This window comes from Antechinus flavipes, chromosome 2 (assembly GCF_016432865.1).
Source record: "Antechinus flavipes isolate AdamAnt ecotype Samford, QLD, Australia chromosome 2, AdamAnt_v2, whole genome shotgun sequence".
Classification (NCBI taxonomy): Eukaryota; Metazoa; Chordata; class Mammalia; order Dasyuromorphia; family Dasyuridae; genus Antechinus; species Antechinus flavipes.
The window spans coordinates 447,906,295-448,047,516 of NC_067399.1; the positions used below are offsets into that span (position 1 = coordinate 447,906,295).

Genomic DNA, 141,222 nt, shown 5'->3' on the forward strand with positions numbered 1-141,222 from the left:
TACATATCTCTCAAATGATTGCTACCTGACATCCTCCCCCACATCTGAATAGAGATGAGTTTGAGATATGATACTATTAACATGTCAAAAACATTTCCAAAAAAAGTTCATTTCCCATATGGTCCTTTAAGATGACCATCTCAACAACTGACTGTGTGAATATTTTGATGACAACTAGATGTTTTCTATTATACTTCAAATTTTAAAACACCATGGCTTAAGAGCAAGATAAGGTTAGTCAAGAAGTAACCAAAAAAAAAATTTTTTTTAAGCAACTCCTATAAGTGAGGTTAAAAAAAAGGTTTTTTTTTTTTTTTTAATTCAATGTCTAGGGCCGAGGTTTCCCCCAAACCTAGTCTACCTGGCATTAGAAAATTCTATACTTTCAATGTTTTAGAAAATTAGCTAATATTTTACAATGTCAGTCTTAGAGAGAATTATAAACCAGGAAGGAGATTTATTAGTGCAATGGCCCAAAGAAAATAAATCCCTAGGGATGATACATTAGCATATGTCATAAATTGCTAATGGTTTTTTTTTAAAAATCACATTCCAACTCAATTGGATAAAACCATTGTGGTTTTGGTACTGGAAAGTTGTTGTACAAATCAATATAATTCTTTGGAAATAAGTTTCTCTCTTTTGTAGATACGTGAATATAGAATATTTCTGTTGTTTAGTTCTATCTCTAGGCACATTCAAGTCCAGTTTCTTCCAGAAAAGCACATGCAACTCATTAACACAGAATAACAACAAATTCCCTCCTGAAAAAATGCAGCAACAGCTCTACCTAAGTAATGACAACTAAAATCAGATCCTGTTCAAGAAGCAAGGTTAAAAAGACTACTCAAATCAATACCTCTGTTAAAAAATGATATATACTTCAATTATCTTAGGCTTATTCTTTTTAAAAGACACATTTATTTGCTACCTTATTACAAGATAGGATGATTTATTCAAAATACAAATTTTCCTAGAGGAATCATTTAGACTTTCACCAAAACCTACAGGCCTATGCTCTGAAACCAAAATGAAGCCAACTTTCAGTGGAAAATTATGTTGGAGAAATTACCTTAGTAATGACATGGTACAGTGCAGGGGTGCACTACCTGATATCAGAGGATGTGGGTACAGATCTCACCTCTGACATTTACCATCTGTGTGATTTTTGAGTAAATCACTTTACCTCCCCGAGACCATTCCCTCATTTTACAGATAAGGAGTTTGGATTTAATGTTCTCAGAGGTTCCTCCTACTTCTAATATAATAATCCTATACTCCAAGGTATTGCAAGAATCCATTACCAGATGCATATCCTTGTGTTGTACAAATGTTTTATTTATGTATTTATTCTTACTATTCCTGATAGAAATTCTTGTAAATTGAATATTTAAGAAAGTTTACCACTTCAGAACTTTGTTCAGTAGACGGCACTAGACATCACCTACCCCTTTCCTAACAGCTATCCTCATTAGGAAGAGCATTATACTACCCTATACCTCAGTAACACCTGCGGGAATCCCACAGGACCATCAGCTTCTACTGCTTTCAAGGCTGTTTCTTTTAGTTGTTCTTCCTAATTGTGACTTTCCACTGCTGTCACTCTAGCTGTCACTGACACTTCTCACTCCACACTCCATCCCACTCCTACTCTCTGAAATTTTATTTCCTTTTTAATTTGCTGTTAAGAATCCGCTACAATATGAGAAAATACACCACCAAATCTATCAGAACTGTCATCTAAAATATGAGCAAATCAACTTTAATGAATGGCTTTTGAGGGGCTCTGAACAAAATGCACAAATCTAACAATGGTTTTGGCTGCTCAGACACCCTCATTTCTAGTATTAGACTCCTGAGTTTCCTCTTTCTAGTCTATTTCTTCCTACTTAAAAAATTCCAAGTCTCCAAGGAAAAGAGACAATACTGAAATTTAAACTATTTCAGGAAGCTGAGTTTTCTGGCAAGTCCATAACAACAGAATCTGAACATTTGTCAGAACCTAAAGAATGTTATATTGAATCAGTAATCTTACACGGTCAAAATTGATAAGACAAGAAATCAATAGCTATGTGGCCTTGGGCAATCGATTCCTCTGTCTGGACTTCAATTTTCATATTCATACAAAATGAGAGAATTGGACTATACTCTTGCCAGGGTCCATCCAGCCGACATATGCCTTCATTTCAAATATTTTTATTATATAACTAGCATTAACTTTTTTTTAAAAGGTGAGAGAACTCCCTCTGCTGGACATATATATATATATAATTGCTTTTCAAGATTAAAATGAACTCTACTACAAAGGACACATTAAGAAGAAAAATATATTTTACTAAAAAATGATAGATATAACAATTTAAAATATATCTTGAACCATTCCTCTTTGTTTTCTCCTACTGTATATTTTTCTCCCTTTGTATATCTGTACAATTCCAGGATCTTGTCTAAAAAGGTCAAAGATGTCAAGGTGCTAAAAGGTTCTTTTTAGAGTCCATTGAAATAATCAGTATAGCCATCACAGTCAAAAAGTATATCCTAATTATCCCTCTAAAGGGAAAATTTATTATCTTGGATTAAGAGGCTAAATTGCCCAGCAAACAATTTTGTACAGACTCACTGTGAGTGAATCTGCTGACAGTCAGCTAACAACTGGAACTTTGCACAGAGATTCTGAAGTAGAAACTGGTTTCCCTGATGCCGTTTCAGCTCCATACCTAGGTGCCTGCTATACTTGCTCACAAGGATTGCTGGTGCTAGCTCCTACTGCTTTGCTTGAAGCCTGAGCTTCTGATGTTCGCGGAGTCTGTTTTGGAACCCGGATAGGGACATAAATGTTTGAAGCACTGTGCTCTTTAAGATATTCTCCTCCTTTTTCTTCATAATCTTTCCTGGTTATCCAGCCTTCTTCACGATTCATATGTTCTAGGGCCCAATCTCGAGCTCCATACCAGGCATCCAATACAGGATTAGAAGCAACCTGGACCTAAAATAGAAAAACATTCAATGTGAAAACTTCATTAATTAGGATTCCATCAGTGTGGAATCTGACACAGTAAGTTTCATAATAATGCAGCTTATTATATATAACCAGATATATCACAAATAATGTCCCATGAAACTAACAACTATACAGTAAAACCTTGATTTAAAAAAAGAAAAAACAATCTCTCTCTCCCTCCCTCTTTTCTATATGTATACACACACACAGAAACACATACACATACCCCTCTTACACCAATATTATAAAAGGAATCCACTTTTGAAATAAATTTGGACCGTATCTGAGGTGAAATTTATCTTAGCAAATTCTATGCAAATTACTAGAACAAAATAATAACCAAAGCTCATGCTTACAGTATTTATGGCAACAGTTCTCAAACTTTTTGGTTTCAGGATCCCTTTTATACTCTTAAAAAATACAGATGACCCCAAAGAACTTTTGTTAATGTGGATTCCATTTACTGATCTTAACCATATTATTAATTAAAACTGATGACATTTTAATATATTAAATTATTTTAAAATAACAATAAACCCACTATATTTTAATATAAATATATCTTGTGAAAAATAGCTTTCTCAAACAAAAAAAAGTTAGCAAGAAGAGTAGTACTATTTTATATATATTTACAAATCTCTTTCATGCCTGGCTTAATTATAAATTAGTTATAGTCTCATCTACTTCAGCATTCAATCTAATGGGATATATTATTTTGGATGAAGTACAGGAAGAAAATTCAACCTCACACAGACATATAGCTAGAAAAGTGAAGAGTATTTTACTAAGCAAATGTTACTATTACTATGAAAATAGTTCTGACTTCATGCACTTCTAAAAGACTTTTGTGGAGTCAGAGATTCATAGGACCACACTTTGAGAACTGCTAACTAGGGAACAGAGTTTCAAAATACAGGAATACAAGGTTTGCCATATTATCAATCCCATATCCCATGTAGCTCTCAGTATTCTAATTAATGTCATCATACATTTGCACACAAGAAATATCCCAAATGAGTGAGAAATCCGAGAAGACATGAAATGATGCAGAGTGAAGTAAATAGAAGCAGGAGTACACCTGATACTATAATACCAACACTATAATAAATGAACAATTCTGAAAGATTTAAGAACTCTTAATTCACACTAACATCAATCAGAGGACCAATGATGAAGAATGCTTCCTCCTTCATGATAGAGGAGATAACAAGCAGGAAAAACCACATAATTTTGCATGTGACCAATGTAAGAATTTGTTTTGCTTTGATTATATGTTTTTGATACTGGGGTTTTGTATTTTTCCTCTTTCCCAAACTACAAGTGAGGAATGAAAATAAAAAGAAGAATAATTGCGAATTGAAAAAAATTAAAAAGTAATTTTTAAAAAGATGAATAGCTCCTACCAGATTAAGCTCACTTTTTTTTTTAAACAGGGTTATTATTACATTGATAATTCAGGGGTATTTTATGACAAGTTGATCCAGATTTCAGCAATATATTTGACACAGTCTACCCTGAAATGGAGAGGTGTGAGTTAAAAAATAGGGCAATTAAGCAAATTCATCTGTAAAATGGGGATATATTTGTACTGATCTTATAGAATTACTGTGAAGATTAAGTGAGATAACGTATAAAGAGCTTTGCAAGCCTTAAACTGCTACAGAAAAGACACACACACACACACACACACACACACACACACACACACACATACAAATCTATGTTTCCACAAAAAGAAAAGGTACCAATGGCACTGTGCCTACAAAACTCTTCTTTAGTTACTTCTCCCTAGGGTGATCAGATAAAGTTAGGAACAATGAAAATTGAGGAAAGCATCAAAAGGCAATGATTTGATTTCATCTTTATGCACCTAATATAAAACTTTCTTTCTCACTAAAGTTTTTTATTTTCAAAACATATGCATAGACAATCTCCAACATTCACCCCTGCAAAACCCTGTGCTCCAACTTTTTTTCCCTCCTTTCGCCCTACCCTTTCCCTCAGACAGCAAATTTCCAATATATTAGTATAAAATTTTCTATAGTTTAAAGTTTTAGGTGTAGTTTTTTTAAATTATTATTACAGAGACACATGTATATACTAATGATGACACTAGATTAAGAATCATTATAGCTGGATTCTAGTGCTAGTTCTGATTTCAACAGATATATTCAGGAGAAAAAAATTAGGCCATCTCAATTCTCCTAGTTTTACTGGGCCAACCACATGTCCCTGCCTGTTTCTTCTTTCCACATGAATTCCAAACCCACCAGTCCCAGATGCCTAAGTTCAGCCAAGATTTTGATAATGGTAGTCACAGAAATTTCAGAAAAGGAAGGCAAAGATAATTTAGGCATGAGTGAAATAGTTGGGTATAAAATAACATTTAAAAATGCATTTGTAAAAGTTATTTATGTATACATATGTACAGATATATTTTCCCCATTCAACCCTTAAGAGAATGTGGCAGATGAAGCAATTATTAAATCTGGCCATTCAGCAATAAAGAATCACACAGAATAACATACTAGAGTAGGAATATAACAAAGAGAACAAATTCAAATAAGATATCAACTGACAAGAATTGTGTTGGTATAACACTGACAACAGCAATATGTTTATAATAATACTTATATACTCATAGGAAAAACTCATCAAATCTTCAAAAAAAGTAGAGTTCTTAAAAATCAAAATCAATGAGCAACGAGTTTTTCAACATAACTACAATAATGCAGGCTCAAAAATATATTTTAACCATGTAATCTATACCTGAAAAGAAGATTGGAAGGGTCTCATTTCAAGCAATTCTTTCTCAATCCTGGATTTCATTCCAGGATACATCACATTTCCACCAGTGAGGAAAACATTTTGGACAAGGGCTTCTTGTACTTCTTTAGGATACCTAAAAACAAAGAGTGTGTTAATTCAGAAGTTCAAATACAATTCCTCCTAAATATCTGAACACATTGATGTTCATACAATGCTAAAATAACAGAATGAAAAGTGAAAAATTTTACCACTCATGTTTCATATACCTTGACTAAAACAATTTTCACCAATCAGATACTTTCATCTATCCTTACTTGGAACCGTGTGGAGAATGTAAAATCCTTGAGAACAGGGATTGTCTCATTCTTTGTGCTTGTATTCCAGTGCCTGACACATAACAAACACAAGCTTATTGACTAATGATACCTTGAGTCTCACTGCAAAGTCATTTCATTCAATATTTGAGGGCCTACCATGTGTTAGATACTAAATCAATTAATACAATTAGAAAAGGAGGACTGCTAAAGTATTAATGTCATTAATGAACTACAATTTTGTTGCAGTCATAAAGCAGAGTTTTAGATAAACTAAACCTATATAAGGAGTACTTTGTTACTGTTATGCCAAAATGATTTCATTAAAATGCTGTCCCCTATTATGCTCTAGTTAGTTTCTTTTCTTTTTTTTTAATATATTAAATTTAAAACAGAAAAAAATTCAGAGTAGACTTGACTATTCATGTTAATAGACTACTAAGGATAGTGCCTATATTGCCATTAAAGCTTTCCATATCTGTGTTCCCTTCCTTTTCCAATCCCAGATAATTTTTTTCCTAAAATCTTCATATTACAATTCATTTAATTTTTTAAGAAGCCAAACAAATTATAAATGCATAAAAGATGTGAAAAATGTTTAAAAATACTCATGACCCATCATTGCACACTATAAAATGCTCATAATTTTCTCAATTAAGTTGCAGATTTCTAAATTCAAACTCCCCTACATCCCTTCACATCCAATGTGTTTTTCTTCAAGACTTTAACATTTCAAAGAATAAGGCCTCTCATAAACATCAAGAATTAAACATCTGAATAATATACACATTCCCAAATACAACACAGAGTATTAGCTATACTTTAACCTACTTCTTTATTCCCACAACTATTCCAAATTATTCCTAGGGGCTTCTAGACAGAGCCTATACAGTGTACAGCATGATAAATTGGCTGTGCACTTTAAAGATTTCAAAAATATTTTATATTTAAAATAAAATTTCAATAAAATCTTAAGACAAATATGCTCATATCTAAAATCAATGTTTCAACAAAATGTTTAATAAGCTACAATCCGTCAACATTAAAAGTTTAAAAAATATATCATCTACTGTCATCATAAAAAATGAGACATATGAATTGTACTGCATGTGGAAATGGTCTTGGATGTGAAACCAGAAGAAATGGATTTAAGTCCTGACTCTGTTCTTTACTTCCTGTGCAACTTTAAACAAATTATAACATCTCTGGACTTAAATTTCCTCATTTGTAAAAATTAGGGGATGAGACCAAATGATTTCAGAGGTTTTTTATATATATATTTTTAATCAGATTTAAATTTGAGCTGCCTTAAGTACTTCAAATTTTTATTGTGATTTCAACCACTATTCTGCAATTATTTCTTTGTTGTTTTTTTAGTCATTTCGATCATATCTGAATCTTTATAACCTCATATGGGGGTTTTCTTGGCAAAAACCTAGAGTGGTTTGCCATTTTCTTCTCCATTTAATTTTATAGATGAGGAATTGAGGCAAAGAGAGTTAAGTGACTTATTCAAAGTCGCCAACTATCTCAGACACCCCAAGTGCCTAAGGCTAGATTTGTACTCAGGAAAACAAGTCATCCTGACTCCAGACCCTGTATTCTATCCACCGTGCCACCTAGCTGGCTTGCAATCATTCCTAAAATGTAGCAAATTAATATTTATTAATGCAATAGATGGAAAACTGAGGCACAGAGAAGTTAATACCTATCTTGGCCTTGAAACAAGTAAATGGAATATTAACAATATTCCTCAGATGGAATATTAATAATAATTTTTTCAAGTTTCTGTTTTAATACATCCTCTTTTGTTGTTCTATGACATAAATAGAACCTCTATTAACAAAGAATTTTTATTATAAAATAGTTATTCCTCTAGCCCTAAAGTAAATGTGAACTAGCATGTTACAATAAATGATATTCCTTACATGGTGAAGGAATGGAAGTTCTGATTTATTATTTTTTTAAATAACTTTTTATTGACAGAACCCATGCCAGGGTAATTTTTTACAACATTATCCCTTGCACTCACTTCTGTTCCGATTTTTTCCCCTCCCTCCCTCCACCCCCTTCCCCAGATGGCAAGCAGTCCTATACATGTTAAATATGCCACAGTATATCCTAGATACAAAAGGTAGATAACCCAAGAAGAAAAACAGAAATGCAAATGGTTTAGCTTCATTTCCCAGTGTCCTTTCTTTGGGTGTAGCTGCTTCTGTCCATCATTGATCAATTGAAACTGAGTTAGATCTCTTGGAAGTTCTTATTAATCAAATATTCTGGTTGATAGATTATAATATATAACAATCATTAATATCCCCTTTCAACCACACAGAATACAACAAAATACATTTAATAGCAAAATTACTCAGAATCTAATTTGGTTATCTTTTGACACTTCCAAAGACACTTGAAAATCTCGACAGTAGTCATCATTCCAACGTCACTTCTTACTGACAATGCTCAAAATGCCAGGTAACAAAAATTTTTGACTGACATTGTGACAGATGTCAGATTTTACTATATTTATCTCCATACTACGGAGAAAGTGCAAATCAGCAATGTAAGAAAAAGAGAGAGCAGAGAGAGCTTTGATCTGGTATTTTTCCATCAGTTTCAGGAATGATAAGGTCAAATTCTACCTGGGTTAAAGAGCAGAGAAAGAGGAATAAAGGAGACAGTCATATAGCAGTCAATTTCTCTCGGTATATTTTTTTGGTTTCATTTCAAAAATGCTATTAATTCCCAGGTTGATCCCACCAATGCACAAACCAAAGTAACAAGAGCAAATGAAATTGAAAATGAAAAGCAAATATCTGTTGTTTTGAACATCACATAAGAAAGATTGTTGAACAAAGAACATCGATGAAAAAGTCATCATGAGGTATATTTTAGAAGTTTCCCTTACTTAGATCTATGTTTAACCAAATATATCTTAAAATATAGGCTTCTGGTAAATGGGATATGAAAAGGAAGACAAACAAAAATTGTTATCTCACCTGTCTAAAACATACTGAATAGTTTCTGCTATCCCAGCCTGTTCTTCTCCAATGAGAGATGGCTGGAAAATGATTTCTGGAGCTCGAATTCTTTCTGTACCAAGAAACAGCTGATGATATTCTGCTAAGTTAAACATGGGCTTTAAAAACAAAATGTGACAAAGCATGTTATGATAGATTCCTTTTCCAACTTTTCTTTACCTGAGAAATACTTTCTATATATCTATTACACACAAGGCATCCCATTATCAGGAGTTCAAGAACAAGAATATTCATAAAAGTTAAAGAAAAAGTGAGACTTGAGTTAACTAACCTTTAAAGAAAATAAGATACAGAAACTTGAGGAACAAGGAACATTCAAAATATAACCTGTTAGGAAGCAATTAGAATACTACCAGCAGAATGATTAACTTGAATTATAGCAATGACAGAGGAAATAGAAAGGAAAGAGTATATACAACAGACATTTGAAAGAAGAAATAACAGTAATTACATTCTATGAATCTAAGGAAATAGTAAAACCCAGCATGATTCTTAAATTTTGAGCCTGAATGACTGGAAGAATGGTCTCCACTGAGAGAAAGTGGAAAAACTAGAAACTAGGAAGAGTAAAAGGTTTATCATCATTAATTCATTCAAAAGAACTACTTGGGTAGCAGAGGCTGGTTTTTCACCTTAAGCTTAAGCTCAGGAGTTTTGAGCTGCAATGAGCTAAGCAACTAACTGGACATCCATATTAAATCGGACAACAAAGTGCTGAGTCCTATGGCTGGGGGGTAGAGAAGAAACTAAGATACCTAAAAGGAACAAGCTTTCCTAGTCCGAAATAGAACAGGTCAAAGCTCCTGTGCTTGGGTAAGAGATAGGAAATAGCTTGCTGTTACCAATGTGGCGGTCACTTCTGAATAAGCTGTCTGTGTACTATCAAATTATTGGCTTACTCTAGAGCAGAGATTGTAATCAATGCCAGATTAAAAGATACTCTCTTCTCTAGGGCCAAGATTGGTTACTCTAGTTACTAAGCATAGCTTTATTTTAATCTTCTTTTTATTTACATTACCAAATTGTTGTGTATATTGTTCTCCTAAATCTATTTACTTTACCCTGTGTCATTTCAAAAAGGATTCTCCATATTTCTTTGGAATCTTCATGTTTGTTGTTTGTTTCAGGGCAATATTTGATTTCATTCATAAGGTGAAATCCATTTTGCCATTTTTCAATCACAATGCATGCACTTTGTTTCAGTTTCTCAAAATCTTCTATGTGACTCAAGTTCTGGGGGGAAGGGAAGGCAGAGAGTGGAGGGAGAGAAAGGGAAGACTAAGAGGGGTCTATAGCCCTCACCATTAGGAGAACACTACTGAAGCCTAACACTGCCTGCTATCTGTACCTAACTGGTCCATCTACTTTTATGGTCACAGGCCTGTCTCTAATAGTCTCTAATAACTGTTATGCCATGTCGCTTATACAATTTTTCCTTGATAATATTGTAATACTCTTATGCCCACTATGAACCTCTCTCCCCATTCCCTCTTAAGTGACCCATAGTTATTTATACCTTCTGAATTCAATTCTCCCTGTGCAACAAGAAAACTGTTTGGTTCTGCACACATATATTGTATCTAGGATATACTGCAACCCATTCAACATGTAAAGGACTCTTGCCATCTGGGGGGAAGGGGTGGAGGGAGGGGAAAAAATCGGAACAGAAATGAATGCAAGGGATAATGCTGTAAAAAATTACCCTGGCATGCGTTCTATCAATAAAAAATTATTAAAAAAAAAATTAAGTGATCCATAACTTGAAACTTGCTGCATAAACACTCAGGTCAAATTCTCAAGGGCTTATGATTCTCATTTAGAAAGGATAGTAATGTTCATAAGTTTGAAGCAACCAAACTCCATTATGATGCAGTAGCTTAAGGAAAATAGCATCATCAGGTAGACCTTGTTAATAAGCAATCTTTTCATTTGAGGTCCTGTGTTGTATATTACGACAAATATCTTTGGCAAGCCTTTTATATGTATCACTTGATATAATAATCATCTGGCCAAAATCATTTTGATTGTTAAATTTTTTCAAGGACTCCTGTACAATTTTACTACACATACACACATGTTCTCTCTCTCTCTCTCTCATACTTTTTTGTTTATATTATTTTTTAATCTGGCATTTATTACATTCTCTGCTCTAGAATAAATCAATAATCTGATAGTATACAGACAGCTAATTCAAAAGTGACTATCATATTGGTAATAAGCTATTCCCTATCTGTCAAAGAACAATCATTTCATTTTGTGGAAAGTCATTTGATGCTTATTATCCACATGCTTACCATGAATCCCCATTCTGATTCTCTTTAAGTATTTCTCAAAAATAGAGAAAACATTTTAATATAATTTACAAGTCTTTGGCATCTCCATCTCTTACTCTTGAACCATGTTTTCCAACATTTTTTTTACCATCCTTCTCAAAGACTACTTAGGCATTTAAGTCAACAAATATTAAAATATATATTCATTTAATCTGAAGAGTTCTACCAAGTTCTTCATAGAATTTCTCTAGTTCCTTAAACTGTAAATTACTAGCACTAAAGTTAGTTATCTTTGTGGCAGTCTCTTTGTAAATGCTAATAATGAAGGATGTAATAAGAGCTGACCAATTTCCTATGAAATATCTATTGCCTCAGACACATCAACTTAGATAACTCCTTTATTTGACTCTCCAAGGGAAGTCAGTGAGACATCCTTTCTTAGTGGGAACTTCTTTTTATCATCCAGATTAACTTACAGTAAAAATGCCAAAGATGTCAACTCAGTTTTTTGGTTAATATGATAACTCATAGAACAAGTTAATATTCAAAATACTACAGTTAAATTTTATTTAGAAACAATCTAAAAACTATTTAATGTTTAGCCTTAATTCTCTTTTCCACTAACCTATTACAAATATGGAAACAGAAAAAAGTCATGCAAGACTAAGGGCCATTTCTTGATTGGCTCAGGGAACTAAGGATTCAAACTGTTTAAGAACACTTTCTCAAAGTCTAAGTACACAGCAGTCTGAGAGGGAGAGGGAGGTTTGCCTGGTGGATCACAATGGGTAGCACAAACTATGGGACTCTGCTTAACTGAAAGGTGTCCTCAATGTATAGCCTTAATGAATATCCTTCTCTTACTCTGGCTAAGATTATCTTTTGTTAACTGTTGAATGGTTTCTCATTTTGTTACAGTACTAAATCTAAATTACTAGGGGACTTACATGAGTCAGGCCCAGTCCAGCACAACTGGTACTCAAAGAGTATAAAAGACATCACTTGGAGACAAGTGTGCTTGGAAAAGGAGTAGGATTGGTCACAAAGTAACAAATGGAGAGGCTAAATATTGCACTGCTGCCCACAAAACAAACAAAAGTAAGTCAGAGAAAGTTCTCCATTATAAGGATCTCCACCTATAAAGGATTTATGGGAAGACAGACATGAAGAATAACACGGGATGAGAGCGTACAGATATAATCTTTACTATTAGAAAGTACTACTTTGTACATGTTGATGTAATTATAGATTCATTAAAGTACTGAAAACATATCCCATAAAATGACAATGGTTTAGAGTCAAACCTGCACAGTAGTAACTGGCTTCTCTACTTCAGGTGTTTCCTCAGAAAAAAGAGGTTCAAATTCATTCATACTTTCGACATCTTCTAGAGTTTGTTCAAGCTGCTCCAAGTCAGGTGTCTAAAATGAAAGAGATTCTGTAACTTCTGTGAACAGCAAAGGTGTCAATTATAATTCTGGATGCACTTTTCGTAGTAAGAAATTTAATCCAATCTGAAGGTTTAAAAACTTACATAAAAAATGTGGAAAAACTGCCCAGGCTTATAAAACGATTACACAGTAATGGCTATCATAACAAAGGAATTTCAAGACTAAGAAATATGTCATGAAACTGCCTTGGCTTCAATCTCAGTTTACCTCCTTCATCATTTACATAAATCCTATTCAAAATATTGCTTAAGATCTAACAAATCCCTTTACTTTAAAAAAGACTTCTGTGACCACATTAACATTTCAAGAAATATTTGTGTAAAGGAACCAGTCTGACATAAAAATAATATTGTCTACCAAACAGAAATTTTGTTGCTATTACACCAGGTAAATAAAGTGTGGCAGCTAAATGATTTTTTTTAACCTAATAAGACAAGTTAAAAATTAGTTTTTGTTAATGCATATGATATCTTTTACTGAATTATACCAGTAGCTCAAAAATTAAAAAAAAAAAAAATCCAGCAATGAAATTATTTCAGGGATAGTACTTTAGAATGTAATACTTTCTCCTCTCCTTTAAGAAAAAAAAAATTAGAGCTCCTATTATGAGTAAAGCCCTACACTAGGCACTGTACAGAGTTAGGTTAAAAAGAAACCCTCCTTCTACTAGGAACAAAAATTGTGAGAAAAAGCAAGTAGGTAAGAAAGCATAATCTATATCAATTAGTGGCAAAATCTAGGTGTTTATAGAACTCAATGAAGTCCACAGTTCTTCCATATTATGGAATTCCATATTATTCCATATTCCATATTATGAAGAATTAAGACCACTGAACAGTATGCTTATGGCAGTTTGCTAAACTAATAAAGGTGAAATCTGTTCATGTTATTAAGATATCAATATAATTCAGAAAGATATCTGGAAAAACATAATATGATTACACTTAATATTACAAATTAGGTGACACTTTTTACAGTAATAAAAACTGAAAGAAAGTGATTGTCTATCAATTAGGGACTGACTGAACAAATTATATATGATTGTAATAGAATTTTATTGCTTCATAAAAAATGATGAAAATGAAGAATTCAGAGTAACTCTATGAAATTTATGTGAACTGATGAAAAGTAAAGTAAACAGAAGCATGAGAACAATTTACACAATGACCACAATAATATAAAGGAAAACAACGCTGGGAAACCCCTAATTTTTATTCATCATCAATTATAACTTACAAGCTCTGATTAAACAAGATGGTAATGGACTACAGATGTGTGACAAGTTTTAAGGCATACAATTTATTAATTCATTATATGGGAAAAATCCATTGGGGACAGCTGAGGGGTCAACAGGGGACCCCTTTCCCCCAAAATAGAAAAGAATGCACAATCTTTTCAAAAAAGAAAATGTAAATCTTTTTAAAATGAATCTGTTTATATTTCATACATTGAAAATAATGAAGTTAAAAGAGGATAAAGATGGGTGGAAAGTACTTGAAATTAGGGAGAAGATAGAGAAGCTGATAAGAGAATATTAGATAACAGGAAATTTTCAGAAAAAAAAATCAAAGTTATCAACTGTTCTGTGAAAAAAATGCCCCAAGTCACTACTGATTAGAGAAATGCAAATTAAAAGCTGAATACAGATCAAAACTTAATGTTTCCCTTTGTTTTTCTTGCTTTTTATTTTTGCCACATAGCTAATATGGAAATGTTTTGCATGATTTCATATCTATAACTGACATCACTGCCTATCTTCTCAATGGATGTAGGAGGAGCAGAAAGGAGAGCATTTAGAATGCAATTTTTTTTAAATGTTAAAAATAAATAATAATTTTTTAAAGTACATAACAAAACAAGATGAACAGAAGCAGAAATAGGACCAATATTTTTAGTGGGCTATCTTATAAATCACATGGAAGGAAATAGAGAAAGAGTATGAGAATCAAATCACAAGTCAGGTACAAATACAAATACTGGGGGTAAGCAGAAGGTCAAGTATTAATTAGCTATGCTTCAATATTTCTTATTGTTTAAGCATTTTTCAGTTGTGTTCAACTCTTCCTGACCCCATTTGAAGTGTTCTTGGTAAAGATATTGCAGTGGTTTGCCATTTTCTTCTCCAATTCATTTTACATATCAGGAAATTTAGGTAAAAAGGATTAAGTGATTTGCCCAGGGTCACAGAGCTAATTTTTGAAGTTGGATTTGAGCTCAGGTGTTCCTGACCCAGGACTAGTGCAGTGCACCGCCTAGCTGCCCTTCAATATTTCAAACAATTGCAATTTTAAATAGTCTAGAATGACTTTGTGCCTGAGTGGATGAATGAGTTGTTTGGACAAAAAAATGCCAAGTGCTTTACCTACTGATATAGGGTAAAATAAGAAAAGAAAGGACATTAGTTAATATCAATGTTATGGCTATAGATTATATGTTAGAGTGATCATCTTATTCTTCCATCTTATGAGATGTCCCTGATGTCCTGATCCTATGTATTAAGGAGAGTCCAAGTAACCAATCTCGTCATTATTTGGTTCCAATAATTCTATACATTCTATTAGGAATCGACCCATCGGCACTTTGGGAGATTGAGAAGCCAGAATTCAGTTGGGCAGAATGAAGAAAGACAGAGAAGAAGTGGCAGGCTATCCTGTGGGAGCACTGAAATCAAGATCCAGAAGGCCTCCAGAAAGCTAGCCAAGCTCCAAGTGAAGGAACGAGAAAATAAAGGACCTGGATTTTAACAGCTGGCTACATTTGAGGTTCCATGAACTGGGACTTTCGGCCAAGATGGCAGAGAAGAGGCACCCAGCTGCATAAGCTCCACGTTTTCTCTCAGAATCCAATTAATACTTGACTGGAAAAAACCCCCTACAAATAGTTACCAAGAGAAGAATTCTTGACATTTGCCAGGAAAGGTCTGTTTTTGCTCGAGGGTGGGGAAGGTTTTAGATCAGCTCAAGCTGAGGGCAGGCAGCGGCAGTGAGAGCACAGGAGGCAGCTCACAGCATGCAGACTGTAGGGTGGTGGGGTGTGATCTTAGCGTCTCTGAGAGGAGAGCTTTGCTACAGGATTGGATACTTTGCCCTGACAGCAAGCCAGCAGACTAACAGAGAAGCAAAAAACACAGGGGATGAAGAATACAACCCCAAACAGCTGAGTCTCTGAGGAGCTGGCCATCCCTCTCCCACAGTGTCTCAGCATGCTCTCAGAGTCTCAGAGTGCAGGCACAGCACAGCCATTGCTGTCCTGCTAGTGCTTCGCTGCTGCCTCTCCCCCCTTCCCCCCCACGTCTGTAGAGGAAGCTTGGTAACACCACCCAGCCCAAAAAAGAAAGCAGATCCCTTTGGAGTTTTTTTTTTTCTTTTTTCTTTGCTAGTTTGTCCTTGATTCTTCTCTGACAAAATGAGCAAAAAATTTAAGCAGACCTTAACCAATGACAGCATCTATACGGATAGAAAGCAGACTCTACACCCTGAGGAGACTAAAAACAGACTGTCTCCAGGTGAATCCCCAAAGGAGGAGATCATCTGTTCCTCAGCACAGATGAATCTCATAGAAGAAATTAAAAAGGCTCTCACAAGAGAGCTAGAAGAAAAATGGAAAAAGGAGAGGGAGGCTTAGCAAGAGAGTCTAGAGAAGTTATCTCACTCATTTAAAGACAGAGTGGATAAAGAAATCAAATCCTTGAAAAATAGGATTAGCGAACTGGAAACAGAAAATAGCTCTCTAAAAAATAAAATTGGCGAAATGGAAAAAAAATTTCATAGAACAAAACAACTCACTTTAAAACTCCAAGTGAGTGAAGAAAATACTTCATTGAAAATCAGAATTGAACAAATGGAATTGAATGACTCGAGGAGACAACAAAGATCACTCAAGCAAAACCAAAAAAATCAAACAATGGGAAAAAATGTGAAATACCTTCTTGGAAAGACTTGGAAAATAGATCCAGGAGAGACAATCTGAAAATTATTGGACTCCCAGAAAAATATGATGAAAAAAGAGCCTGAATACTATTTTCCAGGAAATTATCAAAGACAACTGCCCAGAAGTCATAGAAACAGAGGGTAAAATAGATATTGAAAGAATTCATCGATCACCTACTAAAAGGGACCCTAAAATTCAAAACACCAAGAAATATAGTGGCCAAATGCCAGAACCCTCAGATGAAGGAAAAAATACTGCAAGGTTCCATGAACTGCCAAGAAGAAACTGTACTCCTTTCTGCCTCCACTCAGTTTTCTCCAAAGATTTATCCTATCTAGCTTTTCTAGTATTCTAATGACCTCTTTAAATTCTTTCTTATTTATTTTGTGATTTCATTTATCTAGTTCTGAGATAACAAGGTTGAGATCTCCCATTGTTATAGTTTTGCTATCTATTTCTTCTTACAACTCTCTAAAGGAGAAATTATTCTCCTTTAGAAATTTAATGCTACATATATGTATACTATATATATTTATAGCTTTTTATTTACAAGATATATGCATTTTCAGCAATGACCCTTGCAAAACCTTCTATTCCAACTTTTCCCCTCCTTCCCCCCAACCCCTCCCCCAGATGGCAGGTAGACAAATACATGTTAAATATGTTAAAGTATATATTAAAATACAATATATGTAAAAAAAAAAAAAAAAAGGAATTGACCCATTATCATCTTCTTGCTCTGTCACTGGAGACAATAGCAATCATAAGCAAAGAGACAAAGACATGGCTCCTTTGCCAAAAGGGGATTAAACAGAAAAAAATAAAGCTAGTCTTCCCTCTAAGAAGGTGTTAACTTATTCCTATTATTGGGCACCCTTTGACTAGAGAAAGGGCTCAAAAGCAAATTCATTATCTACTTTCCTTGTCCTCTCAGGAGCCCTTCCATTACCTCTGGTTTGGTATCTACAACATCCACTTCAATATTGACTTCTGCCTGGAGAATTTTCTGCTTAGTCTGTTCCACTGACAAACTCAGTTTTTGTATATAAGATTGTAGCTCTTCTGGAGAGTCCATGTTCAATTCTACCAGGGCTTTGTGAAACTGATCCATCTGACCATCTTCTAGAAGTTCCTATGAGATTATTTAGAATTTCAATTAATAAAGATTGATAAGGTATACACTCAGGCAAAAAAATAAAAAAAGACAAGCAGCTTTTAAAAATTCTATGAGTTAGGCAAACAATTAAAAAAAACAAAAACAAATGGAAATGACATCTAGCCCCTTATTTCAAAACACTGAATCTATATTATCCAAGGCACATGTATAAACTCATTCTCAGAGTCAAGAACATGTTATCACCCTCAATAACCACACATAGTATGTACTTCAATACTTCAAGCATCTGTTATTTCACTGGTTTGTATATACTCTCCACTGATATAATCCAAAATCCCTTTGTACATTATTAGATGGTGGAACAAGTTGTTTGGCCAAAAAATTCATCACCTGCTGATCAACCTTCTGGTAATAAGTTCTTGAACAAACCTAACCTCAGATGGCAAACACATAGTGTAATCTGCTGCTGGGCATGATATATAGACTCTGCATATCAGCAAAATTATTTTGTTTGTGATTCAGGTTAATTGTTGATAATGTTATAATGGGGGTGTTGACCTAGTTCCCAATGGGGCTGATACACAATGCCAAAAGTTCTTCAAATAAGTTAATGTAAACTACAATAAAATGCTATAGTGAAACAGAATTTGGGTCTATTTTTGTAGATTCAACCTTAAAGAAATATACATTTAAAAAATTTCCATTAATCCACATAAGTCTCTCTTAATTTTCAATCTCTAGTTCATTATTGAAAGTAAATTTCATGCTCTACTTTTAAAATGAAGATCCACCTATAATTCACCCATGACTTTAAAAATCTCTACTTTTAACCGTGTTCCCCTGACTATGTCTTATGTTTTACTCTGAAAATTAAATGTTGGAAAATAAGTCTTGTTGGTCTAGGCTGGGAAGTTTGAGAGAAGAAGCTCTAGCCTTATTCTGCTATGTTAGAATCCTTACAAAGTGTTAAGTTACTAGAATTGATAGAAACAATGCTAATGTTTACACCTTTGAGAGTTCACACATGAGCTCACACATTAGTTCACAAGTTTGGGAGATGTCAGGATTCAGTATGAGATTCACAAGTTTACACCTCCCACAATCCCACTCTTTCAGAGGAATCGTCAACCTTTGAGTTTACATCTCTAAAAGAGCATAAAAGGAGCTGAGCTCAGTCAGGAGTCAGTTGAAGAGATTGAAAGCCAGAAGTCAGTCAGTTGGGGAGACTGAAAAGCCAGAGACTGCAGTCGGGCAGAACAAAGGATTTGGAAGAGGAGAGGCTGAAGCTGAGGCAGAGGCAAAGGACTAGCAACAAGAGCGCTTGGAACCAAGGAGGAAGATAGGCCTCTAAGAAAACTAACCGGGCTATTTTGAAGGAAAGAATAAAGGATTTAAACTTTTAACACCTGGCTGCATTTGAGGTGATTATTACTTGAAACTGAAACTAAGGCTGCCTCCAGAAGCTCCCCCAGGAAACCTGCTTCCAGAGAACCATCATATTTTAGGAAAGAAGAGAATACCACACTGGGTATACATGCTAAATATTAATGTGCCATTACTTGTACAAAGAGAAGTCTGTCCAGTCGTTCTTGGTCAAGTTGTAGTTTTTCTTCTCGTCGTCGAGCATTAAGTTCCTGAAGCCGCCGCAGCTGCTGCTGCCGTCTCTCTTGCTTCTCTTCAGATGTCAAAGTGCTACCAAGCAGCTTGCTGGAGAAGGGGAGCTGCATCTTATGAACATTATTTTCATAATATTCAGGAGATCTCCACTTCTGCAATTCTTTTTTTTAATTTTAGAAAATTATTAGAGAGAAACATTACTGTGGATGAACACTATATTAAATACAGCAGTACAAACTAAAACATTAGATCAGGAGTCAGAAGAGATAGGTCCTGATCCCAGATATGTCACTAACTAGCTATGTGACTTTGGGTGAGTCACAAACTCTGAGGACCTGAGTTCCCTTAACTGCAAAATTAAATCAAATACCAACTGAAATAACATGTAATAGAAATGAATAGAGCAAAAGGAAACATTTAATCAGGCAAGATTTCCCCACTCTAAACTATCCCCTGTTCAGTAATCTTTCTATAGTGTTGGTCTCACTTTGGAATTCCTCTATTTGATATATTTACCTCCAGAAAATTTAATCTGGATTTTAAAGCCCTCCATAACCTGGCCCTTTTCTTCCTTTCCAGTTCTCTTGTGCCTTACTCTCCACCTATGTACTCTGATTCTGTGACTGCTCTTATCTCCTTACTTTTTTTCAAACAAGACATTCAATGTCCTAACTCAATCTTCAATGGTTTTTTTTCTCATGCCTAGAATACTCCTACTCTTCCTTTCTGCTTTGCTTCCCTAATTTTCTTCAAGTATCAGCTAAAAATCTATTTTCTGCAAGAAGCTTTTCCCAGTCCTCCTTAATGTCTGAGATTATCTCCATTTTGTTCTGTACTGAATATATCACACTTGTACATAGTTGTGTGCATCAGCACCATCCCCCTGATTGTGAGCTCCTTGAGGTAAGGGACATTTTTGTATTTTCCAAGATCTTAGTACAATACTGGCAAATTATAGGTAAGTTTTAAATGTTCATTGACTAGAATTGGTCTCCTTCCTTCCTTCAGTCATTTATTCAACCTATTATGCTAGGCATTTGGAATACACAGAAAAAAATAAAAACAGATCCCATCCTCAAAGAGCTTCCATTCTACTAGAGCATAAAAACAAGTACACAGATAAGTATATACAAAATGAATATAAAGTAATATTGAGGAAAGGTCCTATTAGAAGAGAGAAGTAAACTCTCAGGTATTATTTCTGAGTTGAGTCTGAAGGGATTAACAATTTTAAAAGAACAAGGCAAGGAATGTATAATTCTAAGCATGGAGACAATCAGTTCAAAGGCAGAGATGGGAAATGAAGTGTCATGTCCAGGGAATAGCTTGGCTAGAATTTGGAGTTTGTGAAGTAATGTAATATTCAATAATTCTAGAAATGTAGACTGTCAAATTATAAAGGATTTTAAGTATCAGATGTGTTAATATTTCAATCTTAAGGAAAAAAAGGTAGCTACTTACAGCTCGAATAGGAGAGTGACAGGTTCAGTGACAAAATTTTTACTTAAAGAGAAAGTAAAAGGGCTCAAAGAACATTTCTCCAGTTTCTAGATTATGAAAAGAAATGAAATATTCTTTAAATAAATGGAAGGGTTTAAATATAAAAACAAAAACCAAAGAAGAGTCTTATTCAGTGTCAATAGATTGAAAAGTAGAAGAGAGAATAAAGGACAGAAGAGGAAAAGAAAAAGGACCACTAAATATCTGAAGGAAAATAATTAAGACACATGGAAAGAGCTATTGGTACTATCAAAGAGGAATAACTGTTCAACTTTCATCCTCACAATTATTACCTACTTCTGGTTAGTCATGATTCCATATATGATAATGGCAGAAGGAATTTAGAATGCATTGATGAGGATTATGAAGTCTTAAGCAAAAAGCAAAGGGTGTACATAGTTTTCATTACTGCTACCAATTAAAGATAAGGGATTAAATTTAGATTAGATGATAAGGAAAATCTTCTAAATAATTAAAACTATTCAAAAGGAAAATTCGCTTCCTTCAGAGGTAGTGAGTTCTCTACTTCACTAGAAGCCTTTAATTAAAGAATGTGTAACTAGTCAAGAATTTCAAGGAAATTAATGAAAAATACTGCAAATGAAGATGGCCTAGCTATTCTAGATCTAAAACTATATTATAAAAAATATATATATGGTCACTAAAACCATTTGGTGAAGGCTAAGAAATAAAATAGTTGATCAGTGAAAGAAGTTAGGTTCACAAGACACAATAGACTTTTTTCTTTCTTTTTGATCTGACTTTTCTTGTGCAGCATGATAATTATGTAAATACAAATTAAAGAACTGCACATGTTTAATATATATATTGGATTGCTTGCTCTCTAAGGGAGAGGTGCAAGAAGGTAGGGAGAAAAGGGTGAATGTTGAAAACTATCTTTATATATAATTTGAAAATAAAAAGCTATTATTTTAAAAGAAAAAGAATAAATAACTAGTGCTTATATATCTGGGATCCTCAAACTACGGCCCACGGGCAAGATGCAGCAGTGAGGACATTTATCCTCCTCCCCTGGGGTTATGAAGTTTCTTTATTTAAAGGCCCACAAAACAAAGTTTTTGTTTTTACTACAGTCTGGCCCTCCAACAGTCTGAGGGACAGTGAACTGGCCTCCTATTTAAAAAGTTTGAGAACCCCTCTTATAGATGATGCACAGGATACATAAAGAACTGGAATGGTCCTTTCAGATATCATATTTCTCAAATTCCTCATTTTACAGGTGAAAAATTGAAAACAAAAGAGATTAAGTGATTTCCCCAAGGTCACACAAATAGTATCAAAAGTGGGAGATTCCTATTAAATTAGGTGCTGGATTAGATGGCTTGTATAGTCCCTCTTAATTTATGATTTTATTTAAACAGACTTAATAAAACTACAGAGATAAATCAAGCATGTTTACTAGAGAGAGCTAGTAAAGTATCTTTTATGTTGTTGCTTGTACTACTTATGCAGAGAACAAATTTTGCCCTCAATTAATCTCAACTGCTGATTTCTAAAAATAAACCCACATAGAAATGCTTCTGGCAATTGGAATGCTCTTTCCCTAAGGTTTTTAATAAAGGAAATATTCATTAATGTTGGGTAATTTACATGCATAAAATATAGAAAATAACATCATTATAATTTTCTCTTTTATTATTATTATTATTATTATTTTTGCTGAGGCAATTGAGGTTAAATGACATGTCCACGGTCACACAGCTAAGAAGTTTTAAGTGTCTGAGGCCAGATTTGAACTCAAGTCCTTCTGACTTCAGGGCTGGTGTTCTATCCACTGTGGTACCTAGCTGCAGCTTCTCTTTTATTATTTTATCACATATTAAGATAAGAGTGAAAAAATTACATATTTTAGTACCTACACTTCACTAGAATTTAAGGTTTCTGTACCAAACAATAAAAAAAAAAAAAAAAAAGCAAAAGAATATACCCAATGGCTACGATAAAAAGAAGTTTTCATATAAATATTGTTTAAAATACTCTATAATACTCTCTTTAGTCAAATAATAGTAAGAACTAATACTGATACTTATCACTTTAAAAGAAGTTTCATATATTAGGAAAGTATCCAAAGTAGTCCCTAAATTTCCTCCAAAGGATTCGTAAGAGAAGGCTTCTAACTAAAAGCCCCAAAGCCAACTACAATTCCGAAAAGACCTAAGCAAGTTAAAAAGTTACCTAAAAAAGGTAAACTGGCAAGGATACTTTTAACTGGGAAAATACTACATTTACAGAAATGAGATACAGAGAAGGAACTATACCAATTGTTTAAGCAAATAATTAAATAATTAAAATGTTTAATCAAATAATTAATAGCCTTAGCTCCTAGAAATAAAGAATGCTTTAAAAAAAAAAAAAGGAGAGAAAGAAGGGGTACTTATATTCTTCTATGTTATGTTAAAAAAACAGGAAATAAATCTTAGTGATTAGAATCTCTATTATGCTTTAGGATTCTGATTTTATTATTTTTTTTAAAGTAAGCACTTAAACAAAATTGCCAGAATCCACCTTTGTAACATACAGAAAATAAGCAAGATAGAATAAATCATAAAATCTACAATGAAAAGATTTACATCATTACCTTCCACATAATCTTCAGCTATGTAGCTATGCTCGTGCAAGATTTCCTCCATCCGACTAAGAGTGATGGCTGCTAAATGTCCAGGATATTTCAGTTGGAGAAGACGCTGTAGGTATGCAGCTGCTTGACTTCCTCCAAGATTGATTCTTTTACAGTTTTTGGCATCCAACCTATGGTCCAATCCACAGAAATAACACTGAGCTGTTCAACAACAAGGAATAGAAAAAAAACAATGCATCTTTGGGCAGGGGTAAGCAATTTTAAGACAATAACCCTAAGGTATTATGGGAAGCCTGTAAAAGTCTCAAAGGCTTTCTTAGATCAGCCTTCTACATAAAGTAAAAAAGAGTTATAGAATTTACCTCAGAGATGTTTAACCAAGCCTTTGGACAAACACAACCTATAACATATGAATGAAATCAATTAAATTATTCTACTCTTTCTCCTGGGTTTTCAAATATTCCAAGATAACTCTACTGTCTGTTTTTTTGGTCTTTTCTTTGTGATGTTAACTATTTCTACTATTTCAAGTACTTCATATAATATGATTTCCAGAACCCTCATCATACTGGTTCTTCTTCTCTGCTTATGCCTAATTTAGCTATTCAATGTCTCTCTTAAAATATAGTATCCATAAATGAACACAGTAGTTCTGATATCGTAATCAACATACAGTAGAGTTTACCTATTTCTTCCTTTAATCTCTGCACTATTATTTCTATCACTGCCACTTATATAGATGGCACTTTAAGATTTACAAAGCATTTTATAAACACAATGCATTTGCTCCTCAAGTTTTTTCAACAGTATTTTATTTTCAAATATATGTAAAGATAGTTTTCAACATTCATTTTTATAAAACTTTGTGATCTAAATGTTTTTTCCTCACTCATTTACCTCCCCTCCTCCCAAGACAGTAAGCAATTTGATATAAGGTAAATATGTGCAATCTTCTTAAACATATTTTCATATTTGTCATGTTGTGCAACAAAAATCAGATCAAAAGGGGAAAAAAACCCATGAGAAAGAAATAAAACAAACAAAAAGATGAAAATATTATGTTTCAATCTATATTTAGTCTCCACAGTTCTCTCTGGATATGATTGGCATTTTCCATCCCAAGTCTATTGGAATTGCCTTGAATCACCAAATTGTTGATAACAGCAAAGTCCAATATTGTTTGATACTCACATTTTTGAGGTAAAAAAACTGAGGTGTCTAGGTATCAAGCATCCTTGTCCATAGTCACATGGCCAATATAGAGAGGTGGGGTTTAACCCCAGGTTTCTCAAGACCAACACTCTTTCCATTATCTCACATTGTATCTTAATGAAAGAGACCTAAAAGCTTTTGTTTAAGCAGGTATATGGTGCCATAGAGACATTGGAAGTTATCCAGCCTCAATTCTTTTCCTTTACACCTTTACAAAGAAAGGAACTAAATTAAATTACTTGATCCAAATTAAAAAAACTCACAAGTAGCAAATCTAAAATCTGAATCCAGCTGCTTTGATTCCAAGTACAGTGTTCTTTCCTCTGGACTGTGCTGAAACCCATGAGCTCATTTTAAGTTTATGAGGCACTCAGATGATGAGATGCTACCAAACCAGATCTCCGATGTTTGGGTAAATAATTTTTTTAAAAAACTTACATGCAGGATTTTACAAATAAATGACTAAAAAATAGCACTTATATTGCCATACTAAAAAGAGAATCTTTCAAGAGAAGTTTAGATTAAATTTGTTAAAACCTTCCATTTCAGAAAAATTAAAAATAATTAAAAAAAAACTAAATACACTAAGATTTTTGAGTTTTCCAGAATTACTTTTCTCTAAAGCCTTTTTCATACTTAAGAAAAAAACCCCTGGAAAGATGGGTGATAGGTCAAGGATAAAAAAGCCTTTCTTAGGGAAATGGTTAAGGGAAGTTCCCAGCTCTGATATGGTTCACATCTTTGCTGCCTTGCTTGCCTAAGGAACCACCCCACTCCAGTATGAAAGAAAGAGAGGGAGTTGTTGTGGCTTAGTTGTGTCCAGCTCTTTGTAACGTTATTTGAGGCTTTCTTGACAAAGAAACTGGAATGGTTTTGCCATTTCCTTCTCCAGATCATCTTACAGACAAGCAAGTGAGGCAACAGAGTTAAGTAATTTTCCCAGAGTCACACAGTAAATGTCTGGGGCCACATCTGAGCTGAGGAAGATGAGGCTTCCTGACTGTAGGTCCAGCACTCTATCCAGATGTTTAAAAAACATCTAGCTGCCATTTTTTTGAAAGGAAGTAGTCCCTTTACCTATAAGAGTGAAGGGAGTAGTCTGGGAAGGAATGAGATACAGACTTAGTTACTCCAGAAATTCTAGTACAAACCCACACGGTATTTTATCATATCTTTTCCTTGTTCAAGATGCCTATAAATGTTACCTCCAACTGTTGGGTATGGGGGTGGGAGAAGGTGGGGAGGTTAGAGATTCATTCTAAAGGGCACAGGGGACTATTCTGATAGGAATTCTCTCTAATAAAATTAGAAATGGCTTGGATATAAATTAATGACAAATTAAATAAATTTGTTTCTGGGAGACTGACATGCCCTAACACATTACAGTATTAGTACTAATTATTTTCTACATTTAAAAAATTAGTATCTTACACAGCAGATAGTAAAAAACAAATAATTACCCAGCATGTTGTATCCCTCCACTAGATTGTACTCTTTAAGGATATGGACTATTTTTGCCTTTCTTTGTATCTCTGGAGCTTAGCACAGTGCCTGGCACATAACAGGTACTTAATAAATGCTTGCTGACTTTATTTAAACTCGAATAGAAATAAGAACTATTATTACTAAGATATGACAGTTTGCTCAACACACAGTTATTGCAGATATGTGTAATCCTTGTGAAGCTGAAAGGCATCATATCTTAACCATCTCTATATATTCCCCCATTGCCTAGCATAAAGTTCAATACCAAGCATGTACTTAATACATAAATAATTATTAGTTGAATGAATGAAAAAAATGCTAATGAAATTTGACTGTAATATCATATTGTGCATTAGACATCATTATCTAATTCTTAATGTATAATATGAACATGTCAAGAATTAAAATACTCTTTTCTTTGCACTTCATATAGTGTGAGCTTTGACTGATGATAAGTTTTGCTGAACTTTTCCCACCTTCTCTCTTTATCTTTTTTTAAATAATTGAAATGTCCTCTTATAAATTCTTTTGGTTTGAGATTCTGTATGTTGCAATTGCTGAGGGAATTAAGTGTATGTTATTTTTCAAAAATCTTACTTTTTTTCTTCAAAAAATCTAAAAGGGATTTACTAATTTGTCTTCATTTAAATATGCAAAAGAATTAATATACGTCATCTGCCTTGGTAGGAAAAAACTAATAAATATCTTATAAAGCCAAGAGAAACCAGCAGATTAATTAAAGCTTCTCTACTCTTTAAATAACCTAATCTGTGTCAACTAAAGAATACTGTAAACTCTATATAGTAAATTAAAAACCTAGTTCTAAAGCATGAAAATATTATAATCATAGGATCATCCTATTTTATCACTGAAAGGCTTATATAGTCCAACCCTCTTCATTTTATAAACCATGAAAATAAATGAGATCCAGAAACATTCAATGATCTAGATCGAGTAACAGCATTGAATGAAAGCCTATGTTTCCTGGTTGCCTGATCTAATACTTTTCCTCCTTAAATATTTTATTCATGCATTTTCTTAAAAACTATCAGATACTATTAATGCATTATTGGAGGAGTTATGAAATAATCCAACCATTCTGAAGAGCAATTTTGAACTATGCCTAAAGGGCTATAAAATGTGCATACCCTTTGATCAAGCAGTGTTTCTACTGGGTTTATATCCCAAAGAGATTTTAAAGGAGTGAAAGGGACTTGTATGTGCAAAAATGTTTGTAACAGCTCTTTTTGTAGTGACAACAACTTGGAAATTGAGTGGATGCCCATCAGTTTGGGAATGGCTGAATGGGTTATGGTATAGAAATGCAACAGAATATTATTGTTCTATAAGAAATGATCAGCAGGATGATTTCAGATAGGCCTGGACATACATGAACTGATGCTGAGTGAAGTGAGCAGAACCAAAAGAACATTGTGCACAGTAACAAGATTATATGATGATTAATGGTGATGGACTTGGCTCTTCTCACCAATAAAGTGATTCAAGGTAATTCCAATAGGCTTGTGATGAAGAGTGCCATCCATTCATATCTAGAGAAAGAACTATGGAGACTGAATGTGAATAAAAGCAGAACATTTTCATTTGTTTTATTGTTTGTTTACTTGTTTTTTCCCCTTGTATTTTTTTTTCACAGCATGAAGAATATGGAAATATGTTTAGAAGAACTGCACATGTTTAACCTATATCAGATTGCTTGCTGTATTGGGGAAGAAGGAGGGAAGAAGAGAGAGAGAAAATTTTAGGTCACAAGATTTTGCAAAGGTGAATGTTGAGAGAATTATCTTTGCATATATTTGGAAAAATAAAAAATTATTTTAAAATATCAGTCACAAAGAAGTCTACATAAACAAAACAAAACAACTTCTATATTTTTTCTGCTGTAGTATAATGTTTTCCTCTTTTCAGAATTTTCTCCAAGTTATTCAAATGTAATAAGTATAACTCACCTTCCTTTTAAGACTGGTAAAATATGAGTACACTGGTATCCAGAAGAAACAATTAGACCACTGGAAAGTGAATTTTTTCTTTTATTGTGGTAGAAACTGTAGAGGCTGTCAATTCCATAAGAAACTTTAGGAACTCCATAGCATTCAAAAAGGAGCTCTGACATCATCTGTCTTGAATATAGTGGATTGCAAACAGCTTCTGTTAAAATTATTGGATGATCAACACAACCCTATGTGGAAATGAAAGTGATAACAACAACAACAAACAAAAAAATTAAGTTTTTAAAAAGCAGAAATTAAATTTCTTAACTGTCATTTTATTTTTTTTTACTTTTGTTTATACTAATTTAATATTTTTATTTTCCCCAGTTAATTTGCTTACATTTTTTTAAAAACTTGGAGTTCTAGAGTCTCTCCCTTATCCCTACATCCAGCCCCCACTGAGAAAACACATGTGAAGTTGTGTAAAACAGTTCCATAAAAGTCATATTGTGAAAGAAAACATAGATTCCCTCCCCCACAAAAATTCAAGAAAAAGAAAGTAAAAGAAAGAGAGAGAAGAGAAAAAAGAGAAGAGAGAGAGAAGAGGGGAGAGACAGACGAGGAGGTGGGGGAGGGAGAGGAAGAAAGGAAAGGAGGGAAGGAGGAAAGAGAGAGAGAGAAAAAGCTTTAATTTGTATTCAGAAATAATCAGTTCTTCCTCTGGGTATGGATAGAATTTTTCATCCTAAATCCTTTATAGTGGTTGTGGATCAAAGTATTGCTGAAAACAACAGTCACACACAGATGATCATTCCAGAACATTGCTATTACTTTGTACACAATACATTTAATTTTGCTTGAGTTCATGGAGGACTTCTTAGGTTTTTCTTAAGAGCATCTTGCTCATCATTTCCTACAGAACAATAATATTCTATCATAATTACATATCACAATTTACTCAGCCATTCCCCAAATAATGGACATCCCCTCAGTTTCCAATTTTTAGCCCAGAGAAAAGAGCTGCTATGAATATTTATTGTATATGTAGATCCTTTTCCTTTAAAAAGAAAAAAATCTCATTTGGGACACATTCCTAGTGGTGATATAGTTAGCTTAAAGGATATGCATGATTTTATAGTTTTCTGGGTATAGTTCATATCTTTTGATCATTTGTCAATTGGAGCACAGATATTATTACTTATAAATTTAACTCAGTTCCCTTTATGTTTAAAAAATGAGGCTTTATCAGAGAAACTTTCTTCAAAATTCTTTTCACAAATACCATGGCTAACTATTTCTCCCCATTTACTCTATTTTCTCTCACTTTTAACCCTGTCTCTACTCAAAAGTATTTTGCTACTGACCACTTCCTCCCCCAATATGCCCATTCTTTTGTCAACTTCCCCTTTTCCTCTATCCCATTTCCCTCTTACTTTCCTGCAAGATAATACAGATTTCTATTCCCATATTGCATGCATATGTTATTTCCTTTTTGAGCCAATTCTAATGAGGGTAAGTTTCACTTACTCCCTTTCTTCCCCTCCAATATAAAAACTTTTGCTTTCCTCTTTTTATGGCAGATAATTTTCACCATTCCACTTCTCCCTTTCCCTTTCTCCTAGTACATTCTTCTCTCACCCCATAATTTCCTTTTTTTTAGATGTTATCCCTTCATATTCAACTCACACATGTGCCTTCTGTCTATATATTCTCCTTCTAACTGCCATAATAATGATAAAGTTCTAATGAGTTACATATTGGAATGCAAATAGATAAACCTTATTTAAGTCCCTTATTATATCACTTTCCTGATTACTTTCTTACGCTTTTACTGACCCTATACTTGAAAATCAAATTTTTCATTCAGTTCTGTCTTTTCATCATAAATGCTTTGAAATTCTTCTATTTTCCCTTGAAGGATTACACTCAGTTTTGCTGGGTGATTCTGGGTTGTAGCTCCACTGCTCTCCAGAATTATCATATTCCAAGCCCTCAGTCTTTTAATGTAGAGGCTGCTAAATTTTATATCATCCTGACTGTGGCTCTACTATATTTGAATTGTTTCCTTCTGAATATTTTGCAATATATTCTCCTTGATCTAAAAGTTCTGAAATTTGGCTATAGTATTTCTGGGAGTTTTGATTTTGAGATCTCTTTCAGGAGGTGATGGTTGGATTTTTTCAATTTTTATTTTACCCTTTAATTCAAGAATATCAGGATACCTTTCCTTGATAATTTGTTGAAAGGTGATGTCCAGGATCTTTTATTATGACTTTCAGGTAGACCAATAATTTTTCAATTATCTCTCTTGCATCTATTTTCTAAGTAAAGTGTTTTTCCAATAAGATATTTCACATTTTTTCTTTCTTTCTTTTTGATTTTGTTTTATTGTATCGTGATTTCTCATAAAGTCATTAGTTTTAATTTGCTCAATCTTTAAAATCTAATCTTTAAAGAATTATTATTCCCTGGGACACTAATGGTGGAGTTGTGAATCGATTCAACCATTCTGGAGAACAATTTGTAATTATGCCCAAAGGGCTGTAAAACTGTCCATACCCTTTGATCCAGCAGAGTTTCTACTGGGCCTGTATCCCAAAGAGATCATAAAGGAGGGAAAGGGACCCACATGTACAAAAATGTTTGTGGCTGCCCTTTTTGTAGTAGCAAGAAACTGGAAACTGAATGGATACCCATCAGTTGGAGAATGGCTGAACAAGTTTTGGTATATGAATGTTATAGAATATTATTGCTGTAAAAAACAGCAGAATGATTTCAGAGAAGCCTGGAGAGTTACATGAACTGATGCTCAGTGAAGTGAACAGAACCAGGAGATCATTATACACAGCAACAGCAAGATTATACAATGATCAATTCTGATGGACATGGCTCTTTTCAACAATGAGATGATTCAGGTCAGTTCCAATGGTCTTGTGATGAAGGGAACCATCTACACTCAGAGAGGATGGTGGGAACTGAGTATGGATCACAAAATAACATTTTCACTGTTTTTGTTGTTTGCTTACATCTGTTTTTATTTTTCATTTTTTCCTTTTTGATCTTAATTTTTCTTATGCAAATTGATAATTGTGGAAATATGTATAGAAGAATTACATATGTTTAACATATAATGGATTACTTGCTATTTAGGTGAGAGGATTAGAGGAAGGGAAAAAAATTGAGAAAACAAAATTTTGCAAGGTAAATGTTGAAAATCATCCATGCATGTTTTGAAAATAAAAAGCTTTAATTAAAAAAAAATTTTAACCTCAGTAAGTTTTTTTTAACCTCCTTTCCCATTTGGCCAATTTTGCTTTTTAAAAAGCCTTAAAGGCATTCTCCTTATTAACTTTTTGTATTTCTTTTTGCACCACTCTCAAATCTCTTCCTAATTTTTTTTCTCTTTCTCTTACTTGATTTCAAAATCTCTTTTGAGCTCTTTCATGGCCTGAGATCAATTCTTTTTTTTTTTTTTTTTTTTTGGAGGCTTTAGTTGCAGCAGTTTTGAGTTTAACTTCTTATGAGTGTGTTTTGAGTTTCTTTGTCACAACAGAAACTTTCTTAAGTCAGAATCTTTTTTTGTTGTCCATTCATCTTCCTAGCCTATTACTCAACTTTTAACTCTTTGTTAAAATAGGCTCTTTTTCTAGGTGCCAGGTACACTGTCCCAAGTTTTAGGGAGTTTGTGCAGCTGTTTTCAGAGATCCTTCTAGGAATCTGACCACAATCACTCTTTTCTGCCCTGGAACTGTTAGGATCATCCCCACTCCTTTTTGAGCCAGATTTGAGCTAGATTGTAGAATCTAGTATGCTAAAACAATAGAGCCCTTTCTCACTGCTAATAAACAAATCTCCTGTGAGCTTAGGCCTCTGGAAGCTGCCACTGTCACCACTGCCCAGGACCACTCCTGGTTTGCTCTCATCCCCATGACTAACCTTTCCTGCTGATCTTGTCTTGGTGTCTCTGGGCTGAAGGGTCTAGAAACAGCCAGTGATGATTCAGAGATGCCCAGGCCCATTTCTGCTTTGTTGGCATTGGGGCCAGCCTGTGCTCTGCCTACCCCACAACTGTGTGCTGGACTCCCACCCTAGTGTCACAGACCTTTTCTGCTGGTCTCTGGTGTCTCTGGGCTGAGAGTTCTGGAAGCCACCAGTACTGACACTGAATCAGAGGTCCCTAGGCCAGTTCCTCCTTTGCTGGAGCTGGGGCTACCCAGTGCTACCAGAACTGGGCCTGCACACTGGACTCCCACCCTGGTGCCACAGATCTTTCCTGCTGACTTTGGCTGGAAAATGTTCCATTCCATTTTTTTGAATGTTCTGATGCTCTAAAAAAATTTTAGAGTTATTAATTAAAGGACTTTGGATATATCTGGAGGAGAGCACAGAGGTTCCTGCCTTTGCTCCGCCATCTTGGCTCCATCTCCCCTTAACTTTTATTTTGGCTTTTAGTTAAATTTGAATCAAGCCAACTTAATGAGATGGAGAAAATTAGCTTTTCCCTGTCATTCTGAAATCATTCATTTCCAAACCTCATATTGTGTAAAGTTATAATTTAAATGAGATTATATTCCATACTTTTTTAAAAAGTTATTTGAGTTTCCTATTTTCTGTGTACTAGTAAGCCTATCAGAAATAGTGAGTGAATAGGTGTAAGGAGATCTCAAAGGTATATGGAATCCACTTCACACTCCTAATATTGGCAAAGATGCTTAAGGGGTTTAGGAAAAACAGGTAAACTAATGCATTCTCAGTGAGCTATCAATTGATTTAGATATTCTGGAAAGCAATATATAATAAGGTCCCAAAAGTTACTAAACTGTGTATACCCCCTGACCCAGCAATACTACCATTAGTATCTTGACCCAAAAGAGATCAAAGAGGAAAAAGACACATGTATACAAAAATGTGATAGCACCATTTTTTTATAGTAGTGAAGAACTGGAAACTAAGAGGATGCCTATTAATTGAAGAATAGCTGAACAAATGATATATTAATATAATATAGAAGAAATTATGAAATTAGTGTAATCTGGGAACCTTTGAATGAACTGAGACAAGGCAGGAGCAAAATCAGGAGAACAATTTAAACAATACAACATTGCAGAAACAATGCTGAAAGATTTAAGAACTCTTTATCAACACAATAACCAATAAGTAGACATGCTATCCACCTCCTAACACATATTCAGAATGCAGATCAAGACATGTTTTTGGACATAGACAATGCAGAAATTTTGTTTTGCTTAATTATGCATATTTGTAATATGGGTTTTCTTTTTCAATGAGAGAGAGAAATAAGATTCTTAGCATTAAAAAAAAATTTTGTAGCTAAACAAGTTCTGGAAAATGATTGTAATGGAATATTATCGTGCTATAAGGTAATTTCAGTTCAGAAAAACCTGGAAAGATATACATGAACTGATGCATAGTGAAATAAACAGGGCCAGAAGAACACTGTAGACAGTAAGAACAGTATCTCAGCAATTACAATGCTTCAAGACAATCCCAAAGGACTAATGATGAAGCATACTGTCTTCAGAGAAAAAACATATATTGTTTGAAACAATACAGACTGAAGCATGCTATTTTTCACTTTCTTTCTTTCATTCTTTTTCTTTTAAGCCTTCTTATATAAAATGATCAATATGGAAATGTTTGCATAATTGCACACGTGTAATTGCTACTTGATTGCTAATTATATGGAGAAGGAGGGGAAGAAAAAGAATTTGGAACTCAAAACTTAAAAAAAAAGTTTAAAATTGTTTTAACATGTAATAGGGAGAAAATCTGATTTGTGTGTATGTATATACATAAATATATGTGTATACACATATTTAAAATCTTATTGTAGAAAAAAAGCAATCTCACAACCTCACTATTTTTTCCCCTAAACTTGTTCATTCTTCTGAATATTCAATTGTTCTAGCATTCACCCAGTCTTCCTTTGTGGTGTTGTTCTTCTTTTATATAATATATAATGGTTCTCTCTGTGGGAGCAGGTTTCTTGGGGAGGTTTTCTGGAGGCAGCCTTAGTTTCAGTTCAGAGTAATAATCACTATCACACCAAATGCAGCCAGGTGTTAAAAGTTCCGATCTTTTATTGCTTCCTCCAAAATAGCCCAATTAGTTTTCTTAGAGACCTATCTTTCTCCTTGATTCCAAGAGCTCTTGCAACTTGTCCTTTGCCTCTGCTTTCTTCTGCCTCCAGCGAGCACAAAGATGGAAGATAGAATGACTTCACCCCTGAGAGTGGGCTTGTGGGCTTCCTCCCAGAGTGCTCCTCTCCGACTCCTGGCAAAGTTTGGAACTAATTATCTGAGCCTCTGTCAGCTTCTTATAGATTATCTCTTAAAGATTGACTCCACCTCTGAGGGAGGGATTAAGGGAGGTGTGAATTCACAAAGTTACAAAGTTAACTTTGTGAATCTCCCATACTTGTGAACTCCAAAGAGTACTTAAATACATTAGTGAGTTACAGAATTTGCTAAGCACCATGCTAAATTAGGCAACTGACTTATTACTTTGTAAGAACTTGTGTTTGAACCAATAAGCATTGTATCTATTCCATTAAGTTAACATTAGGATTCTAACATCTCCCTTGAGTTATCACCTTGTTTCAAGTTCCAGCTCATAAATTCCTTATTCATAATAGAATTATCTTTGACTTTACCTCTCCTTTATGCTCTTCACCCTTCACCAATCAATTACCATAAACTTCAATTCCACTTCTGAAAAATATCTCCAACCTTTAAGAATCTGTTCCATCAGTCTCCTCTTTATTTCCATAGCCACCATTCTATTCAGACTTTCGCTGCCACCCACTGAACAAATACAATAGATTCTCTATGACCTTTCCTTTACATCCCTTCCTGGTCTAATCTCTTCTACTTACATTATTGTTAGAAAAATCTTTCTTTATGTAAGCTTAATCATTCCACTCTTATAGCCCCAAAATTTTCAATGGCTGCCTACGTTAGTAAAGTTTAAACTTATATTTCAGTTCCTCCACAACCTGGCTGTGAATGGAATAAATGAATTAATGAAAAAAACATTAAGTACTTTATACAAATAACTAGCAAGACCACCTTTATCCTCAAAAAGTATGACACAAGAATCATATCAAAACAGTGAAGATAAAAAGAGTAAAAGGAAAATAATAAATCTGATATTCCTTTTGAATTTTAATTTGCCAACACTTGACACAATTTGTACATAAGCACCTAAATGCTTTTTTCATTAATCCATTCAGCTTGCTGTAATCCTGCCCAAGTAGACTATTCCATCAAAATTTCCTCATCCTCATACATCTACTATGGATGGCCTATTCATCCTCTATTTCTGTGAATTCTTTGTTCAGTCATTTAAATGGCCCAAACTCTTTGTGTCCCCATTTAGGCTTTTCTTGGCAAAAATAAGGTAATGATTTGCTAATTGTTTCTCCATATTATTTAGAGATGAGGAAACCAAAGCAAAAAGGAGTAAGTGACTTGCCCAGAATCATACAACTTTCAGGCCAGATTTGAATTCAGAAAGATGAGTCTTCCTGACTCCAGGCTCTGTGCTCCACTCATGCTGTCACTTAGCAGAATTCCTACCCATCCTGTAAAATCAATTTAAATGCCATTTTTTCTCCACAAAGTTTTCGAGTGCCTATCATGCCTTTCTTAGAATAGTGCTTCACACAAACGAGATGCTTAGTGAATAGATATTTGCAGAACTGAATGGAGAAGACAAGGAAACTGCTGAAAAGTTTCCTTTATTTTATACAAGCATTCCTTATTACATATAATATATAATTTATAAATATATGAGATATAATAAGAATGTGAAGACTATAATAGAAGGGTAAAAGAAGAATAAAGAAATAGAGATATCAGAGGAAGAATGTATTCAAGAAATCTGTAAAAAGAAAGAGGGAGTGAAAGAGGCCAGCTGACTTGGCAGTAGGGTAGGTTATGGGTAAGGAAAGGAATGAGGATTAGGAAAGAGAATGAAGGGGCTGGGTCTGACCGGATAAGGTAGAGTGAAGATGTGGGGCAGGAAGAGAATGAGGAAAAAGAATTCATCTGCAAGGGGCTAAAGGGCAGGGAGACAGAACCCGGAGGGTGAATGAGAGGGGTACAAGGGGCAGTTTTGGAGGCATAAAAGTAGGGAAGAACCAGGGCAAAGTGGAGCATAAACAGGACGTGAGGAGAGGAAACTAGAGCGAGAGGGGTGTGAGAAGGGCATTGAGAGGAAGAGCATCAGTAACGTCAGAGAAGGAGCAGGGAATGAGAGGGGGTCGGATGGGGAAGAGGAAAAGAGAATAATAGGGTGTGAAGAAAAAAGGGGGGGGAGGTTATTGGGGCTTGAAGGGGGGAGAATGGCGGGGTATAAGAAAGTGAAGAGTCAGAGCTAAAGTGGAAGGATCGAGGAACTGGAGGGAAGCAAAAAGAAAGCGGAGAGAGGGCGGAGCAAAACGATTGTAGGCGGGCAGCCGGACAGAGAACCTGTAAGGAGCCTGAGGGTGGTGAGCAAAGGAGGGGAGGGAGGAGCCCGAGGGGCGCGAGACGGGGAGAAGTCAGCGCGTTCCACCACCAGACCGTAGAGCCCCCTCACCTGAGAGGCGACGCCGAGGCGCTGGAAGCTGTAGTCGAGCAGCAACTCCTGTAACTCCAGGTTGACCGGCACATTACGGTCGAAGGGCGAGCGGAGCAACCAGCGCAGCGGCTCCAGGCTGCCCAGATCGTTGCCCACCTGCGCTCCCCCGCCGCGCGCGGCTCCGCGGCTGCGCGCACACACGGAGCGGAACAGCAGGCGCGGATCGGGCTCAGCCCCCGGGCACGCCCATCCCACGCGCGCTTGGAACGAACCGTTGTCTATCACAAGTGGCACCGGGTGCGGCACTCGCACGGCCGGGGGAGGCTCCAGGACCGGGTCCGGTACTGCGCGAGCGTCCCGGAAAGCGTAGACGTTAGAGGCCGCCGCCATCTTGGGATGATTCGACGGCGTCTGGGGCCGTCGCTTTTCCCTTCCCCTAGCGCTGTGGCCACCTCTACCCCAGCGTAGACGTTCCGGTCTCTGTATGTTTGTAGTAGTACTGCGGCTGCGTGCTCCGAGACCCGCCATTGGAGGAAGAATACCGGGGTCTTTTCGCTTATTGAAGCAAGCTCCACTAGGGGGCGAGAGACGCTTCACACCCTAGAGAAGTGTTCTAGCGCTCTGCAACCCTTCCTGCTGTGCGCTATGATGCACCCACCACTTACCCTTTCATCCAGTGCCCTCCTGGCTGTTCCCTGAGCAGGACGCCCCATCTCTCGGCTCCAGTTTTCTCTAGCTGTTCCTCTTGCCTGGAACACTCCCCATCCTGTGGTCCAATTACTAACTCCCTGCCTTCCAGTAAGTCCCAACTAAAAAGTCCCCCTTCTAAAGGAAGCCTTTCCCAACCTCTCAATGCCAGCGCCTGCTCTTAGTGCTGGGCCCGGCACATAGTAAGTCCTTAATAAATATTCATTGCGTTTAATTTTTAAAAATCGATAGATGCTCATAATCCTCATATACCAGAATTCAAGCAGGTTTCCCCACGGATTTTTGGGAAATGAAAACTTACATTTTAGGGTTGAATTGAATGACTTGCCTACTTTTCTCAGACCCGAACTCTACCACCACCATTATCTTAACTCAAATTTATATATCTATAATGTGCTTTAAGAATTAGAAAGTGAATTAGAAAGTGCTTTTCATATCTTTATTTCATTTGATCTAGTAATGAGTCAACCTATCAACTGTACACTCACATATTTAGCTTCTGTGGTCAAAACATCTTGTTAAAAGAGCTGAATTTTTCCATATTTAGTCTCAGATGCTTTAATTTTGAACAAGACAACCTGATTCAGGTTCTGTTACTTACTAATTCTTTACTTTTGTCAAACCACTTTCCCTCTCTGCACCTCAGTTTTCCCTAAAACGAGAAGGAGTAATTTTATCCAAGACCAGATAGCAAGTATTAGAATTCGAAGCTCTTGCCCCATGCACCATTATCTTTATGGAAGAATAAGATTTTAACAAATAAGAGTGTTCCTTAATGGATTGCTTCCTTCAAAAAAGGAATCAATCATTTGTCAAACATGTTTTCAGGTAGGGTTAAACTAGGTGACTTTCCAAGGTTTACTTTTTGAAAGAATCAAACACTATTCAGAAATGTATCAGATTTCTGTTTTTTAGCAGACATCTCTACCATATGTTAAAAGCTAGTCTCCCATCAATATTATAGTCACTTTGTGACAGTTTTGCATTTGTCATCAAGAAATCATACAGTTTATAATTTGTAGACATAGCTGGAATTTTGGGGATACTGAGGTCGTCACCAGCCACCTTCCATTTAGTTCACTGAACTATATCACTGCATCAGCATATTTTGCTTGCAAGTGAATTGCATTGAATTGAATCCATACAGTTTTGTTCCTGCAAAGCTGCTTGTGTCTCATCTCTGTAAACTTCTTTTGAGTAGGGATTTCATTTAGTGTTTATATCCTCAGCCTCTAATAATGCCTGATATAGAACAAGAACTTAATTGATAATAATTACATTATGAATTTTAAGGAGATTATTTGCTCTGTTTCTTTTGGAAAAAATATGATTTGCATGTTGCAATCATGAATTCCATCTCATTACCCCTCAGTGACACCTATGAGATCTATTTACTTCATATTTAAAAATTCAATACAAAGTAAATAGGTTTTCTAAATTACTTTAGCTGGAACTGAAACTCTGAACTGTCTTGTACTGTTTTGCGCGTGTGAAGTGTATTGAGACTTTTCTTCCTTCTGAGTTATTCCATACCTCTCCCACTAAGTGGCTTTTTTTTTTTTTTTTGTATATCTCATGTATTTTCCTTTATATTATCTTTTTTTTTTCCTTCAGTTTTATTTGGGCTCTTTTTTTGCTCCCAATAACTCCACTTAAATTGAGCCCATGTATTCAGGTGAGAAATACTCTAAAAAAAAATTTACATTCTGTGTGAGATGTATGCTATTCCTTGTTTTATATATAATTATAATGCGAGTATTTATCCCCATTTTATAAAGAAGGAAATGCAAAAAGATAAGCAGGTACACTTTTTAGTAATTCTTTTTTACAGACAATATTGTTCTCCAGGAATTGAAATTGATTTTGTAAAAAGTCAATTCTCCTTTGTTGAAGAGAATGTTAAATTTATACTTAAGCAATATACACAGATAATCAAATTTTCAAAAAGGGGGATACAGCTTTCAAACCTTAGTGTGTACAAATTTCAATACTGGAAATTATGTAGTCTTCCCTCTTATTTTACAATTGGGGTAGGGTTCTTTTCCAGGTTCTACTCTTTTCAAATCTAAATCAAACCCATTTCTCCCCTAGTATACACACACATACACATTATAGTTTCACTATGAGTCAAAAGACATTTTAACAATACAGAGTCTGCTGAATATTCTTTTAGTATGAGCCAACACTTTCTAACCTCTCAAAAACAGCCATGTTAAATTGTCAGATTTGACTCAAAATTCATTTTCTCACCAGTTTCTTAGGGAGAAGGAAATCTTAGAATTGGATAAGAGGAAGACCATTGTCAGCTTTCATCTGTCTTCCTCTGCAGTAGCTCTGGACCCTCAGCAGCAACCATAGCTCATAGTCTTGGCTGAAAAAGATCTTGATGTCATTTCAATGACCTTTCTTTGAAGTTGAGTGAGGGTGAGAGGAAGCTCCCATCCTCAGGTTGCCACACTGAACCAGCAGCTTAGATGTGAGTTAAGGACTTAGAACCACTTCCTCCACTTAGAGCTACTGTTGAGCAGAAAGATTTCAAAAAGCCTTCTTCTCAAATATCCAAATACAAAAGCAACTAATAGTTGTAAAATGCTTTTTCCTCACAATATCCTAGTAGAGAAGGTAGTTTTGGGGTCATTGACCCCATTTTGGTGCTGTAGGGAGGGACTCAGGTTATATGGAGCACAGTAGATAGCAGATTAGGGTTGGAAACTGACTGGGAATCCTGCCTTAAAACACTTAATTTCAGCCTCAATATCTTAGCCTACAAAATAGGAATGATTATGGCACTTAGCTCACAGAAGCTAGGTTTTGAAGAGGTATCTGTCCTGAAGTGATTCCTTTTCCTGAATTTAATTCTGGCCTCAGCCTAATTGTGTGACCCTGGGCAAGTCACTTCATCCTGTTTCACCTTAGTTTCCTCATTTGTAAAATGAGCTGGAGATGAAAATGGCAAACCACTTTAGTATCTTTGCCAAGAAAACCTTAAATAGGATCACAACTCATAGAGATGTTGAAAGAATCAACTGAGATTATTATTAATATCATTAATTAATACTATTATTACTATCAAATAAGATTATTATTAATACAAGCTCTTATTATTGTCCAAAGTCATATTGATAGTGTGACCGAGAGCTGTGATTTGAATCCAACCAACTCTTCAAATTTCTAGGGTGTCCCCTATACTTGTAATACATTCCCTTCTTTTCTCTGCCTAGTAGAATCCCTAGTTCCTTTAAAAGCCCAGCTTAAGTGCATCCCTACTACATGATACCTTTCCTGATCCCTCAATCCTTTGTATTTACATTGTATTTACTTCTATGCATAAATGTTGTTTCCTATCATAAAATGTAAGCTCCTTGACAGTAGTTCAATAATTTTTTTGTATACTCAGCTCATATAGAATTTAACAAATGCTTGTGCATTGATTGGTATAAAATATAAAAGCTGATATTCTGTGTAGCTGTGGAAGCCCAACAAAAGTCCTTTTAAAAATTAAATTCCTGGATCTTTGGAAGCACATCTATCTAAAGGCTATATTGCTCCCTACCCCTCTCCAAATAGTACTTTACTGAGGTCTCTAATGTTGATTTTTGTTGAATCAAAGCAAAGAGGTGGATGAAGAGACTTCTGCTACTGTATAGACTCACATCCAGTGGCCCTGGGGATTAATCACTAAGGGCAACAATTGAGCCTTCTGGACACTTACCAAAGGCCATATTAGCATATTATAATGTCAGAGAGGGAAGGGACTTTAAAGAATAATCAATTTTGCAGAAGAGGGCATTGAGATCAAGAGAGGGGAAGGTACTAACTCAGAGTCACACAGCAAATCAGTCTAGATTAAAATTCAGGTTTCCAGACTCCTATCCCTATATATTCCACATATCAGGTGCTTAATCTTTTTTTTTTTTTAATGAATGAGTGAATGAAGGAATGAATGTAAGATAATGTACTTGCCAATTGGACCTACTCTTTTAGGAAGGTGATGCTACATTTATCTGTGAGGTAATTAAGTAAAATATGGTGATGGATTTTTATTAGATTTTTAAAATCTTTTATATCACAGGAAATAGCATACATCCTTACATATGCCATAGGCTTTTTTATCAGTGTTTGTTGAATTCAACTCAACATCTAAAGAGACAACCTACTTACAGCTAAAATAGAATTTCCTGTGAGAACTGGGTTCTGACACCAACATTTAACAACTTGCTGGACACTAAATCTCAGTGTCCCAATTTCTCTGTGACTCTAATCTCCAATTGCCTGTCTTTAACTGAATGGCCAGTAAATATCTTAACTTCAGCATATCCAAAATCAAACTCATCATCTTTCTGCATAAATCCTATCCTTGTAATCTAAGACTTGTAGTCCAGATATCATCTTCAACTTTTTACTGTCTCTTTAACCTCTGTATCCAATATGTTGCTAAAGTCTATAGATTTCCTCTTTATGACATCTCTCTCCAGTATGCCTCCTTTTCTCCTAGGATACTGACATATCTCATACCTGGACTACTGCAATAGCCTGCCTCAGGTCTCCTCATTCCAATCCTTCCTCTATTTAGCCACCAAAGAAATTTTCCTATATCCAAGGTCCAACCATATTACTACTCCCCCTCTTCCCCTCTATATGCTTAATAAACTGCAGTGGCTCCCATTTGTCTCCAGGATCAAATACAAAATCCTTTGGCATTAAAAACCCTTCTTATCTTTATACTTTTTATACTTCATTACTCACTATATTCTATTCTGGCTGTTCCTCAGACAAAATACTCCATCTCTTGGCTCCTGGCATTTTCTCAGGCTGTCCACTATGTCCTCCAGATTTTGCCTACTTCCTTCCCTGGCTTCTGATAGGTCCCAATTAAAATTACATATTCTACAGGAAGTCTTTCCCAGCCCCTCAATTCTACTGCCTTAACGCTGTTATTTCTTATTTATTCTTTATATAATTTGTTTGTACATATTTATTTTGCTTTTCTTCCTCCTCAGCTTGTAAGCTCATTGAGGATCTTTTGCCTCTTTTTGTATCCCCTGTGTGTAGTATAGTAAGTATCTGGCACTATGTGGTAGCTTGATAAATGTTTATTGATGTTTCTCACCTGCAAAATGGAGTTAACATTTGCTATCTATCCCAATGAAAGTGTTGTTATGGTGACATTTTGCTAAACCTTAAAGTACAAATTTTAAAGTAACAAATTTTTGTGTTACAAAAATGAGTTACTATTTATATTTTAATTTTCTATATCTCTGGTTAAAACAATCCTTCTCTGATTCCTGTACAAAGTGGTAATTTCTCAGCTTCTGTCCACATAAATTCTCTGAACAATCCCTAAGTAGAGGATTGTAATCTGTTTAATGTGTGGGGCAAATGCCCAAGAGTAAAAAAATGTTTTGCTTATAGAACCTGATTGGGAAGCTGGACATGTGGAGCTAAAACCAGCAGGGCTCCAGAATCCTAAGCTTACACTGGAGCAGGAGATGGGGAAAGGGTAGAGATGGAAGAGAGGCAGAAAGAGGACAGGGAGGAAGAAGGGATAAAGAGAGATGATACTTCTAACTCCTAGCTGAATTTCATTCAGAACAAGGGAATCAGCTGGTTTCCTCTCTAGTCCTAGAATCCCTAGCCAAATGGGGAGGTCTGCTTTGGGAAGAAAAGTATCATGAGGTATAATGCAAAGATCTCTGGATAGGAAGGCAAGCTGCCCAGTTTCTAATTTTGTTCTGTCACCGAGTCACTGTGTGTCTCTGGAAAAGTTATCAAATTTTTCTGATCTGCCATTCATTAATGGATTATATGAAATATTCTCCAAGGTCCTTTCCAGAGCTAAGTATTGCGCTCAAATATCTAACAAATCTTACTCCCAAAGTAAATATAAACAAAAACTTGGTATCTTAACTGAGGTTCTTCTCCCCATTTGCCTGGAAAACCAAGAAATTGATTGACTTCTATCCCATAGTTCCTATGGGGAGTTAAAATGGACGGAGAGAGGAGAGTGGGTAGGAGGCCAGCCCAGATCTACATAACTCTTTCTCCCTCTGATTTCTACCTTACGATCTCACCTCTGATGGTGAGAGGTATAAAAAACAAACAAACAAACAAAAAACAAAAAACTCAAGTTCTTAATAACACACTAGAATTTGCAAAACTGTGGTCTAGCCATGAGATGTACTGTGGGAGCTGGGTTAGAGAATGAGTACCTCAGGTCCTTGCAATGGCTGAAGAACATCACAGGCTCTAGTTTAGGTGAATGAGGAGCCTGAGAAGAAGGCATCTTTCTGCCAGTAGCTAAGGCAGTGTAGTAGGTCTAGGCTGGGAAAGAAGCAAAGTCCTGGATTCTACAAAATTCTAGCCTTCAGCCTGAGTTTTTCCTCTTCAGAGAAAGAAACACAGGAGTACAAGATGAAGGACAGACTTATTTTAACCTTGTCTTCCCCTACCTAAATAGCTGTCCTTATCAGAAGGCCTAAATTGGTTAAAGGTAATGAAACAGAAACCCCTCCCTCCAAAAAAAAAAAAAAAAAAAAGTCTTCCAGAGAGCCTCTGGTACTGTCCAGTCCTTTCTCCCACCGATGACTGACCTGAAGCCCTTCAGGAAGAGACCTCTAGGGTAGGAACAACCAGACTCCCAAATTGCTAAGGACATGGGCACAGATTAGGTTTGGAGGAAGAAGTGAGGGAGGGCTCTTCTTAAGATGCTGTTATCCTTGTCCCCAATTCCCCAGACTCCCTACTCTGAGTCATCTTTGCTCTACCTTGTGACTGATCTCTCCGGAATGGTCTCCTGTGCAGCCCAGGGCAACCCCCAGAATTGGGGGCTCTTTCCCAGTCTGAAATCAGGAGCTACGGGGTTTCCATCTATCTGGACTTTGCATTAAGGAAGGAGGAATGTCATCCTGGCAGTCTTTGGGTGTTAGGTCCCCCTCCACCACTACTCCTTCCCTCCCAACTGTGGTTGGTTTCTGCCCACCCCCGCCTTTATCACTGCATTGCAGAATGTCTTGGGACTCTCAGAGAAGGCCTTACCTCAGACTGTGCTGAGATTAGGACATCCCAAAGACCCAATCAGACAGCCCGATATGCCGGTACGGGGGTGGGGGTGGGGGTGGGGGAATGGAAGGGAAAGAGACGGGAGTATACCAGCACAGACACACACACATAAAAGCAACCAGGACATTATCTTCTGCAGTTAGTTACCCTAACTCGGAACACAGGGTGAGAGCAGTCCATCTTTCATTGACCCCTCTTCGCCCAGGAGGAATTCTCTTCCCTTCCCCCGCCCCATTCCGGCCACTGACCTTGAAGGAAAACTGGAGCGTGCTCCGGCTGCAGACCAGCTCTGCTAACAGACCGTGTGTTTTTGAGAAGGCAGCCAGTCGCTGTATAAAGGGAGCTTTTTGTGCCGGAATCGATCATCTTTATTGTTCCTATAGATTGCTAGATCTAAATCTCAAACCCAGGAACTAGAGTCAAGTCTGTCCTTCAGAAATACTTTGTGGAGGGGGCAGGAAGAAAAAGCGGAGGAGAGAGAGATAGAGAAAAAGAAAAACAGACAGACAGAAGAACAGAAGGGCATAAAGGACAGACAGGCAGAAAGACAGATTTGGGAAACAAGACAGAAAAGAGAATGAGAAACGAGAAAAAGATGGAGGAGGAAAAAAGCAATTGCCTACTGAATAAAATTAAAATACCTGATTCCTCATCTTCCACAGTCGAGATTCAGCTTATATGTATTACTTTAGTTCCTTCATATACTTCTCTTTGAACAATATATATACAATAATATACAATAAAACGTATATTTTGTACAACCAAACTGAACTATTTATCTCCTATTCCTGACCTGTCCTCTCTCTTCTTTCTTTCTCTTTATTTCCTAAACTGCCTGAAGTGGACCCTTTCTTTCCTTCTGTTGAAGCTTCTCTTCTCTACGGCTCAGAGGCCACTTCTTCCTAGAATCTTTCTAAGACCTCATTCTACCCCTAAATAAAAGAGATTGCTCCCAAAATGTTTGTATTACTCAACCCTGATTTTTCCTTTTCCCTTACCCTAACTCTCCTTCGTTAACTGGGGTGGGGAGAAGAGGAAGTTTGAAGGAAAGAGGACGAGAGGGAGCAAAGGACAGAGGCAGAGAGAGACAGAGACAGAGACAAAAAGAGAAAGACAGAGAGAGAGAGAGTCGGAGAGGAAGAGACAGACAGACACACACACACACACACACACACACACACACACACACGGGAAGAAGGAGTGGTGGGGAGAGGGGAAATAGTTTTCCAGTCTCTGAGATTGGAAGCTTCTTGAAAGCAGAAGCTAAGTATTGTCTGACACCACAGCGAATAGTAATAACTGCTTAACAAGCTAAATTCAACAAAAGAAAGAAATAGAAACAGAATCAGAATCGTACTGGAAGGGGTGAGCGGGGATTCTCTCATTTCTTTAGAATCTTTTATGAGTACAAAAGACTAAGAAATCGTTTCAAACCGACCTCTCAGATAAGGCACCAAAGCAGTTAAGCAGTCGGGGCGAACTGTCAGGCCAGCCACCAGGAGGAATTCACCGAAGCAATTCAGAAAACGCCTCCCCAGGGGCGGACTTTCGTCCCTTACCTAGCGAACTGTAGCGAGCTCTCCGAGCCGCCCTAGCGCCCACCCTTCTTCCATTCGTTTCTCATTTTTCTCATCACAGTACGCCTTAAAAAAAAAAAAAAAAAATCTAAAAAGGTCTAAAGAGTCCCTGAGAGCAAAGGGCGGTGAAATCGAGATTTCCCTTCACAGTTCTGAGAAGGCGGAGCCTAAGCTAGTGAGCTGGGAAGCGAGAGAAGAGACAATTAAAAGAGTAGGGTTTCTGAAATTGTCTACACAAGTAAAGAAAAGTGGATTGGTTGTCTAGATAAACCCGGCAAACCGCTCCCTATCTCCACCTGCAGTCTGCAACTTAAAAAAAAAAAAAAAAAAGTGAGGAGGGGGGTTTCTTATTAGAAACATGTAGGTTGGTTTTCTATACGAATCAAATTTTCCTCTCTTCTTTTTGACCAAATAAACTCGGTGCGGGGGTGGGGGAACGGGATAAGAGAAGCTCACTATTTCCATTCCGGCCTGGACCTCACGATTTTTAGCCACCTCTCTAAAGTTCAAGGAGTTTCAGTGTGGACATATATAATAAGAGCGGGTGGCTGACTGCGTCATAGATCGTATTTAAGCTAGAAGAGAACTGAGAGATCAACATTCTTCCTCTCCTTTCAGTTTACAGATAAGGAACAGATTCGGAGAAAATGATTTGGACCTGATCACTCAACTAGTAAGCGGAAGCCCGGATTCAAACCCACAGTTTTTCTCCGATTTCCATATAATGTAATTCTTTCAACTACATCACACAGCCCCAGGAATGGGTGAGTGGAATTAAGCAGAAAAGGCAAATCATGGAGACTGCACTTTCAAATTCTGGAGAGTTTCTGCAAAGGCTACGTGAGTCCTTAACCATTCAGTCAACAAACATTTAAGTGTGCAGAGTAATGTGCCTAAGTGCTGAGGGGAAGGAAAAGTTTAGGAAAGACATCTTTTCTTCTTGGAGCTCCTCTTCTAGAAGACAATTTTCTTTCTGCCCACTTTTCTCCATTTCTTTCTATTGAGGAGCCAGTCATCTCCCTATTGATCTTTTAGTCATAACCTAAATGATTCATTAGTTGACTTTTAAGCATGGTATCCTACGCTAAGCAGGTGTTTAATAAATGTTTTTTGAATGAACGACGAGTGAACTAATTTTTAATTGAAGTGGATCCCACCTTACTTTTTTTTAGCTGCAGGATCAGGCAATGATGAAGAAATCAGGTTCTGGCATTAAAAACAAAAATCTCAAGTCATGGAATCATTGTTTCCTCTTTATTTGTGGATATAGCTATGAACCACATCTTATGATAAAGATAGATTTTTTTTCTGATATACATTTTCATCTCATTTACCACAATTACACCACACACACACATTTGAACAGCTCCACAATCTGATAGGTTGCACAGAATGGGTGGGTTTTGTTTCCTGAAATCCAACAAGTTACAGTTTATGTTTGCCTCCCTCCCCCCAAAAGAAAAAAAAAAAAAGAAACAAATTCCAGTTTGTGTTTTCAGCTGAAGGCAAAATGTCCTCAGAAATGGGAAGCTTGCTGGGGATGGGGAAAATGGAAGATTCTGGGCATATTTGTTGATTGGGAATTCCCTCTCATCCTCCATCCCCAGTCAAAGTTCAAAATCCTTGGTCAGTTTCTCCCTCCCTGGGCGCCCCTACAATAATGTGCTGCATGTCCTAGAACAGCCTACAATGTGCAAAATGCGCTTGGGAGATGAACCCACCTATACTGCTCTGGGATCAGGGCCGAGGTGTGGGGAGAAGGGGACTCAGATTGGCTAGCCTGGGCCTTGTCCATTGCATAAAGAGTCCCCGTGATGCAGTGCTGGACCCAATCCCAGGAAGGGGGTTTTAGATGAAATTCCATTAAACATTGACACGGATTTCCCTGCCCTCTCAAGCCTCGCTCCACCCAACTCCCAGCTTTATTTTTAAATAAATAAACGAATCCAAATTAAAACAAAATAAAGACTTTGATTTCGAATTATTCTATTTCCTTCCTGAATAACTAAAAGCAAGAAAATAGAGATTTAAATTTAAAGCTTGGATTGAAAAACTAAATCAAAAGTCGAGGTAGGGGAAGGGAGAGGGAGAGAGGAAGAAATGGAGGAGATAAGAGCCAGTGGTGACACAGCCCAAAGGCGTAGACGTGTTGAGATAAGCAACGTAGATTGTGCCTACCCAAATAGACCGCACTGGATGGGAAGGACCACAACAATTGAAACAGCGGAACTGGACTGGGCCAGACCTGGCCAGGGTAAGATGGGGCGGACTCGATAGAGTGTGGGGTCTGCATAGGGTGCGGTAGTCTTTGGACTACTCACCCTAGTCACCCAATCCCAGGAGTGGAAGGGCTTGAGTAAGAAAAGATGCAAAGATAGAGCCTAGGGAACCTGGAAGAATGGGATTGGATGGGTTGGATAGAATGGAACTAGGCAGAGAGCAGCGAAGGAACCCGTGGAACCAGAGAGAAAAGGTTGGGAGCAATGCAGGTGTCCATGGGAGAGGGGAAGTTGCCAAGAGGGCGCCAGCCAGCCCGCAGCCTTTTTGCGCTGTCCCGGGATTTAGTCTTCTGAATTGGTTCGGTAAGCCTCGATGAGCCCCTCCAGGGAGTGCACGAAACCGGACACGCTGCAGATGCCACCAATGAGGAAAATGGCCGCGTCGAAGAAGACGTGGTGCCAGAGTAACTTCCGCCAGAGCAGCTTGAGATGAAAGAGACTGGGCAGCAGGAAGCAGAGGCCCGCGCCGGTCAAGCTCCCGGTGAGGCCCATGAGCAGCGCGAAATGCGGCACGTAAATGGCCATGAGCAGCGTGAACACCACGAGAGCGCAGCGCAGCGTCAGCCCCCAGGGTTTCAGCCGCCCGTCGCCCCCGTAGCAGTTGGGGAGGAAGGTGCGGCTCCCTTCCTGGAAGAGCGACTTCTCCAGGACTTCCACAGCGGCAAAGAACGGCAACGGGTAGGAGAGCAGCGCCTTGGCCACCAGGAAGATGTTGACCACAGCACGAATGGTAGATGGCAGGTTGTCGGTGATTACCTCTTTAGTCTCGTCTGCCCAGGTCAGGTAGGCCACGAGCGCAAAGAGGCCCTTGAGCACGCAGGCCGCGATGTGCGTCCAGTTCATCATGCAGTGGAACTCCTTAGGCTTCTGCATATTGCCTTCCAAGGACGGGAGGAAGATCTGTGACGTGTAGCTAAAGACGATGATCCCGATAGAGATGGGGAACTTCTTCACGTCTATGTAAAACTTGACCTTCTCCCAAGCCCAATCCCGAGCCCTGGACAGGCAGTAGGCTATGACTAGGATGTTGATAACGAAGTGGGCCAAGGTGCAGAGCAAGCTGAATTTGGAGACAGCTTTCAGATTTTTCAAAAAGGCGCAGGGCAATAGCGCCGCAGTGGCGATGATAGACCAGGACTTCTGGGAGACCGGCAAGCTGGGAAAGCTGTTGTACATCAGATTGCCGCTAACCACTACATAGAGGATGCACGTCATGACCAATTCGATAATCTGAGCCACATTGACTATCCTCCCTCCCAGTTTGGGGAACCTGGGAGAGCAGCAGGCGTTGGCAATGTCCACGTAGGAGTCCCTCACCCGAACTATCTCCCCGTCTTCATTTTCCTCGTAGAGGCACGCGATGAGGATTTTGCCAGTGTAGCAGCAAACCACGGCGGCGAAAATAATTAAAAACAGTCCTAAATATCCTCCGTGAAGAATCGCATAGGGTAGGCCCAGGACAAACATTCCCTACAAGAGACAAAACGGAAACGAAATCTCTCGGTGGGCCTGAGCTTAGTTTTGTCTAGGGAAGGGAGGGAAGGGTGAAATGGAGGGAGAAAAGAAGGGTATGGGGTATGTATGTATATATGTATGTGTGTGTGTGTGTGTGTGTGTGTGTGTGTGTGTTTGTATGCGTGTAGTACACCAAACCGTCGTCAGAGCTGAAATATCCCAGCTCCCTTCTCCCCAGAAGAGTTCTAGCTTCGGGACTTCGGAAATTGCGGGATTTGGAAAAGGAAGGAAACGAAATTGAGAGGAACTAAGGTCCTCGAGTTTTGCCCTTCTCAAAATGAGTCCCCTAGTCCACCCTCACCCCCTAACTACTAGCCTTGTCCTCAATCCAGAATTCAAAGCCTTTACTCTTTTCCCTCTAGGGGAGGAAGTGCTAAAGTGAGACGCAGCGGAAACCGCCTCGGGTTTGGAGCTGCGCGACCTCTTGGCGGGAAGTCGGCAACCTAACCTGTCAGAGAGAGGCTGGGTGAAGACTCAATCTCCAGATGCCCGCCAACCTCAGTGCACCGTGTGAATTGCATACTGGCTAATCTACAGAGAGGTCTCTCTGTAGTGGGAGGTCCTCGGTAAAGCGAAGTGCGCCAAAGGTACTAGGTTGCCGGAACCGCGACCTACGCGCTTCTCTTGAGTCCACTGGCCTTGAATACAGGCTTCACCATGGACTTAAGTTCTGTTCTCATTTGGTGACTAAAAAAATCTTCAGTAAGACATTCATTAAAATCCCTGACAGCACCTCCTTCCCGTCTTCTGTCCTAGCAAAATTAGTCCCTGTTACCAGAGCTATAGGGGGAAGAAGGACAGAACACAATGCCAAAACATAACCTGCAGCATAAACCAGACCTCCTTCTCTTGGATCAGGCGGTTGGAAAGCTCTCTGCTCCGCCCCCTCTCTGAGCCCCCGCCTCTCTTCCTTAGGCCCCCAGACCGCCCCTAAAGGCCCGACTCAGAATTCACATTCTAGAACCTTAGAAGGGACTTTGCCCTACCCAGCTCTGTAAAGATATTTAAATTATTTTTATTTTATTTTATTTTAATTTCTTTGCCACTCTCCTCCACTTATTTTTGCGTCCGAGCCGGGATTTACAGTGAAAGAAAAGAGGGATCGAAGCTGGTATGAGATTGCGGGTGTGCGGAATCTGTGCTTGGTCAGAACTGTCTGTGACACACTCACTTGCACACACACACGCATATCTGTATGTCCGTCGTGGGATATCGGTACACAGAGGTTTTGTCTATAGGCCCGGATCCATTTCTGACAATGTATGTTAATATCCGTTTGTGATTTTATTTGTCACTTGGGTGCTGCCTGGGTCTCTATTGCTTTCTGAGCTCTGCGTGGGAGAAGCACAGACAGCCAGGGGGTGGGGAGGAGAATGCGGACTGGGGAGACTGAAAAGAGTTCCTAGATCAGATATTTCTTTTGCAGTTTTGCCCGGAAAGTGGATCCGTTCCAGAACCATTGACAGAAATCCCATGATTTCTTAGCCTTGCTTTCTCTCTCTCTCCTTTCTGTTTCTCTTAGCTTCCCTCCATCTCATTTTCTCTCCTTTCCCCTCTCACTATCTTTTCCTAGGTTCAGTTTCTGAGTCTTGCTTATTATGTCTCTGGATCTGCCTGTTTCTTTTTCAATCTGTCTGTTTCGTTCCTGATAGACTATGTCTGTTTCCGGGGTCCTCCGTGTCTTGTCTTTGTCCTCTTTCTGTTTCTCTCTACATCTCTGTCTCTGTCTCTCTTTTTATCTGTCTCTGTCTCTGCAATATCTGCCTCTTTCTTCATCTTGTGAGTCCTCTGCCATTATGTCTCTATCCTTGTTCGTGTATGTGTCAAAACCTCAGGATGTTCTGCCTCATTTTTCTTGCCCTCTCACCTTTATGTATTTTATCTCCCTTTCTCACCGTCTATTTCTCTATCTATGTCCGTGTCCTGCCGTCTCTGTTTCTGTTCCCCCCGTCCCCCTGCCCCGGGATCTCTGTGTATGCCCCTCCACCCAGGTAGTGCTTCGCTGCCTCAGTCACCGCCGCAGTGTCCCTGGAGGGGAGGGAGGGTGGCGCTTACCTGGATGGCGTTGGTCACATTCCAGCCTGCTTCCCAGGCGGTGATCTTGGGCTTGTCCTGGCCACCCCCGAACTCAGAGCACATGCCCTGCTCCTTGGAACCCGAGGGTGGCAGGGGCCCGGAGCCGTCCCTCTGGTAGTGGAAATCACCCTCGACGGGCGGCTCAGCGCCCTCCTCACTGGGCTCCGACTTGAGGATGTCCATTTGCAGTCCCTGCCGATGTTCCATGTCCAGATCATCGCAATGGGCAAAGCCCACAGCCTCCTCGTCAGTGGCCGCCTGGAAGCCCATCCTAGCGAACATGCCGCTCACCTTAGCCTGGGACTTGTTGGACACAGAGGTGGCTACGTTGGACAGTTTGCTGCGAATCAAGGTGGCCATGGCTGCAACTTGGGCCCGACCCACTCTACGGACAGCTAAGGAGGCTGGAGGTCACCCGGGCAGCCTCCGGGCGCAGGCTATGCACGGGCTCTAGCGATGTCTGGTGAAACCGCTATCTCCACTTTCCCCCCGCGTTCTTCCTTCTCCACCCACTGGCACCCTGGATCATGACCTCTCTCGGCGCTTGGAGATCAGGAGGTGGCGGGTCTGGGGGCCAGGCCCCGGTGGGCTGGCTGGTAGAGACTGGAGGGAGGCGGCGCTGTCAGCAGCGGCGATGCTAGTGCACTGCAGAGAAGCCGAAGGGGCGCGGGAGGGGATGGGGGAGCACGAACAGCAGCGTCAGATCTCCAACGCAAGCCTGGCGCGGCGCACTCCGCGTCCGCGGCCCAATGCGATCATCTGTCAAACGGGAGGAGGAAAAAAAAAAAAAAACAACGGAGGCGGGAGGGGGAGAAAAGGGAGTAGGAAGGAGAAGGAGAGAAGAGGGGAGGGGAAGGAAAGGTAAGGGAATAAAAAAGAGAAGAGAGGAGAGAAAAGGAGTCAAGAGGAGAGAAATCGGAAGAAGGAAAGAGGGAGATAGGAGAGAAGACGAGAACACAGGAGGAAAAGAGAAAAGGAGATGGTAGAAGAGAAGGAGACGAAAGGTGGGGGAGAAGAGAGGAGGAGACTAGAGGAAAGAAGTGGGGGGAGGGGGAGCGGAGGGAAGAGAAAGTACTGCATTTCTGGGGGAGGTTCTTCAGTGCCTTAGCCGATCCCTTAGCCCTTCCTACCATTGACAGACCCCAGAATGGTGATGGGTTTGAGTATTTTGGCTCCTTCCTCTTCTGATTGATTAGTTCCTGAACTAAGTAGAGAAGGAGCTTCGGAGTGGCCTTAAAGAAGTACGCCAGAATTGGGCCTGAAAGATTCAAGAAGAAAAGAAGCGTCCAGCGTTCTTCATTGTTCTCTCTTCTGTCTCCCTCTGTCTCTAGGTCTCGGTTTCTCGTCCCTTTCTGTCTCTCTCAGTCACAGAAACAAGCACACAGATACACAATTTGGGTATATATACGGGAAAGTGCATGGTTCCTTGCCATACAATCTCTGTCAGAAAACTAGGTTATTTATTTCAATGGGGAAAGGGAACTGGGGATGTCTCTAGGATTGAAGGATCACTATGTATGGGTGATGGGTTTCTGTCAGTGAGGAAAATGGTCCAGGTCTCAGGCCTAGATACCTCTCGCCCCTTTAGACAGAGGTTTTATGGAGACCTATTTCCAGAAGCAGCAGTAAAGGGAGGAGATTGGAGACACACCCCGCCCTAATCCCCAACTCCCCAGCCCCAAAACAGCACAGATCCAGGATCCCAAATCCTCTTCCTGCTCCACATGTACCTATTTTGTCTCTCCCATATCTACTTGTCTATACGTGTTTGTCCACGTGAGTCCGTATGGGTTTGTATGTGTCCTTCTGTGTCAGTGCAATCAACAAGGAATTCGGGGTTAGCCTGAGACTCAGAGGAAAGGACTAAGGAGGGAGGCAAGGAGGAGGAGAACTTGGGGGGTGGGGGAGGTGGGAGTCCTCACAGAAACCTCTAGAGGCTGAAAGAGAGACTGGAAGGATTCAGCATAAAATGATTTTAGAGAAGACCGCCCTGCTTGAGGTATGCCCTGCTTCGGACACTAATCTTAGAGCTGCAAAGGGCTCTTAGGGAAGCAGTTATTCGGACTCCTAATCCGATGGTTCAGACCGTTAACTATTTTCTCCAAAATATCTGGATCTTTCAGGAAAAATGTTTTCTGATCTCTTGGGGAAGGGCGAAAGAGGAAGGTTCGGGTGACCAAAATAAAGATATTAAGTCAAACTTTCTGCTTTCAATTATGTTTATAGATAGGTCTCCTATACCCAGAAACTGAAAGGAGTGAATTATTCTGAACCAATGGGATTAGAGCTCAGTAAAGAAAGGCTACATTATATTTGTCTGATCCCCTGTAAAGCTCACAATCTTGTCACGTAGGCCTGAGCTGAGGGTTTGATCCCTAAATTTGGCGAGGGAAGCGAGCTGGGCGGCTAGGAGAGGGAAGCTGAGAACATGTATGTTGTGTGTCTATGAGTGATTATGCGTGTGTTCTCATGTGTACGTGTTTCTGTCACATATAGTGATAGAGCTAGGAATCTGTGAATGCCCCTATCTGTGAATGCGATTCTAGAGTCTTTGTCATGGGAATGTAATCTGTAGGCGTTTGTCTGTATGCATACGTTTGTCACTGTGGCTCTGGGAAAGTGCCTTTACCAGCATATGCGACCTATCATCTCTGTATGAACGGAATGTGTTCGTGGTGGGTGGTGACATACGGGCCCAGTTTACCTCCCCAAATCCCTATGACTCAAAAGACTTATCCCCAAATGGAGCAAAGCCCAGCTATAACAGTCAATCTTTGTCCCTACCCTGCCAAAACTGAGATTATTCATTGGAAGGCAGTGAAGATAGGGACGATACTGTGTTGTTCCCTAGGGACCAGTTTCTCTTTGGGAATTCTTCCCAGCGCTTTCAACAACCCTGCACTTTGAGATCTTCCAAGGTAGAGACAAGCCGGAGCCCAAAGAAGCTAGAGGGCTCTCTTTACCCTCCCCTTTCTAAATCCTCCCCTCAGGCGCTTAAGGAATTAGCTCTAGTCACTGGGCAAAGAGGTCAACGACAGCAGTAGGATACTTGAAGCAGTCTCAGTTCAGGACAGAAAGCGTTAAGGGAGACAGCTTTTGCCCCATCCAAGACTCACACCCACCTAATCACCCGCGCGGTCACACTCGTAGTCCCTACGCACACAAACCACTAAGAGAGACCATATTCAGAAAAATACATAGAAATCCTCTATAGACACACATACTCTGAGATCCCTCCATGTATCCCATCTATCCTTCCTATCTCCTCACTTTTAGTTCTCCAACAGAAATCTCGCCACAGATCTAAAAAAGAAGTTCTTCGAGACAATTTACAAATATTCTTATATACAGACAACCGTCCTGTAAGAAATCCAAAAGATACCTGACATATCTTAACTTTTTTAATATAATTCTCTCAGAAAATTGTATTGGACTGGAATCCGTACCTTGTAGAAGCCTTCTCCTTTTAACATATTCCCGGGTGATGTTTATCTCTAACATATTAATCAATGATTTGCATATGTTTGTGGATTCAACTGAATTCCATATGCTCCTACCTTTTCTGTCAAGGTTCCTCTAATGGCTTCTTCCTTTCTGCACCTGACGCTCTCACTCATCTAACTCATCTGGAATTTGAAGCTGAGCAGGAAAGGTAGAGAAAAGAGAAGAAGAATATGTGTATGTGGAGAGGAAGGGTCTTTCATTCATTCAACAAACATTTATTCAGCAAATTAAATATATGCACTTTACTGTGCTTGGCACTGTAAGAAATAAGAGATGATGGTCCGTGTTCTTGGAGATCTTACAATTGTGTCGAAAGACATTCAGAATCCAATTCTCTCTGTTTAAATGTATATACACATGTCAATATAAAAGTAAGAATGTCAGCATAAATGAGTGTCCTAGCTCAAAGTGAGAGTGAATAGGTCATTGCGAATGAGTTGCACTCGTGAAGATATGTGAGTGAAAATGTTATTAAAATAAAAGAAAAAGAAGAATGGGAGGAGAGAACAAAGGAAAAAAGAGAATGGAACATGAAACGAATAAAAAAAAAGGAAAAGTGAGAAGAAGAGGTCAGTGAAAAAGGAAAGGGGCTGAAATAGAGAATCCCTTTTCGCAAATCTATCCCTTGCCCAGATGTTCTGATTTTCTGAGTACTTGTGCAAGGCTGTCTAGACACTGAGATCGGGAAGCGGTGAATTTACAAGTCCAGAGTAACTATCAGGCTCTGTTCACTAGTGTCAAGATGGGATCTCCCAGCAGAAACTGAATAACCACTTGTCCAATATGTTGGCTATGTAGGGAAAGCCATGAATTGGATATTTTAGTAGTGTCCCTTATGGCTCTGAGATTTTAGGATTTTAGGATCCATCCCGAGTCCACACCAAGTTTACTGAATTCCACGGGATAGAGAGGTATGAATACGAATGTGTGGACCTCAGAGGCAGAGGCAAGTTAATGAGGCCGCTGAGGAGGATCAGAAGTAGAAATAGTGGAGTTAATGCGAAACATAACTGCACTTTGTCCAGATTAAATATTCCCCTTTCCTAACTTTGCATCATCACCAGAATCTGTTTGCAATCCTAAACCAATTATCCACACTCACCGTTTCTCTCCACCTCCTCCCAGGCATTGTAATCCTCAGCATAAGGACAAATCTGACACTGGCACTGGGAGGTCACTTTCTGATGACAAATGGCACACAGAGGGTTAATTGTTTGCGGTGGGTTGGGGAGCAACCTATTTAAATGGAATGAATAGGGTTAAAGAGGCTGAGCTTATCTCCGTTTTACAGAGCCAGCTCAAGCGGGCTGAGCTCCGGAATTAACAGCCTGGAAAACGCGAACATCAGGACGATCATCGAAGGGCAGAGAGAGAGCATGGCGATGGGGCGTCCCGGCAAAGCCTCCAGGGAATTTTCTGGAGACTTCCATCTTTTGAGCAGCGGAGAGCGACAGCTCCCCTCAGGCAGGTGGGGCGATGGAGGAGGAGAGAGTCTTCCAGCTGGGGAATGTAAAGAGTCCTCCAGAATGGTGGAGGGTTGAGGAGGGGGGTTGGGAGAGTTGGGGGGCAGCGACAGACTCTCCTGTCTGCTAGGATTTGTGCCCACTCAGAACCAAGAGGAGAAAGCCTGTTTCTTTTTGAACCCTAAGGTGTTTCGGGCATTTCAACCAGCAGAGAAGATCATCAGGCGAGATAATTGCAGAAAAGAGTGGTTAAGAGGGCAGATATAATTGTTGTTAGTAAGAATTCACATTCCTTTAGTGCTTTTAAGATTTACAAAGCACTTTCCTCTCCAGAACTCTGTGAGATAGGTAGTTCAACTTTAAGGCTCAATTGAAGAGCTACCTCTTACGTGCTCCCTAAGAGGAGTCCCTCCCTATCTCAAGGTAGTTAGTTACTTTGTGAGCATCAAGTTTACCTTATCCATGAATGTGTGGTAGCCCTCTCTTCCCAACTTAATGGGAGGAGGGAAGGGAGAGTGAGGCTCCTTAAAGGCAAGGACTGTTTTATTTCTGTATTTACATTGCTAGTACCCAGCACAGTGCCTGGCATGTGGCTCTAAATTAATCAATATTCGTTGATCAATTGAGATGGTAGCATTATTTTATTATCATTTTATAGAATTGGAAACCGAGGCTCATAGAGAGTAACTCACTTGCCAATAAGCACACAGGTAGGAAATGTCGGATTTAGGATTTGAATCCAAGTCTCCTAATTCCAATCTCATTGTCCTTTTCGCTACAATTAGGGGGACACACATAGATTAATTTCTTAGGAAAATAGAACTACTCACTGCTTCAGGCAAATCTCTTGGCTTATCTACATAATTCATTATCAGTCATTGAAAGTATTCTTTCAAACAGTATTTTGGTGACATTTTGCTACCCTATAGCCAGGCGACGGTGGAGTAGATTCCTTCACTGGGAGAAAGGTGGGAACAGATGTGACCTCCGAGATCCCTTCCAGCTATAAGATTTGAAGATACATTTTTCCCATTCTATCCTGATACTACAGAGACCTCTTTGCAACCATAAAGGGCTCTTGAAATAGAAATGATTACTTAATTGTTCTGGGAGATTCTATTGATTATTAAGAGAAAAACAGGAGACAGGAGCGTTAACTCGAAACTGCCTCTCCCCAATTCAAGCAGTTTTCCATTTCAGTTTTGAGGGTGTGGGCTTAGCAAAAAAGAAAAAGAAAAAAGAGAATCAGGAGAGGAATCATTAAAAAGGGTTATTTCCATATAGAATGAGGCACTGACTCCCAGTCTGCCTGGCAAAACTAAAAGATTTAGAATATAGTATATCAAAACTGAAGGAACCTCACTTTATAAAAGGATTCAGAGAAAAAAGGATACACTATAGGATTTATAAAGGCCCTCAAAAGTCATCTGGTCTCTCTCATTTTATAGATAAGGAAGCTGAAGTACATAATAAAAATAATAATAATAATAATGAAAGCTGGAAGAGGAACAAGGACTTTCATTCTAAATCCAGGGCTCTTTCCATTATCAGGAATTCTGGGGACTATGCATAAATTTCAGGAGGATTGGTGAACTTGGATGAGAAAAAATAACATCTTTATTTATTTATTTATTTTTATCAATCTTTAACTGAAATTTCTTTCTATTACTTTAGATGTTCTTCTGAGAAAAGGTCCATAAGCTTCATCACATTGCTAAAGAGATCCATAATCAAAAAGGTTAGGAATCCCTGAATTACATCATGCTGACTGATATCAGGTCACACAGAGCAAGTGGTAATTTGAAAGCAACTACCTCCCTCCTAATATCACACTTTTTCTTTGAAGACTTTGGATAAATCCTTTCTCAGTTTCCTGAGAAACTCAGGTTGCAATGGTCAGACTTCATCCCACTTTTTGTCATATCTGTATAGAACCAATAAGACAGTAAATTCAGTTTCTTTCTTTCTTTCTTTTTTTTTAGCCAGTGTCATCAAACACATTTTTCTTTTAGACCAAAGGGTCTCTAACAGATACTTTAGTTTTACAATGCTCTCTCACTCCTACTCCTCTTGCTAGGCCATGTTCATGTTAAGGGAAAGAGTGAATTTCAAATTTGTGGATCCTATCTGTTTTGAAAGCATAATGGACAGAATGCTGAACAACAGATTCAGGATTTCCTGAGTTCTAATCCTTCCTCAAAGCTGTGTGGCACTGGACAATCCCTTAGCCTCCCTGAACTTTCACTTACTTATCCATAAAATAGGGATAGCCATAACAAATGAACTTCTCCCATCAAATGAACTAATGTGTATACTGTGCTTTGCAAGACTTAAAAAAAAGTATATACGTTAATATGCATGAATATACGAAGCTATAATAATTTTCCTTCTACTTTTTAATGGGGGTTATCAGTAGCTTATAGGATTTGATATCTGTGTATATAGAAAGGAAAACATGTCATCTTCCCATGCTTTATGGTGACTGAAGCAGAAGTCAATCCTATGATGTCCTCCTAGAGAATGACCTTTCTGAGTCCTTGGGAAAAGCTGTCCATTGAACTAATATATATCAGTCCCCTGATTTCAGATTAGAATCCTTCTGTTGCTGAGAAAATGGAACAAAACTCTTTTATGATTAAGTTATTGCCCATTGTTAGGACCAGGATTCAATGACTATCTTATATCTCTTGAATAAAATTCATACTTTTTTGCATGGGATTCAAGGTTTTACTCTCTGGTACTACTCCTCCACCTTTCCAGTCTTATCTAATATTAACCTCTTCCATATACAAACTTCAATCAAATTGGACTATTTTCTACCCCAACCCACATCATTACCCCACTTGCTCTGTCTTTTGCCACCTCTGGGTTTTTGTTCACACTGCTCCTTATGCCAGATTGTCTTTCCCTGTCCCTCTTTTCTTGCTGAATTTCTATCTTTTAAAGCAATTCAAATGTCAGTCATCCATGAAATCTCCATGATCATCCTGGTAACTAATGGCCTTCCTATTCAGATAATAATGAAACTTTTTTTCAATACCTTTCTAATGTGCTTATCACATTGTAGAATAATCATTACCTGTGCTTATATCTTGTATTCTTACTAAATCATAAGATACACAAGAGCAAGGATCCTGTGTCTTTTCTAACATCTAACATAGTTTCCTATACACAGTCATTGTGTAAATGAATGAATGTCACAGTTAATAAATGCTCTTTGGCCAGGGAGAAAATACCCTTTCCTGTGTCTTCAGTGTCCTTGAATATATATTTTGCAGGCTCTCATTCAGTTCTAGGCAGGTAAACATTTCAGAGCCTCAGTCTGGAGTTCCCCTTCTCCCCCTCAGCTGCCTTGGAGGGAAAATATGACAGGGTAATGAACAACAGTACAAAGCTCTATAAAAAGGCAATTAGGTGAACTATTGGATTGGGACAAGTCTGTGTGACCTGGTTAATAGCTTTGAACAGAGTTGGGAATTTCCAGGGGGAAGAGGAAGGAAATGTTTTGTGATAGCAGGAGGGTGACAGGCTTTTTGTGAGTCACCGTACAGAGGACAGGAGCTCCATAATGAGGAATTTGAACATTCCTGGCCATTGTATGTGATTACACTTGGTCAAAATGCTGCCTACCTCCTCCTCTTCTGTTTCAGCCCTCAAAGGCCCAGCTGTGAACTGTTGGAGACATTTGGAGGAACACAAAGACCTCGGTGTGATTTAGCCCATTAGGCAAGAAACTCATTGAACACTCAGAAATGACTGATTTCCAGTCCTGGAAAATGGAATGCCTCCCCCCCCCAACCCCCTCCATCCCTGTATACAAGGATCCTATAGACAAAAAGGTCTCAGCTCTCTATACCTGGGACACTCTGAGCTGAGTTATCCTTTCCATCCAGGGAACAGCCAGCACTCACAAAGCTTTCGCTACCTGCACCCAAAAAAGCTTTCTGTTCCCTGGACATAGACAGCTGTGCATAGGCAAAATCCCAGCCTTCTCTACATAGGACATCCTGAACTTGTGTGTGGGGGGGTGGTACTGGACACATACAGAGCCCTGGCTCCCTGTAATCCAGGCCACTTTGCCAGAGCAATCCTGGATCAGACTTGAAATCAGCTATTGCACAGGGCTTCCTGACCCGCCCCATTTCCTTCTTTTCTCCCCGCAGCTCTCGCTCCAGATGGAACAATCCGATACAATAGAGCAATCAGGAGTCATTAACAGCTCAGCTTGGGGCTTTCAACGCACACTCAATTATAGTACTGGCAGCAGAAACTAGTCAGCCCAGCAGTCCCCATGTTTCTAGCTCTAAGATTGGTTGATTGAGGAGGGCCCTATCCAGCTCTGTGCTTCCCCCCTCCCCATCCCCTGCAAGCTGAAAAGGATGTGTGCAGAATGCATACTAATAACCTTGAGCTACCAGCTCTGGGCTTTCCCTTGGATGGAGAGAAAAACTTCTCCCTTTCATTCATCTATCTGGTGTAGAGAGAGTGAGTGAACCTTTTGTTGATCAGATTTGTTGATCATGACCCCATGGGGGACTTTCTTGGAAAAAATATTAGAGTGTTTCCCTATTTCTTTCTCCAGCTCATTTTACAGACAAGGGAACTGAGGCAAACAGGGTAAAGTGACTTGCCCGGGTCTCACAGTTAGGAAGTAGCCAAACTTGAACTCAATTCCTCTTGACTTCGGGGTTAATTATATCTGTTGAGCAACCTAGCTGACCTTAGTCGTATAGATGAATCTTTCATAGGGGGAGGGAAGGGTGAAGTCGGGCAATATGCCATATGAATAACAGATTCCTAGCACCACAATCACCGTGAGATGTGTAAATGAAATAAAATTAAAAGGCTTGGTTGAAATAGTTTCAATAAAGGGTATGGAAAGAGCTGTCTGTATCCAGAGAGAGAAGTATGGAGACTGAATGTGTACCAAAGCATAGTTTTTCCCATTTTTTTGTTATTGTTATTGTTTGCTTGTTTTTTTTCTCATGTTTTTTCCCCTTTTGATCTTATTTTTCTAGCCTGGCATGACTAAAAAGATGGACTTAATTGGTGATATAAAGAAAAGTCCAGTACGTGATGAAAACACAGCCTCATCCCTTTACCGAGATGTACTATTTCTGGACTTCTCTGATTTCTTCACCAGGTCCTTCACCACTGAAAAAATCATTCTGCAAGATAAATCAGCCTTGGCACTCACAGCCCAAGACTCTTTTGCCTCTGGTGAACCAAGAAACTCCAAAATCTCCAATTAAGGAAGGGTTTCAGGACAGAAGTTCATTCTTCACTTGACTGAACTACTTTGGGATTTCTCTTACTTTTCTACTTTGTTGTCTAATTAGATATCATTCACCATCACCTCCTTTTCACTTTTCTTTTTTTGTGTTGTTGAATCCCTTCAGATTGTAAATTCTTTGAGGTCTGGAATTGTCCCCTCCCCACCTTCTCCCTTCCTCCCCCCGACATATTTGTATCCCTAGTGTCTTGCACCTAGGGAGCTTTAAATTTTTTATTCACTGGAAAAAATAGATGATGGAGTCAGAATTCAAATCCAGGTATTCTTTCTTCCAGTCTAGTGTTCCTCACAAGTAAGAAGGTGCAAGTCACTTTGGGAATGCCGTCTACATTGTTGACAACCATCTTCTTTTTAAAAATAGTATTCTGTTTTTCCAAATACAAGTAAAAATAGTTTTCAACATTCATTTTTGTAAAACTTTGTGTCCCAAATTTTTCTCCCTCTGTCCCTTAACTTCCTTTCCTAAAGATAGCAAAGAATCTGATATGTGTTAAATATGTATAATTCTTTAAAATATATTTGTCATGTTATGCAAGAAAAATCAGATCAAAAGGGGGGAAAATGAGAAAGAGAAAAAACAAACAAACAAACAACAACTTTAAAAAGATGAAAATAGTATGTTTCAATTTACATTCACTATCCATAGTTGTCTGTCTGGATGAGGATGGTGTTTTCGATCTCAAATCTATTGGAATTGCTTTGAATCCAGGCATTCCAATGGCCTTCTAATGACTACTTTCTCCTTAGTCCATAGCAATGGTCCTAGGAAATGTCAGAGTCCTAGAATCAAAGAATTAGAGGTGACACTAAATTTCCAATCCACAGAAAAAACAAAATCCCCTTAGAGCTGGGAGGGGTCTTACAAAGAATCTAGTATAATTCTCTCATTTTAATAATGAGGAAAATGAGGCTTAGAAATATCAAATGAATTGCTGAGGGTCATGTAGGTAAGGATTAGCCAAAGGTTCAAGGCTAGGTTTTCAGACTACACATCCAATGCTCTTTTGGCATCTCATGTTCAAGTTCAGTTATTTTTAGTCACATCCCTCTCCATGACCCCATTTGGGATTTTCTAGGCAGAAATACTGAAGTAGTTTGCCATTTCTTTTCTAGCTTATTTTACAACTCATCTCCACTGAGGCACCTACTTGTCCCTAATAACTTGCCCAGGATTACATAATATGTGTTAGAGATCACACTTGAGATCTCAAGTCTCAATGGCTCCAAAATCAGCTTTTCATTCACTACATGGTGCTACCTAGTGCATAGTAGTCATTTAACTAATTTTTATTGAGTGTTGGTTGACTCCAGCCACTAACAGCTAATGGACTAGTTAATTGAAATGGAAAATTCTGGGGAATAATATGAAATGACTGGAAAGATAGGCAGGAATCAGACTGTGGTGGACTTTAAATACCATTATGAAGATTTTTAAATTTTATTTCATTTTTTGTAAGTAGTATGTTATTTTTTCCAATTACATGTAAAAACAATTTTCATATTTCATTTTATAAGATTTTGAATACCAAATTTTTTTTCCCTTCCTCCCTTCTCTCCCTCTTCCTCAAGATGGCAAGCAATCTGATATAAGTTATACATGTACAATCCTGTCAAACCTATTTCCACATTAGTCATGTTGTGAAAGAAGAAATAGAATTAATGGGAAAACCACACACACACACACACACACACACACACACACACACACACATAAAGAAAAGAAAATAGTATAATTTAATCTGCATTCAGACTCCATAGTTCTTTTCTAGTGGGTAGCATTTTTCATCTTTATTTTTTTTATTTTCCATTTCTTTTTTTAAATAGCTTTTTATTGACAAAACATGGGTAATTCATATTTATTTTTTTTAAAATAGGGAACAATTTGACAATTTTGGAAGAGGGCTTAGATGATTATATTTGTGTTTTTAAGGAATACTCATTTGACCTCAATATGGAGTATAGAAAAAGCCAAAGAAAAAGAAACCATTTAAGAATCTAGTACAATAGTACAAGTAAGAGGAAATGGAGGTATCCAGGGTAGAAATTATGTGAAAAAAGAGAAGAGGATGATAAGAAAGATGTTGAGGACTGACATAGAATCAATAAGACTTGGCAGCTGATTAGCTATAGGGATTGAGGAAGAGTGAAGTATCAGGAATGATTCTAAGATTATGAACGTGAGTGACTGAAAGGATAGTGATGCCATCAACAGGAATGAAGTTTAGAGGAAGAAATGTAATGAGTTTTAGGAGAAATATAACGAGTTCTGTTTTGGACATGTTACAATTGAGATGCCTTTCAGACATCTAGGTGGAGATGCCTATCAAACAGTTGCTAATGTGGGATGCAATTCAGGAGAAGGTTTGGAAAGGTATACTTAAATTCAAGAGCCATTTATATAAAGAAGATAATTGAACCCATGTAAGGTTAATGAGATCATTAAAGGATAAAAAGAATAAGAACAACAAGAAGAACAAGGGGCAGCTAGGTGGCGCAGTGGATAGAGTACCAGCCCTGAAGTCAGGAGGACCTGAGTTCGAATGTGACCTCAGACACTTAACACTTCCTAACTGGTGTGACCCTGGGCAAGTCACTTAACCCCACTTGCTTCAGGGGAAAAAAGAGGAGGAGGAGGAGAAGAAGAAGAAGAAAGATGGGAATCAGGGATGCTCAAATTTGGTGAGCAGGAGAAGAAGAATGAACCTGTGGAGGAATCTAAAATGAAAAGTTTCACCAAAGGAGAGAGGTGCATCAAGTAAAAATTTAAGAAAGATGAAGACTAAAGGGGAAAAAAAACCACTATTGGCTTTAGTAATTAAAAGATCATATTTGTAATGAGGAAACCAAATTATCACTCTTTGCAGTTGATATGATGGTATACTTAAGAGAACCCCAGAGAATCAACTAAAAAAGTATTAGAAGTAATCCACAATTTTAGCAAAGTTTCAGGATACAAAATAAATCTACATGAGTCATCATCATTTTTATACATCATTAACAAAATCCAACAGCAAGAAATACAAAGAGAAATTCCATTTAAAATAATTGTCGATGGTACAAAATATTTGGGAATCTACTTGCCAAGGGAAAATCAGGAATTATATGAGCAAAACTACAAAACACTTTCCACACAAATAAAGTCGGTTCTAAACAACTGGAAAAATATTAAGTGCTCTAGGATAGGCCAAGTGAATATAATAAAGATGACAATACTCCCTAAACTAACCTATTTATTTAGTTCTATACCAATCAGACTTCCAAGAAACTATTTTACTGACCAAGAAAAAATAACAACAAGATTCATCTGGAAGAACAAAAGGTCAAGAATTTCAAGGGAACTAATGAAAAAAAAAATCAAATTAAGCTGACCTAGCTGTACCAGATCTAAAACTATATTATAAAGCAGCAGTCACCAAAACCATTTGGTACTGGCTAAGAAATAGACTAGTTGGTCAGTGGAATAGGTTAGGTTCACAGGACAAAAATAACTATAGCAATCTAGTGTTTGACAAACCCCAAAACCCCAGCTTTTGGGATAAGAATTCACTATTTGACAAAAACTGCTGGGAAAATTGGAAACTAATATGGCAGAAACTAGGCATTGACCTACATTTAACACCGTATACCAAGATAAGGTCAAAATGGGTTTGTGATCTAGACATAAAGAATGATACTATAAACAAATTAGAAGAACATAGGATAGTAGGCCTCTCAGACCTGTGGAGGAGGAAAGAATTTGTGATCAAAGAAGAACTAGATATCATTACTGATCACTAAATAGATAATTTTGATTATATTAAGTTAAAAGGTTTTGTACAAACGAAACTAATGAAAACAAGATTGATTAGAAGGGAAGCAACAAACTGGGAAAACACTTTTACATTCAAAGATTCTCATTTCCAAAATATATAGAGAATTGATTCAAATTTATAATAGTTCAAGACATTCTCCAATTGATAAATGGTCAAAGGATATGAACAGACAATTTTCAGATGAAGAAATGGAAACTATTTCTAGTCATATGAAAAGGTGCTCCAACTCACTATTGATCAGAGAAATGCAAATTAAGACAACTCTGAGATACCACTACACACCTCTCAGATTGACTAAGATGACAGAAAAGATAATAATGAATGTTGGAGGGGATGTGAGAAAACTGAGATACTGATGCATTGTTGGTGGAGTTGTGAACGAATCCAACCATTCTGGAGAGCAGTTTGGAACTATGCTCTAAAAATTCTCTATAATGGGCCAGAACTCTGTACTTGAGACAAGCATTCTTACAAGGTGTTAACTCAGTGGAATTGATAAGACAATGGTTACCTAGTTTAGCGTGGTGATTAATAGTTCTCTAGTTCAGTATGATTGAATTAATCTTACAACAAATAATGGTTCCCTAGTGATATAATGATTGGCTTATAGTCAGTATGATGAATGGATTTAATTGTAATAGAGTATTTAAGAGGCCAGAGTCAGAATTAGAAGGGGACTGCAACAGACTCGGGGAAGACAGAGGACTGGAGGCTGGAGCATAAGCTTCCGGATTCAGGGAGACTTCAAGACAGAGACCATCATGGTGGTTCTCCTGCCTCCCCCACAGAAACCAAGACATATTCCGGAAGACCTCCAGAAAGCTGGCCTGGGGCCCAGGCAAGGAGACAAGACTGTGAAGGAAACAATAAAGATTTTTGGACTTTATCTCTAGCTATTCTCATGGTGATTGCTCTGCTGAAATGAAGGCTGGTCCAGAGACTTCCAGAAAACTAACCAGAACATTACAGTTATCAGACTATGATCCCTTTGATCCAGCAGTGTTTCTACTGGGCTTGTGTCCCAAAGAGATCTTAAAGGAGGGAAAGGGACCTGTATGTGCCAAAATGTTTGTGGCAGCCCTGTTTGTAGTGGCCAGAAACTGGAAAATGAATGGATGTCCATCAATTGGAGAATGGCTGAATAAATTGTGGTATATGAACGTTATGGAATATTATTGTTCTGTAAGAAATGACCAGCAGGATGAATACAGAGAGGACTGGCGAGACTTACATGAACTGATGCTAAATGAAATGAGCAGAACCAGGAGATCATTATACACTTCGACAACGATATTGTATGAGGACATATTTTGATGGAAGTGGATTTCTTTGACAAAGAAACCTGAGTTTCAATTGATAAACGATGGACAAAAGCAGCTACACCCAAAGAAAGAACACTGGGAAACGAATGTGAACTATCTGCATTTTTGTTTTTCTTCCCGGGTTATTTATACCTTCTGAATCCAATTCTCCCTATGCAACAAGAGAACTGTTCGGTTCTGCAAACATATATTGTATCTAGGATATACTGCAACATATCCAACATATAAAGGACTGCTTGCCATCTAGGGGAGGGGGTGGAGGGAGGGAGGGAAAAAAAATCAGAACAGAAACGAGTGTCAATATAAAGTAATTATTAAATAAAAATTAAAAAAAAAAAAAAAGAAATGACCAGCAGGATGAATACAGAGAGGCTTGGAGAGACTTACATGAACTGATGCTGAGATAAATGAGCAGAAGCAGGAGATCATTACACACAGCAACAAGACTATACAAAGATCAATTCTGATGGACATGGTTCTCTTCAACAATGAGATGATCCAAACCAGTTCCAATTGTTCAGTGATGAAGAGAGCCCTCTACACCCAGAGAGAAGACTGTGGGAACTGAGTGTGGATCACAACATAGCATTTCCACTCTTTCTATTATTGTTTGCTTGCATTTTTATTTTTCTTCTCACTTTTTTCTTTCTTTCTAGATCTGATATTTTTTGTGCAGCAAGATAACTATATAAATATACATATGTTGGATTTAACATATACTTTAACATATTTAACATATATTAGACTACCTGTCATCTAGGGGAGAGAGTAGGAGGTAGAAGGGGAAAAGTTGGAACAGAAGGTTTTGCAAGGGTCAATGTTGAAAAATTATCCATGCATATGTTTTGTAAATAAAAAGCTATAATAATTATAAATAAATAAAGACCATTTGTAAGTTTAGAGAAGTGATAGAAGCAGAAGCCTATTTGCCAAGGACTGAAAAATGAGTGGGAGGAAAAGCTATGAAAACAATAGTTTTATTACTTATTTATTTATTTTTTGTTCTTTAAACAACTTTTTATTGACAGAACCCATGCCAGGATAATTTTTTTACAGCATTATCCCTTGCACTCACTTCTGTTCCGATTTTTCCCCTCCTTCCACCCCCTCCCCCAGATGGCAAGCAGTCCTATACATGTTAAATAGGTTACAGTATATCCTAGATACAATATATGTGTGCAGAACCTAACAGTTCTCTTGTTGCACAGGGAGAATTGGATTCAGAAGGTAAAAATAACCCGGGAAGAAAAACAAAAATGCAAGCAGTTTATATTCATTTCCCAGTGTTCTTTCTTTGGGTGTAGCTGCTTCTGTCCATCCTTGATCAATTAAACTGAGTTAGCGCTCTTTATCGAAGAGATCCACTTCCATCAGAACATATCCTCATACAGTATCGTTGTTGAGGTATATAATGATCTCCTGGTTCTTCTCATTTCACTTAGCATCAGTTCATGTAAGTCTCACCAGTCCTCTCTGTATTCATCCTGCTGGTCATTCCTTATAGAACAATAATATTCCATAACGTTCATATACCACAATTTACCCAACCATTCTCCAATTGATGGGCATCCACTCATTTTCCAGCTTCTAGCCACTACAAACAGGGCTGCCACAAACATTTTGGCACATACAGGTTCCTTTCCTTTCTTTAGTATCTCTTTGGGGTATAAGCCCAGTAGAAGAAAGCAATAGTTTTAGATAACTCTTTCTAGGAGTTTGGTTTTGAATATTTGAATGGGAGAAGCAGATTGTTTAATAGTTTGAGGAAATGAGATAGTTAACCGAAGGATTTTTTAAAAAATGTATTGGTGTCTTTCCATTACTACTCAAATAGATTCATGATCTAATACATTTTTTACACATCTTATTTCATTTAATGCTTATAGCAACTCTATGATATAGGTACTATTATTATTATTTCCATTTTAGATATAAGGAAACTGAAGTTGACAGATTACAAACTTTGATCAGGTCCAGGGATATTGTGAAGCATAAATACAAAGAACTTTTCAATCCATAAAACATTATGTAAAAACTATTTATAAATATTGTTGTTGTTGTTAGACTTCTAGTCCTCAGGCCTCAAATCTGATTATGATTCATTTCCTGAACCTTCTATTTCATGGCTGCTGAGCTCAAGCAATATTTTTTTCAATTAAAAATTAACAAGCATTTGTTAAGTGCTGGAGATTCAATTTAAGACACTAGAGATACAAAGAAAAAAATTAGTTTCTGCCTGCAAGGAGAATTTTTTAAATAGCATCACATCAAAAGGGGGAAAAAACATGAGGAAGGAAAAAAACCCAAGCAAACAAACAAACAACAACAACAACAACAAAAGCTGAAAATACTATGCTTTGATCCACATTTAGTGACCATAGTTCTTTCTCTGGATGTGAATGGCACTTTTCACCACAAGTCTATTGGAATTGCTCAAGTAATCTTTATATATTTACAGAGCAGTACATGAGAATGTTGATTCTGGAAATAAGCACGCACACACATTTTAAAATTTAATCTCCATCATTAATACTGTTTTATGTCCAAACAATCAACAAATCAAACAATCCAGCCATGATTTATAGCTGATTTCTGAAGTTTAAATGCATTCCCCGAAAATTTAACAATTTGCTCTTACAAGCATTTAGAGTTAATTCCAGCATGCTCCTGTCTAGCAAGGGTTACAAAGCTAGGCGTGTTTGAGACAGAATTTGAACTCTGGCCCTCTTGACTCTTCCAAAGCCCTATGCAGTATACTACCTTCAGTCTTACCTAATCACTTTGTAAGTTTTGTCCTGCAATGCAGAGTACAATTCAATGTAACTTTGACCCATGTCTTCTTACAAGTTCACCATAAACGATCTACCAACATGCTGAAAGCCTTCCTCCGTTTCTTGGAAGAGCATTAATGGAGCATTGTCTGATTACCTATAACTCTTCACTCTTGCCACGTGACTACCTCATCTTCTCTTTTTATCATAGGAATCCTTGATTGCATCTTACATTACTATTCTCTTTTGGAATTCCTCACTTGTTGAATGTTATGCTTGCTCACAACCTATCCATCAGCACTTGAAGACCTCCAGTCATGGGAAGTACACCTTTCCTAAATAACACATTTTACTTTTAGACAGCTCTGAGGCTAATGTTACGTAGATATACTCCCACACATACTCCATGGGATGGCCACTTATGCAAAGCTGAAATCCGCCTTCCTACAATTTTTTACCAATTACTCCTATGTCTTCCTTGTGAGACAATCTAATACCTCTTCCTTTCAAGTATTTTAAGAGAATGACTATGATCATCTCTTTCTCTTCCCTAATTCTTCTCTTTTCTTTGCTAAATATCTAAAGTCCCTCATGTGGCAGGGTCTCCAGTTTACTTATCATCCTGTTCATCCTCCTCTGGCTAATGTCCCAATTTTTTAATGTCCTTCTTCAAATATGAAAGAAAGGAAGAAAAATGGGGAATGACATTTTGGACCTGACAATTCTCTCCTTGGGCTTGAATCCAGAACAACATAAGATAAGTGTATGAAGGTCAGAGTACTTGAAAGGAAGGGCCCCCCCTTTTTTTTAACCTTTTGGATGTTTCTGGTGCAGATTAAGGCTTCAATTTTAATACTATTAATATGACCTGGGAGTCATAGTCTTTGTAGCTTTATTTATCAGATTCAAAATAATCGAAGGGTTGTCAAATCTCCTACTTGGAAAAATCTAAATAGCTAGTAAGTGGGCTTGGGTGGGATTGTGAACCCAAGGTTATTCTCCTTTGATATGAGGGAAACAAACATGATCTGCTTGATTGACAATTATGGTTTTTCATTTGAGGAGGCAGAAAGAAGTCCTTTGGGGGCTTGGAAATTCACTTGGTTTTGGACCCGAGTACTCTAGTCTGTGGAAAAATCATTGTTGGAAGATTTAGATTTTAGAAATTCCAGAAAATCAGTGGTTTCTGGGTAATATGTAAAGTGGTGGAAATGAGCAGCCATTTTCATGGAAAGTGTTGACTCTTCTGAGATAAGGAAAAAGCTTCCACCATAGCTCCTTTCTTTCCACTCATACAAGCACTAAATATCTCAGAGCCTCATCACCTCTTGCCTGCACTATTTCAACAGCTTCCTGATTGGTCTGTCTGTGTTGTCTTTGTCTATTCTAATATATCTTCCAAAAAACTACCAAAAGAATTTTTTAAAAATTCAGGTTTAGTCATATCATTTACCTAATTAAATCAACTCCAGTAGCTCCCTGTTACCTCTAGGAGCAAATATAAATCTCTCTGTGTGCCACTTTAAGCACTGGTATCAATTAAAAAAAAAAAAAAAAAGGAAGAGGCCAGTAAGCTATTCATAAGGTTCCCTATTAACTTAGAAAGCCACATATTATTAACATTGACTGTGTTCTATTGTATTTTTATTTATTTACATTTTACTCTAGTTAAAGCTGCAAGTAGAAATATCCTTAGAGTACAGATTTAACACCTTTAATTTAAAATTCTTTACCACCCAACTTCTTACTTTCTGAGCTTTTTATATATCACTCTTCTTCATGCATTCTCTGTTTCAATTGAACTGTTTCAATCTCTAGGCTTTATTTGTATCTCCATTGCTAAAGACAGCACCTGGCACATGGTCAGCCTTTAATTAATTCTTGATGACTGACTGACCATCTCTGTGTTTTTACATAAACTATTTCTATGCCTGGAGTGCAGTCCCTCTTCACTGACCTCTCAGAATATCTAATTTTTTAAATTAAATTTTATTTTCTAATGAAAATTCACTTTTTCTCCTTCCCATCTCTGTTCTGCCACTTCCACTCCTTGAGATAGCAAGAGAAAATGACTTATAAACATTTCAAATAAAGCAAATTCAGGGGAAGCTGTTTCTATAACAATTAAATGACAGATTCTTGGAGTAACAAAATAAATAAAAAGATCTCTATGACCTATATTCCACTTTGTCTTTTGACCACACTTGGAAGGAGGACTCAGATGGAAACTCTAGCTGTCCTAAAGGCTTTGAAGGAGCTGTCATCATACCCTCTTCTTGCTCCAGTATTCCTATGAAAGTTTTGCTTAACTGAGCATAGATACTCAGACAGTTTCTAGCATCGACTTTATTTTTATATGTCTGCATCAAAGTGGTATCATGATATGATAGAAAGAGAGCTGGCCAGAAGAACTGGGTTTAAGTATTACCTCTGACATATAATAGTTAATATAACCCTGAGCAAGTCATCTCAGAAGGCTCCAAATTGTAGAAAAGATGCTAATTTGCATTGGTAGAAAATTTTCTCAAACAATTTCCTATAGCAGCAAAACTACTGGCCCTATCTCTATTACCTGTTTTAGCAATGATATTTCTATTTACTTCCCAGAATCAGTGTGAACCAAGAACTTTCTAATCCTTAAAGAAGTAGAGAAATTTATCTTTATTTTTGCAAAGATAGTTCCTTTTTCTCTCCCTGTAGTTTCTAAATTTTGCTTCTTGATGCTTGGCTTTTTACAATCAGTACGGATTATTAATGAAGATGATTATTATCATTTTACAGATAGGGAAACCGAGGCATAGAAAAATAGGGCACTTGCTGAAGATCTAAGCAAACTAGGACCAAACCTGGCACTGAGCTAACATCTTTTTTAAGGATCTTTCTTACACTATTCTTTTGCTATATTCCTCTTAGAGTAAACAGATTCAATGTTAGCCACTGGGATAGGAGAAAGGTGGCCCTCCAGCCAATATAAGTGTCAGTCACCTTTAGACATAATTCTAGATCCTTTGTGCAACAGAATCATTGACATGAATTTTACATTGATAAATTTTACATATAAATGTTTTAAGTTTGTATATTACTCTGCATATAACTGCTACATCATTATTACTAGATTTTATTAATTAAAGCAATTTAATTAATTACTAGATTTATTAAATCTAAATACTATATTTATTACGAGGAGCTCCCAGAAGAGGAAATTCTAGAAATGCAGGTCAACTTGTTGTAGTTCCAGTTGTGTCCAACTCTTCATGACCTCTTTTGGAGTTTTCTTGGCAAATACGCTGAAGTGATTTGTCATTTCCTTCATTTTACAGATAAGGAAACCAAGGCAAACAGTGTGAAGTGATTTACCCACACAGCTAGTAAGTATCTGAGGTCAGATTTTAACTTGAGTTTTCTTGACTCCACACCCAGCACTCTTACCCCTGTACCATCTGGCTACGCAGGTAGGTTAGCATCTTTGCTGAAATATAATCTTAGAGAGTTTCTCGAAGTATTGAGAACTTCAAAGACATATAATAGTTCATATAATAGGGTCATAGATCCAGCATGTACCAGAAATAGGACTTGAACCCAGGACTTCCTGATTTGGAAGGTGACTTTCTATCTGCTACATATTGCCACCTGGCACATGGTGCTGCCTTTCCATTACTTTTAATTAAATATCCATAACACTTGAAAATTTACAAGACAATTTTCTCATCATAACCTTATGAAATGGTTATTACAAATACTATGATACTTCCTTTATAGAAGCAGCAAGAATCATAGTGAATAGAGCACTATGTCTGGAGATAGGGGAAATCTGGGATTCAGATACTTACTTACTAGTTGTGTGATCCTAGGCAAGCCAGTCACCCTCTCTGTTCCCTGTCTCCCCATAAATGTAAAATGGGGGAGATAATAATAGCATTTGCCTCATAAAATGAAATAACATTTTTAAAGCACCTTGTAAACCTAAAAGTACTACCAATGCTAGCTATTATTATTATAAGAAATGAAGAATGACACTTGGAAGGGTAAAATAACTGCATGATATGATGGGAAAAGAATGTGAGATTTATAGTTAGGAGACCTGGTTTTGCTAATTCCTGTTTGTATAATCTTGACTATGTCACTTAACTCACCTCCCAGAGCCTCCTTTTCTTCAATTATAAGATAAAAGGACAAGACTAGGTGATAGAACCTTCTGGATCTAATCCCTATTGTCCTATACCCCAAACTTGAATCTAAGTTTTCTGATCTGGGATTCACTGTTCTTGACACTGCTTAACCTATTAGCTCCCAAGAGCTAAGAGAACCTGATCACAAGGAATACAGATGATGGAAAAACATCCTGAGCACTTTGCTCAGGGGTCCTGCGCACAGTGAGGGTCCTTTTCCTCCCCGCTGGCTCCAAGATAACTTATTACCACCATATATTGTCTGTAGCAGAGAAAAGGCTTCCTGGGAAGCTCCAGTGACATATGGAGCATCTCTGAATTAAGATAGAGGAGATTAGGAAGCCAGAGAGGAGATACAGGGACAGAGAGAGCACCCTCCCACCTGGGGAGGAAAAAACAGGGAGAGATCATTTCTCCATCAGTAGTATCTTATTCTTTTTAAATGAACTCATTGGCTCACTCTTTCTTTGCCTGACCCTCCCTCAGTCTGTTTTCCCAGAGCTCATCTTTCACTCAGTTGTGTGATTCCCCCAGGGCTAAGTGAAGTCTGTTTCATTCCTCCTTTTCATTACACACTCGGCTGATCTGAGGGGGACAGGAGCCAGGATTCCAGTAAGATAGTAATTAATAGACTTTCTACCCTCGTTGCTATGCACCAAAGGGCCCTCTTCAGCCCCAGTTGATTAGCTGTGAAAGACACATTTAGGGAGGGGGTCACCTGCTGACATCTCTTCTTCCAGGCAGGGCTGTATATGGAAGGTGCTCCCAGGTTCCAGTGAGTTAGTCCACTGGGCTCTAGTGCTATTTGTTGACGAACAAAGCAAAGGTATTATATCAGTAACAATAATAATAATAATAATAATGCCTAACACTTAAAGATTTGCAAATCAAGACATATTATCTCATCAACTTGTCTTGACATCCTCATGAAGTAGGTGTTATTTTTGTTCCCATTTTTGAGATAAAGAAACTGAAAGATTGGTTTGTCCATCACACAAATAAGTTGTATTTGAATTTAAGACTTACCTGACTCCAGGTCCTGAATTCTATCCACTATGAAACCAGTTACTCTACTACAGAGTTAGCCTGATTGCAGAGCTTGCAAGGGCGATTTTCCATTTTCTTGGATAAGCATAAGATAGAAGATTTGCAAGGGGAAAAAGCCCTGGAAAGACTGTCTTAACAGAAAATTATTATAAGACAAAAAAGCTTCATAAATTGTGGGTCATACATAACTTATATGATCATGTAACTGAATATGGAGGGATCATGGAATTATTGTATTTATTGTAAATTGTAAATAAATTTTGTATTTTATTTATTGTAATTATTTATTGTAAATTTATTGTAAATAAATGCTTGATTTGTATAGCTATTTTATATTCATTTTTATGCCTATATATCCAGGTCATATAAAAACTTCTCAGGTGAAAAGGGGAAAAAATTTTAAAAGTCCTGTAATACAATGGGACTGGCAACTGATAATGTATCTGGCATGTGCTTTAGAAGAAAAGGCACTGGATTTGAACTCAGAGAAACTGAGTTGATTATTTAAAATGCTTACATTTATATATCAATTTTAGGTTAGCAAAATGCTTTAATACATGATTAAATTTTATTAGTCAAGTACTAGGTACATGAAGAATGAAACTTTTCTAGGAGCTTGTATTCTAAAAGAGGAAATCCATGTATTTCTAAGTATATCCAAAATAAATATTAAAAAAAATACAAATGTAAAAGTGAGGTTAAAGTGGACTACCTCATTTTAGTCTGGATAACTTAACTGGATGAGAATGTGTTTCAATCAATCAATCTCTCTGAGTTCGTAGATTAAGTACTAAAAGGACTTTTGATTAAGAATGAAGTTTCCCAAGAATTGGATTTAGAGAGCCTGAGGAAATGTGCCATGATTCAGTGATCACCTATAAACTATCAAGAGAGTTAGGAATAACCTAATGATTAGTAGAAATAGGAGTAGGTCCAGTTTTCTAACACCTTTGCAGAAAGGAGATGAAATAGGAAAGGATGTCTGGCCAAGGTTGAAGTTAAGGCTTCTCCTTCAGTGGGAACAGGAGTTGGGATAAATGTCCTCAGAACTCATACATATTATGAAAATAATACAATGTAGAGCGGGAAGGAAAGTGTTAGGAGTTGTGAGTATTGGGAAAAGCTTTATATAGAAGGAAAGATTTGAATTATATCTTAAAGGAAGAAAGGGATTCTAAGAAGAATATATTTTATGCACAGATGAAATTATCCTCCCAATCCTGTGAGGTACAGGTATTACTGGCTCTATTTTTTCAGATAAAGAAAGTTTAAGTGATTTTTTTCCACGATCAAACAATAAGTGTCAGAGGGGCAATTTAAACTTAAGTCTTTCCTGACATCCAAAGAATCACTTTCCACTATACAGACAGTGTCATACTAGGAGATAGCTTTATTGTTGGGTGATCTGAACTTATTTGGTCCTCAATATCCCACTCTGTAAAATGGGAAATTGAAACGAATGACCTATAGGGTCCTTCTAGCTCTGAGACCTATGACCAACCTAGCTAAGTGCAGAAAGTTCATTGCTTTAGGGTTGGCCAAGAAGTGATTAACTTTTTTGCAATGGTAATTCATGAAATTTATCACCTATGGCAGTGGAAAGATCATAGAATTTAAATGTGAAAAAGATATTAGAGATCACTTAGCCTACCTCCTCATTTTAGAAATGAGGAAAATGAGATCCAAAAGGGAGACATGAATTACTCAGAGATCATACTCACAAACCATGCATTCTTAGAATATTGAAATAGATGAAATTGATAAACTCAAAAGAGTCGAGCAATAGGAATGACACAGAGTCAAGATTGCAATAGGTATTAGAGAGTATTGAGAACAATGCTATTTTTAAAATATATTTTATTGACATTTCACCTTTCTATTACAATTAGTTCTAGGAGCAATCCCTTCCTACCTGCCATTGATCCCTCATTTGTGACAGAACATAAAATTATTAAACAAAATGTAAAGTAAACAAAACATTGAGTTAATAAAAACCAGATGCTCATCTAAAAAGAATAAAATAGATAAGCTATTAGTTACTATGATAAAAAAGTAACACTAAATTGATAATGTACAAACATGAAAAAAATTCACAATAAGTAAAAAGGAAATAAAGGTAATTATTAGAAACTATTTTGCCCAATTATATGGCAATCAAACTGACAAATGAAAATGAATGATCCAGATTAATTGGCTAGGAAGTAGAGAATTTCAATAACTTGATCTTAAAAAACAGAAATCGAAGAAGCAAAAAATGAATTCCCAAGGGGAGAACCCAGGCTCAAATGGATATAAAAATGAATTCTATCAAACATTTAAAGAATTATTAATTTTAATGTTATATAAATTATATGCAAAAATTGGGAAAGAAAGTATCCTATCAAACTTCTATGAGACAAGTATGGTCCCAACACAAACATGGAAGTGGCTAAAAAAAAAAAAAAAGCATGGAAGGAGGAGAGAACTATGTACTATAGAACTATATCCCTAATGAATATCCATAGAAAAATACTAGCAAGAAAGAAAAATAACATATAAACAACCAAGTCCAGATTGGATTTAGTAGTTTAGGGTAGGCTTAGAATTATTAAAAACTATAAACATAACAAACTATATTAATAACATAGTATGCATCACTTTATTATATTAATAAATGCAGAAAAAAAGCTCTTAACAAAATATAGGATCCTTTATGGTTTAAAAAAATGAATTAAAAAAATGGGAATAAATGGATCATTCCTTAAAATGATAAATAGAATTTATCTAAAATCTAAAATCTGACTTATTAGTCAGTACCAAGGAAGTATAAGAGGTCTTTACAAAAGAGATCTGGATGAAGCAAGGCTATTCATTATTACCATTGTTATTTTATATAGTCCTGGAAATGCGATTTATATTAGAAGACAAGATTAAAAAATAATTGAAAGAATAAGCATAAGCAAAAAAAAAAAAACCCATTCACTTTTTGTAAATGACATAATGATTTGCTTAAAAAATACTAGAAATTCAGCTAAATATTAATTGAAGGCAATTAATAATTTCAGTAAAGAAGCAAGATAGATACTTTATTTGACTTCTCACAGCTCATGTTAAAGTGAATAGCTGGATCCAAGAGTTCTACAGAATTGGTATTCAGGAAATTTCTCCATTTAAAAAGCACTTATTAAATGCCTACTATATTATAGGCATTGTATTAAGGGCTGAGAATACCAAAAAAAAGGCAAATTACAATCTCTGTTCTCAAGGAGTTTATGATCTAATGAGAGAAACTGCATGGAAACAAATATACAAAGCAAGCTGAAGTTGCAGCTGATATGGGAAATGGTAGCCAAGAAGGCTATGTTATCAAGGGAAATCCAGGTTACAGTGAGTTAGTAGATGCAAAAAGTGAGAGAGGAATAGATTTAAGATGAAGGGGAATTTATTGCTGATGGCAGGCATTCCAGTGGGTTGGGTGGAGATAGTATGATACTTTTAGATGGGAAAGTTGAGGAAAATGGAATGAAGAATTGGATGGTGAGGGTGTTGAGTGGGATTTAATAAAAAATTATTGTTTTACCTACCTGTGATTATGGATACTAGGTCCATTTAGCCTATGTAACTTCATTTTAGACTCCTATTCCTATAAGGTAAGATCAAAGTACAATAAAATAGTGACGTCAAATAATATAAAGTTTATAGTTTTCACAATATAAAGTAAACTCACTGGGGGAGGGGGCAATATTATAACTCCTTACCTCTCATGCAAATTAGGTTAGTTTTGCCTTAAAAAGTATTGAAGCCATCCTTAGAACTTGGTTGACCCAGGAGATTAATGGCTTAGGCTGTTGACATCATTTCATGGTTGCCTGAGTTTAAAAAAAAAAAAAAAAAACAGCTATCAGGATCTCTATGGAATATCTGGTGCTTACTTGGCAGATTATGATGGGAAACTCAGAAGAAGGATAGCTTTGTGCAGCTACATTAATTTGTGATCTCCTTAATGCATGACTTTATTGAATATACAGCCTCTGTTATAACTCAGTAAATCTTCTTTTGTTAATTTTTGAATGACCTGAAAGTGTCTCATTCATTCAAATACTGATAATAAATTAACAGGGGACTGACTTGAGTTGGGCCCAGCCCTAAAAAACCGCAAAATTCATCAACCTTTCTGAAAATTACCAACAAAACCCAGCATGGAAATAGAGAATGTTATCAATTCAAAATACCACAGAATGTATAAAATATATTGGAGTACAGTTACCAAGATATATGCAGCAATTAGGTGAATATAATTAGAAAATTCTACTTAAAGAAATAAAGGCAAATGTAAACAATCATACAGATATTAATTCCTAATGATTAAGCTATGCCAATATAATAATGATGATACTTCCTGAATCAACTTATAGATTTAGTGCTACCAAAAGCTACCAAATAATTATTTTATAGAATGAGAGAAAAATGATAAAAAACCAACTTAAACAAAAAGTCAAGAATCTCAAGAAAAACCCAATGAAAAAATGCAAAGGAAAGAGACCTAGCAGTACCAAATATGAAACTATATTATAAAGCAGTAAACATAAAAATTATTTGATGCTGGGTTAAACAAATTAGATACACAAAATGACAAATAGTCATATTTTAGCAGCACAGTGTTTGATAAACCAAAGATCTATAATTACCAGAGTAAGGATTCACTCTTCAGTAGAAAATGCTGGAAAACTGGGGAAAAGTCTAGCACAAATTAGGTTTCAGCTCAACAATTCACATCATATATACAATAAGCTTTCAAATGGACATATAATATAAACATAAAATATTATATCATAGACAAAGAGAAATGGGAAAGATAAGAGTTTCAGGGAAGAGTATTCGATGCAACACGGGATAGAGATGATCACAGGATAGAAAACAGACAATTTTGATTAAAATGGAAATGTCTTTGTATTAACAAAATTAATAGCTAGAATTTGAAGGAAAAAAGTAATTGTGAGGAAAAACTTTGCTGAAAAGTTTTCTGATAAATGTCTCATATCCAAGATACATAAGAAATTGACTCAAATATCTAAGAACAAGAGCCATTACCCACTTGATAAATGTTAAAAAGATATGAAAAGGCAATCCTCAAAGGAAGAAAACCGAGTTATCAACAACTATATGAAAAAAATGCTGTAAATTACTAATAATTAGAGAAATGCAAACCAAAACCTGTTAGTTATATCTCACACTCATGAGATTAACAAAGACAAAGAAAAAAATAACAGCTGTTGGACAAATTATGGAATAAGTCACATTAATACTAATAGCCAACCTGCAAAATAATGGGCATCCAATTAGGAAATGATTAACAAATTATGGCATAGTGAAATAATGAAACATTTATTGTGCCATAAGAAATATCTTAGAAGAAGAGATTAAGAGAAGCCCAGGAGAATGTATATGAATGGATATACAGAAAAAAGAGTAGAACCAAAGGAACAATTTATTGACTATAACATTATAAAGCAAAACACCTGTGAGTCGTAAGATTTACATCCAACACAGTGACCCATTGCATCTCCTTAAGGCTTATGGTAAATCATGCTTCCTACTGCTTGACAGAAAGTTGGTGAACTAGAGGTACAGAGACATACCTTTTCATATGTGGCCTGTATGTAAATTTGTTTTGATAGACTATATTTATTTGTTACAAGAAAGGTTTTTTTGTTATGGTTTGTTTTTTTTGACAGGGTAGGTGAAAGAATTAGAAGGGAATTCAGAGGGTAGTGATAATGATACCAAAAGGAATGGAAAGATAGTAAAGATAGAAATGATCAATAGATCATTTAAATTAACTAAGAAACAGAAGAAAGCTTAAAAGAGAACATAAATAAGCAGAACAAGAGTAGTATTGAAAGTACTGTGTTAAATTTGAGATGTACAAAAAAGCCAAGCAATTGTAAGTAATGAAGCTTAACAGTTTCATAAGCAGCCATCTTTTCTGTTTTTCTTTGTATGTAAAAATGTTTATATTTGTTGATGTTTGTCAAGTTTATGACAATAAACTAGTATTATTTTAAAAGAAAAACAATTAAGTAAAGATATCTGTTGCAGTGACAAAATATAATAATGTATACAAAATTCTGCACTAGTAATGCCCTGTCTCTGCTACAAGAAGGAAAATATGTTTCATTAACTTGTCTAGGACCTTTTTTTTTTTTTTTAACTTTTTTACCTGGAGAAACTGTCAATTGAGGAGTGAAAAGAAAAAGAACCCTTGAAAGAAACTAGAAAGGAGTGTCAAAAATGTAGAGGACAAACGAAGAGAAACTATTACAGAAACTAAGAGAAAAAAAAGCATCTAGGTCTAGTCAACTTTGTCAAATGTCAAACGCAGAACGATTAGAGAAAGTGAAGATTGGGAAGGGATATTTAATAATCAGAAGATCGTTGGTGATTGAAGAGAACAATTAGAATAGAATAATTGGAACAAAATCAGTCAGTTAATCAATAAGCATTTATTATGTGACAAATGATATGGTTTAGAACTGGGGATAAAAAGATAAAAATCAAATAGTCTCTAACTTTTAGGAAACTTACATTTTATTGAAGACCAAATTCTAAAGATCAAGGAGTGAGTAAATAATGAGGGGGAAAAAGAGTGCTAATAACTCCAGCTGGAAGGGATATTAGAACATATAATATAGACTGTCAGCATTGGAAGGAACATAAACATATGAAGAACATAAACTATCAGAGCAAGAACAGATGTTACAATCAGGAACATAGAATGTCAAACCTGTGAAGGACTTCAGAGATTTTTTTAAACTCAATCTTCTCATCTAACAGATATGGACCCCGAATGTCTGGGATGGTATTCTTTCTAGGAGTTTGAGAATAAAGAAGAGAAAAAAAATGATGGTTTGAAATATGAACAAAGTTAAGGGAAGATTTTCTGGGTTTTTTATGTTTTAAGAATAGGGGAAGAATATTTATTGACTAAGGGGAAGGAGGTAGTAGAAAGAGACAGTGAAGATAAGGGCAACGATGGGGGACAATTGATGGAGCAAGATCCCAAAGGAGATGAGAGGAGATAACATCATTGAAGGCAGAAGAGGCAAGATTAGTCTTAGCGAAGAGTACAATTATCTCTTCTTTTGAGACGAGGAGGGGCAAGAAGATAGGCTAGGTGATGGGAGAACATACAAGCAGCATTGAAAAGGAGATGAGAGAGCTCATCTCAGTGAAGTAGAAAGTGATTTTAATCTGTTAAGCAAGAAGAGGGATAGGGGCTTGTGGATAAAAAAAGATTTGGAACTGCCATCTAGACAACAATGTTCTTGCCAATGCTGAAACAGATGGTGGACCCACTAGGGAGAAAAGGCAGGCTGGGTTTAAGCCTCACATTTGGTTACTTTCTGACAAAGAGTAGCAACATCTGATGGTATTTACTACTGTCTTGTGCACACAGTCTGGAGCGGCTGAATTTTCTCCAGATTGAATTAGAAGAAAACTTCACAGTTTCACACCTTTAGTTTCTTCCTCTGACGTGCATTCAGTCATTCTACAGATGCCTTGTAGATATATTAATCTGAGCTGGGGTTTGAGGGAGGGGGAGGAGCAGAACAATCTTCTTCCGCACTGGAGTTGTCACTCCACAATAGAGTGCTGATTTTTATGTAGTTAGAAATGTGAGAGCTTCCCAGGGGACTCAGCACTTGTCTGCAAGTCCAAAAGATACCCTTGAAACAGTGTACTTGTCATCTCTTACCTGTATAAAGGTGGCTAAATCAACCCACAATCAGCCCTGCATCAGGAATAATCAGATCTCAGTCCACAGAATCACAGAAACATTAAACTTCAGAGCGGGAAGGAATCTTAGATTTTAAAAAATCATTGAATATTAGAATTTGGAGGAACCTAAGAGACCAGTGCTAGGCATAGTCATGAAGATCCGAGTTCAAACCCCAGCTTCAGGCACTTATTACCTTTGTGACCCTGGGCAAGTCATTAAACCTATTTGCCTTAGTTTATTGAAGAAGGAAATGTCAAACCACTTCATTATTTTTAAATTTTTAATAATACTAGCTTTTTATTTTCAAAATATATGCAAAGATACTTCTCAACATTCACCCCCGCAAAACTTTGTATTCCAAATCTTTCTCCCTCCCTTCCCCAACAACCAGTTGGGGAAAGCACATGTAGTTATCCCTACACTTATGAAATCAGTTATGCACACAGACAATTACACAGACACATGATTGTGAACATGCTTATCCCTAGGGACACATAAATACACAGGCTCTCATATTCATCTAGAGCCATTCACATACACAAAGTCACAGATACACTCAGTCCAATAGACCCAAATACATGCAGTCGGTGATATTGTCTTAAACTTTTGCATGCACATCAGACATTAGGGGAAGTTGACAATCCATGCACCAAAGGTTGGCTTTGTTTGGACAGATGTTACTCCAAAAAGTCGCAATGTTATTTAGCTACTTCATCAAGATAATGGATTTTCTTGGCTCTGGAGTTTGGGGGATTCATTAGTCTTCCCTTGAGTAAGAGGCTCCTCCTTCAAAGTTCATCCACCCTTAATGATTTCTCACTCCCCTACAGTGCTGGCTTGAGCCCTTGAGCCTACTGTAGTATTTGTACAAAGAAGGGCAGAAGCAGAACAAATATTTGCATCTTCTGTGTCTCATTCAGAGCTTCATAGGAATGGAAGTTTTTCTTTTAGAAAGCTGAGATTCTGTTTGGCTCTTTTCTTCCCTGAATCAGGAGACAGGTGAAGATATAATACCTGCTGAGGATGGGACATGCTTCTGGGAAGTCCAGAGCAAGTTAGACATTAACCTAAACTAACCAATTGGACACCAGTCACACTCTGCACCTGCTCATTTCCCCTCCCCTGCCATTGCATATGAGTATTAGTGCATCAAGAAAAGGAACAAGAATCTTTTAAATAGCGATATATTTTACTGATGCTTTAAAAATGTGTCATTGTCATTTCCTCAAAATCTCACCCTTTCAATAAAAGCCTCTATTATAAGAAAGTAGAGTTAAGTAAAAATAAATCAACTTTGTCTGTCTCCCTGACAAGAGACAGGAGACATAAAACTTCATCATCAATCCTCTGATATTAAGATTGTCCACTGCATCAATCATGAGTTTAATCAGTGTTGTGATCCTTTGCATTATTTTGGGTATCATATAAACTATTTTCTGGGTTCAGATTATGTTTCTATGCATTAGTTCACACAAGACTTTTTATTTCTTTGAATTCTTCATATTCATTGTTCTTTAACAAATAATAACATTGAATTACATTCATATACCATAATTCATTGCCACTTTCTGATAGATGGGTGCCCACTTTCCTTGCAGTTCTTTAGAAATAGCCTTTCTCATCTTTAGTGGGAGTACAAGTTACCATGTTGAGCTTATGTAGATAGGGATGTGCCAGGTTCTGTGTTGACCAGGAAAGCATGTTACTGTTAGTTCTCAAAAAAAGTTTGATCCCATCCTCTTGTCTCCATTCTTATATACTATCAGTCAGTCAATCAGTAAGCATTTATTAAGTCTATGGTACCAGATATTGTGCTATATACTGGAAATGTTAAGAATGGCAAAGGTCTAATTCCTGCCTTTAAGGGGAGTTCACCTTCTAATGGAGAAGTCAACATGAAAATAATTAAGTACGTGCAAAATATATTCAGAGTAAATGAAAGGCAATTTCAGAGGGAAGGCACTTAGCAAAGAACATGGGGATAGATCAAGGCTGAGAAAGTCCTTCCAATTAGTTCCCCTATCTCAGTTCTCTCTGTACTCCAAACCATCCTCTACACAGCTGCCAAAGTGATTTTCCTAAAGCATGAAGTCTAACTACATGATTCTCCTCTGCTACTTCCCATGTCTCTTTATCAGAATGATACAGCTAGTATGATACAGAATCATACATACTGAGGCCAGATTTGAACTTAGGAAGGTAAGTCTTCCTGACTCCTGCTCTATTCACTGCATCACCTATTTGCCCCTTTCTAAAGCTTGAAGTCCTATCAAACAGAAAAAATCCCTGGGCTTATGTCTCAGGATCTTCAACTGTCTTTTAAACAGATTCAACTAAAATCTCCATGCTGATTTCCATTCCCCTTTTGGATTTAAAAGGGCCTCATTTATGTTTAAGACAGATTAGGACAGCAGAAAATAGGGCTCCAGATGAGTTTGTAGGAGTGCACTGGTGTGTAAAGTAGTATGACTGGAAAAGACCCCAAACATGGATTTATTACAAGGGATGTAAAGATTAGAAGAAAAGACTAGGTCAGGGGAAGAGTGATTGGTTGGGAAACCAAGTTCTGCGAGCAACATAAGATGACTAGAAAGTAAGAGAAGGTTGGGATAGCCCCTGATAGAGGAGGTTTATTATTATTAAGATAAGCTTTACTTCAGTCAGGCTAAGCACTTCTGTATACTTTCCTTCCCTAACACCCCAAGCTCCAAGGGTAAAATTCTTTGTTCCTTTATCTCTGGGAGCCAGTGACATGTCTGCTGTCCTCAGAGGGCCCCTGGCTGCCACTGACATGACACAGAGCATTGTTCTGACCATGTGATGGTTGTGCAATGTAGTCCAGAGGGTGAGGGAGTGAGATTTTATGGAATCTGAAAGCAAAAGGAACTATAATTCCCACATCTTATCAGCACAGCCTTGGGCTTGCTCCTTGCTCTTCATGTCTCAAGGGTACACTTCTAGATAAGAGACTTGATGGGAGGAAGATATGTTGTTTCCTCTGTTTTTTGTTAGGAGTAGTCATGGTTGACATGCACAGGAACAAGGCTGGGAAACAAGAACAGCTGGGTAACCCAGGCTGAAGATCATAGAATATACACACACTGGGTCAGTTCATTATATTTCATCAAGTACCTTGGTCAGCGACTCAGAGAAGCTGCAAGCTCTATAATAACACACAGGTCTATAATCTCTCCCCATTTAATTCTCACAGTTTCATAGACACTCTGTGCTGAAAAAGATCTCATAGATTATCGGGCTTAATCTGTTCTTAAGTATAAATCCTTTTGATATCATTGATAAGAGTTTTGTCTGGATTGACACTATGGTACTAAGCAAAGTAAGAAATCTATTATATATTTGGACTGCTCTAATGATTATTACAAGTGGCAGAAAAGGAACTAGTCGCCTTGAGAGAAAGTGTACTGTAAGAGAGTTTCCTATATCAATAAAATTTATAAGTTCAGTCCATATCTTTATTTAAGTGATTAAGAAGTGTCTCATGATTTATAATAAGTCAAAATCTATCTCTCGTGTTTCTGATCATTGCTTCTAGTTCTGCCTCTGGACAAAACAAGTCTAGTACCTTTGCTATATCATTTCTTCTAATACTTTAACACATGATCATGTCCCTACTAGGCCCATTCGCATGCCTTTTCTTCCCCACATTAAAGATCTTCAGCTTTTTCAACTATTTATTCCTACATATTTTATGCTCTTTAGGTGCTACACCATCCTAAACACCTTCCTTTGAAATATTCTATTTTATCAATCTCCTTCTTGAAATGTTGTATCCAGAATTAGACACAATACTCTAGATATGAAATTACTAAAGCGGGAAACAGTAGAATGATCACATCTCTTGTTCTGGACTCTATACCTTACTAATGTAGCATTAGATAATATTCAGAATTTGGATTTTTTGGCTGCTATGTCATACCACTTACTCATATGGAATTTTTATCCTAAAAAAACTTTTTAAACAACTAAACAGTAATTTAGTTCATCTCTGTTTTAAAATTGGGTAGTTGATCTTTTTTAAAAATTCAAATGTAAGAAATAAAACTAATGCAGACAAGATTAGAAGGGAAGCAATAAACTGGGAAAACAGTTTTACATCCAAAGGTTCTGATAAAGCCTCATTTCTAAATTATATAGAGAATTGATTCAGATTTATAATAGTTTGAGCCATTCTCCAATTGATAAATGGTCAAAGGATATGAATAGACAATTTTCAGATAAAGAAATTGAAACTATTTGTAGCCACATGAAAAGGTGCTCCAGATCACTATTGATCAGAGAAATGCAAATTAAGACAACTCTGAGATACCACAGCACACTTGTCAGATTGGCTAAGACGACAGGAAAAGATATTGAACAATGTTGGAGGGAATGTGGGAAAACTGAGACACTGATATATTATTGGTGAAACTGTGAACGAATCCAACCATTCTAGAAAGTAGTTTGGAACTATGCTCAAAAAGTTATTAAACTGTTCATGCCCTTTGATGCAGCAGTGTTTCTATTGGCCTTATATCCCAAAGAGATCTTAAAGGAGGGAAAGGGACCCATATGTGCAAAAATGTTTGTGGCAGCCCTGTTTGTAGTAGCTAGAAAGTGAAAACTGAGTGGATGACCATCAATTGGAGAATGGCTGAATAAATTATGGTATATGAATGTTATGGGATATTATTGTTCTGTATGAAATAATCAGCAGGATGATTTCAGAGAGGCCTGGAGAGACGTACATGAAGTGATGCTAAGTGAAATGAGCAGAATCTTAATAATGAGATCATTATACACAGCAATAAGAAGACTGCAGAGAGCTACAGAAGTGGGGGAATTCTGGGTAAGGTATAAGACTCTTTAGCCCAGAGGAAAGCCACTGACAATGTCTGATTTGGCTCTCTATTTCTCTTTGGTGTTCTCACTTCTCTTCCTGAGAAGTCAGAGAGGGGGTGACCACTTGTGTTCTACTTGAAACAAGGGATACTTAAAGCAGGGTGCTTATAGCTAGCACTTACTCAGTGTGATTGATGAGATAATGGTTCTCTAGTTGGCACATACTTAGTGTGCTGTAATGATGTAATCATACTGAGGTATTTAAGGGAGTAGTGGAAATGAGAGACTCCATCTTTGACTACCATCCTGGTGGTTCTCCTACCTCCTTTACTCCTCCACTAAGATCAAGGCTGTTCCTGAGATCCTCCAGAGAGCTAGTCCAATCACTATATTTTGACACCTGAACAGGGACCTCCAGAAGGATGCTACACAAGACAATGATAAATTCTGATGGATGTGGCTCTTTTCAACACTGAGATGATTCAACGCAGTTCTACTTGTTCAGTGATGAAGAGAGCCATCTACACCTAGAGAGAGAAGCATGGGAACAGAGTGTGGAACACAACATAGCATTCTCACTCTCTCATTTATTTGCTTGCATTTTGTTTTCTTTCTCAGTTTTTCTTTTTCTTTCTTCTTAATCTGATTTTTCTTGTGCAACAAGATAGCTGTATAAATATGTTATACATATATTGGATTTAGCATGTATTTCAACATATTTAACATGCTTTGGTCTACCTGCCATCTAGGGGAGAGAGTGGGAGGAAGAAAGGGAACATTTGGAACAAAAAGTTTTGCAAGGGTCAATGTTGGAAAAAGTATGCATGTATATGCTTTGTAAATAAAAAGCTTTAATCAAAAAATTAAAAAAATCAAATGTAAGATCAGAGCCATAATGAAATAAGGTAAGCAGGACATTAATCCAAGGTCTGAAATTTACTTGTACTCCTTCCCTTAGGAGCATAGAAAAACTGAGTCAAGTGCCTTGTTGCTAATAATTAGTTAATATAGAAAGATACCAAGCTGTATCTTTCTCCATAGCTTTATATCAGTTAAAGTCTATCTTGATCTCTCACTCTCCTGATCAAAGGCAGCCTTGTGCTATCCCAAGAGCATTGAATTCGACCATGACACCATGTAAACAAAGCTTTATAGCTAAAAAAGAAAAGAACCTTAGAAGTTATCTTTTCCTAGCCTCTTTTATTTATTTATTTTTTAACAAATAAGACCTAGAGAGAGCTTCAATGATTTATACAAACTCACTCAAATAATTAAAAAAACTCTCTCTTCTACTTCAATGGGGCAGTATCCCAAGGTATCCTCTCTCCCAAATGAATTTCCCTGAATGACAAAATTATTAGTTACACTTTTCTATAGGGCTTTGTATTAATTTGTATTTATATTTGTATTTGTATTTATCCCTATTAAATTCCATATTTTTAGATCTAGTCCATTGGTTCACTCAGCTAAAGTAACCAGGACTTTATGTATATCTTACTACAATAAATAATAAAACAATTGAAAAATCAGACTGATATACTCATTCAATTGCCATTCAAATAATTGATTGAAATTCAAAGTAGTAGACAAAGGAAAGAGACTCAATCAATCAGTCCATATGCATTTACTGAGCCTTTCCATATTCAAGGTTCTGTGTTAAGCACTGCAAGAGATATGGAGAAAGATAAGATAGGATATATATTGAGTTCTAACCTCTGAGCTAGGTCAAGACTAAACATGTAGGAACTTCTAGTCTTTATTGGAGAACATTTCACAAACATGATAAAGTGAAAAATGTAATATTTCAGTGTCTTGGACTTGACTATCTACATATGATAGTGTCATTCTGAGCATAGAATGTGGTCCACAAATCTGGCATTTTCCAAGATTATGGCAGAGGGGGAAGGAAACTTGTTGGATTATAAGTTGTGTTTGCCAGGAAAAGACCATATCTAGTACTTCCAGGTCTTTGTTTTGATATATTAGGCTGATGTGCAGGCATCAAATGTTTTTACGATTTGAACTTCAATTCCATCTTCTCACAGGAGCAAGAACCATCAGGCACTGGCTTTTTGTGTTCTGTGACCTAATACTGACTCCATTTGTTTTCACTGATGAGCTAGTGAGATGGAAAATAGAGATGATAGGACAGCATTAGCAATGAGACTTCAGGAACTCCGTGGACTGCCCTTCTATGTGGGTTTATTTATTGTTTTATTTTTACACCCTTATCCAGTTTTAAATAATAAGCATAGGTCTGTTTGCTTTCTTCCGGTTAGGCTCTGCTGGTTGTCTTGTATGTGCATTCACCGCAGCTCATTCAATGGCATTAGAATGCACACCAGCTGTGTGGTATCTCTTGGTTTGAAGGGAAGAAAAAGATTTGAAGAACACAAGACAATCTGCCTCTCTTGGCAAAGAATTTCATCATTTTCATGGCTCCCAAAAGAAGGATATTTATCAGGAAATTAATCCACAGAGATACCAAAAAAGTCACTGAAACACAGATGCACAGAGGTTACAAAGTGCTCACACAACCACTTGGTTAGGATAATTCAACCAGATATTCTAATAGTTTCTTGGAAAAAATAAACTGGATGTTGAATTGAAATGATAGCCCCATATGGATAGAATATAATTATACTTATATATAGAAAGGATTTTATAGGTCAATTAGTTTAAAGACTAGATGTCCTATAAGCCAGATGTCTATACTCACATAGGAAAACAATCCAGAAAAATAATTCAATTTATATAACTTCCACTTACACAGGTTGGTGGAATCAGTCCATCTATGGGTTAGATATTGTGAGAAACAACAGTTGTTTCTTCATATGGCTAAATGTATTCTTCTGTTTGGCTGAAATTTGCAGTTGAAGTGTAGTCAGCACTTTGCTGTAGACACAGTCCTATATAATATTGTTTATATAGTGCTATCTTAGGAGCAATTCTTGTGAATAAGATTTGGAGGATTCATTCATTATAAGATAAAAATGGAATTCCAAATACTTAATCTCTGGCTGCCCTATGGGTAGAATAAAGAAAGTGATAATCTTTCTGTCATCTTCTCTAGTTTGATCATAGTTTGTCTAAATGTCCAGTTCTAAGTAATATACTTTCAAAAGACATAGACAAACAAGTTTACTTAGAGGAAGGTGAACAGAACAGTAAGAAAAATGGAAACTGTGCCATACAAAGATCAGTTAAGAAAATTATGGAGAAACTATAGAAGAATTAGAAGAAAAACATGACAACTGCTTTAAATGTTTGGAGCATTTTCATACAGAAGTGGACTTAGTGTGTGTATTTTTGTATGTATAGTTCTTGAGGACAGAACTAAAGGGGAGAGTCCCAGGATGGCACATTTCAGTTCAATTAAAGAAAGAATTTCCTTACAGTAGAAAGTGCAGGTGGAGAGGACTAAAAAATGATTACTATCAATATTCAAGCAGAACCTGGACAATCACTTGTTTGGAATAGTATTTAGGGGACTCCTGCATTGTACAGAAAATGGGACAAGATGAGTTCTTAAGCATCTTTTAACTGAGAATATAGGGGTCTATGATTCTGTGTTTTGTGTCTATCTGTCCCTTACCCTCGCCACATAACTTAGCAGATGGCTTTGAAAATAAGTCTTTAATACAGTTAGAAAGATGAAATTGTATTTTATTTTACCTATGTTTCCATCCTGTGTTTCATTCCACCTTCCCAGAATATCATTCCTTATAATAGACAAATTTTCTAAAATAAAAAGAGGAACAAAAGGGGGGTGGGGAATTAGCAAAACTAATCAGTAATCAACACATGGGGAGAAATCTGCCTATATATTCAGTATTCCCCACACATGTATCCTTCCCCCCTCTAGAAAGAATTGGGGAAAGTATTTTCATGTTAACTTTTCTTTGAAACCAAGTTTATTCTGTGTAATTTTGTAACATTCATTTTTAATAATTTTTATAGAGGGTCACAGTTAGTAGGGAAACTCCTTCAGCCCAGAGGAAACCTGCTAACAATGTCTGGTTTGGCTCCCCATCTCCCCTAAGGGCTCTCAGCTTTCCTGAGGAGTCAGGGGGTGGTGACAACCTGTGTTGAGATTGAAGCAGAGTGATACCAGGTGGAAGAGTGATACCAGGTGGCAAACTACATACAATAGCAAGTTGTTTATGTGATCCCACTTGAGCAGTGTTGTTTTTGTTAAATATAAAGGGGAAAGTCCTTGAAATAAACAGACTTCATTTTTCCACCATCCTCAGAAGTCCTGCCTCATCACTTCTCCACTAGGAAGATGTATTTTAATCACCTCAGTGTGGGGGCTCTAGAAAGTAACTGTACGTTTTGTCACTCCAATTTGGGGACTCTAGAAAGCAAGACACAACAAATTTTGTGTTTGCTGTTCTTTCCATTTATGCTATTTTCATTTCGTGGATTTTTTCTAGTTTTTTCTTACTTCACTATGTATCAGGGTATGTAAATCTTTCAATGATTCCCTGTATTCTTCATATTTTGCCATGTTTTACAGTACAGTAATATTCCATTCCATTTGTGTATGCATGTATGTATATGTATATTTTGCTTAGCCATTTTTCAATTGTTAAGCATTACACTGTTTATACCTTTTTGGTAACACAAAAGTGCTATTGATTTTTTAATTAATTATTTTCTTGGAGTATATGCCTAGTTGGGAAACTTTTGCATCAAAGTATATGGACATTTAAGCTACTATGAAGCACTGAATTTTATAACTGAGAAAAAGGTAAGCTTCCTTTTGATATTTTGGTATTTTACTCTCCTCAGCCTTCACCTGGAGTATTACATTCAATAATGAGCATCATATTTTAAGACAGATATTGAAAAACTGGAAAGGGTGAGCCAAAATGGTAATGAGCATTGAGTCTGTAGGATGAGCATCAGTGAAAGGAATTAGGCATTTTAAACCTGGAGAACAAAAGACTCAAGGAGGACTGGTACATAATAACTGCCATTAAATATTTGAAGAATTGTAAGGTGTATAAATTGGACTTATTCTATTTGGCCCCAGAAGGTGAAACCAGGAATAAAAGGTGGAAATTGCCAAAAGGCAAAATTAGGCTTGATGTGAATAAAAACTATTTAATAGTTTGAGTTGTCTAAAAAGTATTTTGGGCTGCCTAAAGAGAATGTGAGTTTTTCTCCCCTTAGAGGTATTTAAACACTAGGTAGGTATGTGTAGTAGGAGTTCCTTTTGTACATTTTTGGGGATAAATGGCCACTGAAATTCCTTCTAACTTTCAGCTTCCAAATTTAGTTTAAGGATGACATTCAAATGGTCATCTTTTGTTGTTGCTGATAATACTCTCTTTGTATCATTTTAGGTGGAAGAAAAACAACCTAGGAATCAGTTTTCTGAGCTTAAAGAAAGCTAGTATTCACACCTCTCAAACTGGCTAAGAAGACAGGAAAAAATAATGATAAATGTTGGAGGGGTGTGGGAAAACTGGGACACTAATGCATTATTAGTAAAATTATGAAACGTCCAACCATTCTGCAGAGAAATCTGGAACCATGCCCAAAGGTTACAAAACTGGGCACATGCTTTGACTCAGCAATGCCATTACTGGATCTGTATCCCAAGGAAATCATATAGGAGGGAAAAGACCCACTTGTGCAAAAATGTTTGTAGCAGCTCTTTTTGTTGTAGCAAAGAATTGGAAAATGAGTAGATGCCCATCAATTGGGGAATGGCTGAACAAGTTGCATATGAAGGTAATGGAATATTATTGTTCTATAAAAAATGATGAACAAGCTGATTTTAGAAAAGTCTGGAAAGATTTACATGAACTGAAGCTGAGCAAAGCAGGCAGAATGAGGAATACATTGTACACAATAACAACAAAAATATATGATGATCAGCTATGAAAGACTTGTTTCTTCTCAGTGGTTCAGTGATCCAAAGCAATTCCAATAGACTTTGGACAGAAAACGCCATCTGCATCCAGAAAAAGAACCAAGTTACCTGAATGTAAATCAACACATGCTATATTCACTTCTTTTTTCTGTTTTTTTAAATTTCTCTCATGTTTTTTTTTTTTTTTTTTTTTGCTCTGATTTTTCTCTCCCAACATGATTCATAAAGCAATGTGTGTTAAAAATAAATAAATAAAAGGAAAAAAGAAAAGAAAAGCTAGTGTTAAAATCCTGGGAGGGCTCCAGAGTATTCAGAACCATGGACAGCTCATTTGTTGAAAATGCTTACTTTCAGTGTAAATTTGTTGTTCAGTCATTTCACTGTATCCAATGTTTCATGAGTCGATTGGGGTTTTCTTGGCAAAGATACTGAAGTTATTCGACATTTTCTCTTCCAGATCATTTTACAGATGAGGAAATTGAGGCAAACAGGATTAAATGAATTGCCCAGGGTCACACAGATAGTAAGTGAAGCTGGATCTGAACTCAAGAAAATAAATATTTCTGACTCCACATCTGATACTCTATCCATTCCACTAAAGTTCAAAATTGTTAAGGACCTCAGAAGTCATCTAGCTTAACTCATAACTGAGATGGAATCTCTTTAACAAAATTCAACCTTCCCTTGGGGTTCTTCATTGGAGAGAAACTCATTTTCTCCTAAAGAAATTCATTCCTTTGTTGGATAGTTCGATTTAGGATTGTAGGAATTAGATCTGAAAAAAGGCATTAATCTAATCCTTTAATTTTTTAGATGAGAAAGCTGAGGGCGAAAAAGGAGAAATTACTTGTCCAGGTTCATGTAGATAATAAGTAACAGAATCAGGATTCAAATAGATCAGCATCTTCAAAGTTCAAAATGTTGCCACTTCATGTAGTGGAGTGCCCTATTTATAGTTAAAGTTCCTAAGTGCCAGGCACAACTCTACTCCTTACTACCTGTGTGACTTTGGGAATTCAGTCAAGAGTCTTAATCTCTGTGAATTTCAGTTTTCTCATTCACAAAAATAAATAGTTTGGACTAAAGACTAATAATCAATTTTTGGACTAGATGACTCCCAAATTCCCATTTAGATCTATGATTTACATAATACTATGGTCAAATCTGATGTTCTTTCTACCATTCCTTTGGACCTTTCATATTCCTTAGAGACACACTTGATCACTAGCTAAACAAACTAGGATGACAGTTTGGGCTTCTCAGGGCAATGTTGCCAAAATAATAAATAATAATCGAGGGAGAAATTAATTGTCAGTTTTAGTTGTTTAATTAGTGTTTTGAGCACCAGGGAAGCATTTTAAAATAAGAAACAAGCAGCAGTATCAAAATCTTCTCTCTGTGGCCCTCCCCTCTTTTTTTTCTCCCCACACTGTGCCCTGCGTGGGCCAGCCATTTAACACAGTTATTACTCACTCCAACTTATTGAGTAACGAGCAGAAGCCTCAAGAGAGCTTTCAAAGGTCTTCCAAATGGATGCTTAAAAGCTTCCTATTTTCTCAAACAGTCTGAGCTAATGAAGTTTATTACTTGGAGGACAGGCTATTTACATAAAGTGGGATTTTTATTATAATGGTCAGGTGGTTCCCTGTGAGGGGATTGATTCTAAAGGTGAAAACATTTCATTTAAATGAGCTTTTAACATTTTTCACTAAACCTTGTATTTTCATTGCAGATGAGACTTTCAGTGCCAAAAGTGAGTAAGGCTGTCCTCAGATTCAGGTTGCCCTCAGAGAAAGCAAGAGTTATGGAGGCTCCCAAATACCAGGCACTGGGCCCTGAACGATAGTTTGTATTTTTTTTTTTGCAAACCCAGTACTAGCTGCTATACCAAGCTTGGGGGCTTCTTCCTGTGCCCTTTTGGAAATTCCCATATCTCTCATCCCAGAAACTCAACTATGGCAAACATTTCAAGAGTGAAGAATTTTAGAAATATACAACATGCTAAAACAAAAAGAGGTGCCAGAAGTCCTGATTTCAAATCCTGTCTCTGATATTTATATTTGTGTAATCTTAGTCAAGTCTCTTAGCTCCTCCAGATGTCATTTTCCTCAGCTATGAAATAAGCTCAGCTAGATAATTTTTAAGGTCCCTTCTAGCTCTAAATTTTTGATCCTACAAATGATTCATAGAGAAAAGTCCCATCCAAACATAGGAATTGCATTACTCTCAAAAGCATCTTGGATCTGTATTCCTTTGTTCAATCCCTCCCCTTCCACCCTATCCATGTCATTCTTTCCTGTCTGCAAGTCCTCCCAGAAGCCTAGATTCCTTCTCTTCCTACTTCTACATCCATGTTGAATTATCAGTAAAAAGAATAGGAATATTCTCCCTTTGACAGGACTTCATGATTGCTGATCTCGATCCCCACTCTCTCCAAAAGAATCAGGAGAGATTCAGAAGGTACATTCAAGGACATGTATTTTAATGATATTGTGACACAGTTTTATTTCTTTTTGGCCTTTTGATCTTTTCTCTGTCCAAGACTTCAGCAACATAATTGACCACACAAGGTTTGCAATGGGACACACACACAATTCACAGGAATACAACCATAGGAAAATCAACGAAGATAAGAACTCATGCCAGAGGTCACTGCTCTGCCACAAAGTAATCTTATCTAACTTTTTTTATTGCCCTCCTTCCAAAATACCCAACTCAATTAATGTAGTGTAATGGGCCAGTCAAACATCAGCCAAGAAGGCCAAATATAGTGCAAAGTGTAGACTAAATAAAACTGGGTTTAAATCTTGACTCTGCCAATTACTAGTTATATATCCTTAAGCAAATAATTTAACTATTTTGAGTCCCAATTGTCTTACACATAAACATACATACATACATCTGAATAGTTTTTAGGAAAGCATTTTGAAAATGCCAATGCAGCATATTAATATGAATTATTATTTCTACTAATAGAGAGCCTTACAGCTGCTTGTTTCCTGTCCTGTTTTCACAACTGCTATATTCCTATGCTATAGATTAACTCCTCTGTCTTCTTAATTTTGACAATATTTCTTTCCCCTTCATTCATGCCCTCCATCCTCCTTAGAGCTGCTGATTTTTTTATTACTGCCCAACTTGTACATAGCCAGTTCAGAAACCTGAGTTTTCTTCCCCTTTAATCTATATTCAATGGGATTCAGTGAATTGCTCTATTTCCCCTGAAGGCTATTTTTCTACTAGCAATTATTGCCTTTGCTACAATGTACAAACAGTCATTTCTCAAGAAACCCAGAAGGTTACAACCTGCCTGCACCATAGGCATATATAACCAAGTGCAGTGAAGAATGATTAGCACCATCCTGAGCCTTTACATATTTCCCAAATGAAGACTAGTCTACATGAATCTAGGTTTAGACTGGCAGAAAACTTCTAGGCTGGAAATGAGAGGGGGAAAAAAATCAATCTATATGCATTAATGTCATGGTATCATAGCAATTACAATATATCTGTCAGGCCATTTTGAACTTGTCTGGGTCAAGAGATTTTTCTTTTCATATACATATTCGTTTCACCAGTGGCTACCTATTTAATTTACATTAATAGTTTGAAGTTTATGGTTGAATTATAGTTTTATTTTTTATTTTGTTTATTTGACCATTTTGTTGATATTAATTTACAAAAAAATAATTTTTAATACTAAAATTCAAAAAAGTTATCATAAAATTCTGTTTTCTTCTCTCCTTCCTTCTCCATCCCCTATCACAGGCTGACAAAACAGACAATGGGAAGACACCATGCTCAATTACAACTTCCTTTTATCTATACAAATGAATCATCAATACCAAAAAAATAGGAAATGGAAAAGACCTTGACCTTGACTATCACTATTTCCAGCAATAATTTATGAAAAGCAATTACTAGAATAAGGGTATCAAAAGAGTCCAAATTTTCATATAACCCACAAAAATTTTCTCTCTGTCCAAAATGTTGAGAGATGGCAAGCAAGGACAACACCATTTTAGCATACAAACTCATTTGAAAAGCACAACAATGGAAGATTATAAATGGTATCACCTTGTAAACTGATGAAATACAATAGAATCAAAAACAAATCTATCAAAAATAGTCAACTGATTGACCCAATTCCAAGCAAGTTTTTTTTTAATTTAATTTTATTTAATAATAACTTTGTATTGACAGAATCCATGCCAGGGTAATTTTTTACAACATTATCCCTTGCACTCGCTTATGTTTCGTTTTTTTCCCCTCCCTCCCTTCACCCCCCCCCCCCAAGATGGCAAGCAGTCCTATATATGTTAAATATGTTGCAGTATATCCTAGATATAATACATATTCGCTGAACCAAACAGTTCTCCTGTTGCAGAGGGAGAATTGGATTCAGAAGGTAAAAATAACTCGGGAAGAAAATAAAAAATGCAAATAGTTCACATTCGTTTCCCAGTTTTTCTTCTTTGCGTGTAGCTGTTTCTGTCCATCATTTATCCATTGAAACTCAGTTAGGTCTCTTTGTCATAGAAATCCACTTCCATCAGAATATATCCTTATACAATATCGTTGTCGAAGTGTATAATGATCTCCTGGTTCTGCTCATCTCACTTAGCATCAGTCCATGTAGGCCTCTCCAAGCCTCTCTGTATTCATCCTGTTGGTCATTTCTTACAGAACAATAATATTCCATAACATTCATATACCACAATTTACCCAGCCATTCTCCAATTGATGGGCATCCATTCATTTTCCAGTTTCTAGCCACTACAAACAGGGCTGCTACAAACATTTTGGCACATATAGGTCCCTTTCCTTTTTTTAGTATCTCTTTGGGGTATAAGCCCAATAGAAACACTGCTGTATCAAAGGGTATGCACAGTTTGATAACTTTTTGGGCATAATTCCAGATTGCTCTCCAGAATGGTTGGATTCGTTCACAACTCCACCAACAATGCATCAGTGTCCCCGTTTTCCCGCATCCCCTCCTTTCCCGCATCCCCTCCTCCAAGCAAGTTAAAAAATGAAACTGGATAATTAAGAGTGAGAAAATGAAAAAAAAATTGTCAATATTTCTAAAATGATTTCATTCTTTCATCAATGATAATGGAATCTATTTGGATCTAAAAACTTCTCTCCACAATCTGTTATATAAGAAAATAAAAGGAGTAGATTTTCCTCTTCTGTCATGTTAGTTCCCTTTCCAGATTAAGTAGAACCATACTGGTTCATTGAAAAAATCTTTGAAGAAAACAACAAAATTTTGGAGCACTGAGTGATCATTCTACAAAATATTTCAGGGAGGAAGAAACGGCAAAAGAATAGGGGGGGTGGGATTACAGATGCTTTTATTATTATATATTATTTATTATTACATTTTAAAATGTGGTCAGGATGACACCAATAAAATACTAGCATATGTGCCAAATGTCTCATATTTGTAAAAGATGAGAATGATCTATAAATGTATTGAGGACATCCTTGAGGAAAATATGATGATTTTTTTTTCTTTTTTACATCATTTGCCTTTTTCATTGTTCCCTTCTCAAGTAGTATTCCCTTATAACCAAGAATAAAAAGAGAGAAGAATATTTTGACAAAATTAACCCATATGTTGAAAAAATCTGAAAATAAACATCATGTTCTATACTTACTATCCCCTATCTTTGCAAGGAAGCAGAGAGAGGGGCCTTCTTTGGGGTCAGGCTTCATCATCATACTTCTATAGCACTGAATTTTGATTATCTAGTTTTTGTTTTTTTCATTTGTGTTCACATAATTATTTTTATATTTTTTTTCTGATTCCACTTACTTCATATCAATTCATGTGTCTTCCTATGCTCAGAATGCACAGCAATATATTTCATTACATTCTGTGCTAAAACTTTTTAACAATTCCTGACTCAGTGAATATCTACTTTGTTTTTAGTTTTCTGCTACTATGAAATATACTTTTATAAATGTTTTGATGTCTAATGGTGCTTTTCTCTCTGTTATTGTCCTTCTTACAATATATGCCTAATTGTGTAGTTTCTCTGATTATCTCTTATTTGATCTATTTTGGCACTGACATTGTTTGGGATTTTGATTGTATCCCTGCTTTTTTTTTTAACCTCAGTTAAAGCATAGTAGATTCTGCTCCAATGACTTATTTTAATTCTATGTGTGTCTTTCTGTATCATAAGTGTCTCTTATGTACAACATATTGTTGAATTCTAATTTCTAATTCATTCTCCTATCTGCTTTCATTTTATGGGTGAGTTCATCCCATTCACAGTTATGATTACTAACTGTGTATTTCCCTGGTTTCTTAATTTTTAGAAGAAATAAAAACTATAGATAGCTGAAAAATGCTCTAAATCATTATTGATTAGAGAACTACTATTACAACAGTTCTGAAATACTACTTCACATTTCTCAAATTGACTTTTGTTGTTGTTTTGCTGTTATTTTCAAAGAGAACCAATTACATCAGGAAGGTGATGTCTTGACTTGCAAGTGAATTGGATTTAAGAAAGCCAGAGCTGTGCAAAGTAACTCTGAGTCCAGTGGCAAGACATAGATCCAAATGACTGGACATGAACCTGGCTATAGTGGGAGCTTTGGCCTTTTTAAGTTTGGATTTCCCAAAGTCTTAGTTTGGGGGAGGCAACATTCATTCAGTAATTAACGTTAAGTAAAAATGAGGCAAAAAATTACCTCTTTTCCCTACTCAAAAAAATCAATCTGGAAAGGGAACTAACATGACAGAAGAGGAAAATGACAAATGATAAAGTAAATGTGGAAAAATAGGGACACTACTGTATGGTTGGTGAAGTTGTGAACTGGTCCAGTCATTCTAAAGAACAATTTGGAACTATATTCTGTGCATGCTCTTTGATCCAACAATCTAGTGGTCTATATTCCAAAGACATCAAAGGAAAGAGAAAAGACCTATATGTACAAAATATTTTTGGCAGTTCTTTTTGTGGTGGTAAAGAACTGGAAACTAAGGGAATGTTAATAAATTGGGGAGTGATATATAATAATAATAACTTATTTAAGTTGTGGTATATAATTGTGATGGAATACTATTGTACTATAACAAATGAGAAGCAAGATGGTTTCAGAAAAAGCTGGGAATAGCTATATGAATGGATGCATGGTAAAGTGAGCAAAACAGGAGATCATTGTACAAAATTACAAAAATATTGTAATGATGATTAACTGTGAAAGGTTTGGCTATTCTCATCAATATACAGATCTAAGACATTTTGAAAAGACTTATCAAGAAAAATGCTATCCATTTCAAGAGAGACAACAAGTGAACTCTGAGTACAAATTGAAATATTTTTGTTCATTTTCTTTATTTCTCTTGCTTTTTGCAACACAACTAATATGGAAATATAACTTGCATTATATCACATGTAAAACTGATATTAATATCTTCTCAATGAGTGGATAGAGACTCTAAGGAGGTAGAGAAATTGAAACTCAATTTTTTTTTAGTATTTTTATGCCTCTTTTACCAACCTGTTAATTCTCTTTTCATAATTTTCTGGTATCACTCTCACTCCTTTTCATAATTTCTGCTTTACTACTGTTAATTAGCTCTTTAAATTTTCATGAATTCTTGTTGGACTTAAGTTCAATTTTCGTTTTTCTTTGGAGTTTTGTTTATAGTTGTTTTTATGTTATTGTTTTCTTCTGAGTTTATTTCTTAATGTTCCCTTTCATAAAAATAGCTTTTTCTGGTCAGGTTCCTTTTTGATGTTTGCTCATTTGTCCAGCCCATTTCTTGACTTTGAAGTTTATGTTAAAGTTGGGCTCTGCTCTTATAAGCCTGAGGAAACAATATCCTAAGCTTTAGGCTTTTTCATGCTGCTGTTTTCAGAGCTAATTATGGGGGTCTGCAAGCTTTTGATGCTTCTGAGATGATGTTACCCTTGGAGAGGTGCAGTCACTCCTCTCCTGGTCTGTGTCTTGATCTTTACCCAGAAAGGGCCTTTGTTCTCCAACAGCTGCAAGTGTTAACACTTCTCTTTACCTTGAAAATGAGACCAGGTCCCATACTCTCCTGCAGTTTCAAACACTAGTGCTCCTCTCTGTAATCAAGGCCTCTGCTCCCTTGTGACCAACCATAAGTGCTCTTCTCCATCCTGGAACTGTGACTCAGAAGGGCATATGGATAAAAGACTTGCTAAATAGGACCCTGATCAGAGGCCTCTGTAATCACATCCTGACCAGTTATTTGATCCCCTTATTCTTTCTGAAATGAGAGCTCTCAAAGCTGCTGCTGTTGATGCCATAAACACCTCCAAGGACCTCCATTGCCACCACACATATTCCATACTGGCCCCTAGCTTATGAGAAGTGACCTTCTAAGTTTTCTTGGGCTAGAAACATGTCTCATCCCAAACTTTAATTGGCAATATTGCTCCAGAATTTGATTTGAAGTATGATTTTTAAGTTGTTTGGAAAGAAACATTAGGAGAATTCTTCTGGGTTGCTGCCTCTATTCTGCCATCTTGGTTTCACCTCTCATTATGTATCTTGAGTCAATCATCTCTCAAGCAGGAGGTGAGGAGCATGTTTTATCATCAGTACTAAGGAATTATGATAAGTTATTATACTGATCATAGTTCTTAAGTCTTTCAAAATTTTTCTTTTTTATATAATTGTCATAGTATAAATTGTTCTCTTGGTTCAATTCATTTCACACTGTATCAGTTGATAGAGAAGGAAGGGATCTTGAGTTTCTCTAAAATGATCCCTTTCTTCATATGTTATAGCACATTAATATTCCCTTACATTAATATAACTTAATTTGTTCAGGCCCCCCCCCAATTGATGGGCATCTTTTAGTTTTCAGGAATTTCTACTACAAAAAAGCAATTATTATAAATATTTTTGTACTTGTAGGATATTTTCTTTTAAAATCTTTTGGGGAGGTATAGATCTAGTAGTGATATCACTAGGGTGTATATATAGTTTAAAACTTAGAAATCATACTTCTAATTCATTGTTTCACTAATAATGCATTAATATGACTGATTTTTTTCAGCATCTCCAAACAGTTGTTATTTTATTTTGATGTCAACCTTTCCAACCTGATAGATGTGAAAAGGGACTTTTAAAAAGCTTTAATTTTCATATATCTAATTACTAATTATTTAGGGCATTTTTATTTGAATATATACATATATATATGCATATATATATGTACACACACACACCTTAGATATCTTTCTTTGAGAATTTCCAAATCATTTTCTTTTATCTTTTATATTTTGAAGAATGGATTTTATTCCGATCCTTATATACCCTGGAAATGTGATCTTTATCAGAGAAACTTGCTGCAAAGAATTTTCCCAGTTAAATCTTTTCATTCTAATTTTAACTGAAATGGTTTTGCATGTATAAATACTTTAAAATTTTGCATAATTAGAATATCTGTTTTGTTCTCCTCTGTAATCCTCCTTGTTTATATATGATCCTAAATGTAATGGGAAACACTATGATAATGGTGGAATGTAATGAAATAGGGAAAATGTAATTAGGGGACACAGATTTATCATTCCTACGTACCCCACCCTACCCCCCAACTCAATTCCATTAGTTTCCTATTACCTCTATTCTGTTGTCATTTAAAACTCTTCACAACCTGGCTCCTTCTGATTTTTCTAGTTTTCTTGTTTACCTCTTTATGGGTCTCTTGAGTCTTATATTCAAAAGTCAAGTTTGTCTGTTCAATTCTGGTCTTTTTTAACAAGAATGCTTGAAAGTCCTCTATTTCCTAGGGGTTCTGGGCTGGACTAGGATTAAACCAATAAAATACCAGTCTTAGTTCAGCATTACTATGGAAAGCCCCCAGGGATGGAGAGTTACTAGACTGACTAGGAGAAGAGAAATTGTCCCAGGTCAGAAAAACAGAAGCTTCTGTGCTCATCAGTATTGAGATCAGCTTCAATCTCATGAATACATCTTGCACTTTTAGCCTAAACAAAGTCAGATCTGGTCTTACTGTCCTCCTCCCCCCAAAAAAGAAGGAAAAAAGCACTACCTACCCTACAATGCTATTGTTTTGTATAGATTTAATGCATCATATAAATGTGAAGTGCTGATGAATGAACCCTGCTTTGGAGGAGGGAGTGGTTAAAAGGAGAGAGAAAGAGGAAAATTATATTCCTTTAACTGTCTTGAATTCTGAGCCTGGGGTGACTGATTCAAACAAGCTTAATTCAAATGAAATGCACGTTCATGAGGCTATAAAAACAATGTTATCCTAGCTAAGAATAGCCTGATCAAAAGAAATGAATATGTGGATGATTGAATACAGGATATATACTGATTGGAGGATATTGACCAATGATCACTATCACGCCTGAGATGATGGGCTGCATTCATAATGGGAGGGGAAGGAAGGAGGGAGAAAGGAGAAAAAACTTATCATTGGTCATAAAACAAATGCTGCTGGAAAAAAATAGTGGTACTGTACTTGGCTCCTGATGAAGTCCTGGATCCTGCCAACTATCCCCCTCCATTATGTGACTATGATGTTCAGGCATCTTCTATCCCTTTCCACAGTTCTGGGGATAGCTAATAAAAGCTGACATATTATGCATTAAGGTTGAGAAAGATTTTGTATACATGATCTCAGTTGATCCTTATAATCTTTTGGGGACTAAAATATTTTGAATATGTTATTTTAAACCAAGCAATCAACAAGCATTTAAGTACGTGTACCAGACACTATGCAGCAAGGTGCTAGACATAAAAGTACAAAAAAAAGAAAGAATCCCTACTTACAGAGTAATGGGGAGAGAACAAATATACATATATATAAATATATGTAGTATATATCTGTATAATTTGATATATTTATGCAACAATTTGCATTAAATACAAGGTAGTTTGAGTAAGAGAGCACTCACAAGTGGAGTGACCAGAAAAAATCATGCAGATGGTGCTTGAATTAAGTCAAAGGAAGAAGCATTCTATGAAGTAAAACAAGTAAAGAGATAAAAATTCTAGGCATGGGAGGTGACAGAGTTCAAAGATGCAGCTATGAGAAACAGTGAAAAGCCATTTTGGCTGGACAGCAGAAGTATGAAAGGGGAAGTGATATCTGATGAGGATGTAAAAATAGATTGGGGCCAAGTTGTGTAGGGGTTTAAAAGTTTATCAGAGCAGTTTTTATTTTATCTTAAAGACAATAGAAAAGTACTGAAATTGGCTGAAGAGAGGAGTTATATGGTCAGATCTGTTCTAGAGGAAAATTTATTTTAGCAACAGTGTGTAAGCTGTTGCAGTAATTAAGCAAGAGTTGGTGAGGTCTTGAATTAAAGTGGTAGCTGTGAGAGTGGAGACAAGGGATCAAGTGAAAGAGGTAGCTCAAAGATAGAAAGCAAGGTTTGGCAATTGGACATGTGGAGTGAGGGAGAATGAGATATACAGGATTATGTCAAGATTTCAAACCTAATACAATAAAAATATGCCTTGTTGATGCCTTCAACAAGAAATGTAGAAGTTTGGAAGAGGGAAAAGTTTAGGAGAAAAAATAATGTGTTCACTTTCACAGATAGTGAATTTAAGCTGTCTCAAAGGCACTCAATTTAAAATGTCCAAGAACTAACTGATGATTTGGAAGTGAAACTTAAGGAAAGCATATTTCATTTAGTATATACTTTAAACATAACCTATGGCATGAAAATCATTCACTTTGCATCAATTTATGTAGTTCCATACTTTAAAAATCAATTATGTTTATTATTTCTTACAATAATGCCAATCAATAAACTTTTATTAAGTATCTACAATGTGTGTGGACTTTGCTAAATGCTAAATAATATTTCATTTCATCTGCATGGCATAATTTGTTTAGCTATTCCCCAATCTATGGACATCTATTTTGTTTGTAGTTCTTTGCTACCACAAAAAAATTCAGCTGTGAATATTTTGGTGCATTTGGGGGTACATGCTTAGCAGTGTTACATATGGGTCAAAGACTGTATTTTAGCTACTTTCTTTGTGAATTGCTTTCCAGGATTGTTGGACCAATTCACACATGCCAGGAATTAAGGTCACGGGTTGAATTTGGACCCATGTATCTGTTGACGCCAAGTTTAGTACCCTTGCTATTGCTTCATACTGTCTCAAGTAGTACTCATACTACGCAATCGTGGGTCTATGTCCAGTTTTACTGGAAAAGGGACCTCAAGGGACTAAGTTCATTTTTTTTTGAAATATTGAGGAATAGTGTGCAAAAAATAATGGTCAGCTAGTTATTTCTGACTGACTTTCATGGGATCTCTACCTAGATATAATAGCCCTTAAGAGTAGATTGTTTAGACTTGAATGAAAAATGCTATCCATATACAGAGAGAGAACTATGGAGACTGAATGTGGATCAAAACTTAGTTTTTTCCCTTTTTGTTATTGCTTGTTTGTTTTTCTTTCTCATAGTTTTTTTCTCTTTTGATCTAATTTTTCTTGCACAACATAACACATGTGGAATTTAAATTTAAATTAAATAAAAATTTAAAAGAATTGCACATATTTAACCTATATCAGATTGCTTGCTATCTTGGGAAGGGAGGAGGAAGGGAGAAAAATTTAAACACAAAGTCTTACAAAAATGTTTGTAAAAACTATATTTACATGTATTTGGGAAAACTACTATAGAGAACTTTTTTTAAAGAATAGATTGTTAAAATTTCAGTATGAGCATTTATAACTTGGAAATTAGTTGGTGCTACAAATCAGGGCTTAGTTTATTTTGTTGATTATCTATACTTTAAGAAATGATGGAAAATGTTAATAATGTTAAACTTCAAAGTATATCAGGGATACTTTTTTTTGAGAGCTGATTGTTAAATGTTTACCAGCAAACTCCTGTTTCTGTCCCTGAGTGAGGACACTCTAGATCCAGTGATTGATTTTCAGTTTCGTATATTTAGAAATTCAATTTTGTCTGCTCAATCAGGGATAAATTGAGTTCTAGGAGACTGATCAGTGATAACTAAACTCACATAATTTGAATCCACGTATTTGTTTGATGAACCAGTTTAAAGTCACAGGATCATAGAATTTATGGCTAAAAAGAATCTTAGCAAATAGTTTGAATATTTCATTTTATTGAAAACTAAGACCCAAAGAAGGATAGTGACTTGCCTATAGTCACATACCTAGTAAAGAGTAGAGCCAGGATTTAAATCCAGGTTCTTGGTTCCAAAACAGGAGGCATCATGATGGAGAGAAATGGAGTTGTAGTTAGAGAACCTGGACACAAATCTCAACTGTTACTTGCTATCTCTGTGATGCTGAATAATTTGCATGTCTCCATAATGCCATGACCAGGGTCAAAGAGGAATATGCTGAGACTGCCCCTGGAACACCCCTAGAAATAAATGGGCTGGAAACAAATTCCTTACTGCTGCCCCCATTAGAAGCTTCTGGGATAAACGTCCCTCAACTCGACTCACCCTGTGGCAGCCCCAGCTCATGCCTAAAAGTTCCAAGTGTGATGATACATCACTAGAGGTGGTTCTTATATGTCTAAATCTGTAACTTCATCAAGAGATATTATATATCTCTCCATATGGACATATGGACACACAATGAAAGTAGCAAGTAACTTGGGAATCACCTATATATATTTATATACAAGTAGATATAAATAGGTAGATAGACAGGCAGATAGATAAACAGGAAGACAGAGTGTTAGCTATATAGAGAAAAATAAGAAAGAAAAAGAAAGGGAAGGAAGAAGAGGGAAGAAGGAAGGGAAGAAGGAAGGAGGGAGGGAAGGAAGGAAGGAAGGGAGGGAATGAGAAAGAGAGGAAGGGAAGGATAGAAGTAGGGAGGGAAGAAGAAAGAAGAGCAAAGGAGAGGGGGAAAGGAAGGAAGGAGGGAAGGAAGGAAAAAAGGAAGGAAAGAAGAAGGGAAAGAAGGAAGAAAAGAAGGAAAAAAGGAGGGAGGGAAGGAAGGAAGGAAGGAGGGAGGGAGGGAAGGAGGGAAGGAATGAAGGAAGGAAAGAGGGAAGGAAGAAAAGAAGGTGGGAAGGAAGGAAAGAAGGAGGGAAAGAAGGAAGGAAGGAAGCAAAGAAGGAAAAAAGGAGGGAGGGAAGGAAGGAGGGAAGGAAGATAGATAGATGGATAGATTTTGTTTTCTTTATGCATGAATATATAGGGATCCTCATTTCTATTTGCGTTTGACACTCCCTATGTAAGATAGAAAGCTGGCCTGAATCAGGAAGAACCAGATTCAGTTGCCACCTTAGACAGTACTCTGTGTGTGACTCAGACATATGTCTGAGTCATATCACTTAATCTCTCACTGTCCCAAGTTATAAATTGTAAAGTAGAGGAAGATCTGCATTGTTAGAGGGAGTTTAGCTTCTTCAACAGGAATATTCTTGGCTAATGAAATATTCTTCTTTTTTAACTCTGCATCATTTTATTTATTTTTTCTTAATAATACTTTATTTTTCCAAAAATATGCAAAGATGATTTTCAACATTCACGTTCACAAAATTTTGCATTTCAAATTTTTCTTCCTCTCTCCCTCCCTCCTCTCCCAAGACAATAAGCAACCCAATATGTTAGACATGGACAATTCTTCTTAAATGATGTTTTTAAATGAATAAAACAAAATGCACAGGACTGAAAACAGAATCAAATATACTGAAATACAATGAGCAGAATACTTAAAAAGCAAGAATACTGATCCCAAGTGAAGAACTGCTTGACAGTATTGGTCAACTTGCTCAGCAGATGGGAATCATCCTGTTGACCAGTCAGCTCCCTCTCTTGCTTGTTCTGTGCTAGAGAAATATAATCTCCCCTTTCTATCTTTTTTTTTCTTTCACATTTATTCTGAACTTAAACATGAAATAAACTATTTTTCTTTCCCTCAAGAACTGCAGAACTCAAAAGAAGGACTATGTATGAAACCATGAATCTCTATTTCTTGGCATTCACTTTTTTAAAGTATATAATAAATTCCACATGTTGCTTTCAAAACTTTCCTTGCTTATTTTTTTTTCCTTTTGAGCCCTTTCTCTGCAATGCATTTTAAAAATATTTCAATGGCTCTCTTCTTTAAGGAAGGAGTAGCCCCAATGCTAATTTTACTTCCTCACAGCCAATTGAAAACTAAGAAAAATAAAGAATAGAGCTTCTACAACAAATAAACATAGTTTATTAACATGAATCCAAATAGTGGCCAATAACCAAAAAAAGTATGTTTCTTCACCTTGAGTCCATCATCTCTTTGTAAGGAAGTGAGAAATATGACTCTTATGGGTATTCTGTAGAAATGCCAACTCTCTTTTTCAATTCTAGTCACCAAAAGTATCTGTCATTACAACTTAGATAAATGGCATATTATAGTAGAAAAGAATATGATGAATTTTGTGACTAGAAAATCTGGATTTGAATCTTGGTGCTAAATTTGACTGGCTGTGTTGACCTTTGCAAAGTAAATTAATCTTTCTGAACTTTGATTTCTAAATCTGTATTTGTATAATATAAATATGTGTATTCACAATTAATATGTATATTTATATAGTATAAATACTTGGAGCACTGGGGAAAAGGTGAACAATGCTTACTTACAGGGCCTTTGTGAAGAAAATGTTCATTTTATTTCACAAAGCATCTTTTCCCCAAGATTTTAGCTAATTTCTTCTGAGTTATATTTCTACTTAAAATCTTTAAATTAAGTTTATGGATGCTCTTTGTTGTTTTTTTAACATCAGTTATTTCTGGATACTCAGTTACAAACTATATGCGCTTTCCTTTGTAACAAAGAAAAGGAGTTAAGCACAACCAACTGATGTGGGTACCACATCTGACAATGCATGCAACATTCTGTATCTGTACTTTCCCACCTACTCGTCAAAAGCAGTGAAATGTCCCACATCTTCTTCAGAAGCAAGACTATTACAATTAATGAATTATATCTTTAGATTGAAGTTTCCCTCATGGAAGTTTGAAGGAGGCATTTGCATATGATAATGTGTCTGATGTATAAAAGCCATATGCTATTCAGATGAATTGTGGATGTCTAGAAGTAGAGCTGACATTTTTAGGGATGGTCTTATTGAGCCCAGAAGTGTTGTGTCCCTTTCTGAGTGGCCTGTGTGAGGGGAAAAATGTCTCTTTTTTGATATTGATATTGACAAGCTGAAACAATCTCTGTGACCTTGAGCTGTTTCTCAGTTTCCTTACATGTAAAATGAGGAAATTAAGCTAAATGACTTCTCATCTTTTTCAGCTCTAAATAGATATTTTCATCTAGAGGGGAATCATGAGAATGTAGAAGAGCCTCAACGTGATGGAAGAAGATTGAGGAAGGAGGCAGATGGGGAATAAGAAATTTTTCTTTTCTTCCTATGAATAGCTTAACTAAGAAATTCTCACAGAATAACAGGTTTTACAAGGAAAAGAGATTTATAGTATATAATCATCTGATTATACATCATTAAATAGATAAGTAAACTGAAGCCCACCACCTAGATTTAGAACAAGAAAGGAACTCAGATAGTATCTAATCCAATGCATTTATTTTTATAGATGAGGATGCAGGCCCATGAGGCTGATGAGTTGTTCCAGGTTATACAGGGAGTAAACTGGTAGAATACTAGGCTCTCCTACTACAAGACCAATTCCCTTCCACTATTTCCTCCAATGGGGAAGGCTGTGAAATAGCCAAGAACATGAACAGCTGATATGTCTCTGATTTTCTTTGGTGTTTTGCATTTTTTCCTCATACCAGGAATGCTTCCTCATCTTTACCTCCTGGCTTCCTAGGCTTCCTTCAAACCCCAGCTAATATCCTACTTTCTGCAAGAAGCCTTTCCTAATCCCCCTTAATTCTAATATGTGATATCCTCTGAATGCTTTCCCTGTTTAAATTATTTCATCTATATCTGAATTGTACATAGTTGTTTGCATGTTGTCTTCCCAATTAGTATGAGAACAAGTTCTATCTTTAAAAATTTTTTTTATTTATTTTTATTATTAAAGCTTTTTATTTACAGAACATATGCATGGATAATTTTTCCAATATTGACCTTTGTAAAACTTTCTGTTCCAAATTTTCCCCTCCTTCTTCTCACTCCCTCCCCTAGATGTCAGGTAGTCTAATACATGTTAAATATGTTGAAATACATGTTAGATCCAATATATGCATACATATTTATACAATTATCTTGTACAAGAAAAATTAGATCAAGAAGGAAGAAAAAAGAAAAACTGAGAAAGAAAACAAAATGCAAGCAAATAACAAGAGTGAGAATGCTATGTTGTGTTCCATCCTTTGTTCCTATGGTTCTCTCTCTGGGTGTAGATGGTTCTCTCCATCATAAGATCATTGGAATTGCTTTAAATGATCTCATTGTTGAAGAGAGTCACATCCATCATAATTGATCGCTGTATAGTCTTCTTATTGCCATGTATAATGATCTCCTGGTTCTGCTCACTTCACTTAGCATCAGTTCATATAGGTTTCTCTAGGCCATTTCTTATAGAACAATAGTATTCCATAGCATTCATATACCATAAAATAAGTTCTATCTTTTGTCTTACACTGTATTTTCAGAACTTAGCACATTACCTGGTACATAGTAGGCACTTAATAAATGCTTGTTGACTGACTATTTTGTTTCACTCTCCAGTCATCTGTAACTCTTTCAACTCCAGGGACACATATTAAACTTCAGTGTCTAGCACAGTACTAGAGAGCTATACCTATTTGAAGGCAATTAAGCCTCACATTCACAAGAAAATGTTTCTGAAAAAGAAAGTGTAAGGTGAATAAGGGTAAATTTCATCATATTTTAAATGCATTGAGTGCATTGGCTGTTCAAATAAATATCTTAGCAAATTCTGTTGCAAAGCCTATATATGTCTTGCTTAGGCCAATAATTACTATTCGATTTTCTGGTTTGGATTTTCTTTAAGTAAAGGCTACTTTTTTACTTTTCTTCAAAAATGATTCCTTGCTGAGGTTTCTACTCAGTCATTCCAAAAATATTAATAAGCATTCACAAATTGCCAAACTCTAGGGTGACTAGAAAAACACAAAGTTCATATATCTATCTTCACAGAGTTTCTACTCCTTTGGGGGGGGGGGGGAAGGGGGGAGGCGCGCGCGGAGAAGAAGGAAGCAATTAGGGTTAAGTGACTTGCCCAGAATCACACAGCTTAGTAAGTTTCTGAGACTGGATTTGAACTCATATCCTCCAGACTCTGGGAGCTAGTTCTCTATCCTCTACACTATCTAGCTGCCTTAGATGCTACTCCTTTTAATTAAAGAACCTGCAAGAATATTTGAGTCAGACACTACAAAATGCTAGCAGCCATCAGCCCGTGAGAGTGGAAAAAGCTCCAAGCTGGTGGTGCTATTCCCAGGTCTAGGATAATAATTGCATGACCATCCATACATTATCTTTCCAAAAAAACAAACCCCTTTTCTTAACTTCCCTTCCCTGTCTCTGTGGGGAATTTAAAATCAGCAGATACTATATATCAGGGCTTGATTTGTTTTGTTGATTGTCTAGACTTAATAAAATGATGGAGAAAATGTAAATAATAAAGAAAAAGTCGAAGGATACCAATGCATCCTCCAGATCAGATGAAGATTCCCTCCATCATATCAAGCTTTTCTAGAAACAGGCTTACCAAGTCTCCAAATGGGCTGTTACAAAGCCAAGATTACTGTATTTGCTCTGAGGACTCTGCTCTCATTGATCAGTCCCTCCATTATACTAATATCTGCACATTTTGTTTCCTTGTAGATGGAAGTTTTGTGAGGACAAAGATGGCTTCAATTTTGACTTTGTATCCCTAGCACTTAGCACAGTGACTGTCACAAAATAGTGCTTATTGATTGATTGATTGAATCATAGATTTAACCTTTTAGAGTACAGCAGGTAGGTTATACAGTAAGGTGTTGGGCCTAGAATCAAGAGGAGTCATTTTCCTGAGTTCAAATCTGGTCTCAGACACCTACTAATTGTGTGATGCTGGCCAGGTCACTTCACCCTGTTTGCCTCAGTTTCCTTATCTGTAAAATGAGCTGGAGAAGGAAATGGCAATCCTTTCTAATATCTCTGCCAAGAAAACCCCAAAAGGAGTCAAGGAGAGTCAGATGTGACCGAAAAATAACTTAACAAAAATATGATGTAGGGAGGACAGGATAGCTGTCTTCCAATATTTAAAGGATTGTAATGTACATGATAAGTTGTTATTATTCTGCTATGCCTAAGACAGAGGAACTAATAGCAATGGAGACAAGCTACCAAAGCAAAGAAGTTCCATGCAATTAAAAATCTCATGAAATTTGAGCTTTCCCAGTATAGAATGGGCTGACTTTGGAGGGATAAGTTCCTCACAATTGGAAGTATTCAAGTGGAGGCAGGGCAATCAGGTTTTGGAAGATGCTCATGTGGAGATTGGACTACTGGTCCGCCAATTTTCCTTTCAGTGCAGAAATTCTAGGAATCTAAAGCAGAGCTTCCTGATCCAGACCTGTGGCTGGATCCTCAGTTCAAAGAATTTAGCTATAGAACCAACCAGTCAAGGAACTATGAATTAGTTATGAACTAGCCATAACTCTGAGGTTCCTTCAATTCAATTTCATTCAGCAAATATTTATTAGATGCCTACTATATGTCAAACATTAGATTATCTATATAAGGATAAAAAGACAAAAAGGAAGGTTATGACCCTCAAGGAGTTTACTTCCTACTGCTAAGATGTAGTATGTACATAAATAAGTGAATATCAAGTATATACCATTTAATACAAAGTCATGGGGGGAATAGGGGGAGAGAAAGGGAATGGGAGAGGGGAAATGAAAGAGGAATGAGGGAGGAGGGAGAAGGGAGGAAAGAAAGCAAGAGATCACAAGAGAAAGAGAAAGATAGAAACACAGACAGAGACAAAGACAGAGAAACAGAGAGAAAATGCTTTTATCCAGATTTAATTTATGCAAGAGAGGGTCCCTGAGCCATGCTCTGAAGGAAATTCAAGGTTCTACCTATCACAGGTGGGGAGGAAGTACATTCCAGACTCTGACTTTCTGTGCTGTGGACTCCCCCCTTACCCCCCAGGGATCCTCCGTTTCTCCTGTATAAAAGGAGGGGGCTGAGCTGGACAGCTCTAAGTGAGATGAGCCAGCTGTTGTGGTGTCCAGCTCGGCAGAGCCCCTTGCTCCCATCAGAACTCCCCCAAGCCATCACCTTAGTGAAGATTAGAAGGGAGGTGGATGAAACTACACAATCAAGAATGATTTACTTCAACTTCTGCTCTGGCTGCAAGGGGAGGAAAGTGGCTCCTCCAGAAGATGTTAGAAAGAACAAAAGAGCGGCTAGGAGTAATCAAAAACAGCTGCAGGGTAATGAGTGGCTCCCCTCCCCCCTGAGCTGGCCAGCCGCTTGGGGTGCTGGGGAAGGAACAGCCAACTGAGCATGTGCTGGGTGAAGGTCCCCTCCTTGGGGGGTGGGGGGGACTGGAGCCTGCCAACCCGGAGTGCTGCTGGGGGAGAGGGGCCCACCCTCAAATGACAGTAATCATTTTCCCCGACTGTGTCTGAGGGGGAACAAAGAAGCAGGGCCATCTAATGCTCTGAAAGAGCCCAAGGTTTCCTCTTCATTACCAGGCATAATCATGCAAGCCCCAAGTAAAAGCTTCTCTTTGATTTTCCCTGCCTGATCAATGCAGGGAAGGGCAGGAAAATTGTTTATTTCAGAGAAAATTACAGCGCTGTGGATAATGGGGAAGAAATTGGGGCTGAGGACTCAAATTGAACCTCCATTATGGCCATGATTACAGATAATGTGAGCCAGTGAATTGCAGAGGGGGGAGGTGTGCAGCTAAGATGAGGAGGGCACCTGCTCATAGGTTCTGGGCTCCTGGCATGGGTTTTTCTGAGCTGTAGATTAGCATGGAGAATGAGTCACAGCGTCCCGAATCCTTAGAAAGGACCTCTTTCCAACACCCCTTTCCACAGACACTCGGGTTGGGGCACAAGGGATATTTCCTGACCAAACTCGGGGTCTCATCATCATTCTCCCTAGGTTATCCTAGGCTCCGGAGGGCTAAAGGAAAAACGTTTGTAGCTACACAACAGAGTGATGGGGGAGAATTTCCTGGAATTCATAATGGTTCCCAGGAGAAGCTCGAGGTGCGTCTCTGAAAATCCACACGGGAGCCTCTGGAGAAGCAGTGTGCAAGAAAACGCAAAGAGTAGTGAATTTGGAGTCAGAGGACATGGGTTCAAATCCTATCTCTGCCATTTCTACCTTTGTGGTCTTGAACAAATTACTTAATCGCTCTGGGCCCCCATTTTCTTATCTCAAAAATGAAGGGATTGAGCTAGATGACTTAAGAAATCCCACCTAACTCTTGAATTGAGGATCTGTTTGATTGAATGATCTCTAAGCTCTTAACTCTATTTCAGGGATATATTAGTAAATGTTTAATTTGTAATAGTAAATGTTTAATAATCAGCTTGGTTGTGTATAAAGTTACAAAATGCTCACATTTAAATTTAATCCATTTTATTAACATTTTCTCTTTCACTTTCTTCAGTCTAGACAATCAACAAAATAATAGATCAAGTCCAGGTCAAGTATTTGCTATCACACAGCAATCATAGATATTTCTTCAGCATGCTAAGTAGGAGGCACTTATATATACTCAATATACATATATATATGTATATGATTTTGAACCCATAATTTTACTATAGTATAGTTTTACTATATATATATATATATATATACATACATACACACACACACACACATATATATGTCTAGAGATGCTTTATAGTATATATATATACTATCTACTATGTACTATAGAGTATCTATATATACTATATATGTGTGTGTGTATTATATATTACTATATATATATGTGTGTGTATATATACTATATGTGTGTGTGTGTGTGTGTGTGTGTGTGTGTGTGTGTGTGTGTGTATAGATAGTAAAAGTTCGAAATCAGAAAGCCTGGGTTTTAATCTGGACTCTCCTATTTATTAGCTATGTGTTCTTAAGCAAGTCAGTTAATCTCTACGGGATTCAGTTTCCTCATATGTAAAATATGGTAATGATAAGCTAAATGGACAGATAGATTGATGGATAGATAGGTAAGGTGTTCATTAAGTACTTCCTATGTTTTTGTCAGTCATGTGCTAGGCACTGGGAATACAAATACAAGCAAACAGTAAAACTCCCTGCCCTCAAGGAGACAATATGCAAAAGAGAGCCAAAGAATACTGTAGTTTTGTCGACTTCATAGAACTTTTGTTAGGAAAGTGCATTGTAAACTGTAAAATATTATTTAAAAGATGAGGTGTTCTCTTTTAGTGGTAGCAAAGAATTGAAAATTGAAGGGATGCCCATCAATTGGAGAATAGTTAAACAAGATGTGATATACGAACGTAATGGAATACATTGTGCTATAAGAAATGATGAGAAGGATTTCAGAAAAATCTGAAAAGACTTATGTAAACTGATGCTGAGTGAGATGAGCAGGACCAAGAGAACAATGTACACAGTAGCAGCAATATTGTTCAATGGAGAACTATGAATGACTTAGCTATTCTCAGCAATACAATAATCCTAGATGATTCCAAAGAACTCAAGAGGAAAAATGCTATTCATATTCCAGAGAAAGAAGTGGTAGGGTCTGAATTCAGGTCAAAGCATAGTATTTTCACTTTGTGTGTGTGTGCACGTGTGTGTGTGTGTATGTGTGTGTGTCTTTTTTCCTTTTGGTCTGTTACTTCTTTCACAACAGGAGTGATATGGAAATATGTTTTACGTGATTGCACACATATAACTTTTATCAAATTGCTTATAGTCTTAAGGAGTGGGAAAGGAAGGAAGAGAGGGAGAAAATTTGGAATTCAGTAACAGCAATATTGTACAATGATCAACTATGAATGATTTAGCTATTTTCAGCAATATAATGACTGAAGACAATTCTGAAGGATGCATGATGAAAAATGCTATCTACTTTCAGAGACACAGCTGATGAACTCTGAATACAGATTGAAACACACATTATTATATTTTTCTTGGGTTTTTTTTTTTTGTTCTTTTTTTCTTTTGCAATGTGACTAAAATAGAAATGTATTTTGCAAGACTTTACATGTATAATTGATATTGAATTGCTTGCCTTTTTAAGAATGAGGGAAGGGCTGTACAAAGAGAAAATTTAGAACACAAAACTTTTAAATGAATGTTAAAAAATTTTACATGTAATTGGAAAATATTTACAAAATATATTTAAAAAATAAAAGTAAACTGTCATCTGAGATTTTTTTAAAATTATAAGTATTAGCAGATAACAATGGTATAGCAGCATGTGAAGGCTAGTCTCTTATGAAACAATAGGCTGAAATAAGGGGACTTTTCTCTAGGAATTCTGTTGACTATGTCTGATGTAGAACATAGGGAATTATAGATAATCAGAGAATTGTAATACCCTTGAGGTGATCAGGAAGGAAGGCCAAGACTACACAGGATAATTATTTTTTATTTTTAATGGTATTTTATTTTCCAAATACATGTAAAGATGGTTTTCAACATAAATTTTTATAAACCTTTGTGCTCTAAATTTTTCTTCCTCTTTCCTTTATCTTCCCCTTCTCCCAAAGACAGCAAGCAATCTGATATGAGTTACATATGTGCAATCCTTTTAAAATATATTTCCATATTTCTCATGGTGTGCAAGAAAAATCAGGCAAAAAGATGAAAAAGCAACAAACAAACAAAAAGGTGAAAATATTATGCTTCAAATCTCATTCAGTCTTCATAGTTTTCCCATTGGATATGATTGGTATTTTCCTTTCCAAGTCTTTTGGAATTACCTTGAATCGCTTCAGTTGGTGAGGAAGGCCAAGTCCATCACAGTTAATCATCACATAATTTTGCACACAGAATTATTAGAGAATCAAAATTCTATTGTAGTCTTTTTGTGTTCCAAAAGAACAAGAAACAAAGTAGGTAACCACCCATAAAAAAAGGGTAAATAAGTTAAAGTATCTAAAAGTAATATAATATTACTCCTTTATAAAAATAATGAATGTGAAAGATAGAAACTTACATCTAATGCAAAAATGGAATAAGTAGAATAAGGAAAATTATATGCAATGACTATAACCATATAAAGGCAAAGAATAACAAGAAAAAAATCAAATGCTATGAAGATCTGATAACTAAACTTGTGCTCAGGTAAAAGTTGAGAAAATGTGGAGGTGGAGGGGATATAGATATGATATTTACATTTACTGTCTGGGCACAGTCTATTTGTGGGTTGATTTTGTCAAACTGGGAATTTGTGTTGATTGTGTATGAATGTATGTTAGAGAAATTTTCTTTATTTTTTTCTTTTAAATAATAGGAGGAGAGAAATGCTTCTTAATTGAAAAATAAAAATTTTAAAAAGTGATAGCTTGTTATGAAAGGGAAGTGGGAGGAAAATACTCAGAAATGGAGATGTAAAAGCAAAAGATATCAATAAGTTAAAACAGAAAAAAAAAATAAGTATGACAGTAAAAATAATTCTAGATTTAGGATCTGAAGCCTTTGGTATTAACTGACCTGCTACTTCCAATCTAGGTGACTTTAGGGGAGCCATTTAAGCTTTGTAAGTCCTAATGTCTCTAGAGAATGTAAGTTCTAATGTCAAAAATGAGAGTATTGGGTGTGCCAATGGAGAGGACATTGGACTAGGATTCAGGAGCCATTAACTTTGATCAAGTCAATGCATCTTGCTTAGCCTCATTTTTTTTACTTCACAGTAAGGGCACGGAGTTGGATAATCTGTGAGGCCCCATCCACTACTAAACCTCTGATCCTGTGCAAAGAGATTGCTAGAAAAATAGTTCCAGTCAATATGAGTCATGAAAGTGTAGGGAAGAAAGGGAAATTTAGAACAAAGTTGAAGAGGTTAGAGAGCCAAAAGGAAGCATGAAGTGTTTTGTTGTTCAATTGTATCCAATTCTTCATGACCCTTTTTGGGCGTTTTCTTGGCAAAGACCCTAGGGTAATTTGCCATTTTATTTTCCAGCTCATTTTCCAGATGAAAAAACTGAGGCAAACAGGGTCACACAGCTAATAAGTGTCTGAAGCCAATTTGAACTCAGGAAGATAAGCCTTCCTGATTCCAAGCCCAATGCTCTATCCAATGTGTCACCAAGATGCTCCTGTGAAGTATTAGGGGAGTATTAGACTTCTTCTAGGCTTCTGAGACAAAGTAAAGCTCTGGGACAAGAGAGTTTTTCCCTTATTATTCTGACAGCATCTTTCTACATGGGACTAGATTTAACATGATGACCAATATGGCACAGTGGAAATAGCACTGGATTTGGATTCAAAAGACCCTGGTTTGAATTTGCTTCTGCTGCTTAACCAAGTGAGACATTGGGTATATTGCTTCCCTTCTCTGGATCTCAATTGTAAAATGAGGTGAATGAGACTACATAATCTCCAAAAGTCCCTTCTGGCTCTCTATGATCCAACAAAGAAATATGAAAGAACATATAAAATATGTTGAGTGAGTGAAGTGAATTGAGCAGAACCAAGAGTACATAGTAATAGCAACATTGTGTGATGATCAACTATGATAGACTTGGGTCTTCTCAGTAATTTGGTGATCCAAGACAATTCCAATAGACTTGGAACAGAAAAAGCCATCTACATCCAGAGAGAGAACTATGAATCCAAATGGGGATTGGAGTTTATTATTTTCACCATTTTGAATTTTTTGGGGGGTTTTCTTCTTGTGGTTTTTCCCTTTTTATTGTGTCCTGCTTTTTAGGGCCTCCAAGTTGGGGTGACAAAATGTACAGTTGCTTTCTAGAACCCCATGCCGGGGTGATTAAAATATACCATCCTAGTGGAGAAGTGATGAGGTGGGATGCCTGAGGATGGTGGAAAAATGGATCTGTTTATTGCAAGGACTTTACCCTTTTTATACCCTCATACCCTTAAGTAACAAAAACATTGCGCATGTGCCCAGTATATACTGCACACGTGGGACCACATAAACTTGCTATTGTATGTAGTTTGCCACCTGCTATCACTCTGCTTCAATCACAACACAGGTTGCCACCACACCCTGACTTCTCAGGAAGGCCGAGAGCCCTTGGGGGAGATGGGGAGCTGAATGAAACATTGTTAGCAGGTTCCCTCTAGGCTGAAGGGTCTTATACTCACCCAGAGTTTCCCCACTGTCTGTGATCCTCTGTACCTTTTGTTCTGACAAATAACAAATATGGAAATATGTTTAAAATGATAGTACAAGTTTAAACTATATCAGATTGTTGTTTTGAGGAAAGGGGAGGAAAAGTAGAGGGAAGAAAAATTTGGAACTCAAAATCTTACAGAAATGAATGTTGAAAACTATCTTTACATATAATTAGAAAAATAAAATATTGGAAAAAATAAATAAAATGATGCAGAGTAAAAAAAAGAAAAATGGAATAATATAGACTACATAAAAAAGAAATGTTGAAAATGACAGTAATTTTTTTTCTTTGCTCCTAGGAATTGGGCAAATGTTTCTAGCCCTTTTTATTCTTCTCCACTTAGCCCATTCCCTGTGATTTATGTGGAACATGACAGATATAATAGAAAATTGAGAAGTCTTTATACTTCAGCTTTCCCTAAATCCCTTCCACATTTGCTACCTAGAAGTCCTGGGAATGATCTACCCAGAAAAATTCTTTTAATTCTTCTTACAATAATTACTATAATGTTTACAATATTAATATTACAACAATTAAAAATTATTATGTTACTATAATTATTATTGTAAGAAGAATTAAAATGAATTTGGGAGGCGGGGCAGCAAGATGGTGCAGTGACTAGAACACTGGTCATGGAATCAGGAGGACCTAAGTTCAAATCTGGCCTCAGTTACCTACAAATTAGGCATATAGGTTAATAGAAAAATCTGAAGGGAAAAAAACCAAACCACACATAAATAAGAAAAAAGAGATGGGAAACGAGCAAACATTTTCCTGATTATTTTGTTAAAGTTTGCTTCCTTTTAAAAAGAAGCAAGTCACTTAACCCCAGTTGCCCCTGTTTCTCATCTGTAAAATGAAATGGAGAAGGAAATAGCAAACCACGCTAGTTTCTTTGCCAAGAAAACCCCCAAAAATGGAGTTCCAAAAAGTCACTGAAAAACTATTACACAACAAAAATGTGACAGGCACTGTGCTAAGTACTTTATGATTGTAATCTTATTTGATTCTTACAACAATCCTGGGAAGTAGATGCTATTGTTATCATCCTTTTGCAGATAAAGAAACTGAGGAAAATGAAGGTTGTGACTTGCCTAGAATTATGTAGCTAGTATGTATTCAAAATTAGATTTGAACTCAGATCTTCTTGGTTCAGAGCTTGATACTCAATCTACTGCACCACCTAGCCACTTCTACTACATGACTAAGATGCTTCCTTTTCTTGTCATTTTTTTTTTTTTGGTGACAGACTCTGTACCATTTCCTGATCATGATTCATTACTGCTAATATGCTCACCTGGCATCTTTCCACTGCTCTTTGGGTTCCTCACACTTCTGATTGTTTGGAGAATGTGATATTCTATGATTTGCTGCCATAGGAAGAAGGCATCTAGAGAGCTGGGGTTGAATTCAAATCCAGCCTTAGATACTTAATAGCTGTGTGACCCTGAAAAGGCATTTAATTTCTGTTGCCTTAATCCACTGGAGAAGGAAATGGCAAACTACTCCAGTATCTCTGTTAAGAACTGCTACCTATGGCTATACAAAGACTACTGTGGTCTATGGTGGTCCCAAAAAGTAAGACAGAGCTGAACAAAGGACTCCAGATCTTTCCATTTTTCAGCTAAACTACCTTATATGTGTTGTTTGCCCTCAGAATATGAGTTCCTTGAGAATAGATTGCTTTGCTTTTCCATTTGTATCCTTAGCACTTAGTACAGCATTCTGCACATAATAAGCACTTAATAAATGGTTTTTCATTCACTCTTTATTAAAAAAGATTAAGTTTTTGTTTCCGCAAAGAGCTTAGACTGCAATTTCCCAAATGCACTCAGCTCACTCATCTTCTCACTCAATTCTGGACCCAATTTATTGTCTACATGCAGTGCCTGTCCAAGATATATGAACTGATAGAACAGCATTATGAACTGTCTATCCAACTATATCATAATCTGGACAATAGGCATTCTTCATCTTCTTGTGTGGCTATTTAGACAGAATTCTCTTGAATGACTATAAATCTCACTTAGGAGGTTCTGCAATGTTTAATGTTTAAGGAACTCAATGCAATCATTTCATTATCATTTGGAAGCAAGTATCGAGGAACCTATAAAAGTATCTATAAAGAATTTCTCTTTGATTTGAATTTTGCACTGGATCTCCATGATGGTAGAAAACACCTTTGATGATCTCATCTCTATTTTATGACTCATATGGTAATCATTTTAGGATTCATGAAACAAAATAATCTTGTTGTTAAGTCTACCAAGAGATCTTTTTATGATTTTTTAACAATGCATGAAAAATGCCTGGCTAAAGGAAAACTTTTGAGTATTATGCTTACCTGAAACAAATCCTTTTTAAAAATAGTTAACAAAGGTGATGAAGAGGAGTCAGAAAGATTCATCTTCCAGAGTTTAAATCTGACCTCAGACACTATCTGGCCCTGGGTAACTCACTTAAGCAGATTTATCTCACTTTTTTCATCTGAAAATGAACTGGAAAAGAAAATGGCAAGTCATTAGAGCATCTTTGTCAAGAAAACTCCATTTGGGGCCATGAGTAATCAGTCAGACACAAATCAAAAATGATTGAATAACAACTGAAAGCTAAAAGTAGTCAGGATTTTGTAATCCCTGTATCTTTTATCTAGCTACATGTATCTAAAGCTATGTTCTCCTACTAAATGTTCATCTCAGATTTAAATATCCTCAAGAGGTGTAAATGATTCTTATAAAAATCTTGTGGAAATGAGAAATTAGTCATATGGGTTAATAGCAGAATCTGGAGGAAATAAAACATACATATATAAGAAAAAAGAGATGGGAAAGCTAGCAAATTTTTTTTTGATTATTTTGTTAGTTTGCATCCTTTTTAAAAAAAAGCAAAAACTTTTACAAATTATAAATAATTTATAGTTTTATATTTGAGGTTATAAAAACTATTTATTTGGAGGATTTTGTTGTTGATGATGGTTATCAAGTAAGAATCTTAAAAAAAAAAAACCCAAAAATTTATCACAATTCAACAGACTCATAAATAGATGTATTCTATGGCTAAATATGGAGTTGGTTGGGATCTCAAGCTAAATACAAACCTACTTTCAAAAAAATTGTTCCTTCTGCAAAGCAATGACACTAACCATCTATATGAATGTAATGGATTATTACTGTTCTACATGAAACAATCAATAGGCTGATTTCTGAGAGGCCTGGAAAGACTTACATGAACTGATGCTAAAGGAAGTGAGTCGAACCAGAAGAACATTTTACACAGCAACAGCAAAATTATAAGAAGATCAATTCTGATGGATGTGGTTCTTTTCAACAGTGAGATGATTCAGGCCAGGTCCAATGGTCTTGTGATGAAGAGAGCCACCTGCACTCAGAGAGAGAACAATAGGGACTGAATATGGATGACAACCTAATATTTTCACTTTTTGCTGTTAATTGCTTGCATTTTGTTTTCTTTCTCATTTTTTCCTTTTTTTGATCTGATTTTTCTTGTGCAGCATGATAAATGTGGAAATACATAGAGAAGAATTGCACATGTTTAAGAAGAATTGCACATGTTTAACATATATTGGATTACTTTCCATCTAGAAAAGAGGGTGGAGAGGAAAGAGAGGGGAAAAATTGGAACACAAGGTTTTTCGAGGGTGAATGTTGAAAATTATCCATGCATATGTTTTGAAAATAAAAAGCCTTAATAAAAAAAAATGACACTAACCATCTCATCCTAGGTTTCCTCTGAGTTGGAAAGGACCTTCCCTATCTTGGTAGAACTGAGCTGAAGAAAGGAGTTTCTATTCCAGGATGAACACTGACCTGCCTCTTTCCCCTCCCTTCTTCCCTACTCTGAGGTGCTGAGGAATCTCCTGCTTTGGCCTTTAAAGTTATCAGCCACCCACAGATTATGTTTCTAAGCTTATCTCCTCACCAGAGAGTGCAGTCTTTGAAAGCTCCCTAGTTCTGATGATAGCATAGCCTTACCCATTTATCTCTGAGGGTTCTGTAGTACTTCCTCCCTAATTCTGAGGATATCAAAATCTCCTGCTTTTCAGCTCTGAGCATTCCCAGCCCTTCTACCACACCAGTTCTAAGAATCCCACAGGTTTTTCCAAATCTAATGTCTTTTTTCATTGTTGTTATTAATTTTTGTATCCTTATCACTTAACATAGTGTTTGGCAAATGGTGGGGCTCAATATATGTTTGCTGAATTAAACTGAGTGACCATAGTCAAATGGTCAGCAAAGGTGGCAATACTAGTAGTTCTCTTCTTCAAATACTTGTCCCCAGCAAGTCTAAAGAAGTAAAAGCTAAAGAAACAAGAGCCCTCTATCAAGAAAAAAAAAAGCCACACAGTTTTATAACGTGATACTTTCCCCATTGCATGTGTTGAGAAAGCCCTATTTCTTCCCTTCTATCTATATACTCTCTCTCTTTCTATTTCCTCTTAGTCCTCCTCCAGTCCCAAACCATGAGTTATTTCCTTGCCTCAGGAAATGACCAAATATGTCTATGGGATCCCAGACCATTCTTACCCCCCACCATGGGAGGTATTAGATATATGTGTGTGTGTGCCCCTTTCAGAGTGGCAAGTTAAAGATATTGAGCATTATAAGATAAGCTTTGAGGATTAGGTTTACAAATAAAGGGAAGAGCTAAGACTGGGTTTTCTCCCAGGACAATGACTGTCTCAGTACCTTGCTTCTCAGTCACTTATTTATTTGCATTTGGACAACAGGAGAAACTTAGAGTTAAACAAATAGAAAATCTTGAAGCCCAAGTTATTTGATGATATGGGGCAAATAACCAAAGCATGTAGAAAGCCTGAAGATTTGGAAAATGTACTGGATTATCACTATAAGTAAGAGTTGTTTCTCACTGAGGGGATCTGAGTCTAAATCAAAGAAAAAGTCAAAAGTTACAGGAAAAGAGAAGGAATATATTGGTATTGCAACCTGCTGACTAGAAAATAAAAAAAAAATCACCAAAATTTAAGAGCCAGTCAGGAAGGTTGAGCTTCTGCCAATCTAAGTCTTAGGTTCTCTGCTTCTCCCTTTTTTCAAGGTAATAAGGATTAAGTGACTTGCCCACAGTCGTATAGCTAGTAAGTGTCAAGTGTTTGAGGCCACATTTGAACTTAGATCCTCTTGACTCCAGGGCCAGTGCTCTCTATCCATCGTGCCACTTAGCTGCTCCTGCCCTTTCTAAAAACTATGCAACATTGTTGGTGGAGTTTTGAACGACTCCAACCATTCTGGAGAGCAATCTGGAATTATGCCCCAAAAGTTATCAAACTGTGCATACCCTTTGATCCAGCAGTGTTACTTCTGGGCTTATACCCCAAAGAGATACTAAAAAAGGGAAAGGGACCTGTATGTGCCAAAATGTTTGTGGCAGCCCTGTTTGTAATGGCTAGAAACTGGAAAATGAATGGATGCCATCAATTGGAGAATGGTTGGGTAAATTGTGGTATATGAATGTTATGGAATATTATTGTTCTGTATGAGCAGCAGGATGAATACAGAGAGGCTTGGAGAGACCTACATGGACTGATGCTAAGTGAGATGAGCAGAACCAGGAGATCATTATACACTTCAACAACGATATTGTATGAGGATGTATTCTGATGGAAGTGGATTTCTTTGACAAAGAGACCTAACTGAGTTTCAATGGATAAATGATGGACAGAAACAGCTTCACCCAAAGAAGGAACACTGGGGAACGAATGTGAACTATTTGCATTTTTGATTTTCTTCCTGAGTTATTTTTACCTTCTGAATCCAATTCTCCCTGTGCAACAGGAGAACTGTTCGGTTCTGCAAATAAGTATTGTATCTAGGATATACTGCAACATATTTAACATATATAGGACTGCTTGCCATCTTGGGGGGGGTGGAGGGAGGGAGGGGAAAAAAACGAAACATAAGCGAGTGCATATGTTGTAAAAAATTACCCTGGCATGGATTCTGTCAATACAAAGTTATTATTAAATAAAATAAAAAAATTAATTAATTAATTAATTAAAAAAAACAAAACAAAAAAAAAACTATGCAACACTCAGCTGAGAACTTCAGCTAAACCTGAAGTAAGAAGCTGCAGAAGTTACCCACAAGCAACTCAGCAAAGAGGGGAGACCTTTGTCTATCAGTGACTTTGTGGGGAGGGAAAGAAAGAAGACAATTTAAGAAAGGGTAAATACATTGAAACAATAGAAAGATACAGGACCCTGCAGTTCTTGAGCTACAAATTGCCTTGTTTATATATGATCATTCTGCCATATCACTTTGCCCACTAATAGACACAGTTTCCCCCATAGATGTTATGTGTATTGGAGGAAGAATGTGCCCTAGATTGATAGGATAGGAATGTTTTATAACTATTGTTCTAAATACACCATTTGAATAAACACCTTTGTTTAGAGTTAATTGAATCTAACTGAATGTTGATGGGAAAGACACCAGGGGACTTAGAATCTATAATGTCAGGAACATAGCTGTCTATATTTCCAGACCTGGAAGTGGCAGCCACCCCTTTAGGACACACAACCTGAGAGAGAGAGAGAGAGAGAGAGAGAGAGAGAGAGAGAGAGAGAGAGAGAGAGAGAGAGAGAGAGAGAGAGAGAGAGTTTGTGAGGAAAGACAGGGATGGGAAGGGTACTCCATCTGTAAAATGAAGGGGTTGGATTCAATCACTGGAGTCAAACTCAAGTCAGGGAGTCACAAATCAGTACATAAGGATCCCTGGGGGTTTATTTCAACTTCATTTTAAAATGTAATATCATCTATGTTTTATAGTATTTTTATTTCTTTTGTTAAATATTTCCAATTGCATTTTAATCTAGTTTAGACTGCACTCAGTGGGTATGGCAACATGTTTGATACCTCTGGGCTAGATGATCTTTGAATGTCCACTCAATTCCAAAACTATGATACTATAATCTGAGAGTCATTATGAAATTGCTAAAGAGATTTTAATGATATATTAAGATCCATAAAAAATATGGAACATTTTGGAATTTGGTCTGACAAATAGAAGTATGGCAAAAGAAGAACAGGGTTTCTGTCTGCAAGGTGTTTTTCATTTAATGATAGAGAATGGTTATAATTGAGTATGAGGAAAGATAAAGAAATTATCTGGTTATTCCAGAGTAGTCTGGGACTACAAAGGTAGAGCATCATGGATATGTTTAGCAATCTGGTGAAGACTATGGATCCTGTCTGTGTCAGGTTTTTAAATATATGAAATAAAATACAAAGAATAAAGAAGAAAATCAATTACATTGAAGTATACTTTTTACTGTTGTTGTTTTTCAGTCATGACTGGCTTTTTGTGACCCTATTTGGGGTTTTCTTGGCAAAGATCTCAGAGTGGTTTGCCATTTCCTTCTCAGGCTCATTTTACAAATGAAGAAACTGAGACAAACAGGGTTAAGTGACTTGCCCAAGGTCACCCAGATAGTAAGTAAATCTGAGGCCAGATTTAAACTCAGCTCTTCCTGACTCATAGCCTAGAGCTCTATCTTTTGAGGCATCCAGCTGCCTCTTGAAACACACTTATTATAATGTAATGACAAAACCAAGCAAATTCATAGACTTCAAGTTAAGAAATCCTGGAGAAGACCTCTAAAGCCTCTTCTATCTCTAAATCCTGTAAGTTGAAAACCAGAAAGGGAGATTCATAAAGAACCAAGATGAGGAAAAAAAAAAAAAGCAGTCAAAGGAGGAGTTGAAAGGAACTACTATTTCAAAACTTTATGTAATTTTTAATTGATGTCTTTTTGTTATTTCATCACCTTCATCTCTGTATATTTCCCTAGTACTCTACAAGTTATCCCTTATAAGAAAGATTTTAAAAGAAAAAAAATTTTAATTAAAACTAGCCAAAAGCTCATTATACTATTCCACATCCAACATCTCCCACTTCTGTGATGAAGGGAAGAAAGTATGTTTTCCCAATGCTTTTCCAGGGCCAACCTTTTCAACTCTAATCGTACAATATTCAATTTTTTTTATTCTTTCCATTTATATTATTGTATCCATTGTGTATTTTGGGTTTTTTTGTTCTCTTTATTTTACTTGCCATCAGTTCATGTAATCTTCATATTTATCCTTTCTTATGATACAATGTTATTCCATTACATTCATGTGCCACAGTTTTTTTAGCCATTGGCTGAGCCCTTTGTTTCTAATTCTTTGTTATTAAAAAAATGGACATTTTGGTGTAGATGGGAGTTTTCTTTCTGTTTATGACCCATTTGGAATACATGCTTAGCTGTTGGATGAAGGAGCTAATTTTAAACCTTTGAAAATATAGAGAAAATACAATTTGAAGTAGGAAAATGTAGAAAACTTTCCCCAGTCTGGAAAAGATTGATTTCTTTTATTTATTTATTCTCTGACTTGAAATTGCTCCCTCCTACCCTCTCCTCTAGGATTCTAAAGCTTTGGCTCTTAAAAATCCTACCTTGGAGCTTAGTATGTTCCATTTCACAGACTCTTAGAAGTTGGAAGGGATCTCAGATGGTCATCTAGTCTAACTCATACCTACCTCAGATTCAGACTGTGCTAAAAGGGGGAGGCCAGTATCTCATAAGGCAATCCTTGCCATTTGGGGACAATTCTAATTATCAGGAAGTACTTCCTTAAATCAAGTCTAAATCTGTTCCTGCAACTTCTACTTGTTTTTCCTGATTCTGTACTCGGAGACAAAGCAAAGGAATCTAACTTGTTTTTTCTCAGGATAATCCTTCAAATATTTAGTAATCATGTTTGCTCCCTATCCCCCAACACACACACACACACACACACACACACACACACACACACACACAAACCCCTTTTCTTCTGGATGAAAAGCCCATTCTCTTGAGTCTTCATATGATATTGTCATTAGTACTGATTGTCTTTTGGATGTACTCTGACGTTAAAGGAAATCTTGGCTCAAGCCTCACCCTTGTCAATTAAGGCAAACTCAGGAAATGAGACAAAAGGACACTAAGGCATCAAGCACATGCCATTAGTGCACATGTGGACCACCCTGTCCTATAGGTTGGCTGCCCATGTATCCAGAGGTCAAGCAAGGTTAAAATGTGAGATAACTCAGACTGCACCACTGGCTAATTTTGAACACTAATATCCTTCCAAAAATTCACCTAGAACTGAACTTAGTATTCCAGATGGGGTCTGACCAGGGCAGGTTACAGTGGGAGCAGTATCTCCCCTTTTTGAAGACATAACACTCATCATGAAAGCTGCAATGGCTTTAGTTTATTTGGTTTCCATGACACTGTTGACTCACATTGAATTTGCACTTCAATAAAACCTCCAGAGCTTTTTCAGACAAACTGCTATCTAAATATGCTTCCCCCTTAATCTATCACCAAGGCAAAGAGGAAAAAGAAAGTAGATTTTCTCAGTTCTTCCGTATGGCCAAGCTTGGTCATTATAATCACACAATTTTCAGTTTCACTTTTTTCCTTCCTTTGTTTATATTGTTTGAATTTATTTCTTAGGATTTCTTTATCATTAAGAGAATCAAATTCATTCTGTCTTTGAAAATTTCTCTCACATAAGTCATTTCCACACACAATTTATAGTATTCCCAAACAAAAGACACAATTCTACAGTCCAGAATAAACAGGAGGACAAAATTTTTATTTATAAAACAGTAAACTCAACATTTGGTAAGCTCTGGAGAATTATTTCCCTAAAACCATTCAATACCTCTATGATTTGTCTTTCAACCTGCTCAAAGAACTGGAGAAATATTTCAACTAATTTAATTAATCAGAGATGTTCTTCCTCTTGGTCTGATCATTACAGGGAAATTTCCAGGCCAATTGAGCCTTTTCCTTTAAAAACTGTTTGTCTTTAATAAGAAACAAACAGATGTTAGACCAAAACATTGTATCTTTAGATAGTCATGTCTTTTATTCAAAAGAAACCTTTTTGGATACATTAATCATTCATAAATCAAGGATTTTAGATGAAGACACTGAAAAAAAATTGATTTCTTAATCCTTTTTAAATATAAGGAGAAAAAAACCTTATTGTATTTTCAGGCAAGAGAGAGTGGGTAAAGTACATTGTAATGATATGAGAAGACTACATTTCCCATGGGTCCGAGGCACAGAACTGATTGGAGACCATCAAGTACTCATTTTCCCAAGATTCAATACAGACCAGGGACTGATGCCGATTGTAGAAACAAGCCAACTGCTGAGAAGGAGAAAGTCAAGTTGTGGCTGGGGTTGGGAGAGTGGGAGCAGTTTTGGGAGGAGGTGGTGGGGAAGGGAGGGTGATTTGGGAATAAAAGAAATGTCCTTTAAAAATTGTTGCATGAGCTTTAGACTGTTTGATATTTGATGGAGTGAACTGGGGAGACATTCTAACTATTGTAGAGCTGCTGAGACTAGCTAGAGATCCAAGTAAAAATGGTGATTTTACTTTTGCTAAAGCTCCAAATTTACTCCAAAGAAATATGTGACTAAATCATCCCTATTCCCTAAATATTACTTATTGGAAACATGAGCTTTTGGACAGATTTGAGACTATAACTCTTCTGAGGAGAAGGGCATAGGATTGCACCTACTGGGAGTGTAGGGTCTAATTATTTTCTGTTGCTTTGTTTATCTCCATTGCCTCTTGGACCCAAAACTGAGAAGGACCAAAGACAGAAAACAGAAACAAATGCCAACAAAATAATTTCTGAGAGAGAAAGCAAAAGAGGATTGGAAAAGATATCCCTCCCTTCCCAGTCCAGTTCATGACTTCTACTTTGTGGATAAATTGTGATCTTCATCTTCCAGAAGTAGCAAGAAAGAGAAAGATGGTATCAGTCCGTCCACATTTAGCTGCAGCCTGTTTTGGCTAGGTAATGACCAAAGAGGGCTACTGCCATCTATATAGTAGGAGAATACAGAATGCTTTTTATTTACAAAACACATGCATGGGTAATTTTTCAATATTGACCCTAGTAAAACCTTCTGTTCCAAATTTTCTCCTCTTTCCACCATCCCTTCCCCTAGATGGAAGATAGTTCAATACATATTAAATATATTAAAATATATGTTAAATCCAATATATGTATACATATTTATTCAGTTATCTTGCTACACAAGAAAAATCAGATCAAGAAGGAAAAAAAAAACTTGAGAAAGAAAACAAAATGCAAGCAAAAAACAACAGAAAGAGTGAAAATGTGATCCACACTCAGTTCCCACAGTCGTCTCTCTGGGTGCAGATGGCTCTCTTCAACACTGAACAATTGGAACTGGTTTGAATCATCTCATTGTTGAAGAGAATCACATCCATTAGAACTGATCATTGTATATTTTTATTGTTGCCGTGTATAATGATCTCCTGGTTCTGCTCACTTCACTCAGCATCAGTTCATGTAAGTCTCTGCAGGCCTCTCTGAAATCATCCTGCTGATCATTTCTTACAGAACAATAATATTCCATAACATTCATATACCACAATTTACCCAGCCATTCTCCAATTGATGGGCATCCACTCATTTTCCAGTTTCTGGCCACTACAAAAGGGGCTGCCACAAACATTTTTGTACATGTGGGTTCCTTTCCCCCCTTTAAGATCTCCCTGGGATATAAACCCAGCAGAAACACTGCTGGATCAAAGAATATACAGTTTGATAACTTTTTGAGCATAGTTCCAAATTGCTCTCCAGAATGGCTGGATCCTTTCACAACTCCATCAACAACATATCAATGTCCCAGTTTTCCCACATCTCCTCCAACATTCATCATTGTCTTTTCCTGTCATCTTAGCTAATCTAACAGGTGTGTAGTGATAACTCTGAGTTGTCTTAATTTGCATTTCTCTGATCAATACTGATTTGGAGCATCTTTTCATATGACTAGAAATAGTTTCAATTTCTTCGTCTGAAACTTGTTCATATCTTTTCACCATTTGTCAATGGGAGAATGGCTTGATTTCTTATAAATTTTAGTCAATTCTCTATATATTTTAGAAATGAAGCCTTTATCAGAATCTCTGAATGTAAAAATGTTTTCCCAGTTTATTGTTTCACTTCTAATCTTGTCTGCATTAGTTTTGTTTGAACAAAAACTTTTTTTTTCTGTTTTTTCCCCTTGAGGCAATTGGAGTTAAGTGACTTACCCAGGTTCACACAGCTGAGAAATGTTAAGTGTCTGAGGTCAACTTTGAACTCAGGTCCTCCTGATTCCAGGGATGGTGCTCTATCCATTATGCCACCTAGCTGTTCCTAAAAACTTTTTAACTTAATATAATCAAAATTTTCTATTTTGTGATCAATAATGATCTCTAGTTCTTCTTTGGTCACAAATTCCCTCCTCCACAGGTCTGAGAGGTAAACTATCCTATGTTCTTCTAACTTATTTATAATCTCATTTTTTATGCCTAGGCCATGAACCCATTTTGACCTTATCTTGGTGTACAGTGTTAAGTGTGGGTCCATGCCTAGTTTCTTCCATACTCATTTCCAGTTTTCCCAGCAGATTTTGTCAAATAGTGAATTCTTGTCCCAAAAGCTGGGGTCTTGCCCATTTTTTCAATCTTGTTTCTGGGTCTCTTCTTATTAGTAACCATGAGACCTTGGCTCTACTCTGATTCATAGCCATGAGATCCCAATGGAGATGACACCATCCCTGGCTTCTCCAATGCGGTAAAAAAAAAAAAAAAAAATTTACTAGCTTTCAAGTTAGAAAGCTTTCTTTTGTGTAGTGGGTTGGACTATAGATGGCTGCTAAGGTCTCATCCAGCTCTGTGTAAGAAACACATCCAACTGTGTAAGAAAAACCAAGATTCAAATTTACATCTCTATCTGTCTAATGTTAGGTAAATTCTTCACTTCTCAGTTTCTCTATATCACAGAACTATTTTGAAGAGCAATAAAAACATCCCCCAAAAATAAATAAATAAAAACATCAAGAAAATAACTCACACTTTCCTATTACTATTTATCTTTTATACTGACATGGGATTTAGGGCAGGAAAAGACCTTAAAGAGAATCTAGTCCAACTTTCTCATTTTACTAAGGAGGAAACTGAGACAGTCCTGACAATTTAAGATCACACAACAATCAGTAACAGGGCTGGGATTTGAACATAAATCCTCTGATTCTGACAACCATTTTTTATTTCTAAAGCCTAGTACCTACTCCTTCACCCTCCTTGGACTTCCTACTCAGCTATTATTTCTGGAATGAGAGAAGCCTTAGCTTTTCTAGCCCATGTGTGGCCCTGAAGTGATTGACAGCCCTGAGTTCAGTGAGTAAGCAGACTCAAGTTACTAAATTCCCCCCTCTCCTCCCTCAGTGATTTCTCTCTCAGGTTTTCTCCTCTGTGAGAATAACCCCTGCTGCACCACCCCGACCCCATTCTATCTCTCCATGTTTACAACATCAAATTAACGTAATACACCATATTGAGAATAGATCATTCCTATTACCCTACCCTGAGAGGATGCCTACATCTGAAAAGCTTTTTTTCCGGAAGAAAAAGCCAGGGCTTGTGCATTCAGGGTTTAGTTCCTCTTTCCATCTCTGGTTGACACCTGGGGGGAGGTGTTTCTGCACAGAATATAAACAAACAGCTGATACCATGACCTCCCAGTCTGGGCTCACCATCAGGCAATGATTGTTTCTATGCTCACTCAGTCAGGTGTGAAATTGGACAAAGGGCTGTAGCCTGAGGCTGGAAGACGCTGAGCTGTGAGTCTGTTGATTGGGGCCTGAGATTTCCACTGTAAAAGGCTGAAGCCCTGAGTTTCTGGCCCTTGGTCCACTCTTAGCTCAGATCAATTCAAATCAATTCAACAAAGATTTATTAATGGCCTGTTTCTGTGCAAGGTCCAATATGGAGTGCTAGAGATTCAAAGATAGAGGGGACATAGTCTCTCCACTCACAAGGAGAGTCCTATCTAATGTGAAATTGGGTAGGACAAATATACAAATACGAGGGAGAGTGAGGTATGTGCAAAGAAGAGATTCCAGCAAGTGCTTGGCAAATTTGAGGATGGGGAGAAAGACACACTTGTGAAGAGGGGTTGATTTGGGAAAGCTGAGGGGAAATTTGTGTTGGTTCTTGAAGGAAAGAAGGAATTTCAGTCGATGGATGGTGAGGAGGGCAAGAGTCCATTACAGACGTGAAGAGCAGTATGAGACGTATGTGTATAAGACTAGAGTTAAGAGGATGGATATCAGGGATGGAGAGTAATCCAGTTTGGCTAAAGCTTATGATACATAAAAGGAATTTTGTTACAGAGTCATTTTCGGTGACCCCATTTGGAGTTTCGTGGCAAAGATACTGGAATTTTTTTCTCCAGCTCATTTTACAGATGGAAAAACTGAAGAAAACAGGGTAAAGTGACTTACTAAGGATCAGCTCATAAGTGTTTGAGGCCAGATTTGAACTCAGGAAGATGAGTCCTCCTGACTCCAGCTCTGGCACTCTATCCACTGATCTTCCTATCTGCCCTAGGAGAATTGTGTGACATCAAACTGGACAGGTAGATTGGAGATAAATTGTGGAAAAACTTTTAATGTCAGAGACAGAGATTTATACTTAAATCAACAGGCTGTTTGCTTGTTTTTAATAAAAGTAAAGACAGAACTGTGTGGGAACTGGACAGCCAGAACCACAAGTAGGATAAAGTGATCAAAGCTTTGGAAACTAAAGAAACCAAAATTTGGAAGGTATAAGTAATATCTGTACTCATCTGCCAGAGGGAATTTTGGATAGGTAGCTAGTCTCTGGGCACTCTTCCTCCCTTTCCAAATGACCCCTTCTCTGCTCTATGCCTCGGTTCCCTGTATTCACATCTTGATCACTCTCTCTCCCCAACCCGGGCCCAGGTTGCCACAGATTATATTGGAAAGTTCTCATTACATCATAGGGTCTAAAGAAAACTTTCATGGGAAAACAAGCCCCTGCCCCTGGCTGGTGCTCCTCAAGCATCCACCACTGCCTTTTCCCATGAGGTTTTTAAAGGGGCATTCAGAAGTCATCAGCCACTGACCTCCACTGAGACATTCTTTGGGAGACAGTACAGGGACATCACTTCCTGTGCCCCATCTTGACACTCAGACCACACAGGAGATCATTGTATAAGGCAACAACAAGACTATACGACAATCAATTCTGATGGATGTGGCTCTCTTCAACAATGAGATGATTTAGATCAGTTCTACTTGCTCAGTGACGAAGAGAGCCATCTACACCCAGAAAGAGAACTGTGGGAACTGAGTGTGAATCACAACATAGCATTCTCACTCTCTCTTTGTTATTTACTTGCATTTTGCTTTCTTTCTCAGTTTTTCTTTTCCTTCCTTTTTGATTTGATTTTTCTTGTGCAGCAAGATAATTGTATAAATATGTATGCATATATTGGATTTAACATATATTTCTAGCATGTTTAACATATATTGGATTACTTGCCATCTAGGGGAGGGTTGGGGGTAGGGGAGCAAATTGGAACACAAGGTATGAAAAATTATCCATATATATGTTTTGGAAATAAAAAGCTTTAATTAAAAAGAAAGAAAGAAAAAAATTCATGATAGAATTAAGAGTAAAGGTTGGGAACCAGCTGAGGTAGGATTCATTCATTCAATTCATTCAATAATCATTTATTAAGCACCTACTATGTGCTAGAAGATGCTGTGCTAAGCACTGGGGGTACAAAAAGATAATCTAATGATCCTGAAGTCTTCTTATATCACAGGGGAACATCACCATGAACTGATGCTGTTCCTTCACCATGGGGTCTTTTAGGTGAATGCATTTTTATTTATTCTCATGGTGCAATTATAAGATTACTGGATTTGAAGTCAGAGGACCTTGGTTTGGATCCCATTTGTTGTTTACTGCTTGTGTGCTCTCTCAAACAACTTTTCTGTTGGATTCATTTTTTCTCTCTAAAATGAAAAGGTTAGACTACTTGACCTGCAAGATCCCTTCCAGCACTATATTTTATACCCTAGGATCTCAACATATTTATCATTGGCTATCTCCAGCTCTGTGATGTTTGCCTTTGATGTAATACTTATGTATTCCTGCTCTTGTATACCTGCTCACGTATTCCATCCAGGCACAGTGACCACAAAAGAAAAGACTTTCCATTTGTTTTTAGTTTATTTTCCAAGGGCTCTGGTTATATGAAGTGACTTGTACATTGTAATTGCACAATAAATGTTCCTAAAGAAGAATGAATTGGAGCCTGTCTAGGTCTGGCCAAAGTTGTTGACATGATGTCCTTGAGTACAATCAACAGTGACCCCTTGCTTGGAAAAGAAACCAAAGTTCAATTGCAGAAATACTAGATTAAGAATCAGAGGACTTGAATTCTAATCTAGACTCTGCATCAGTTTTATAAGAGCACAAATTTAGAGCTAGAAGTTTAAAGCTCATCTATCACACGTACTATACTCCATTTTACAGATGAGAAAACAAACCCAGAAAGGCTTTAGATTTAGAGCCAAAAAAAAAGACCTTGGAGATAAACTATTTTAAATCCTTTATTTTACAAATGTGTAAACTGAGGGACTGAGATCATACCTGAAAATGAGGGTATGAAATTACATGATCTTTTTGGCTCTAAATCTTATGCCTTCCTGGAGCACAGTTGAACTTTTAAGTTTATTTCTATATGGATAATTTGGCTAAGGGGTAACTCTTACTTCAGAGATAGTGGGACATGTTCCTTCATGTGCATTTATATCTCCTTCCTTCATCATCTAGGATTTTGCTATTTCACAGAGGAAGACTTCCTTCCAGTACATTAAAACTCATAGGTTGGGAAGCCTTTCCTCCAAATCAACTCCTTTAACCAGCTCCTGCTGTCCCCCTGTCCTTTCTACAACAGTGTCCTCGAAGTCTGTCATCTCAGGCTGAATGTCCTATTCTGTGGAAGAGCTAATGCTCTCTTCCTCATAGTTCAGTGGATCTCCCCAGTGTGGGTACCCCTCTCCACTGATATGGATTACAATCTATCTATATTCCTTTATTTTATTCAAGTCTTGTCCTCATCTAACTGTAAATTCTCCATTGTAGACTGTCCCTCTCCCCAGAATGTTTTGTACTTTTCTGACATTTGCCTCATAAGACTGTATATAACCGCCTTGAGGGCAGGAGCTGTCTTTAACTTCTTTTTGTATTCCCAGCACTTAGCGCATAGTCTGGCACACAGTAGGTACTTAATAAATGTTTGGAGGCAGTTAGGACTCAGTGGATAGAGTGCTGGGCTCTAGTCAGGAAGACGTGAGTTCAAATCTTTCTCAGACACTAACTAGATATATGATTCTGGCAAAGCACTTAACTTTGATTTGCCTTAATCCACTGGAGAAGGAAAAGGCAAACCATGCCAGTATCTTTGTCAAGAAAATTCCATGGACAGTTTGATGTACGATGGTCCACAGGATCATGAGGAGTGGGACAGGACTGAAAAAAATGAATACCAAAATGTTGACTGATTGATTGATGGGTGGCCCCTCTCCCCTCTAAATCCTGGGTACATGCTCGAAGAAACCACTGAGATCACTTGGCTCTGCCCTTCCCTCCTCCCCTTTGAAACTCTAAAGACAAGGTTGGGGAAATCAGTTCAGCCTCTTTTGGTGTCCTGCTCTAGCTGCCCCAGAGAATAATGGAAGGCAGAAAGGTAAACTGAAAAAGATAAGAGAACCTTTATAAGCCTCAAATGACTTCGTGGGAAGTACCAATAGAGCAAGAGATACACGACCTGGTGATGAGAAATGGTCAAGGTCATCAGGATGGTCTCACAATGAATTGATCCAGAACAAAAGAGAGGCTCTTTGGAGCAATCCAAGAAAGCATGAATCCCACAGCTACCTGAGGAGACACTTGGTATGGCAGGAGACTGTGGGACCTGGGCATAAAACACAGAAGTTCTAGATTTCCTGGCAGCACTCTGTCCCTGGATGTGGAAAAAATTGGGACTCCAGGGTAATTCTTCCATTGTCCAGATGCTCAAGAATGAGCAACATATTTCAGAAAGAAGAGAAATAATGGGGAAGAGGAAAGGGGACAACTCTCCCTCACACGGACTAGCTTGAAGTACTGCTAGTTGGAGTCTGTAATTCTGAGATTTGCTCTTCGCTCCAGGAAGCCCTGGGCCTTTTCTTCCCCTCCCCTTGCCTCAGGCAGCTTTCCTTCCAAAAGTGATTTTGATGTAGACAAAAGGGAGAGATAGCAACGAAGACTTAAAAAGGGGAGAAGGACCTATATGACACCTCCAGGATCAGTTTCCTCATCTTGAAAATCTTTTCTTTACCCTGAAAAAGTCCATTTTCAGTCTCTTCTGTTCCTCCCCCCTTTCTCAAAGCCTTCCAAAATGATATAAAGCACAGAGGGGATTAGTGAGTGAAATGGAGTAGTTAATGTGTTTGTCCTTCCAGAAGTGCTTGCATTTTAATAGATGGCCTAGCTGAGACCTTGTACACTTCCCTAAGGATTTTGCCATAGCCGGGGAGATTTGAATTCCTATTTCCTCAAATTTCACCAGACACCAGAGAACAATTTGTTACTATCCCCAAAAAGCTATCAACTGTGCACTCCCTCTGATGCAACAATACCACTACTACAAAAATAGTTTTAACAGTTCTTTTTATGGTGGCAAAGAGATGGAAATTAAATGGATCTCTGTTAATTGGGCAATTAGCTAAACAAGTTGTAGTATATGAATGTGATGGAATACTGTTGTTCTATAAGAAATGATGAGCAGGTAGATTTCAGAAAAACCTGGAAAGACTTGCATGAACTGATGCTGAGTAAAGTGAGCAGAACTAGGAGAATATTGCACACAGAAACAGCAAGATTGTATGATGAACAATTGTGAATGATTTAGCTATTCTCAGCAATATAATGATCCAAGGCAATCCCAAAGGACGCGTGATAAAAAATGCTATCCACTTCAGAAAAAGAAAAAAAAATGAAGCATACAACTTTTCACTTTCTTTCTTTCTTTCTTTTTTGATTTGAGTTTTAATCCATGATATGGTTAATATGGAGATATGTTTTACCTGATAACATATGAATAATCTAAAGCAGATTGCTTACTATTTCAAGGAAAGAGGAAGGAAGAAAGGAAGGGAGAAAATTTGAAATAAAAACTTTAAAGAAAGAATGTTTTAAAAATTTACATATTGTTCTAGGAATAATATTTTTAAAATTTTCACCAAACAGGCAGGGTTTTTCCCCCTGGATGGATAGTCTTAACTTACTAGATAAATTCAACATTCATAGAATCATAAGATTTAGAGCTGGAGGAAATTTTAGTCTTGTTTTCTCAATCTGTATGGAAATTATTCCAACAGGTGAGGAATTTGCCTAAAACTACACAACTATTAAGTCACAGAGACAGAATTGCAACCCAGATCTACTGATTCTAAACACAGTTCTTCTTTTGCTCCATCAGGAGACTATATAGTGTGGAATGTTTTGAATTTTATAGGAACCAACAAGCAAGCATCCCATGTGCATTCTGATAGCCACTGGAAATAAAAACATAAAAGTGAAAATAATTTCTACCCTCAAAGAAAATCCAGTCTAGTTGGGGAGATGACAACAACAACAACAACATAATAACAGTAGTGCTTAGATTTTATAAAAGATGTGTGTTTTAAAGGAGGGAACAAGACACATGTGCAAAGATGCTTGTGGCAGCCTTCTGTGGTGACAATTGGAAAATGAGTAGAAGCCCATCAATTGGAGAATGACTAAATAAGTTATGATATATGAAAGTTATGAAATATTATTGTTCTATTAAAACAATGAACAAGCTGATTTTAGAAAGACGAACTGATGCTAAGCAAAACAAGCAGAACCAAGAATATATTGTACACAGTAACAGCAAGATTGTGCCAAGATCAGTTATGAAAGATTTGTTTCTTCTCAGCAATTAAGTGATCCAAGGCAATCCCAATAAATTTTGCATAAAAAACACCATCTGCATCCAGAAAGAGAACTCTGGCGATTAAATATAAATCAACATATGCTATGTTCATTTTTTTCTGTTTTTTTTTTTTTTACTTCTATCGTGGTTTTCTCCTTTTGTTCTGATTTTTCTCTCCTAACACGATTCATAAAAAAATTTTAAAGTTAATATTCCTGTAAAAAATAAAATACACATGTGGGAAAAAATAAAATGTATATGTTTATTTTACATAGCACTTTAAGGTTTTCAGAGTAAGGTTTACTTCTTACATGATAATTCATTTGACCCTCAAAAAACCCTGTGAGGCAAGTACTATTATTATCCCCATTTTATAGATCAGCAAACTGAGAAACAGTTTGTTGAAGGTCATACAGATAGTGACTGAGACAGGATTTGAATTTAGGTCTTCCTCTCAGTCTCTATCACTGTACCATTTAGCTGCCTATATAGGTTTCTAAATAGCTATAGGTATAGAGATAAGGACTGGATCTATGTTAAACTGGAATAAGGAAATTTTCCCTCTGCCCTTCTATTCTTACAGGGCTGCCTGGAGCTTGAAGGACATTTTCTCATAGTCATGTGGCATGGTGGCAAGACTTGAACCAGTCTTCCTGGCTCTTTCTACTAGGTCCTGCTGCCTTTCCTATATACCCATATAAGGTGACCGGAGGATGGGGAAAGGCTTTAGTGGCTGGAGGGGTCGGGGCCAGGAAAGGCCTCCTATAGAAGCCAGTATCTGATCTGAGCCTTAAAGGAAGCCAGGGACTCTGAGAGACAGAAGTAAGGAGGCTGGGCAAACAGAAGGAAGAGGTGGAGTGCTCCCTCTCCAAGCAAACATCGTGGCACTGTACCAGGCTGGCTGTGTATGTGGAGAAGAATAATATGGTCTACAGAGATTCCCTGGGAACTTGTCTGCTCCACAGAGACCTCACATAAGTATTTTAAAACAGGAAGGGTTCTTTCACTAGGGGCTGAGGCCTTCTGCTTCTAGCCTTTGTCCACCTAAAGGCGGCAGAGAAACCAGGACAAGGCCCGTACTAGTGGCCAGCCACTGGCTGTCTTTCTCTGGCTTCTTTCCTA

General features: G+C 37.0%; 2 protein-coding genes and 1 long non-coding RNA gene across 3 annotated transcripts; 1 reads left to right on the plus strand and 2 right to left on the minus strand.

Moving 5' to 3' along the window:
• Positions 1–2,313: 2,313 nt before the first annotated feature.
• Positions 2,314–38,284, minus strand: ACTR5 (actin related protein 5). The gene is made up of 9 exons (XM_051979315.1): positions 36,860–38,284; positions 28,277–28,506; positions 23,613–23,782; positions 19,456–19,673; positions 17,729–17,911; positions 12,703–12,819; positions 9,084–9,223; positions 5,771–5,903; positions 2,314–2,986 (listed from the first exon to the last, which is right to left on the minus strand). The coding sequence occupies exons 1-9, from the start codon at positions 37,367–37,369 to the stop codon at positions 2,729–2,731; spliced, it is 1,959 nt and encodes a 652-aa protein (XP_051835275.1). The 5' UTR covers positions 37,370–38,284; the 3' UTR covers positions 2,314–2,728.
• A 9,136-nt stretch (positions 38,285–47,420) lies between these two features.
• Positions 47,421–53,056, minus strand: SLC32A1 (solute carrier family 32 member 1). Its single transcript, XM_051979316.1, has 2 exons — positions 52,035–53,056; positions 47,421–49,934 (listed from the first exon to the last, which is right to left on the minus strand). The coding sequence occupies exons 1-2, from the start codon at positions 52,413–52,415 to the stop codon at positions 48,747–48,749; spliced, it is 1,569 nt and encodes a 522-aa protein (XP_051835276.1). The 5' UTR covers positions 52,416–53,056; the 3' UTR covers positions 47,421–48,746.
• Positions 53,057–56,803: 3,747 nt separating this feature from the next.
• On the plus strand, positions 56,804–62,717 carry LOC127547008 (uncharacterized). The gene is made up of 2 exons (XR_007950052.1): positions 56,804–57,027; positions 62,041–62,717. It is a non-coding gene; the product is annotated as an uncharacterized LOC127547008 (long non-coding RNA).
• The last annotated feature ends 78,505 nt before the right edge of the window (positions 62,718–141,222 follow it).

Coding starts and splice junctions, on each gene's coding strand:
- ACTR5 (XM_051979315.1), bottom strand. CDS start 37,369: ATGGCGGGTCTCGGAGCACGCAGCCGCAGTACTACTACAAACATACAG. Junction 23,783..28,276: donor TTACCAGTCTTAAAAGGAAG/GTGAGTTATACT, acceptor ATTGGACCATAG/GTTGGATGCCAAAAACTGTA. Junction 9,224..12,702: donor AGCCAGTTACTACTGTGCAG/GTTTGACTCTAA, acceptor TTGTTTTTAAAG/CCCATGTTTAACTTAGCAGA.
- SLC32A1 (XM_051979316.1), bottom strand. CDS start 52,415: ATGGCCACCTTGATTCGCAGCAAACTGTCCAACGTAGCCACCTCTGTG. Junction 49,935..52,034: donor ATGTGACCAACGCCATCCAG/GTAAGCGCCACC, acceptor TGTCTCTTGTAG/GGAATGTTTGTCCTGGGCCT.